At 52.1% G+C, this 142,378-nt stretch overlaps 1 protein-coding gene and 2 non-coding genes across 3 annotated transcripts; 1 reads left to right on the forward strand and 2 right to left on the reverse strand.

Annotated features, from left to right (window-relative positions):
* Positions 1-1,263: 1,263 nt before the first annotated feature.
* On the reverse strand, positions 1,264-1,401 carry LOC119920564. The gene has a single exon (XR_005448300.1). It is a non-coding gene; the product is annotated as a small nucleolar RNA SNORA7 (small nucleolar RNA).
* A 6,796-nt stretch (positions 1,402-8,197) lies between these two features.
* On the reverse strand, positions 8,198-105,016 carry FBN3 (fibrillin 3). The gene is made up of 64 exons (XM_038739886.1): positions 104,847-105,016; positions 91,287-91,369; positions 88,800-88,898; positions 79,143-79,238; positions 75,074-75,169; positions 64,693-64,890; positions 64,291-64,416; positions 60,161-60,286; positions 45,479-45,631; positions 45,032-45,229; positions 44,004-44,147; positions 43,574-43,693; positions 43,132-43,257; positions 42,759-42,881; positions 42,325-42,600; positions 41,633-41,686; positions 40,909-41,034; positions 40,474-40,599; positions 39,902-40,021; positions 39,552-39,689; positions 38,997-39,047; positions 38,531-38,656; positions 37,727-37,951; positions 37,519-37,644; positions 36,108-36,236; positions 35,685-35,810; positions 35,295-35,420; positions 34,932-35,054; positions 34,277-34,402; positions 33,934-34,059; positions 33,326-33,448; positions 31,800-31,922; positions 31,093-31,218; positions 30,517-30,639; positions 29,927-30,049; positions 29,213-29,374; positions 28,290-28,358; positions 27,849-27,974; positions 27,429-27,554; positions 26,928-27,077; positions 26,184-26,255; positions 25,401-25,526; positions 24,972-25,097; positions 24,300-24,425; positions 23,817-23,936; positions 23,577-23,705; positions 21,830-21,949; positions 21,446-21,571; positions 20,383-20,535; positions 20,103-20,168; positions 19,699-19,824; positions 19,112-19,231; positions 18,721-18,843; positions 18,017-18,148; positions 17,458-17,583; positions 16,708-16,914; positions 15,848-15,973; positions 13,891-14,013; positions 13,232-13,348; positions 12,254-12,382; positions 11,972-12,091; positions 11,208-11,439; positions 8,835-9,003; positions 8,198-8,642 (listed from the first exon to the last, which is right to left on the reverse strand). The coding sequence occupies exons 1-64, from the start codon at positions 105,014-105,016 to the stop codon at positions 8,283-8,285; spliced, it is 8,607 nt and encodes a 2,868-aa protein (XP_038595814.1). The 3' UTR covers positions 8,198-8,282.
* Positions 103,857-103,994, forward strand: LOC119920395. The gene has a single exon (XR_005448144.1). It is a non-coding gene; the product is annotated as a small nucleolar RNA SNORA7 (small nucleolar RNA).
* Positions 105,017-142,378: the final 37,362 nt, after the last annotated feature.

Below are 142,378 nucleotides of genomic sequence, written 5' to 3' on the forward strand. Positions count from 1 at the left end.
AGATGGGGGGATGGAGAGTGGGACGAGGGGGAGAGGAAGGAAGAGGCTCAGTCTGGGAAGGCCTCCTGGAGGAGGTGAGCTCTCAGCAGGGCCTTGAAGGGAGGAAGAGAGCTAGCTTGGCGGATGGGCAGATCTCTGTGCTTCAGTTACCTCATCTGTAAAATGGGGATTAAGACTGTGAGCTCCACATGGGACAACCTCCTCTAGTGCTTAGAACAGTGCTTGGCACATAGTAAGCGCTTTAACATTCTTCTTCTTCTTCCTCTTCCTTCTTTCTTTTTTTTTTTTCTTCTTCTTCTTTTCTCCTCATTATTATTACCTGAACCCACCAATCTTTCCAGCTCCCTCTTCTACCTGAACCCTCACCAGGCTGCCAGGCTGGCCAGTGTGGCTGAGAGTAAACACCCTTGGCCCAAGTCATGCCATTGTCTGAGCTTTTCTCAGTCAATTAATCAATGGTATTTACTGAGTGCTTACTGAGTGTGAAGCACTGTACCAATCACACAGACTGGGGGTCAGAGATCCTGGGTACTTATTCCAACTCTGACTATTTTTTATGGGATTTGTTAAGTGCTTATTATGTGTACCAAGCACTGGGATAGATGCAAGTCAATCAGGTGGGACACAGTCCCTGCCTCACATGGGACTCACAGTCCGGAGGGAGAACAGTTATCAATCCCCATTTTACAGATGAGACAACTAAGGCACTGAGGAACAAAGTGACTTGTTCAAGGTCACACAGCAGGCAATTGGCAGAGTCAGGATCAGAACCCAGGTTCTCTGACTCCCAGGCCTGGGCTCATTCCACTAGGCCATGCTGCTTCTCCTCACTTACCTGCCATGGGCCCTTGGTCAAGTCACTGTATTTCTCAATGTCTTAGTTGCTTTAGTTTTGGTAAAATGGGGAATCAGTACCTTTCTCCTTCCTACTGAGACCTTCAGCCCAATGAAAGACAGGGACCATGTCAAACTTGACTATCGCGTATCTACTCCAGTGCTTAGTACAGTGCTTGGCACATAGTAAGTGCTTAAAAAATTGTTGTTGTCTTATGCTGTCGAGTCATGTCTGACCCTTAGCGACACCATGGACACATCTCTCCAAGAACGCCCCACCTCCATCTGCAGTCGTTTTGGTAGTGTATCCATAAAGTTTTCTTGGTAAATATAAGGAAGCAGTTTATCATTGCCTCCTTCCACGCAGTTAACCTGAGTCTTCACCCTCCACTCTCCCATGCTGCTGCTGCCCAGCACAGATGAGTTTTGACTTGTAGCAGATTGCCTTCCACTCGCTAGCCACTGCCCAAGCTAGGAATGGAATAGATATGCCTCTGCTCAATGCTCCCTCCTGTAGTCATGACTGGTAGAGTACTGGAAACTTTCCAGGTGTGACCCTGAGAGGGGTGTTTAACAAATATCATAATTATTATTAAATAACACAATTATTCTTATTACTAGGCCATGCTGCTTACCACCTGTAATTTATTTTAAATCCTTGATTGTAAGCTCCTTGAAGGCATGGATTGTGTCTACCTACTCAATTGTACTCTCCCAAGCACTTAGTGTAGTGAATGAGTAAGCACTCAATAAATCCCATGGATTGATTGAGTGATTGAGGGAGGGCTCCCCTTGGGCTCCGTTCTTGCTCCCCAGTGGCTCGGGCTGGCTCTTCCTGGCCTGATCCTCCAGATCACTTCTGCTGGAGGCCTGGTCAACTTGGGCCTGGTATAGGTATTAGGAAGCTGGAGCCCAAGGTAAAATAATGGGATCAAATCCTGAAGTCCATTTAATGGGTTAGTTTTAACCAGAGGTGGTGGTGTTGGGGCTGGTGGGCTTGGAGGGAAGGGAGGGTTCACACTCAGAGGCACTATAGAAAAAGAAAATACCCAGGGCCTGGATGATAAAACTTCATTCATTCATTCATTCAATCGTATTTATTGAGCCTTACTGTGTGCACAGCACTGTACTAAGCGCTTAGGAAGTACAAGTCGGCAACATATTGAGATGGTCTCTACCCAGTAACGGACTCACAGTCTGGGGCAGGAGAGGGCAAGCTGACTGAGTGCTCTGATAGTAATAATAATAATAATAATAATAATAATAATAATGGCATTTAAGTGCTTACTATATATCAGGGACTGTACTAACTGCTGGGGTGGATACAAGCAAATCAGGTTGGACACAGGCCCTATCCCACGTGGATATCCCACAGTCTCAATCCCCATTTTACAGATGAGGTAACTGAAGCCCAGGGAAGTGAAGTTACTTGCCAAAGGTTACACAGCAGACAAGTGGTGGAGTTGGGACTAGAACCCATGACCTTCTGGATTCCCAGGCCAATGCTCTAGCCACTACGCCATGCTGTTTCCCAGCCCTACAGCACTTATGAACATATCCTTATACTCTATTTCCCCTATCTGTACTTTATTTTAAATGTCTGCCTCCTCCACTAGACCATAAGCTCTTTATGGGTGGGGATGGTGTTTACCAAGTCCATTGTATTCTAGATTCCCAAGTGCTCAGTACAGTGCCAGTACACATTAAGTGTTCAATAAATACCACTGACTGAATGATTGAAAAATTGGTTATAGTATTTAAGTGCATACAATACTGTACTAAGCACTGGGGTAGATACAAGGTAAACAGTGTATACAGTCCCTGTCCCACAAGGGGCTCACAGTCTTAATCCCCACTTTACAGATGCAGTAACTGAGGCACAGAGAAGTGACTTGCCCAAGGTCACACAGCAGGCAAGAGGGGAGTGAGGATTAGAATGAAGTCTCCAGGCCTGTGTGCTATCCATTAAGGCGCTCTGCTTCTCAATTTACTATTGAAGGTCTTTACTTTAGACATCACCACTTTGCTGAGCTCCTCGACCTCAATGTGTAGGACAGGGCAACGAAGACTTAGTTTGGAAGGCATCCACTGGGAGATGCAGGGGTCCTCACCTCAGAACTGCACAGCTTGACTTGACACCTATCCACATGTTTTGTTTTGTTGTCTGTCTCCCCTTTCTAGACTGTGAGCTTGATGTTGGGTAGGGACCGTCTCTATATGTTACCAGCATGCATTTCCCAAGCGCTTAGTACAGTGCTCCGCACACAGCAAGCGCTCAATAAATATGAATGAATGAATTGCTGGCTGGGTCTCCACGTCCCCCACAATCCCGAGAAGCAAGGGGCTGGCTGCTGTCACTTCTGTTTACAAGTGCTGTTGCCAGGACCCAGGCAAAAACATAACAGACAGGAGTTGTAAGTAAGCTTTCACATAACTTATTTATTCACATAGCTTCTTCTCACATCCTCCCTCCTCATAAACACTCCTCCACTTCAAAGCCTTAAAGGCACATCTCCTCCAAGAAGCCTTCCCTGACTCATCTCTTCTCCATCACCTTGACTTGCTCCCTTCAATCAGCTGGTAAAGCATAAAGTCCAAGTCCTCTTGCCCACTCCTGACAGTGCCCCTTTCTCTTTTACCCCTGAGTTAGATGTTCCCTTACCCACTCCTCTCGGCAAAAAGAACAAAGTTCTAGTCTTCTCTGCTCCTAGTAGTTAGTTTCACTCATTCATTCAATCGTATTTATTGAGCACTTACTGTGTGCAGAGCACTGTACTAAGTGCTTGGGAAGTACAAGTTGGCAACATATAGAGACGGTCCCTACCCAACAACGGGCTCACAGTCTAGTTAGTCACAGCTGATGTCACAGCTGATAAGCTGACTTTCCCATCTCTGTTGACGGCACCACCATCCTTCCCGTCTCACAAGCCCACAAACTTGGTGTCATCCTTGACTCCGCTCTCTCATTCACCCCTCACATCCAAGCCGTCACCAAAACCTGCCGGTCTCAACTCCACAACATTGCCAAGATCCGCCCTTTCCTCTCCATCCATACCGCTACCCTGCTCGTTCAAGCTCTCATCCTATCCCGTTTGGACTACTGCATCAGCCTTTTCTCTGATCTCTCATCCTCGTGTCTCTCCCCACTTCAATCCATACTTCATGCTGCTGCCCGGATTGTCTTTGTCCAGAAACGCTCTGGGCATGTTACTCCCCTCCTCAAAAATCTCCAGTGGCTACCAATCAATCTGCGCATCAGGCAGAAACTCCTCACCTGGGCTTCAAGGCTCTCCATCACCTCGCCCCCTCCTACCTCACCTCCCTTCTCTCCTTCTACAGCCCACCCCGCACCCTCTGCTCCTCTGCCGCTAATCTCCTCACCGTGCCTCGTTCTCGCCTGTCCCACCATCGACCCCCGGCCCACGTCATCCCCCGGGCCTGGAATGCCCTCCCTCTGCCCATCTGCCAAGCTAGCTCTCTTCCTCCCTTCAAGGCCCTACTGAGAGCTCACCTCCTCCAGGAGGCCTTCCCAGACTGAGCCCCTTCCTTCCTCTCCCCCTCGTCCCTCTCTCCATCCCCCCCATCTTACCTCCTTCCCTTCCCCACAGCACCTGTATATATGTTTGTACATATTTATTACTCTATTTATTTTACTTGTACATATCTATTCTATTTATTTTATTTTGTTAGTATGTTTGGTTTTGTTCTCTGTCTCCCCCTTTTAGACTGTGAGCCCACTGTTGGGTAGGGACTGTCTCTATATGTTGCCAACTTGTACTTCCCAAGCGCTTAGTACAGTGCTCTGCACACAGTAAGCGCTCAAAAAATATGATTGATTGATAAGTCCTGGAGGGAAAGTGATAGAGATAGGAGTTCAAATTCCTAGGGCAATGGAGACAGACGGAGGGAAACCCAAATACAAGAGAGACTGACTGATCTAGAGACATCCAGGGACAAGGGACTGGAGGGAGGGATATGAAAATCCCCAGACCCACCCATTCAGAGAGAGAATTGGGGCTGCACTGGGGACCTTAGGTCGGGACCCTTGGGTTGCTTTCTGGGAGGGGGATAGAGTTCTGTCTCGTGTCAACAAAGTCCCCTTTTCCCTGAGCTATCAGACAGGGCGGGGGGCCTAGGGCTGCGGTTCTGAGGCTGGGCCAAGGCCCTGGAGATGCTCAGGCTGCCAAGCTTCCAGCTCATCAGCCACATTGTCGCTGTCCCTCGGGAAAAACCTTCTAATAGAGCTATTGACCTGGGGCTTTTCCTGCTTCTTCCCTAGGCTCCGGGGGTAAAGGATAAAGGTGGTGTCCTTGAGTCCCTGGCTCCCCCCCAAACCCGGAGACCAGTCACCTGATCAGCTACCTTCGAGGGACGCTTGGCAAAGCGTCCGTCTGGGCGGCAGGACTCTGAGCACGGTCTCTGGCTTCCCACGGTCCAGTGAGCAAGATGGCGTCTGCCTCAAGGGGCCGGCATGGGGGAGGGAAGCCATTTCCAGCTCGGTCTTGGCCCTGAGGGCTGGGGGTTGGGCTGCACATCCATGAGCCCCTGGAGAGCCTCTCCACTACTTCCCATCCCTCCCTACTCTTCCACCATCCCCTGGGTCCCACCCCCAGCCCTGTTTCCCCTACATCCCACAGAAACTCAATCACCACCGCACAGGGACACACCAAGCACCAGACAGATCACTCCCTCAACTCCCTACCCACATTGAAGATATTCATTACCAACTCAAAAGAGGTCAACCCCCAAACACTCTGGGCTCCCTCTGGTCTCAGCTCAATGCCTCACTCCAGGTCTCCTCCACCATTTTTGTCCATCCCCCACCCTTCTGCTACCTAGTATGCTCCCAGCCTCTCCAGTCCCACTGGGCTCAACCCCCTACCCCCCGCCCCCCCCCCTGCACCAGCTTAACTGGGTCCTTCGGTGCCCCCTACCCAGGATTACCCAGTCAGCTCTCCTCAGCTATACAGGGGCCACCAAAAACAGCAAGATGGATGCCACCCTAGCCAACCCATGGTACTTGGCGGGACTTGTTGGGACCCCTTCCAATTCAGAGGCTCCCACCACATTCCCATCCACCCTATCCTTGGCAGGTTCCCAGGATTAGCCAGGAGGGGAGTCGGGAGAGGTCGGGGGTTGGGAGGCAGTCTGCCCAGGAACTCACGCAGACACGCTTAACCCAAAATAATTTTATTGTTGCTGTTGCTTCTGATACAAAAAGGGAGTCCAGAGAGAGTGGGCCCAGGGGGCCTAGGGATGGGGGAAGAGGGAAGGATACTCTGGGTGGCCATCACCTTTGTTTCTTATGGCCCAAAGGCCAGCAAAACCCATCCCATTCCCCAGCCCTTCCTCCCAAAATCCAGGAGGGGTTAGTGGTGGGGTCAGATTGATGGCCACACACCTCCAGGCCACCACTCTCTCTCCTTCCCTCACCCCCAGCCCAGGCCGGGGGCTCCCCGCAGTAGGATGCAGAGTTTTCAAGTTTGAGATTTACCAAAAATACAGTAAACACACATTCCCTAAACACTCCATGAAGTGGTAGCTTACCAAAAACAAACCCCAATATACCAGAGAAAAAAAATAATAAAACTGAAACACACCCTTGGCCAACCCCTCCTCCCAACACTCCCCACCCCCAAACCCCCATCACCCCACAATCCAAGTACCCAGAATGACTGCTCCTCCTGGGAGCCCGGTGCAGGTGGGGAGACTGTGCTGGGAACAGTAAGGCTAGCTAGCACCAGCTTTGGAGAACGACCAGCTGCTGGCGGGGGGAGAGGGGAGACCGGCCAGAAGGTGGGCGTGGGGGGTCCCTAGGAGGTTGTCAGCACCATAAGTCTTGTCTGGTGATGTACAGTGTGGAACCGAGAATGGAGAGGATTGTGCAAGATTAAGGGACATGGCATCTCTGGGAAAGGAGGGGAGGGTACGAGGTGGGGGGGTGGTGGTGGCGGTGGTTCCCCACAGGGCATTCAGAGCAATGATCTCATGTGTGTCCACACCATCTCCAGGAGGTGGGGAAGGGCAGAAATTGCTCTCCCTGTTTTCTGGATGGAAAGACAGAGGTAGAGATGGTGAGTGACTTGCCTGGGGCCACCGAGTGGTAGAATAGAAGCAGGTTTGGGGCCAGAATCCCCACCTGCCATGTACCCATTCCTCCCTCTGGGACCCTCTACCTTTCCTGCCCAAAGCCCTTGGGATTCCTGGAGCAGTGGGGACACGTTTGACTTCACCAGTGAGCATTAAGAATCCTTCCGGCTCAGGCACCTGATCCCGGAGGCACCCCCTCTTTCCCCTCACATGGGCCTGGGGCCAGGCTGCCTGCAGACCCCTGAGACAAAGACTTAGGATCAAAGACTCCAGCTGCCCAGCTAGCGGCAGACGGGATCAACGAACCCTCTGCCTGCCAATGCTGTGCCTTGCACCCAGGGTCAGGGTCAGGTTCTGATCCTGATGGGTGGCGGCAGCCTGATGGGCTGGACTTGGGGCAGATTTGATTATCAGACTTGCCCGCAGCCGGATAGCACTCACGCTTTTGCTGGGAGCCTATGGGCTGATGCCCATTCACCTGGCCGGCAAATTCCCTCCATCTTTCTGGGTCCCGGCCACCAGGCTGTGACCCAGCGTGGTTGGAGCAGGCCAGCTCTAGGGCCTGCGAGCACATGGGCCTCATGACCAGGGGGCTCAAGGGCATGGTCTGGGCCCCGAGCCAGCCAGGTCTGCTGATGGTGGTTGCATGCGGGGCGGCTGCCTGTGCCAGGAAGGAGCTGCTCTCGGCTTTCCCCTCCCCCACCACAGACTCGTGGGCCAGATGCCCCCCACCTGCCATGACCAGGTCTCTCTAGGCTCCCCCGCAGGCATCCCTCTGGGAGCCTAGACCAGCATTTTGGAAACACAGCTTCCTGAGACGGTGCCCGGGGTGGTGGGGATCAGGTCTTATTGCACATGTTCACAATCCTGCACGGGAGGTCCCGGGGGTTGAGGTGGCTGTGGCTGGCTCTCGGAGGCCAATGGGATGAGTATGGGAAATGGATATGGAAAAAAAAAAATCACAAGCACCAGACAGCTAGCCAGCCGAGTCGCCGGCACAGCATAGCACCTAGGAGGTGGCCACCAAGGGCCCGGCTCACACCTCTCCACAGCTCCTCTCGGCAGGGGCCCCTGGGAGGAGGGGCAGGAGGAGGTTGGCAAAATAACATTCTTTTTAATTTACAAATATTAAACACCTTTGGTTTCTTTTTTTTGTTTTTTTTTGGGTTTTTTTGGCTTTTATGTTTTTCAACAAAAAGATACTAGGTCAAAAAACCGGTCCCCATCCCCACCCTGGCCAGGTCCCCCGGGGCGGAGGGAGGGGGTCGGGGGAAGGAGGGAGGGGAGGCGAGATAGAGGAGATGCTTTGGTTTCAGTCGGTGGCAACACCGAGGTCTGGGTGGCTCGGGCTCCGGCGACTAGTAGAGCTGGAGCTGCAGCTTGACCCGCAGCGGGGGTGTCACCTCTGCCTCCGGGGTGGCCCGGGCTGGCCCCAGTTCCTGCCGACGGGGCAGGGGCACGCTGATGATCTCCAGCCGGTAGGTGCCAGGAACCACCTTCTTGCGGCCCAGGTGCAGGTAGCTGAGTCCCTCCCGCTGGTGGAGGCGGAAGACTCCATCCTCGTTGCCGTGGGCAATGATGTAGCGCACCCGGTGCTCCAGGGCCTCCAGAGCCGGCAGCAGCTCCAAGATGTGCTGACCAGGGGCCAGGGCGGAGAGGTTCAGCCCAATGGAGAGCGGGGCGTCTGTGTCCACACTGGCCATGTTCACCCGGGGCTCCTGGTGGGAGGGTAGGGGAGAAGGGGCTGGAGCCGAGAAACCCTGGGCCAGCCCCTTCAGGAGGGCTGCTCCCGGCTGGGATCCTGGACTCCGGACTCCCCCAGGGCCGTGGGGACCTGGCCCACCCTGGGCAGCAGGCCTGCTCCCACTCTCCCAGCGGTCAGCCCTCCCTCCGAGCAGGCCCGACCGTACCTGTGTGTCCACGGTCTCATTGGCGTTGCGGCGCTGCCGGCCCCTCTTGGGGTAGCCGTTGATCTTGCACTCGTAGCAGGTGTCTGGCGAGAGGAGGTTCTCTTCATCTTCCTCGGGAGCGGCTGGCAGGTATGGGTTCTTGCCAAAGCCCAGGCCAGAGACACAGTGCCTGGGGTGAGCGAGTGGGAGTTAGGTTTGGCAGGGAACCCTGGGCAGTTCCCAGGCAGCTCCTCCCTCTCCCTCTAAAGCAGGCTCCCCCTTCCCATCCCGGCTCCACATCCTCAATCTCCCACGTTGAGCCTGATCCTCGCCCCAGCCCTCGCCCCCTTCGCAAGTGGTTCGGGGTAGGGGATGTTCCCCCACAGGAGGCAACTGGGACCCAGAGGTGGACTCGATGTGGCAGAGATGTGGCAGGGGCAGCAGTAGTGGAGAGGACTGCGTAGGTTGAGGGACAATTGTGGTATTTGTTAAGTGCTTACTATGTGCCAGGCACTTTACCGAGTGCTGGGGTGGGTACAAGCAAATTGGGTCGGACACAGTCCCTGTCCCACGTGGGACTCACAGTCTTAATCCCTATTTTCCGGATGAGGTAACAGGCACAGAGGAATGATGTGATTTGCCCAAGGTCACAAAGCAGAGAAGTGGTGGAGCTGGGATTAGAACTCAGGTCCTTCTGACTCCCAGGACTGTGCTCTATTCACTAGGCCATGCTGCTTCTCGTGGATGGCCTGAGGAGGTCCCAAAAGGGTCTCTAGAATTTAGGCTGTTTTGGGGCAAGGTGTGTGGGTGGACACTGTGTGTAGGGGGGTGGTGCCAGCATCAGCAGCAATAGTGATAGTAGTGATGGTAATAATAATAATAATAATGGCATTTGTTAAGCGCTTACTATGTGCAGAGCACTATTCTAAGTGCTGGGGGTGGATACAAGGTGATCAAGTTGTCCCAAGTGGGGCTCACAGTCTTAATCCCCATTTTACAGATGAGGGAACTGAGGCTCAGAGAAGTTAAGTGGCTTGCCCAAGGTCACACAGCAGACATGTGGCGGAACCGGGATTCGAACCCATGACCTCTGACTCCAAAGCCCGGGCTCTTTCCACTGAGCCACGCTGCTTCTCTAATTATTATTATCTCTAATTATTATGGTATTTATTGAGTTCCCACTGGGTACAGTGCACTATACAGAGAAACAGCATGGCATAGTGGAAAGAGCACTGGCTTGGGAGTCAGAGGTTATGGGTTCTAATCCTGGCTCCGCCACTTATCAGCTGTGTTTCTTTGGGCAAATTACTTCACTTCTCTGTGCCTCAGTTCCCTCACCTGTAAAATGGGGATGAAGACTGAGCCCCAAGTGGGACAACCTGATTGCCTTGTATCTACCCCAGCACTTAGAACAGTGCTTGGCACATAGCAAGCACTTGAAAAATATTATTATTGTTATTATTATTATTATTATTATTATTATTATTATTATTATTATACTAAGCACTTGAGAAAATACAACGGAAGCCTGAGAAACAATTGCTGCCCACAAAGACCTTCTACTCTAACTGGGGGAGACAGGGACAAAACTATTTACCAACAGAGTAAATAGAAATAATAATTGACTGGCCAATTCATTATGCAGATATACACTATTCATTAAAAAGGAAAAGCAGCGGGGCCTAGTGGAAAGAGCCTGGGCCTGGGAGTCAGAGAACCTGGGTTCTATTCCTGGCTCTGCCACTCATCTGCTGTGTCACCTTGGACAAGTCACTTTACTTCTCTGGACCTCAGCTCCGTCATCTGAAAAAGGGGGATTCAATACCTGTTCTCCCTCCTTAAACTGCGAGCCTCATGTGGGACAGGGACTGTGTCCTATCTGATTATCTCGTATCTACCCCAGCGCTTAGTACAGTGCTCGGTACATAATGAGCACTTAACAAATTCATAATATACACAAGTGCTGAGGAAACAGACATCTGTTGGCGCTTCAGGGGTGTCTGAGTTCTAGGCTGTGGGTCTGTGTGTTTTCAGCAGACAGCATGGGAGTGTGTACAAAGAGTAGTGGGTAGGTGGGTGTGTGGGGGGGTGTTGTGCATGTGCATGCATGTGCCATGTATGTTTGAGCATGGAGGAGTTGTGCATTCTGGGGCTCCCTCAGGATGATAATGATAAATGATGATGAGGATGATGGGGCTGTTGGGGATTATTGTTAGAATTAAGGTCAGGTCAGGGTTGCAATCTAGGGATTGAGATTGAGGTCAAGGTTAAGGTTAGGTTTTAGGGGTGGAGGTCGGGTCGGGGGCAGGATTAGGTTTGGGAGGTAGCAGTCAGTGTCAAGATAGGCTAAGTTAGAGGTAGGGGTGGGAAGGAAGATTGGGGGTGAGCACTCACCCTTGTCCAGCTCTGAAGTAGCCCCCGGGGCAGCCGCACAGATAGCCACCATCAGTGTTGGAACAGCCATAGCTGCAGGGGCTGCCCCCGGCTGAGCACTCGTCCACATCCTGACAGCCTCCGAAGGCCTGGTCGAAGTCAAAGCCGGATGGACAGACACACTTGAAGCTACCCAGAGTGTTATAGCAGGATGCTGAGCCACAGGGTGAGGCGCTGGAGCACTCGTTCTCATCTGCGAGGGGAAGGTCCTGGCTCAACTGGAACCCAGACCCGCCCATAGCCCACACCTCGGGCCTGCTCAGAGCCCAGAAGCCAGATGTGCCCACGGCCCAGAACCTGGATATGGGGTCTAGAACCCCGGCATGCCCAGAACCTGGGCACAAGAGATCTGAGCTCGGGCTGGCCCAAAGCCCGCAACCCAGACCTGTGACCTTAAACCTGAGGCAGCGATAGCCCAGACCTAGGCCGTGGGAGTCGAGAACTCAGGCCTGCCCAGAGACCAGATGTGAACATAAGGGACCAGAACTTGGGCCGGCCCAGCGTCCGGAACCCAGACTCAGGGACCGGAAACCTGGGTGGGCCTCCAGTTTGGGACCTTGGAGCATATCAGGACTGGGATCCCTTGCGAATTTTACTTCGTGCTGTGCCAGGCACCGGGGCCACGGACCAGGCAGTGAAGAGGCCGGTGCCCATTTCTGCTCCCGGCAGCCACGTGGCCCTGCCCGTGTCCCCACAGTAGGGGGCTAAAGGCTGGGAGGACTTACCTACACACTGATTCCACTGGTAGTGCTGGACGTAGCCCTGGGGGCAGCCACAGCGGTAGCCGCCCAGCATGTTCTGACAGCCATGCTGGCAGCGATGGTTCCCATCGCATTCGTCCACGTCTGGTGGAGAAAGAGGGCCCAGTCTGGCTGTCAGCCCAGGTGCTTCCTTCCCTTCCACTCACCCAGCCCCACTGACCCTGCTCCCGCCTTCTATGCCCCAGCTTCCCTCACCACCCTCCCCCCGCCCTTCTGACAGCTTTCCCAACCAAGTGGAGGCTCTACCTTCGCAGTTGATGCCCGAGCTGTCCAGGGAGAAGCCCTTCTGGCACTCGCAATTGTAGCTGCCTGGGGTGTTCTGGCACTGCCCCTTGGCCCCGCACAGGGTGGGTTGGGATGTGCATTCATTGTTATCTGCAATGTTACAGACCCACTGGGTGTCACAGTCAAAGAGCACAGCTGTATGGGTGGGTGAGGTGTGGCAGGGGGACCCTGGACCCTCTGGGATGATCCTTCCACTTCCCTTTCCCCCAGCCTGCTCTCTGTGGGGGCAAAATCTTCCTTAACCAGGAGCTAGTCTGGGCCCTTGGAGTCTGGGCCATGGCAGAAACTGTTGAGGCTTAAATCCCAGTACTATTGACCAGAATGGGCTGTCTGGGCAGCCATCACACAGCACTTCCCAGCATTCTTTGGGGCCACTATCAGAGGCAGAATGCTGGGCTGGACCAGACCATTGGTCTGGTCCTAGGATGTCGTTGCTTGTGGTCTGAGGGAGGAGACTCGGGGCCACAAGATCTATCACCCTCTCTCCAGGACACCTCCCTCTCTTTCCCCCTCGTCCCCCACCATCTGATAATTGGCACAAATGCCCATCCCCCACTTCATATTTCCCCCCACTCCACACCCCATCCTCAGACAAAGACAGACATGGATGGGCAGAAGCAGTGAGAGAGACAGAGAGACAGAGAGGAACAGAATCGGAGCAAAACAGGCTTTGAGAGACAGATAGACATGGAGGGGCAGAGACAGAGAGACAAGCCCAGAGACCCCAAAAGAGATGACTGACACAGACAGCGGGTCAGAGACGGAAGTGCATGAGAGCCTGTGACTCACTGGATGACAACTAGGAGGGAGGAGCAGGTGGCCAGAGGAGGGGGGCTTGTGGTCAGGGAAGTGACACCCCAGTCCTGCAGGTCCCTGGTGCCTTGACGTTCTCTGGAGAGAGGCTTGGGCCCTGTACTGGGGGTCCGGGGTGTGACTCACCGATGCAGGAGGAGTGGTGCTGTGTGAAGCCAGGTGGGCATTTACAGTTGAAACTGCCGATGGTGTTGACGCAGAGGAACTGGCAGTTGTGCTGCTTGGAGGAGCACTCGTCCAGATCTAGGGAACCACAGCCAACGGTATTAATGAGTGCTATTGGTAAAGCGCTGACTGTGTGCCAAGCACTGTACTAAGTGCTGGGATAGATACAACATATGCAGTTTGGACACAGTAGGGAGAACAGGCATCTTAACCCCGTTTTACAGATGATGAAAATGAGAAATTAAGTGACTTGGCCAAATTCATCCAGCAGGCAAATGGCGGGGCCAGGATTAGAACCTAGGCTCAGGTTCTTTCCAGTAGGCTACTACTCCCAACCACACACACTAGTACCCCCCTGCCCCCCCGGCCCTTCAAGACCAGGCCCTCCACACCACCAATCCCACAAGCCCCACCACTGGGATTGTCTTTTGGCTGCTTTGGCATTCTACCCTCCCAAAGCGCTTAGTACAGTGCTTTAAACACAGTAAATGCTTAACAAGTACCACTGATTGATCCAGGGCAAATCAGTCCATCAGTCAGCCCACCAGCTCCAGGGTGGGGTGAAGGTGGGGTGCAGGGAAGCAAACAGAGGGCAGGGTGATGGAGGTGGGGGAGGTTACCTTTGCAGGTTTTGCCATCCTCCTGGAGTATATAGCCGCGGGGGCAAGAACACTGGAAACTGCCCTCCGAGTTCTTGCAGATGAAGTTACAGGGCTTGGGGGACTGGCTGCACTCATCCAAGTCTGGAGTGGTGAAGAATGGAGAACAACAGGGAAAATAGAAGCTTGGTCTGGTGCACAATCAGGGCCAGTGTGGGGGGAGGAGGAGAAGGACTCCACAGTGTTGGGGTGAAGAGTCATCCATTCTCCATTCCCCCGGTTTGAGGTACTGTGTCCAGCACAGGGAAGAGCCTGTTCCAGGGGCCCAGCTTCCAAATGCTGCTGCTACTACCAGGGGCAGCATGGGTGGGAGAGGGAGCTGCTGCAGGGAGATAATAATAATAATCATAATAATGGCATTTATTAAGTGCTTACCATGTGCAAAGCACAGTTCTAAGCGCTGGGGAGGTTACAAGGTGATCAGGTTGTCCCACAGGGGGCTTACAGTTTCAATCCCCATTTTACAGATGAGGTAACTGAGGCACAGAGAAGTGAAGTGACTCGCCCAAAGTCACATAGCTGACAATTGGCGGAGCCGGGGCTTGAACCCATGACCTCCGACTCCAAAGCCCGGGCTCTTTCTACTGAGCCACACTGCTTCTCTATGGAGGAAGCAAAGGAGTAATGCTGGGGTCCACTTAAAAACCCCACACATCTGATTTGGCACACTTGTGGGCTGGGCATGGGCCCTAGAATGGACTTATTTACATCCTCCTAAGCACTCATGTGTATCTAATAATGGTGGTATTTATTCAGTGCTTTTCCTATGTGCCAAGCACTGTACTAAACACTGGGGGAGGTATAAGATCATCAGACTGGACACAGTTCATGTCTCACACGGGGTTCACACCCTAGGATGGAGGGAGAATAGGTAGTTTATTCCCATTTTACAGATGAGGAAACTGAGGTCCAGAAAAGTGAAGCGACTTATCTAAAGTCACATAGCAGGCAAGTGGCACTTCCAGGACTAGAACCCAGGTCTTCTGACTCCCAGTTCCCTGTTCTTTCCACAAGATCACGCTGCCTGCTTGCTTGATTTATCTTAACCGCTCTGATTGTAAATATTTTCATGTTTGTCTCTCCAGTTTGAGTGGAAGCTCCTTGTTGCCAGGAAATGGGTCACTGCATTATTTTGTACTTCCCAAATGCAGTGCATTGCACGAAGTGGATGCTCAATAAATGTTATTTCTACTACTACTACTAATTAATAATTGTGGTATTTGTTAAGTGCTTTCTATATAATAATAATAATGGTATTTGTTAAGCACTTAATACGTGCCAAGCACTGTTATAAGTGCTGGAGTAGACACAGGGTCATCAGGTTGGTAGACACAGGGTCATCAGGTTGTCCCACGTGGGGCTCACAGTCTTAATCCCCATTTTACAGATGAGGTAACTGAGGCCCAGAGAAGTTAAGCGTCTTGCCCAAGGTCACACAGCAGACAAGTGGCGGAGTCGGGATTAGAACCAAGCACTGGGGTAGATACAAGATAATTAGGTCCCACACAGAGCTCAAATTCTAAGCAGGAAGGAGAACAGGTATTGAATCCCCATTTTGCAGATAAGGGAACTGAGGCCCAGAGAAGTTAAGTTGGCCAAGGTTGTCACACAGCAGGTAAGTGGCAGAGCCGGCATTAGAACCTAGGTCCTTTGACTCCCAAGACTGTACTCTTTCCACTAGGCCATGCTGTTTCTACTACTACTACAACTACTGCTGTACTAGGTGGTTGGGCTGTCACCACAAATTGTCCAGATAATCCAACCCAATTCTCCAGATACTGTTTTTTCCTTTGTATCTAGTCAATTTTTAGTCCTCAATGACCTGGGGAATTTGGGTGTCTAGACTTCGTTTGGGGGAGGAAGTGAAGGGGTCCAGAGGCTGTGGGAGGAAGGGTGCCCGGTAGTGAGGGCTTCTTACCCACGCAGGCTGTGCCCGTGATGTCCGTGGTGTAGCCCAGATCACAGTGGCAGCGGAAGGAGCCGATGCTGTTGATGCACTGGCCGTTCTTGCAGAGGTTGGGGAGGACTCGACATTCATCGATGTCTGCAAGGAGAAGAGTCTCGGGTTAGGCCAGGGACCCTTCTTGGTTCTTGTGCCCACCCCAGAATGGCTCTTAATCCCAACTGGGTTTTCCCCAGAGCCTCCTCCTGGCGAGCCCTGGCTCCAGGTTCCAGGCTCCAAGAGCCTCGCTTGGCTGGAAGGGGAGGTGCCACCAGTCCCTCCTCCAAGATCACCCTGGATGCTTGGCCAAATTTCCTGGGCTTTGTCTTCCCCCTACCCACTGTTGCCCTTCGAGGCCTTGGGGCTGTCCCTAAAACTCAGGCAACCGATTTGGGGATGTTTGGGGGAAGGGACAGGGCAGTCGGCACCTCTCAGGCAGCAGCTAGCAATCATGCAGATTTCCTGGCCAATCAGAAGACATGCCCAAGGAAGTGGGTTTTTGGATTTTCTGCCTTATCTCCACAAGACCAACCCCATGTTGCCAGCAGAACCAGGGGACCTTCCCCTTTGGTCGGGCTGCAAACAAGACTGGGAACGCTAGAGTTGTGCAACTGCAGAATGGATCTCCCCAGATTCTCTTTAGTGTTTTCAAACCACCTGGTAGTTTGCCTGGCAACCGCCATACACCATCACCGGCAAGTAAGAGTCCCTGGAGCCCACCCAACACGTGCAGTAAGATCCCTGAGCTGAGCAGGTTCAGGGAGTGTCCCGGTGGGCCTCCAGAGGGGAGAGGCTGGTGTAGGGTGGAAGGATGGGGCAGGTCGGAGGGGACGCACCTCGGCCATCAGTGGCATAGCCAGGACCGTGGGGGCACATCTTCTTGTACTGGGCTGTGCCTGGGAGGGGGCAGAGTTCGCACTGGGGCCCCCAGCCTCGGCCACCATTGCAGCAGCATTCAGACTTGGTGACCTGGTTGCGGTTGGTGGAGGACAGCTGGCACATGGTCTGCAAGACCTCGCTGAAACAGGAGCCCTGGCGGGTGTCTGGATAGAAAGGGAAGGAGGGGAGTGAGGGAGGGTAGGTACGAGACATGGAGACAGAAACACCCCCACCCCCACACACCCACATACACCCACATACACCCACACACCCACACACCCCCACCTCCCCCCCAAAACTTGAACACACACGGACTAAGAGGCAGAGTCAGGTCAAAGCCATGGGGCCTGGGACCGAATGGGACATTGTCCCCAATGAGAGACAGGTTCCTCATTGTGGGATCCTTTGCCAAGCCCAGGGCTGTTGCGGTTCTGCTGTCTGGTGAATACATTTCTGCAGGATCCCCCTCCCTTTGCCTTGAGTTCCCAAGAACAGAATTTCTCTCCTGGGCACCATCAGCTGGGTAAAGTAGCATGGGCCCAGTCTGCAGACTCAGCGAGGTAGCAGGCCTAAAGGATATCAGGCTTTGGGCTGGCAGGAAAGGGAGTCCCCCTCGCTCCCTGTGCTCCATTCCCGCCTCATGGCCGGGTTCTCTGGGGTTGCCAGGTGTTGCGCCTGGGGGGGTGTCCCACCTACCCCCGCCTTACCTAGGCACTCAGTGCCCGAGGGCCCAGCTTGGAAGCCTTCATTGCAGTCGCAGCGGTAGCTGCCCACGGTGTTGACACAGCGGCCATTGGGGCAGATCCCAGGCTTAGAGCGGCATTCGTTCTCATCTGTGGGCAGGAGAGTGGGCAGCTCAACTGGCTGCCAGTTGGCTCTCCGGGAGGCACATATGAACAGACATTTGGGCCTAGTGTGGGTGCTTGCTCAGCAGGAGCCCCTGCCCCACCCCTGGGGGTGGCTCAGCTGCCCAGGACAGTCCACTGTGGGAGCAGCAGCCACTGCAGCAGCAATACCCTCCAGCCTCTCCCACAGAGAGCAGGGACAGGGCAGAGAGGGGAGGGTTCTCCATCAAGAAAGGTGAGCAGGGAGAAGGGAGAAGGGAGCAGGGAGCTCTGGACTGAGTCAGCAAGCAGGGGCTCAGAGAGAAACTCAGCCCCAGGGCAGGAGCATAGGTTTGAAGGGTGATGGGGCTGCAGGCCAGGTCCTGGTCCCCTCTGCGCCCTCCATCCCGGCCCCGAAGGTCCCAGCCAAGCACCCCTGTACCTGTGCAGCCCTCCCCGTTGGCCTGGCGCTGCATGCCGGGAGGACAGATGCACATGAAGGTGCCGATGAGGTTTTTGCACATCATTCCACGGGACTCGCAATCGTGCAGGCCTTCTGCGCACTCGTCCAGATCTGTGGCCAATCACAAGGCAGCATGGAACCCCAGTCGGTTCCCATTCATTCATTCATCCATTCAATCGTATTTATTGAGCACTTTCCGAGTGCAGAGCACTGTACTGAGCGCTTGGGAGAGGACACATGATGCCCCTGCCTCCGTGGTGGTATTTGAAACTCCCCCACCTAGACTGACCTCCCGCTTCCCCACTGCTTTGCCAAAACAGCTCTATCTGTTCCTCCAAAATGCAACTATGAAACGGCTTCCTCTAGGAAGCCTTCTTAGATAGGACTGTGTGTATCTGTGTGTGTGTGCGTCCCATCTCCCCCATCAGATTGTCAGTTCCATGAGGGTAGGAACTATGTCCACTCCTGCCTCTGTCCCTCCTCTTGAGGGCCCAGTACAGGGCTCTTCATTCATACTGGGAATGAACTGGCAGCCCACAATGAAAAGGCTACTCTGGGATCAGGTTTAGATAGATGACATCTTGGAGGGCCCCAAGGTGCAGACCACTCCAGCTTTACTGCCCCTGGGGACACTTCCCCACTCGAGGAAAGCCTCCTCCGGGGCAGGAAGCATTGGAATTTACCTCTGCACATTCTTCTGTCCTCTCGCAGGGTGTATCCAGATGGGCAGGTGCACTCATACGAGCCAAAGGTGTTGATGCAGCGGAAGGCGCAGAGCAGAGGATTCTGGGAGCACTCATTGATGTCTGAAGGATAAGGGGCAAGGGAATCAAGATGGAGTTACAAGTAAAAGGCCAGGAAGCTTGGGGCCCAGCTGGATCTGGGAGTCCAGACAGGTGCTGGGCGCCTGGGTCTGGGCAGAGCTGGGGGAGCTGTGGACCGGAGCAGGGCTGGGGAGGGAGGGGCGTCAACCTGGTGAGTGCTCCCCGGGGTTAGGAGCAGCCAATGGCCAGACTCCAAGTCTGGGGTCTGGGAGGTGGATGGGGGCGGGGCACATGGTGGGTCATACGGTACCTTCACAAGTCATCATGGGTCCCGGCTCGAAACCGTCTTCACAGGCGCACTCGAAACCTCCGACCACGTTGGTACAGGTGCCGTTCCCACACGGATTCCCGATGGAGCACTCGTCCGTGTCTGGGGTGATGGGATGCGGGGGAGAGGAAGGGTAAGTCCCCAGGAGTGGGCATGGTGCGGAACCCACTGCTGGGCAACCCTGGCGAAGCACCTCAGCCTCTCTAAGCCACAGTTGTTTCCCTCTTGGGGATCCTGCTCCACTCCTACCTCCCAGCCCTCCCAGTCCCCAGTGAGTCTCCCTCCAGTGTACCAGCCTCCCTTGGGGAAAAGGCTGAATCCAAGGGAGGGAACTCACTTCCTACACATAGGGGTCAGCCCCAGACCAAAAAAAAACCTTTCAAGCATGGGAATAAGTGCCAACAAAAGCAGGGGAAGTAGAGAGGTTACTGCAAGCAGAGCCATTCCAGGCCAAATGCTGGAGCGTGGGAAGAGTGGTGACTTTGAGCCCAGTGGCAAAGCCCAGAGATTCGGGAATCAAAGCCTGGGTAGCCATCCCTCTGGCCACACTAGGCCAGACTGCCACTCACCCACGCAATTGACCCCGGTGTAGTCCAGGTTGTAGCCGAAGGGACATTCGCAGCGGAAGGAGCCATCGGTGTTGATGCAGACACCATTGATACAGATGCCCGGGTTCTCCGAGCACTCGTTGACATCTGCCGGGGAGGGCAGAGGGGTTGGGAATGGGAGGCTCTTATCGGCCCTCTCTGTCTCCCCCTGCCCACTCCCCACCTCCCCCCCAGCCCCAACACCACAGACAGGTCGTGGTGAAGCATTTCCAGGTGTGGCCAAGGGTGACTGGCCCAAAGCCGGGCCCTGGGGGATATCCCAAGCCACTGACACTGGCCTGGTGGCCACCCCCTCGCTGTGGGGAGGTCCAGGGGGCTGGGGACTCTGTGGGCCAGCTAAAACTCCAAGTCTTCAGGAACTGTACCTTCTCGTGAGTCGTCGGGGCCGGGGACCGCTCCATGGCCAAAGGGACACAGCTCCTGGAAGGCCACTGTTAGAGGCAGGAGCAGAGCAGAGTAAGAGAGACTTACCCCTGGGGGATTTGGGAAAGACATCCCGCCCTCCACCTCCACCAGCCACCTCCTGGGGGTCTTGGTCCCAGGTTGACTGCTGTCCTCCACTCCCCCCACCCCCACACTGAGATGATCTGCCCTCTCACTCCAGGACTCTGCCCTGTGGGGGGGAAATGGGGGTGGGACACTAACCGTTGCCCTCCTGGGGGCACAGCTCGCAGGGATCACCCCAGCCCTCGCCAGGCATCTTGCTGCAGCAGCACCGGGCCTTGGTGGTGTTGAAGGCTTTGGGGACGGAGCACTTGCCAGTGTCAAAACGAGTGAAGCAGAAGCTCTGGCGGGTGTCTGTGAGGGAGGAAGGAGGAAGAGAGACTGTCTGTCACCTCAGGGCCCCCTACCCAAGAGTGGTGATGGGCTAGGGAGTGGGAAGGGAGGTCCCTGTTTCTCAGGTCACCTTCCCCAAACAGAAGCTGGACCTGTGACATTATTATTATTATTATTATTATTACTTATATCATTATACAATAACAATGATGATAATGGTATTTGTTCAGCAATTTCTATGGACCCAGTGCTGGGGTAGATACAGTCATAGTCTTTGTCCCATATGGGGCCCAGAGTTTAAGAGGGAGGGAAAAAAAGGATCTTAGTCCCATTTTACAGATGGGGAAATGGAGGCCTAGAGAGGTTAAGTGCCTTGTCCAAGGTAACCCAGCAGGGAAGTGGCAGATCTCCTGGCTCACAGACCTGGGATCCTTCCGTTATAATAATAATAATAATAATGATAGCATTTATTAAGTGCTTACTATGTGCAAAGCACTGTTCTAAGCGCTGGAGAGTTTACAAGGTGATCAGGTTGTCCCACGGGGGGCTCACAGTCTTAATCCCCATTTTACAGATGAGGGAACTGAGGCCCAGAGAAGTGAAGTGACTTGCCCAAAGTCACACAGCTGACAATTGGCGGAGCCGGGATTTGAACCCATGAACTCTGACTCCAAAGCCCATGCTCTTTCCATTGAGCCACGCTGCTTCTCATTAGGCCCCAGCCCCATCGTGCCCTCGTTCCCTGTCCACTAGGGGCTATCTGAGGTTCTTGGAACCAAATCCTGACCAAATCCAGAGGTCTCCCTCTGGGAAGTAGCAGGCTTCTGTGATGACTTTGAATTTTGCCTGTTGAGCTCCCTCCCTCCCTCCTTTACTCCCTCCCCTGTCCCTCTCCAAGGGCCAGTTTCCGCCTTCTTCCCAGGGGCCTCACCAAAACAACGCCGGCCATTGTCGGAGAGGACGAAGCCCGGTGGGCAGAGGCACTGGAAGCTGCCGGGGGTGTTGGTGCAGGTGCCAAAGAGGCAGGTGTTTGGATCCTCATTGCACTCATTGATGTCTGCAGGCGGCAGGGGACAGTGGGGAAGGGTGGGGTAGAGGGAGGGATTGCTCAGTCAGAACCAGATCCCGGTCACTGGTGACCCAGGCCTGCCCCTGCAGACCCCAGGGCTAGGGTGGGTGCTGGGGATGGGGCCACAGGGTCAAAGGGCAAAGGTGCCAGAGCCGGCCATGGAAACGAGCAGCCAGAGGGGAGGCTGGGAAGCAGGTCCTGGTGGGGGTGGGGAAGTGGGGGGATGGAAAAGGCCTGGGGCCTTACCGATGCAGTTGTCATTCTGCACTTCATAGCCCGGTGGGCAGATGCAACGGAAAGAGCCTTCCAGGTTCTGGCAGGTCCCTGGAGAACAGGTGCCGGGCAGGCTTACGCACTCATTGATATCTGCCAAGGGAGAGACAGGGGCTGGGTGACCATGCCAGCAGTGACTGCTCAAAGGCACCAAGCAACCACATCTTCCTTCTAGTAAGCCCATGATCTCCAGGTGCTGCCTCTGTGCCCCATGGTGCCCTCAGCTGGGTAGTCCATCTGGGTTTGGCATAGCTCAATGAAGCCTTCCTCAGGAGAAGAAGGGAGAGAGTGAGAGAGAGAGAGGCAGGGGCACACACTCACAGACCTCTCTGGCTGAGAAGGGACCTTCGATGGTCATCTAGCTCAGTCTTCCCCACCGCCTCAGGCTTTGTCCAGGGCCACTTTTCGACAATCCAACTGCTCAATGGTATTTATTGAGCACTTACTGGGTGCAGGGCACTGTACTAAGCGTTTGGGACCATCCAATACAAAAGAATGGGTAGATCCCCTCTTTGGGAAGTGGGTCAAAGCTTTGGGAAGCTCTCCCAACTCTAACCTCCATCTCTCCTACTGCAAGGCCTTCTGATCTGACCGGCCCTGCCTTGGACGGTTCACTCGTAAAGAGCGGGTCCTGGGCCTGCTTGACTGGCTTTGACACAGCCTGGCTCCAGGCCCCATGCAGACTGGACAAGATGGTTTGAGAGAGGAATGTATGGAGCCAGGGGAGGTGCAGGCGCTGGGTTTCATGCCAACTCATTTCGAGTCCCCAGGGACTCTGGACTATTGATCCCAAACAATCTCTGCAACACTGGGCTTTTGGTTCAGTCCATTTTGGTTTCTGGGAAGGAGAAAACTTTAGTGGAATCCCCTCACCTCCAACCCTGGACAGGGTGCCAGGTGGGTGGGCGGGGGCCCTGCAGAGATCAAAGAGGGTGGCACTGTGGGTGGCAGGTCCGTCCAGGATGGCAGGTGGGGGTGGGGGGTGACTATGGGAGACTATGGACTGGTGGGTTTAGGAAGCGGGCAGGAACAGAGAATGGATAAGGGAGGAATTCTGGGCACAGCTTTGATGACAAGCCATCATTACAGTCCACAGTCCACCAGAACAGGGGTGAACCAAAGGTAGCTCATGGGACCAGGAGCCACACTCTGCCTCTTTGACAGAGGCTCAGAGTCCAAGAGTGAAAGAATCCTGGTTTACTTCCTTTTGCCACATGGGCTGAGGGGGAAATCTCTTTACTATAATAATAATGGGGGTATTTGTTAAGCACTTATTATGTGCCAAGCACTGTACCCGCTGCTGGGGTCGATACAAGACATCTGGGTCGGACGCAGTCCCTGTCCCACACGAGGCTCAGAGTCTAACTGGGAGGGAGAATGGGGGATTTTATCCCCCATTCTAGATGTGATGTCACTGAGGCCCAGAGAAGTGACTTGCCCCAGGTCACTTGGAAGACAAGTGATGAAGCCGGGATTAGAACCCGGGTTTCCTGATTCCCAGGCGGCCGGTGCTTTTTCCGTTAGGCCTGGTTAAAGTTTGCTGTGTACCTGAAAGTACGGTTTGGGTTCTCCCTTTTGTAATGGATAAAGTAGAGGGAACAGATGTGATTGTGACTGCAGTAGTAGCAGCAGTTGTAACGGCCTCCTGGGTTACCAAAGCTCTCCAGGAGGGCACCCAGCTGCACTCTCCCCAACCCCAGCTGCACCCCCTGGGACTCACCCATGCAGTTCTTGCCATCGGCAGTCTGGTCGAAACCCTCCTGGCAGAGGCAGCGGAAGGAGCCGATGCTGTTGATACATTGGCCATTCCGACAGACCTGCCCGTTGAGGGACGCACACTCGTCAATGTCTGTGGGGAGAGACGGGAGGGAGTCAGGTGCCAGGGCAGGGGGGTCCCCTGGCAGGAGCTTCTCCCGCAGGGTGGGAGCGGCCGGGAGCACCCCCTAGGGCCGCCCCTTACCCATGCAGTCGTTGTTGTGGGTGAGCTCGAAGCCGGGGAAGCAGAGGCAGTTGTAGGAGCCCACGGTGTTCTTGCAGGTCCCGTTCCCACACGGCTGCCGGCGGTCGCACTCGTCAATGTCTGTCCAGGGCACAGCAGCGATGAGGATCCAGTCTCCCCAGGGTGGGGACGGGGGCTCTCAGTCAATGCCAGGGCAGGGCCTGGTGCTCCTTCTGCCCAGCTGAGGGCTTGTGGGTATCAGGACAAGGAGGCGTCACTGGGGGAGCTGAAACCCAGGAGGCTGAACAGCGCCGGGAGTGTTAGGGCTGCTCTCCTGGGTTCCCTCGGGAAGGGGGGGGCTGGGATACCCACCACGCCGCTGCCCCAGGTTGGGCCGCCGCGGGGCCCCAGCCAGGCTCTGAGGGAGCCTTCCCCCGGGGGCACCCACCCCTGGCGCTCAGAGGGCCGGGAGGGGTGCAGGGGAGCCGGGAGGATGGCGCTCACCCATGCACATGGTCTGGTCCCCGGTGACCTTGAAGCCGTTGTGACAGACGCAGACGTAGCTGCCCTCGGTGTCCACGCAGTCTCCGTGGCTGCAGACGTTGGGAATCTCCTGGCATTCATTCCGTCCTGGGGGGGTGAGAGGAGGAGGAGGAGGAAGAGGAGGAGGAATTATGGGATTGGTTAAGTGTTTACTATGTGCTAAGCACTGGGGGAGATAAAAGATAATCAGGTAGGACACAGTCCCTGTCCCACATGGGGCTCACAGTCTAAGGAGGAGGGAAAACAGGGATTTTTATCCCTATTTTACAGATGAGGAGATGGAGGTCTAGAAATGTTAAATGACTTGCCCAGGGTCACACAGCAGGCCAGCGGCAGAGATGGGATTAGAACCCAGGCCATCTGACTATTAGGCCATGCTGAGACCCCAAGGCAGCCTCTTCCCACCCACTAGCTCTCTGCCCCCGCCCTGCTCTGAGCCCCCCAACCAGCCTGGGTCCCTTCCCAGCCCACTGACAGGCTGGCAACTTGATGCCCCAGAGTGGGAAGTGCCAAGCGACCTGTCCTTTCAAACCAGCACTATCAACCGGGCTGGAGGGCGGGGGAGGGGAAGGAGCAGGGAGGCATTGAGGAGAGCAGGGATGGTGCCCAGAGGATCCCAGGCCCTGTACTCACCTACGCAGGCCCCGCTGGGGGAGAGCTTGTACCCAACGGAGCACTCGCAGCGGTAGCTGCCGGGGATGTTGATGCAGTCAGCATTGCGCTGGCAGAGGTTCTCTCCACTGCTGCACTCGTCAATGTCTGCAGGGCGAGACAGAAGGCCCTCTCTGCTTCACAGCGTAGCTGAGGGCCACCCCTGATCCATCTCACCCACTGTCCAACCTCCCCCCGTCCCTGCCTGTCCATGACGGGGCCGGCTCAGTCTTCCGGCTGGAGGCTTCCTGTGATGCTGTCCTGTCTCCCCCAGCCGACTGGCTGCCCTCCAACAGAGGCCTCCGGGTGCCTGGTGCAGGGCCCCGCCCACCATGGGTGCCCAGCACTGACGGAGAGGACCCCACCCTCTCCCCCTCATCCCCCCACCACTGCAGGCCGGACCCTCATTACCTTCACAGATGAGCAAGATGTTGTTGTAACTGAAGCCGATGGGACATTCACAGCGGAAACTGCCGATCTGGTTGATGCAGACGCCATTGGTGCAGATGGCCGGGATCTCACTGCACTCGTCAATGTCTGTGGGCGGTGGGAGACACAGAGGAGAGCTGAGGCCAGTTCTTCAGGCAGGAGCAGCACTAGCCCACGGAGGTGTTAGGGAAGGGCCCTACGGGGCCCTGGCCAGAAGTGGTAGGGGGGTTGGGGGGCTCCCAGGAAAAAAAGCCCTGACCTCTTTGCACTGGGGCCATGATGCATTGGCTGCAGCTGAGGCTCGGGCCACCAGAGACAATCAATCAATCAATCAATCGTATTTATTGAGCACTTACTGTGTGCAGAGCACTGTACTAAGCGCTTGGGAAGTACAAGTTGGCAACATAAAGAGACGGTCCCTACCCAACAGTGAAGACATCGGGGGACAAATAGTGGAAGAAACTGGGGAGGAGCTGGGAAAGTGGGGAGGGAGACGACACTGTTCCCACCCGCTGAGGGGAGGGGGTGCCAGAGAATGGGCTGCGGGTCCATGTCTGGGGGCTGAGACCCGACTGGTAATGGCTGTGGGCTGCCCCTGATCTGGGGGCAGGAGAGCGATAGGGCCAGCCAGAGAGATCCAGTGAAGATGGCAGGGAGTGTGGCGATCTAAGCAGGGATTGGAATGGCTGCTGCCAAGTCCAGGTGGAGAGGCGGGAGGGGGCAGATGGGGACAGAATGAGGAAGGAGGCCCTGGGCCCCACTCACCAATGGGTTTTCCCGTGTGGATGTCAATGATAAAGCCAGGCGCCTGGTTCCCACACAGGATCTGGTACTCGGCTGCAAGAGAAGGGGCACGCATGGTGGCCTGGAGGCTTTGGCGGGGCGGGGGGGGCCCATCACCACCCCACGGTCCCCAGTACTAACCTGCACCTCGGCTGCTTCCCCCATGGCTGCATGGGGCAGTGACCAGACCAGAACCCTTCCCTCTCTGAGAGCATCTCCCCTCTGTCCCCCTGCTCTGCGTACTCCCCGTCCCCACTGGGGTTGCGGGTGCCCCAACCATGCACTTTTCTGGTTGCGACAGCTCACAGCCAAGGAGATGGCAAACCACAGGCAAATGAGCCCTAGTCCTTGGGGAGTTCGTGCCCTACGTTTAGCCGAGGTCTGAAGCTTGAGGCCCCTTGATCACCCCATGCTTCAGGCTGCCATTCCTGAGAAGGCAGAGCTCGCTCCAACTCCAGCTCGCCCGCGGGCTCAGCTGAGGGTCTGGCCATTGATGGCACTTATACAGAACCCTGTGGTGCCCCGGGGGAGGCTTCAAGGACTCCCCTTCAAGTAGGGCCCTTACCCACCCCTCAAGACAGGGTGGTGGCCACTCGGCTAGTGGTGAGGATGGAAGCTGGCAAGTACATGGGGCTGCATCCTGAGGGGCAGAGTGGACAGCGAGGAGTCTGGGGTACCACGGGGAGCAGCAGAGGGGGTGAGGTGAGGGGAAGGAGGGTGACTCACGGCTAGCTGGTGGGGGGCAGGGCTCGCAGGGCTTGTTCCAAGCCTTGCCGATGTTGTAGGAGCAGCAGCACATCTTCTTGGTCATGTTGAAGGCCAGCTCATTCTCACACGTGTCATTGTGGTTGCGATAGCACACACTCTTCCGCATGTCTGCAAAGCCAGTGGCCCGGGAGTCATGCCAATTGGGGAGAGGGGAAAAGGGGAGATGGGGACCAGAAAGCCCCCAGACCTCCATTGTCCATCTCTGGGCCTCTGCCCAATCCACACTTTGCAAATAGAATGGTCTCCTTACTCCTAGCTGCCATCCCAGACCGCCTCCTCCGGGGGCCTCTTCAGGTTCCCCACGAGTCCCCTGGCCCTGTCCGGGACGAGGTATGGACCCATCATTCCCCGATACCTAATGGGGGAACCTTGGGCAGCTGCAGGCACCTGCCCGCCTCACCGGGGCCACTCCTCAGGCACCTCCCCCTTTCCCTCCCCCAGCCAGGGGGACGGGCATACCCATGCAGTTGTTGCCTCCGTTGACTTGCATGTACTCAGGGGGGCAGACACAGGTGTAATTGCCCAGGGTGTTGTAACAGGTGCCGGGGCCACAGATGCCAACGTGTGCAGAACATTCGTCGATGTCTGTGAGGAAAGGGGGATGGGGACCCCACCAGGACCCTCAGGATGGCATGAAGGGGGAGGAGGGGGGATGGGGAAGGAAGAGCATTCCTGGGGGCCAGGGAAGGGAGCCCAGGTTGGGGCCAGGTGAGGGTGTGGGGAAGCCTTGCCTTTGATTGGCCCCTCTGGGCAGCCTGCGTGGGCAGCAGTGCCCCCGTGGGTTGGGAGGAAGGGAAGTATGGGGAAGGGAGGAGGGGGGTGGCTGGGCCGGGGAGGAGGGAAGTTGGAGTGGGACGGGGCAGTGCCCGAATCAGTGACCTTCACAGATGCGGGTATCTTCGTTGAGGTAGTAGCCAAGGGGACATTCACACTGGAAGCTGCCAAAAGTGTTGACACAGTTGCCCCCCTGGCACAAGCCAGGCAGCTCCTGGCACTCGTCGATATCTGCAGGGGAGCAAGGCAGCATTAGAGAAAGGTTTGGGGGCAGCCCATGGCAGCCTGATGGTGCCCTTCACGTAGAGCCTGATCTCCCCATCTCTCCCTCTGCCCCTGCCTGGAACTCAGCCCAGGGTTGTGGGAGAAAGGCCAGGAGTTTGAGGGAGTTCAGAATCTCGGAGCGGCTAATGGGTGGGGCCTCTCATTGGCCTTTCTGCCCTTATTTGGTCCCGTTGACCCTCCCCGGAGGGCCACCGGAATGGCCCTGGGAGGGAGGGAGGGAGGAAGAGTGGAAGGTGGGGAGCAGTCAAAATCTGGGCTGACCTTCCAAGATGACCGTGATGGGGTTGGGTCTGAAGCCTTCTCCTCCGGGACACAGGGTCTTGTATTCCGCTGAGAGGGGAGATGCCACCAAGTTACAGGCAGGCAGGGGCAATGATGCCCGAGCTCTGTGCCTCATTCGTCCATCTCCATCTTCTCCCCTACCCCTCACCACCCAATTCGTCCTGCCCCGGATCTGGCTCGACTCCCCGTTCCAGTCCCTCTGACTCGTTCTTCGCTCCTGAAACAAAGGTGGAGTCTTCAACCTCCAGCCTTCCATCTGGCCCGGTTGAGCCTCAGGGCTCCAGGTAGAATTGGCCCCTGGTCTGTCCTAGAGGGACCCGGACCTAGGAGGGCTCGGTTTGCCGCCTCTGTCCTGCCGAGTGGGATGGAGCTGCTCAGAAGCCAGCCTGGAGATGAGTGCTCTGGAACATAGCCAGTTCCAACTAACTTTCCTGTTTGTTTCTCTCCAGGCCCTGTGTTGAGTGGGAGTGGGAGCGGGAGTGTGTGTGTGAGTGCATTCGTACACATGTACGTACATCTACATGTCCCCCTCCCTGGCCCCATGGGTGTCTGTATCTCTCAGTTTCCCCCTCATCTCTGGGATCCTGGCCCCTTGGGGAACCCCATCCCCTGGGGAGTTTTCCCTAGCTAGGTTAGAGACAGCCCCTCAGACTGCCCACTTCCAATGGCTGCATCTCTACAAGCAAAGTCAGGAGGAAGGCTGGTCGAAGATCTGGTGGATTCAGGGTTGTCCTCATAGCTAATTGGATCACCCTGACACATTCCCCTCTGTCTGAAGGATCCAGGTTGGCCAGGCAGGCAGCCCCTCTGCCCAGTTAGAAAGCCCCCCTCTGCCTTCTCCGGCCCAGGCAGACAGGCCTTTCCATCTGGACATTGGTGGGCTCAGCTGGGCCTGTACTCACTTGTATTGGCTGGTGGGCAGAGCTCACAAGGGTTGCCCCAGGCCCGTCCCAGGGAGCAGCAGCAGGAGGCCCGCGTGACCCCGACTCCAATCTCAGCGCTGCAGGAGATCCCCCCATCTCCTCGGTCCTGAGTGTCCAGGAAGCAGTTTCCGACACGAGTGTCTGAACAGGAAGAGAGGGGCTGGTCCACCAGGCAGCAGGGCACTGGGGTTATGCCTAGGGCTGGGAGCCTGGCTCTAATGTGAGGCCAGGAGAAGGACAAGGGAGAGCATGTGGATGGGGGTGGGTGGAACTGGGGGCTCTCTGGGTCCTCCTCCTTTGAAGTAGATCTAATACTAATGGGGGTATTTGTTAAGTACTATGTGCCAAGCACTATACTCAGTGATGGGGTAGATATAAGATAATCAGGTTGAGCACAGTCCCTGTCATAGTCTAAGCAGGAGGGATAACAGGGATTGAATCCCCATTTTACAGATGAGGAAACTGAGGCCCAGAGAAGTGAAGTGACTTGCCCAAGACCACACAGTAGGCTTCACCAAGGGTGGCAATGGCTGGTTGTCTGCCGAATCAGGGCCTCCCAGAGGCCGCACCCTCTCTTTGTTGTCAGCTCTGACTCTAGCCAGGCAGCCCACAGTGGCCCCGGGCCTGCTCCTGGGAACTTAGCCCAAGGCTGTCCTCAGCCTGGGCTGTGGGGAGCCCCGGGCTATCACTCACCTACACAGCCCACACCAGTAGGGTTCAGCTCAAAGTCCTGGGGGCAGTTACACAGATAGCTGCCTGGGGTGTTCACACAAAGGCCGTTGATGCAGTTGACTGGGTCAGCGCACTCATTGACATCTGGAAGGGAAGCCGGGAACTGGTTGAGCAAGGACCACTGCTCTGTGTGTCAGGCCAACTTTGCCTCAGTCCTCCCCCACCCCCCATAACCCCAGAAGCCCCCAGGCAATGCCACTGGCTGAGCGCCCTGACCATTACACCCAGTGGGCATAGGGGGAGTTGCACTGGGTTTCCTGTGGGGCAGGGACAGAGGGAAGTTGCCGGTCTGAAGGGAGAGACAAAACAGATGTGGATCACAGGCAGGTGGACGGAAAGTCCAAGGGAACGAGGCCTGGGACATAAAAGACTCAGAAGAGGGCAAGCTTCAGGGATGTGGACATAATGAGGAGCTGAAAGGGGCGGAGCCATCAGAGCCACCAGAGTCAGGGGCCGTTGGCCTGGGAGGGTTGTCAGAAGCATTTGGGAGGAAGGGGATGTCGACCAGGTAGCCTTGGCCCTGCCCCCTCCCGCCCGGCCCGTTCCAGAACCTGTGCAGTTGCCCCCACTCCGGTCCAGCTCATAGCCGTCGTCACAGGCACAGCGGAACATGCCCGGTAGGTTTTGGCACGTCCCAAACACGCAGATGTTCTGAAGAGTGCACTCATCGATGTCTGCAAGAGGCACATTGGACTGGTGTCATGTGGGGCGCAGATGGGTCGGGCCTCCGGCTCCTCTCTCCCCCACTGAACCTTTGGGGCCATAGGAAGCTCCCGCCAAGGGCTCTATAGACCTATCTCCCCTCTGGGCAAGCAGCCAAGATGCAATCAGCAGAGGCCCACCTGCCTCCCCTGAATCCCCACCTGCCTCCCCACGCTGAAGTCGACAGGATGGGCTGAGGGGCCCAGAGGGCAGACAGACTGTCCAGGAGTGGGGAGCACAAGGGGACGCTAGTGTCATAGCCACAAGGGAGAAAACTGGTGAAGATATCTGGAAGGCACCAGGCTTCCAGGTGGCCCGGAGAGCACCCCTGTCTGCCCGCCATGTCCCAGCCCCTGGGCAGCACAGCAAAGAGCTCCCCGGCTTGCTCCCCCTGTCGCGACCCCCTGTGTCAGACTGGTTCTCACCCTGACATGCCCGGCTGTCCTGGGTGGGATTGAAGCCCATCTCACACTCGCAGCGGTAACCCCCAGGCGCATTAAGGCACTGTCCGTTCTCGCAGAGGTTCACGTTGTCAGCGCACTCGTCCCTGTCTGGAGTGGGAACCCAGAGATCACACTCTCCCCCCTAGTTTAGCGTGTGACCCGGCTGAGGCAGGACCCGGGGAGGGGCTCATGTCTGAGGGCTAATCTTTCCACCTCCTCTCCCCACCCCAGGAGGAGGAAGAGGAGGAGGAGGCAGTGACAACTGTTGGGGCAATGCCCCACTTTGCCATCAGGCTTCCATCAGGCAGAGGGTGGGGGGACAAGGCAGAGGGTATACAGGACTGGGGTGGAGGGCCAGGAGCAGGGGCAAAGGGATGGAAGGGGCTCAGCTCCTCTTCGGGTCCCCAAGGTTTGAGCCGGAGGAAATGGAACTTAAACTGCAGCAGGAGAGACGTTGGTTAGCCAAAGGGAAGAATTTTTTGACCGCTAGGGGGATTCAGGTGGCAGGGGACGGGAAGGTCGGCATCCCCATTGTTGGAGGCCTCTCAAAGCAGGATGGAACCCCTCAGTCCTGCTGAATTTAGGCAGGGAGCTGGGCCAGCTAACCCTTGTGGTCCCTTGGGCCTTAGGGATTCCTCTGCCCCTCCCAAGCCCTCCACTCCCTGGCCTGTCCCATCGGCCCCCCTCACCAGCACAGGAGAAGCCGTCCCCATTGAAGCCCTCTCGGCAGGCGCAACGGTAGGAGCCTGGTGTGTTGACGCAGTCGGCATTCAAATTGCACTTGTGCTCCTCGGTGGCACACTCATCCAGGTCTGTGGGGGAGAATGCAGCTAGGGCCTGCCGGGCAGCAGACCTGGATGCAAGGACCCTGCCCCCTACCCCAGCGCAGCCTCGGGCCATGGGCTGGGGCCTCCCATTTCTCTCTGCATCAAACAGAACTTCTGACCAGCAGCTTCAAAGCTCTCCCTAGTCACTTCCTTCCCTACAGGCTCTCTTCAACAGTCGGCTATTCATTCATTCATTCAATCGTATTTATTGAGCGCTTACTGTGTGCAGAGCACTGTACTAAGCACTTGGGAAGTACAAGTTGGCAACATATAGAGACGGTCCCTACCCAACAGCTGGCTCAGTCTCCGCTCCCCAAAAGCTCACCGCCTATTCAGCCCTCATCTTGACTCTCCCAGCTCCAACTCCTTGCTCATCCCCTTCCCTCTAACAGGGACTCCCTCCCTCACCAAAATTGCCAGGCCACACACAACTCTCCCCAACTTTAAAGCCTCCTTAAGTGCTTAGTACAGTGCTCTGCACACAGTAAGCACTCAGTAGACTGTGAGCCCACTGTTGGGTAGGGACTGTCTCTATGTGTTGCCAACTTGTACTTCCAAAGCGCTTAGTACAGTGCTCTGCACACAGTAAGCGCTCAATAAATACGATTGATTAATTGACTGATTGAATAAATATGATTGATTGATTGCTCCTAAAAACTCACGTCCTCTAGGAGGCCTTCCCCATCTAATTTCCCTTGCCTCTGGTCATGCCATCCCATCAGCTACCCATAGCACTTTTTTTTCACTAATTGATTTGGGGTTATTTCAAACTTTTGCTGTGTCCAACTGTATCCATGTTTTCCCTCCTTCTAATACATTATATGTGTCTGCCACTCTCCCCGTGTGAGACCAGACTCTCCCTGAGGGAAGGGACTGTGACTTCTACTTGTATTGTATGCACCCAAGCCTCTAGTTCAGAGCTTTGCTCACAGTAGATACCCAGTATGGTGCTCTTCACATGGCAGATGCTCAGTCCAGTACTCCACCCAAGGAACAACCCCCCAACTAATTTAGGACCTGGGGCCTGATGGGGCCTTTGGGAATGATAATAATTATGGTGTTTTTCAAGTGTTTACTACGTCTAAACACTGGGGTAGATAAGTTAATCAGGTTGGACACAGTCCCTGTCCCATGTGAGGCTTACAGTCTAAGTAGGAGGTAGAACACGGATTGAATCCCCATTTTACAGATCAGAAAACTGAGGCACTGAGAAGTGAAGTGACTTGTCCGAGGTCACACAGTAGACAAGTAGTGGACCTGGGAATAGAACTCAGGTCTTCTGACTCCCAGGCCCAGGATCCTCTTTCCACTAGGACATGTGACTGCTCATGTTGGCACCACTGTGCCCACCCCACTCCCGCCTTCTTGGGCCGCTCCTCCGGACTCACCGTTGCACTGAAGGCCATCGCCCACCCAGCCCGGGCGGCAATCGCATTTGAAGCTGCCAGGTACATTGAGGCAGGAGGCGTGGACGTCACAGTTATGGGCCCCAATGTCACATTCGTCAATGTCTGCAGGCAGCAGGAGAGACACAGGAGATGGGGAATCAGGGCAGGCCAGGGAAGCCCAGGGAGAGGAGAGGGGTTGGGGAGAGAGACCAGGGCCCCTCACAAGGGCAGGGCTGCCTTGGGAAGCTTTTCACCAAAGAAAGCCTAGAGAAGCTGGGAGGATTCCTCCTGCAGAAGGGAAGGCCGGGGCCGCGGAAAAACCATCCCCTAGCCAGAAAGAGTCTTTGTAGGGAGGAGGGGGAATTGCTGCACCTCATGTTCCCCAAGGGCAGAACGAGAGGGAATGAGCTGCAGCTGCAGCAAGAGGAAATCAGGTGAGACCCAAGGAAGATGTTCCAGGGGTTGTGAGCAACTGGAACAGGGGATATGAGAGGTCCAACCCATCTGAGTCATCTGGAAAGCCAGGATGCCTGGGCCCAGCCTCTGAGGCAGCCGGCATGGGGACACCCCACCGCTGTGCTAGGCAGGTCAGACTCCAGGGCTCTTACCTGTGCAGCCTGTGGTCCCCTTCTTCACAAAATAGCCGAGCTGGCAGTGGCAGATGAAGAAGCCCTTGGTGTTTTCACAGTCCCCATGGAGGCAGATGTTGGGGTTCAGATCGCACTCGTTCACATCTGGGGGGGAGGGGTTCCTGAGCATAACTCCTCCCTCTTCTCTACCAGGACCCCATGGGGACCTTCCAGAAGAACTCAGGCAGAGGGGGGGTGGGAGAGGGGACACAGGGGCTGGAGGGTGAAGACTGGCCATCCCCAGGGCAGTGCCATGCCCACTGGTGGGCAGTACCATGCCGGTCAGAAGGGAGGACCCCCGAAGGCTGCCAGGCCCACTCACCAATGCAGGTTCTCATGTCCAGGGAGGCCATGAAGCCATCGTAGCAGAGGCAGCGGTACTCGCCGGGCAGGTTGGTGCACTGTCCCCCATCACAGATGTCTGGGCTGTCCTCACACTCATCAATGTCTGTGGGAGGAAGGGTTCAGGGGGGTGGTGGGTGGCAGAAGGGGAGAGGGAAGCAGGTCAGGGGGAGCCTGAGGCTGGAGTTCCCCGGGAAAAGAGGAGCCCCTACCATGGGCTATGAGGCTCTCCACCTGCCAGCTCCCTCCTCTGCTCTCTTTTTCCCCTCCATACCACTCTTCCCTCTGCCAGAGTTCACTCCTAGCTGTCCTTTGCTCTGAACTCTCTGGTCTCTGACTCCTTGCTGACTCCGTTTCCCTTGCCTGGAACTCCCTCCCTCCTCAAATCCACCTAACCACATCCCTGCTGTCCTTCTAAGACCACCTACAAAAGCCACCTCCTTCTTAAGGCCTCCCAGAGATTAATCCCCCCACCTTCTCAGTCCCAGAATGTTGCACCTCTAACAGTGCTCTGCATCCAGTAGGCAGTGCTCAGTCACTACTGTTGACTGACTGAATGACTGACGCAGACTATGAGCAGCAGGAGGAAGACCAAGAGCTTGAAGACACTGCCCAAGGAGCTGCCTGGCACTTACCTGCACACGATCTCCCATCAGGCATCAAAGCATAGCCCTCGCTGCAGCTGCACTGGTAGCTCCCCTCTGTGTTGGTGCAGTGGGTGTCACAGCCACCGTTCATGATGCTGCACTCATCAATGTCTGAAATATCCGGGCCGGGCAGGGGGTGAGGAAGAGGGTCAGCCCTGATCTTGGCCACCGGCATTCAGGAACGGGGAGGGGGGAACAGGGGGATAATCCTCGGGATAGGGATGGGGATGGGGCTTGGCACACAAGCAGGATGATTGGTTGGGCTCAGGGCTCTTGGGGACAATCAATCCCAGCCCTGGTTTGGACCTGCCCAGAGTGGGGGACTGGGGAGCCCCTCGGCCCGAGACTCACCCACACAGCCCTGCCGGTCTGGCGTGGCCTGGAATCCCGAGTCACAGGAGCACTGGTAGGTGCCAATGATGTTGACACAGCGGCCGTGGCGACAAAGGTTGTCGCTCAGGGAGCATTCGTTCACGTCTGGAGGGGGGTTGGGAACATGGACACCCTGGAGTCCCAGCCCAGTAGAGAGCAGGCACAGGGCGGAGCTGGGTGCTCAGGGCTCTTCACAACCCCACCAGTGCCTTGTCCATCCCTGACTCCCGCCCATAAGAGCCTCTTTGCCCCCACCCCCAGAGCACCCCTCCCAAATGAGCCCAGCCCCCTCCCCATCCCCACACCCACCAGATCAGGCATCTTCCTGGTTCCCCACCATCAACTAGGCCCTCTCTCCCCTTCACTCACCTACACAGGCATTGCCCTCGGGTGTCAGCTCATGTCCAGGGGGACATAGACATTGATAGCTGCCGTCTGTGTTGGCACAGGTGCCACCTCGGCACAGGAGTGGGTCCCTCTCGCACTCATCGATGTCTGCAGGAAGCCCGGGGCCGGTGGGGGAGGGGGAGAAGGAAAGGTCAGACACCAATGTTCACCATCATTCCACATCAGGATTTCTCTCAGCCTTTCCCTTGGCCCATTTGCTTTGGCCCTTTCTTACCCTTTCCATTGAGTTTGGCCAAGGGTGGGAGACACATGAGAGGGACCAGGGGAGAGGGGCCACAGAATCCGTCCCAGGCTAGGGGAGGGGACCCCCCAAGCCCTCCCCACAGGATCCAGTCCCCCCGGGACCGCACACACAGCCTCGCCACCTCCCCCTCACCAGCCTACCCATGCAGTTCTTCATCATCATGAAGCCACTCTCATAACCGTCGAAGCATTCGCACTCGAAGCTGCCCGGAGTATTGACGCAAGTGCCGTGGCCGCACAGGTCCGGAGAGATGTGACATTCATTAATGTCTGTGGGAGACAGAGAGAGTAGAGAGAGGGCCTGGGGGATAAGGGAGGAGGGGTCGGGAAGACACTACCAGTTTAGCACTTTGAGAGAAAGAAAATGAGGTGGAGTGAGCCCTGGAGGAAGAAGGGGAGAGGGGCAGGGACAGGAGGTGCTGCGGGCAGGGGCTGGGAGCACTGGAGGAAAGGATCAGTAGTTGGGACAATTTCTGTATTTTATGACAAGAACCAAATATCCCACAAATAATACTACTACTAATAATAACTGTGGTATTTCTTAAGTGCTTTCTATGTTGCCAACTTGTACTTCCCAAGCGCTTAGTACAGTGCTCTGCACACAGTAAGCGCTCAGTAAATACGATTGACTGATTGATTGATTGATGTGCCGGGCACTGTACTAAGTGCTTGGGTGGATGCGAGCAAATCGGGTTGGACACAGTCCCTGTCCCACGTGGGGCTCACAGTCTCAATCTCCATTTTATAGATGAGGTAACTGAGGCCCAGAGAAGTGAAGTGACTTGCCCAAGGCCACACAGCAGAAAAGTGGTGGAGCCGAGATTAGAACCCATGACTTTCTGACTCCCAGGTCCATGCTCTGTCCACATGTTTTGTTTTGTTGTCTGTCTCCCCCTTCTAGACTGTGAGCCCATTGTTGGGTAGGGACCGTCTCTATATGTTGTTGACTTGTAATAATAATAATAATAATAATAATGATGGCATTTTATTAAGCGCTTACTATGTGCAAAGCACTGTTCTAAGCGCTGGGGTGGTTACAGGGTGATCAGGTTGTCCCACGTGGGGCTCACAGTCTTCATCCCCATTTTACAGACGAGGTAACTGAGGCACAGAGAAGTGAAGTGACTTGTCCAAAGTCACACAGCTGACAATTGGTGAAGCCGGGATTTGAACCCATGACCTCTGACTCCAAAGCCCGTGCTCTTTTCCACTGAGCCACGCTGCTACTCTTGTACTTCCCAAGTGCTTAGTACAGTGCTCTGCACACAGTAAGCGCTCAATAAATATGATTGAGTGAATGAATGAATGCTCTATCTACTATGCCATACTGCTTCCCCTGAGCCTATGCTATTGACTATCTCTTATTTTTGAGTTGAGAGAGCAGGCCCTGCCAGTGTTGGACCTGCAGTGCTGATGGCATCCAGGAGTCTCAGGAAGTCAAGTGCTTAGTACAGTGCTCTGCACACAGTAAGTGCTCAATAAATACAATTGAATGAATGAATGAATTACAAACCCCTGGGGGGCTGCGGGGGAAAGACCCCCTCCCACCTACCCGTGCAGTTCCTCTCCTCAGCATCCAAGGCGAAACCGTTCCCGCAGAGACAACGGAAGCTGCCGATGGTGTTGCGGCAGGTCCCATGGGTACACAGGCCGGGGAAGACTTTACACTCGTTCACATCTGATGGGAAGAGAGAGTGTTGGATTGCGGTCCCGGCTCGACTCCCGACCCCAACCCCAACCCCTTGCCTGCACCCGCTCACCTTTGTAGAAGGGCCTGCCCGACAGGAAGTCTCTGTTGGCAAAGCCGGGCCCCCGGGGACAGATGGCCTTGAACTGGGCAGATCCCGGGGCCGGGCACTCCTCGCAGTCGGTGCCCCAGGCGGAGCCGACGGAGCAGCAGCACACATCCACGCGGTACTTGCCGGGGAGGGGCGCCGCACACTCGTCCTCCTCCCAGCGCATGAAACACTGCTCCACCCGGGTGTCTGGCCGAGAGGCGGGGGGGGCGTCACCGCCCGGGGCATCTCCTGGCTGGCACCTCCCCGCCTCTGTACCGACAGGCCCCTCGCCTGCCGCTCCTCTCCACAGGGAGAGTGTTGGGGGCAATCGCCTCAGGCGGGCAAGGCGGCCGCTGCTGGGGGCAGAGAGCGGGGAGCAGACAGGCCGCCACACAGGGCTGGGCTCTGCCCTCTCCCTGACCCGGGGTCTTCCGACCACAGAGGGTCTTGCCTCCCACCCGGCTCCCACCCACTGCTCCCCAGCACTTCCAGGTGCCGGCAGGTGCCACCAACAGTGTGGCCAGGGTGGTTTTCGCCAGGGGCGCACCGAACTTAGGGGGTGCAGTCACGGGCCCTAGAGCCACTGTTGTCCGTGCCAAGTGCTGTCCTCAGCACTCTCCTGCCCCGCCATGGCTCGGCTGGGGTGGGGGTGGGGGCGGGGGCGCGGATGCAGGGATGCAGGAGGGGGAGGAGGCTCCGCTCCATAGGCTGGGCCATGGGGACTGACTCCCTCTTCCCACACCCAGCCAGCCCCAGGCTCCGCCCCCGACTGCATGGCATCCTCACCCACGCACGTCCGCCCAGTCCCGTCCAGGGTCAGCCCCTCCGGACATTCGCAGCGGAAGGAGCCAGCTGTGTTGAGGCAGCGGCCGTTGGGGCAGATGCCCGGGAAGACCTCGCACTCGTTCACATCTGGCGTGGGGAGGGCAGAGAGAGGCAGTAGGTCAGGTGGAGTGAGGGGAGAGGGGGAGATGGGGCGCAACTGGGTGATGACCGACCCCAGAGAATGGGGAGGCCACTTCTGCAGGCCTGTCAGCTCTGTTTCCCCTGTCAGCTCCTTAAGGGCAGGGATTGGGTCCTCTAACTCCATTGTACTCTCCCAAGCACTTAGTGCAGTGCTCTACTCACAGAAGGTGCTCAAAAGGGCCTGGTCCCGCTGGCAACTATTTGCCCCAGAAGGGGAGACTCAGACCAAACCTCTCTGCTCTAGAGGCTCTCCCCACCACCCTTCCAACCAGAGCCCAGGAGTTACCTTCACAAGAGAGGCCCTTCATACGTGCAAAACCACGGGGACAGGCAGGATCTGGACCGAGGAGAGGAAAGAGAAGAGAGTCAGACATGCCATCCTGGGGTTCTGGCTGGTCCCTCAGCCTGGTGGAGGGAGGCTCTTCCCACCCTCAAATTAGGGCAACTGGCCCCACTCTTGGCAAGCCCTACCCTGGTTCAGAAATGCTAGACCTTGCAGCAAGAGGGATTTTTGGGGTTGACTTAGGGAGAATTTCCTGGTTGCATGGGGGCGAAAGGGAGACAAAACCCAGGATGGAGCAGATGTTTCCTGGGAAGCCTCCGAACTAACCGGTTTCTCCCCTTATGAAGCCATTTCTGCTCCTTCTCCCCTGCAGGCCCTGCACCTGAGAGCCTGGGCCCACCCGCTCACCTTGCCCCCTCCTCAGGCCGCTCTCCACAACCCAGACCCTCCAGGTCACACTCTGGGGCTCCAAGATGGCAGAGCTCCCTGGGTCCCTGATCCCCCCATCCCTTTCCAGTAGTGGGTTCCCTCAGTGCCCGGTCCCACACAGGGCAGTACCAATCTCGCAGCGCTCGCAGGGGCTGCCCCAGGCTGCGCCCAGGGTGGCACAGCACTCTGACTTGAGGGTGGCACCGTTAATGTTGACCTCGCAGCGTCCATCCTGGATGTTCAGCCAGCAGGTACCCTTCATGCTGTCTGTGGGGCAGAGACACAGGCAGCTGAGTGGCAGATGGATGGGAAGGATAGGACTGCACAGCAGGAAATTGCTCACCAGCCCCCACCCTGGCAGCCCTAGTGGTCCTGCCCAGTGGACAGTCCGCCCCTCTCCCACCTCGCTCCCCAGGGGGGCAACTACTGGCACCCCAAAGTTTGCTCCACCATGCACCTTGGCGGGTGGGTGCCCTTACCCACACAAATGGTGCCTGAGGCCGCCAGCTTGCTCCCAGGGGAGCACTCGCAGGCAAAGGAGCCAGCATTGTTCCGGCATAGTCCATTCACACAGGGGTTGGAGAGGCACTCGTTGATGTCTGAAAGGAAGAGAGACAACCACGGGGCCCTCAACACTGCCCACCCCTGAGGCCCTCCTGCCAACCCTCCCCTCGGGCAGAACCGCCTCACCCGGGGAGTGGGATGGCCAGGGGCTCTTGGGAAGAGCAAGTGGGGCCTCGAAGCCCCTTCCCGGTTCCCCCCCTCCCTAAGTGAACGGGTGCTTGTTTGCCAGGGTCTGCCTGGGGGAATATTTGGACATTTGCCCCTTGGCTGGGAGATGGGGGGAATGCTGGACTTTGGGGTGCCTTGCCAAAGGGGTGTGGAAAGCAGCTGCATCTCTGGCCTATTTCTGAATTCTCCCCCTAGCAGTGGTCACCCCAAACCCCACCAATCCCTAGAAAATTCCGACCCCAGAAAGCTCCACACAGTAGTCTGACTCCCCAGAAACGGGCCTGCCCTACCCCTTTCACCCTCCCTCACCCCCGGTTACCTTCGCAGGTGTCGGTGTCAGTCTTGAAGACGAAGCCCGAGGGGCATGTGCAAGCGTAGCTGCCGGGGGTGTTGCGACACAGCCCGTTGTCACACAGCAGCCGGTTGACTGCACACTCGTCCACATCTGGAGAGGCCCCCAAGGCAGGGGAGGGCGGGGGAGAGACCACAAGGCATGAGGAGTGGGAACTGGGAGAAGGGTAGGAAGAAAGAGGGGTGGACCAGGCCCGCTCCCCCTGGGCTCTCCTGGGGGGCTCTCCTCTCCCCAGCCTACAACAGGGCCCTTGGGATCCCAGGGACTAACCCAGTTCTTGAGTGCAGGAAGCAAAGGGGCAGCTGAGAGCACAATGTGAGGGATAAGGAGTGAAACAGAGGCTGGAGGAGGGAGGACAGAGGGCAAGAGCGCTGGGGTGGCCAGCCCTGGCCCCACACTCACCCACACAGTTCTTGCCGGTGCTGTCGGACTCATAGCCCAGGTTGCAAATGCAGCGGTAGCTCCCTCGCAGGTTCTCACAGACGCCATTGGGACAGATGTCGGGGTTCAAGGCACACTCGTTAATGTCTGTGGGACAGAGGGGTTTTGGAGAGACTCTTTGGAAGGGGGTAGGGAAGGCTGCCTCAAGGCCAATGTTCCAGAACCCCAAGATGGTGTCCAGCATGGAATCTTTGGCCTCCAGACTCCCCTCCCACCCCGTGTCTCTTCAAATGGCTTTCCCAAGTCCTGTTCCCTCTTGCTACAGACGGGAGCTCGGGTGCTCGCTGTTCAGGGTTGCAATGCCGCTCCTGGCCACGAGAAGGCAGCAGCCCCTTTGCTTTCTGTTCCCCAGGGACCAGTCAACCCAGTGACCCCCGTTTCCCTCCCTGTAGTTTTGGGACCCTAGGAATCTGGTGCCACCCCAAAACCCCCAAGGTGGAGGGTCAGTGGTAACAGAACTTATTAAACATGTATTGTGGACAAAGCATGGCACTGAGAGGGTATTCTGAGGTGTGAATTAGACCTTGGCCCTGGCCCTCCTGAGGGCCATGGTCCTACAGCTCTGGGGGTGGGGGGAATCTGCCCTTCCCCTCCTTCAAGCTCTGGGTGTCTCCTCTGATGAGACAGAAACTGTTGTCCCCATGTCCCCCACTGGCTATCGTCTCTGGCCCCCTTCGGAACTTACCTCGGCCATCCGCAGTGATGCCGATGCCACTGCTGCACAGGGCCTGAAACTCAGCTGTGAAGGGAGGGGGTCAGGGATCTGAGCGACCCTCCCACCCAATGAATCCTTCCCCCACCCTGCTATCGTTGAACACCTCCTCCTTCCCTCCTCCCTCCCTCTCTCTCCATTCTCTGGATCCTGAGTTGCTCTCTCCCTGCTCCCTGAGACAGCCCACCTCCTCCCTCCATGCTCCTCCCCTGCAGGAAATCCCCACCCCTGGGTCAGGGACACCCTCTTCCCCCATCCTCCCGCCCCCACCTCTCCCAGTGTGACAGTCAGGCCAGGACAGAGACAGAGCTTTCCCTCTGGAGTGAACATTCCTAGAATATCGCTCCGGCCATGGGGCCCACTAGGGAGGGGCTCAGATGTGTTGGCATCAGCCCAGTAACCTCGTGACACCCTGGGTGGGGGGAGGGGGAACAGCATGGAAAGCTGAGGATGCCGAGGTCACAAAAACTTCAAGGAAAGTCCCAGCTGGCGCAGGTTGAAGATGGCCTTTGGTTCGGGTCCAGGAGAAGCCATTGGCGGGGGCAGATTGGAAAACCCCGGGGGGCTAGGGAAACTGCCACATTTGGTTGATACAGGGCAATGGAGGGCCGGTCCATCTGCTGCTCTCTGACCCCGGGACCTGGGACAGCAGAGGGGGCACTCACCAGAGTTCTTGGCAGGGCAGGGCTGACAGGGCTCCCCAAAGCCATGGTCGGGGTTGGCGCAACAGCACTCGGACTTGGTGACAGCCCCGGGAAAGGGCCGGGCACAGGTGCCCTTCTTGATGGCACCATAGCAGGTGCTGCGCATGTGGGTGTCGACGCAGACCCGGCCGTCCACTCCGATGGCCAGCCCGCCCAGGCACTCGCAGCGGAAGGAGCCCTCTGTGTTGATGCACCAGCCGTTCATGCAGATGCCCGGCGTTTCACACTCGTCGACGTCTGTGGGAGTAGGGGGAGGCATCTTTCGCCGAGAGTTCAGGAACAGCTCCCCGCCACCCTGACTGGATCCACAGACTCTTGGGGTCTCCGCGTTTGGCTAGCAGGGACTCCCGGGCCGGGATCTGAGAGCTGAGCTTGGGCCTCAGCCCAGGACTCACCCACACAGTAGCGCCCATTGGGAGCCAGCACGAAGCCAGGTTTGCAGATGCACTTGAAACTGCCATCTTCGTTTATGCACATCCCGTTCAGGCACATGTTTGTCGTAGCACACTCATCATGGTCTGCGGGGTTGAGGGGCACACACGGGGCAAGACCCTCATCAGACAGCCCAGGTGACAGCCCCAGGATCTTGGGTAGGGACTGGAGAGCTTGGAGAAACTGCAGGCCCCCACCCCACAGCCTCTTCCTTCCTTGCTGTTGTCCTTCCCCCTGTGCCTTTACAATCTCTCCATCACTGTCTCCGGCCCCCTGCTGCCTTGCTCTGCCCCATACCGTGGGAAGCCCCAGACCGGGCTGCTCTCATTCACTCACCCACGCAGTTCTTGCCATCAGGGGTGATCTCAAAGCCGGCGTTGCAGACACACTGGAAGCTGCCATCGGTGTTGACACATCGCCCATTGCGGCACATGACCCCATTAAGGATGCACTCGTCGATGTCTGAATGAGTGGGTGGGAGGGAGGGAGGGTGCCATTAGGGGGCTGGTCCATGCAGGGGCTGGTCCCTCCCCCCAATGGTCAGAGGGGCTAAGTCCCTCATTCTCTGTCCCTCTGACCCCCCCATGGTGAACACAACTCCTAGGAACCCATTCCTCTCCCGTAACTCATCCGATAGAGGCCCAAATAACCCCTGGGTGGGCAGGGGTCCTTCCCTGCCCCCAGAGCCACCCACCACCCTCCAAGCCCAATCTTGGCAGTTCCCTGATGGTCCCGAGGATCTCCCACCCACCACCCTACTCTTGGAGCTAGGCCGAACCTATGCAGGCCTGCTTGGTGGGAGTGCTCTGGAAGCCATCATGGCACTTGCAGTGGTAGGAGCCGGGAGTGTTGACACAGTCCCCGTGCACACAAGGGCTGCTGGAGCATTCATCGACATCTGCAGGGGGACAGAGAGAGAGAGATAGGCCCCCACCCAGCCCAATCCCACCTAGTTATTGTAGTCCCGGCCCTGCCCAGCCCGCCCCAGGGAGCCCGCAAGAAGGGCCAGGAGAGAACCCCGCAGCTCATCCCCAGGATTTCCCAGCTGCTCCCCTTGCCCCTGCAGAACTTCCTGGGGCTGTGGGCAGTGCCGGGTTCCAAGAGATGGCCTCTATCCTCCTTTTCTACCCCAGCAGCAGCAACAGCAGCACTGTGGGGCAGATAGGTCTGCTCTGACTCCCTGGGTTCCCCAGGCCGCCCGATCTCACCGATGCACTCTCCTCGTACGTCCTGCTTGTAGCCCATGTTGCATTCGCAGCGGTAGCTGGATGGGGTAGGGATGCAGCGCCCATTGAGGCACAGGTTGGTGAAGTGTTTGCAGATGTCGATGGTCTGATTCAGGGTGGCAGTGCCTGGTTTGGGGACAGGCCGTGAGGGAAGCCTGGCCTGGACCCCCAGCCAACCACTTGCTCCCTCCTTCCTCCCTTGCCCCATCCTTCCCCATCTCTCCTCTTCCAACTTCCACTCACAGCCATCTCATCCAGAATCATCTGGGATTCACCCCGCTTCCCCTCTCTCACCTGCTGGCCCCATCCCTCCGCACCCTGCCTCAGCTCATTCCCAAATACTGCATGTGTCTCCCGCCTTGGCTATCAGGTTAGGAGCTCCCTGAGGACCTGTTCAATACCAGAAGCCCCATGGGCCTGCTGACTGACCGACCTTTCCTCAGCAACGCATACTGCTAAATCAGCTAAACAACTGAAGCTGATTTGCTGGGCAGTTTGCATATTCTCTTCATGATTCCCAGTTAAGACAAAAATGCACAAAAGTCCTTCTCTCCCCATCCCCAACCTATCTTCCCTCTTCTCATCTCTTAGTCCATCCCTACCAGAATGACTGGGGGGCTCTGCCTACTAGAGAAGCAGCGTGGCTCAGTGGAAAGAGCGCGGGCTTGGGAGTCAGAGATCATGGGTTCTAATCCCAGCTCCACCACTTATCAGCTGTGTGACTTTGGGTAAATCACTTAACTTCTCTGTGCCCTAGTTACCTCATCTGTAAAATGGGGATTAAACTGTGAGCCCCACATGGGACAACCTGATTACCTTGTATCTCCTCCAGTGCTTAGAACAGTGCTTGGCACATAGTAAGCGCTTAACAAATACCAAAATTATTATTATTATTATTACTACGTGTGCTCTGTCAGACAAACCCCTTTCCCTGTTAAGTGCCCCCTGCCATCGCCAGCTTGGTGTCTCTCTCAAGTGGAGCTGTGGGGGTGGGGATGGAGGTTTCTTACCAATGCTGGAACTGCCAGGGCCCATGCCAGGCAGTCCGGGGATGCCACCTTGCCCATTGGCACCATTAGGGCCATGTCCGCCCGGCCCACCGATGCCAGGCCCCATGCCATTGGGTCCGAAGCCTGGAAGCCCAGGGAAGTGGCCGGGGAAGGCAGGCAGTACAGGGAGCCCCTCGATACACAGCCGGCGGTACTCATCTGAAATAGCGCACAGAGAGGTGAAAAGTATCAGTCATCCACTGCGGGGAGCCTGGGCTGGGAGGACATCTGTGTCTGGAAGAGGGGGTGCCCATACCAGGGGCCCAGCTGAGTTAGGACAGGGCATTGGACCCCTGGGTTGCTGCTCAGTGCGGTCACAAGCCCGTCTCACCTTCCTGGCTGGGGACCAGGTTCGAGCTGAGCACTGCAAAACAGCAGTTTCCACACCCGTCCCCAACTCCCGCTTACCAGAGCCTCGGACGGGACACATCTCTGGCGTCGGTCCCAGGGCCCAGCAGCGCCCGGAGTCACAGCAGCACTGCATCCTGGTGTAGTGGCCCGGCAGCTCCCCGGCACAGCGGCCCCCGATGAGGGCTGAGAAGCACGTGCCCACCCGCTGATCTGGGAGGGAGAGATGGTGGATAGGATTGGTTCTGGGGACAGATGGGGTTCCGTTGGCCCCCCCACCCCACCCCCGCCTCCGTTCCCCAGAAAAAATGAAAATTCCTTCAGCCTCTTCCACTTTGTACTTCTCAAGCGCTTAGTATAGTGTTCTGCACACAGTAAGCACTCAATAAACATGATTGAATGAATGAAAGAAGCTGGGAGGCTGGTGGGGGTTGGGGTGGGGAGGGAAAAGGGGAGAAAGGCCTAAGAGAACTAACCCAAGGGGAAATAGGCAGGAAGATACACTTAGGGAGGGTGTGAGGAAAAATGTCCTCCTTAGAGAAGTAGGAGGAACAAGAACAGATGCCAAAGGAGACTGAAGAGTCTCTTTGCCTCCTCAAGATTGCAAGCCCACACCAATCACCATTCCACACCATTGGCCAATCCATGGCAACAAGGTTCCAGCAGGAATTGTGACATGGCAGCCCTCTTAAATCATGTGGAGGACTCCCTGCTCTATCTCTTTAGTTCTGACCTCTCCAGTTATTTCATCCCACATCTCCTTTTGCTTCCAGGACACCTCCACTGGCACCTCAAGCACCCCAGAATGGTGCACTGATAGAAATGTAACTCCCACCCTTCTGCTGCTGTGGTTTAAAAGCCTCACTGCACTGTACCTTGGCAGCCTGGCCAGGCATTTTTTATTAACAATATTATTATTAATAATAATGATAATAATTATATTCTCACAAGTGCTGAGTACAGTGCTCTGCACTTATTAGGTGCTTACTTTGTGACAAGTGCTGGGATAGATACCCTTCAATCAGACTGGACACAGTTCCTGTCCCACATGGGGTTCCCAGTCTAAGGGGGAAGAAGAAAAGGTTCCTTAACCCCATATTTACAGATGAGGAAACCAAGGCCCAGAGAAGTGCAGTGACTTGCCCAAGGTCTCACAGCCAGCAAGGGGCAAGGATTAGAACCCAGTTCTAACTGACTCTCAGTTCTAGGCTCTGCACTAGGCTTTCTCTCTCAAGTCCCGGGAAGCAACGTGGCTCAGTGGAAAGAGCACGGGCTTGGGAGCCAGAGGTTATGGGTTCTAATCCCAGCTCCGCCACATGTCTGCTGTGTGACCTTGGGCAAGTCACTTAACTTCTCTGAGCCTCAGTTCCCTCATCTGTAAAATGGGGACTAAGACTGTGAGCTCCACGTAGGACAACCTGATCACCTTGTATCCCCCCAGCGCTTAGAAAAGTGCTTTGCACATCGTAAGCGCTTAACAAATGCCATTATTATTATTATTATTATTACTTCTCTGAGGTGGTGAAAGTGGCAGCTGAGGCAGCAGTTTTAAATGTCTCAGCCCCACCCTCCCTCCCTTTCTCCCCTTGCAACAGTCATTTGTCATTCAGTAAAAGGAATTTTTTACTCTCACCCCTGGAGCCACCAGCCATCTGTAGCACTGATTTCTCCCCATCCTTAGCATGTGTGTATACTCATTTGTTGCAAATGTACATTCAGCTATATATTTGGATTATTCAGTTTGTCAATACTATTATGTCTGTCTACCCCATTAGAGTGAAAGTGCCTTGTGGGCAGGGACTGTGCCACCTCTCTACGGTACTTTCCCAACCACTTGGTATATCTATCTCACCACCAACCCCTTGCCCAAGTCCTTACTTTGGCCTGGAACTCCCTTCCCACTCATATCCGACAGTCCACCACTCTCTGTGCCTTCAAAACCCTCTCCTTCAAAACGCTCCTAAAATCACATCTCCTCCAAGATGCCTTCCCCTGACAAAGCCCTCATTTCCCCTACCCACCCTCCACTCTGTGTTGCCCATGCACTTGGCTGTGTACCCCTAAAGCACTTTGATACTCATCAAGCCCCTTTGCATTTATGTAATATCCTTATACTCTGCTGTTTCCCTTACCTGTAATTTGTTTTAATGCCTGTCTCCCCTTGTAGACCATAAATGCCTTGTCAGCAGGGATCACGACTACCAACTCTGTCGTGTTGTATTTTCCCAGGCGTTAGTACAGTGCTCTGCACACAGTAAGTGCCCAATAAATACTACTGATTGATTGATGATGATGATGATTGGCTTCAAGGCTTTCCAGCAGCTTTTCCCATCTTCCACTTCAGCTCCCTTTCTCTGTTCTTCCCCAGCTCAAACTCCTCACCTGTAACAAGCCTACCTTCTCACTGGACCTTGCCTTTGACTCTCCCACCTCTGTCTCTTTGCTCACACCTTTTCCTCTGCTTGGAATGCTCTCCCATTTCAAACCTGCCAAACCGTAGTTCTCCCCACCTCCAAAGCTGCCCCAAAGTACCACCTCCAAAGAGGCCTTCTCTGACTAAGCTCTCCTTTCCCCTACTTCCTCTTCCTTCTGCATCACTCTTGCCCTTGGATTTAATAGTAATAATAATAATGATGATATTTGTTAAGCGCTTACTATGTGCCAAGCACTGTTCTAAGCACTGGGGAGGACGACAAGGTCATCAGGTTGTCCCATGTGGGGCTCACAGTCTTCATCCCCACTTTACAGATGAGAGAACTGAGGCACAGAGAAGTGAAGTGACTTGCCCAAGGTCACATAGCCGGCAAGTGGTAGAGCCGGGATTAGAACCCATGACCTCTGACTCCCAAGCCCGGGCTCTTTCCACTGATCCATGCTGCTTCTCTAAGATTTGTACTCTACTTGCCACCCCCACCCCTTCAGTCCCATAGCACTTATGTAAATATCCATAATTTATTTTAAAGTCTGTCTCATCTCTAGGCTGTTAAGTTTCTTGTGGGCAAGGAACATGTCTACTAAATCTGTTATACTGTACTCTCTCAATTGCTTTAGAACAGTGATCTACACACAGTAAGTACTCAATAAATATGATGGATTGATCAATGTATATTTTTAGCACATAGATTTTTAGCCCTCCTCAGCAATTGTGTGTATTTGTATATGTGTGTGTGTAATTCTTTCGGGCTTGATGGCACTGACAGTGAAATTCACTTGTACATATATGCAGAGCCCACAGACCTGACTGTATTGTGCATGCACAAATACTACAAATAATTGCGGTATTTGTTCGGCACTTACTATGTGCCAATCACTGTACTAAGCATTGGGATAAAGAGCTGCTCCTTTTGGCACTGTAGGGTCTGTCTGCAGCAATTGATTCCCTGTTTACAGCTGAGATGTGACGTTGTGTGAGGCTTTGGTTTCTGACGTCCTTAAAATATTTCCTCCTTGCTTTTATTTTCCAGTTTCTGCTCCCCATTTGGAAATCTCCTGCCTTCCATTCTCCTCACAAGTCCCGCCCCGCTCCCCCCCCCCCCCCCACCCCCCGCCTCCCCGAGGTGAGCTGTGTCAAAGTGAGCAGAGCTTCATTCTTGGACTCCACTGTCTGTGATCCCGCCCTGTCATTTGATGTTCACTGTAGCTTGCAAACAATGCTGATGGAAGTTCTCAAGGGGCCGGATGAGGCTAGTGTGTGGAGTCCGAGAAGGAACACAGCCTCCTAGCACTGAAGCTATGCCCATCTCAAATGACTAACCTTTCTTTCCCCCAACCTGTTCCACTGGGGCTGTTGTGCTTTTTTTAAAATTTGTTTTTGTTGAGCCCTTTGTTGTTTTGTTGTTTTTGTATTTGTTGAGCCCTTACTCTGTTCTAAGTGCTGGGGTAGATACAAGCTAATTAGGTCGGTCACAATTCCCTGTCCCACATGAGGCTCACAGTCTAAATAGGAGGGGAGAGTAGTATCGAATCCCCATTTTACGGTTGAAAAAAACAAGGCACAGAGAAGTTAAGTAACTTGCTCATGGTCACACAGCATGCAAATATTGGAGTCGGGATTAGAACCCTGGTCCTCTGACTCCCAGCCCTGTGCGCTTTCCACTGGGCTATGCTGCACCCCACTATAGCTGGACGCCTTCGTTCTCCAGGGGCCAAACCTCCAGCCGTCTTCACGGCATTCTGCTCCCCACTTCGTCGCTCTGCTTCCGGACATCCCAGAGGTCACTCGGCCGCACTACGGCAGATTCGGGGAGACGCCACTGTTTGGACCGGGGATGCTAGTCTGGCAGGCGAAAGATAGCGTTTGGAAGCACGAGATGGTGCTTGGCGCGTTCAATCAGCAAGAGTAAGCCCTGGCAGTTCAGTCTGCCAATTCCACGCGGCCCGCTGTATGTCTTCCAGGGGCGGGCAGCGCTTCCAACTCCAGTGTTCAAATCACTCTCTCTAATTTGTTTCCCGGCTGTGGGCACTCCTGCCTGCGATGTCTGTCTAGAGCTTTGAAAAAATCTTCATCACTGTTTGTCACTTAATCAACCAAACAATTATATTGATTGAGCGCTTACTGTGTGCAGAGCACTGTACTAAGCGCTTGGGAGAGGACAATACAATAGAGTTGGTAGACACGATCCCTACTCACAAATAGCTGACAGTCTAGAGGGGACACAAGAGCTTACGGGCCAGAATGGGGTCATTGGATAGTCGTTTGGACCTCTGGGAGCAGAGGACCTCTGTGGGAAGCAGTATGGCGTAGTGGATAGAGCAAGGGCCTGGGAGTCAGAAGGTCATGGGTTCTAATCCCAGCTCTGCCACTTGTCTGCTGTGGCCTTGGGCAAGTCACTTCACTTCTCTCTGTCTCACTTATCTCATCTGTAAAATGGAGGTTAAGACTGTGAGCCCCATGCGGAACAGGGACTCTGTCCAACCCTATTTACTCATAGCCACCCCAGTGCTTAGTAAAGAGTCTGGCACATAGCAAGTGCTTAACAAATACCATAATTATTATTATTTGGGAGGCCTGATGTTAGTGATGGTCTGGCTGCTGGTGAAGAGGGAGGGCTTCTCCAAAACAAGGTGGATCCAGTACCTGCCTGGGTGAGCTGACTTCCATCCGGTCATCTGGGGTCTACTACAATCCAGCCTACACAATTCACTCCTCTAACGCCAACCTACTCACTGTACCTTGATCTCATCTATCTCACCACTGACCTCTCACTCATGCTCTCCCTCTGACCTGGAACTCCCTCCCCCTTCATATCCGACAGATCACCATTCTCTCACCCTTCAAAGCCTTATTAAAATCATATCACCTCCAAGAGACCTTCCCCAACTAAGCCCTCATTTTCCCTGATCCCTCTCCCTTCTGCGTTACCCTGGAACTTGGATCTGTACTCTTTAGGCACATGATGTTCACCCCACCCTCAGCTCCACAGCACTTATATCCATATCTTCAATTTATTTTAATGTCTGCCTCCCCCTCTAGATTGTAAGCTCCTTGTAGGCAGGGAACATGTCTCCCAACTCTGTTATACTGTACTATTCCAAGAGCTTAGTACCGTGCCCTGCACACAGTAAGTTCTCAATAAACACGATTGATTGATGGATTGACTGAGTCCCTCAGGACTGCACCGCTAACTCTGTATCTGTCCAGTTCGTGTTCTGTGAGAGCTGGCCTTCTGATAGGCCGAGCACTGTTTTCATCATCACACAACATCTTCATGTTCTATGATGAGAGGGTCATAGTCTTCAGAGAAGACGTTTTCAGCTCAGTGTAAGGGGGCTCCGGTGGCAATCTACCAGTGTGCCTGAATTAGTGTGGGAGAGTGGGGCATTCCCAAACAGGGCTTCTCAGCCATCTAGGATGCTGTGAATGCTGCTCCTGCTGCTCCTGCCTCTTCAAAGAACAGGCGACCCCACCTTGAACTGCTTACTTGGGTAGAAATTTTTTGTGCTAAGCAGTGGGAAGCGGCATGGCCTAAGGGAAAGAGTCCGGGTCTGGGAATCAAAGGATCTGGGTTCTAATCCAGGCTCTGCCACTTGTCTATTGTGTGACCTTGGGCAAGTCACTTAACTCCTCTTGACCTCAGTTACCTCACTTGTACAATGAGGATTCGATACCTATTCTCCCTCCCTCTGAGACTGTAAGCCCTATGAGGTACAGGGTCTGTGCCCAACCTGATTATCTTGTATCTACTCTGGTGCTTAGTCAGTGCTTTCCACATAGTACATGGTTAATAAATGCTTTATTATTATTATTATCATTGTTCTTATATTATGGTCTGAGTTAGCCCACCACCAGTGGCCTTGAGATGTTTTTCAATACTGATGATGGCTTGCACTGAACCAATCAATCAATCAATCGTATTTATTGAGCGCTTACTGTGTGCAGAGCACTGTACTAAGCGCTTGGTACCAATCAATCAATCAATCCACTCTAGACTAAGCTCTTCGGGGGCAGAGTTCATAACTACCTACTGTATTGTACTATTCTCTCCCAAGCACTCAGCCCAATGCTGTGCACACAGTAAGTGCTCAATAAGTGCTCAGTAAGTGCTCAGGGAAGCAGCATGGCCTAGTGGACAGAGCCCAGGCCTGGGAGTCAGAAGGACCTGGGTTCTAATCCTGTCTCCACCACATGTCTGCTGTGTGACCTTGGGCAAGTCATTTAACTTCTCTGCTTCAATTACCTCATCTGTAAAATGGGGATTAAGACTGTGAGCCTGATGTTGGGCAGGTACTGTGTCCAAACTGAATAGCTTGTGCCTGCCCCAGAACTTAGAGCAGTTCTTGACAAATAGTAAGAGCTTAACAAATATCATCATCATCATCAATAAATACCACTGATTGATTGATAGCATTTGTTGGGTACCTACTGTGTGCAGCAAACTGTACTGAGCACTTGGGAGAGTACCATAGAATTAGTAGATATGATCGCTTCCCTCAGTGAGATTTCTAACTAGCTGACACTAAAATAATTACAGGTAGGAGGAAGCAATAGAATATAAGACGATGTATATAAGTGCTAAGGGTGTGGGGGGCTATGAAAATGCTTGGATGATGCAGAAGTGGAGGGGAGGTAGAGGGGAAAATAGGTTGGGGAGATGAAAGATGAATCAGGAAAAGTCTCCTGGAGGAGGTGAGCTTTCAGAAGCACCTTTAAGATAGGGGATGAGTACCTGCTGGATGTGGAGGGGGAGGGAATTCCAGGTAGAAGAGAGGATGTGAGCAAGGGGTCAACTGTGAGACAGATGAGGTTGAGGTACAGTGAATAGAAAGACATTAGAGGAATGAACAGTATGAGCTGGATGGTAGTGGGAGAGGAGTGAGGGTAAATAAGGGGACAGAGTTGATGAGTGCCTTGAAGCCAATGATCAGGAATTTCTGCTTGATGTGGATATGGATGGGCAACTGTTGGAGGATTTTGAGGAGTGGGGAGATGTGAATGGAACAATGTTTTAAAAAAAAGGATCCAGGCAGCAGAGTGAAGTGTGGACCGGAGAGAGGAGAGACTGAGGCAGGGAGCTCAGCAAGGAGGATGAGGTAGTAGTCGAGACAGGATATGACAAATGCCTGGACCGGCATGGTGGCAATTTCAATGAAGAGGAAGGGGAAGATTCGGGTAATGTCATGAAGGTTGAACAAGCAGGATTTTACCACAGATTGAATATGGGTGTTGAAAGAGAGGGAGAAGTTGAGGATAATGCCAGGATTACGGGCTTGAGAGATGGAAAGGGTAGTGGTGTCAGTTCTGACGGGCAAGTTAGGTGGAGGAGAAGATTTGGGAGGGAAGATGAGGAGTTCAGTTTTGGACATGTTAAATTTGAGATGTTGGCAGGATATCCAAGTAGAGATGTCCTGAAGGCAGGAGGAAATGTAAGACTACAGAGAAGGAGAGAGGTCAGGGCTGGATAGGTAGATTTGAGAATCATCTGCGGAAGGTAGCTGAAGCCGTGGAAGTGAATGAGTTCTCTAAGGGAGTGAGAGTAGATGAGACTAGAAGGGGACCCAGAATTGAGCCTTAGAGGACTCCCACTCTTACGGGGTGGGAGGCAGAGGAGGAGCCCACAGAAGACACTGAGAAGGAGTGGCCAGATTGGAAGGAGGAGAATCAGGAGAGAACAGTGTCAGAAAAACCAAGGTTACATAGCATTTCCAAGAGAAAGGGAGGGTCCACAGTATCAAAGGCAGCCAAGAGGTGGAGGAGGATTAGGCTGGAATAGAGACCGTTAGCCATAGACATGCTCTTGGAGCCAACAGATGGTTTCGCGAGAGCGATATTCAGGGTGTGGGTTCTCTCTGTGGCTGTAGAACAGTAGATCTCTAGGAGCTGTCTTAGCAGCAGACCTTGTGGCACCCTCATCTCCTTTGAAAAAAGTCTTGGAGACCAAAGGAGGTGGGATGTGGAAGTACCAGCAGTACATTGTGAAAAGGGGAAATGTATGTGGGGGTCGGTGTGCATTTGGAACAACTCACTCTATGCCCTGTAAGCCTGGAGGCTAAGGGCTGGGGACCAAGCATCCTCAGAAGCCCACTGCTTTCCAGGGCCAAGAGATCCCTGGAAGGGACAGAGATCCAAGAAAAAACACCACCAGAGAGACCAAAATGGCTTACTGTGTATGCTACCCTTTTATTGACTGGATCTGAATTTGGCACCAATATATACTTATGAATATATGTATTTCAAATTGTACATTCATTTCCTTATTTAGCTATCTCATTCTACCATATTCGTACTACTACCCAGTCCACTCATTTTGCTCCTCTGAACCCAACCTATTCTCTGTACCTCAATTTCATCTCTCTCACCACTGACCACTGCCTCATGCCCTCCTTCCTGCCTGGAACTTCCTTCCCCTTCATATCTGACAGATAAGCATGCTCCCAACCTTCTAAGTCCTACTAAAATCATATCTTCTCCAGGAAGCTTCCCTGACTAAAACCTCATCTCCCCATCCTAATCTCCCTCCCTTCTGCATCCCTCAGAAATCCCTGACTCCCTGGGACTTCTTCAAGGCTCTTTTCAGGCTCTTTTCTCCCTTCTGTTATGGCACTCAATCAGATTTCTCCTTCCCACCTAGTTTCATTGACTTCCTCCTACAATCCACCCTACACGCTTCACTCCTTTAACACCAACCTACTCTGTGTACCTTGATGTAGTCTATCCCACCACTGAACCCATCCTCCCTATGGGCAGGGATCATGTCCAGCAACTCTACTGTATTGTCCTCTCCCAAGCACTTAGTATGGTGCTCTGCACTTGGTAAGCACTCAACAAATACCATTGATTGACTGGTGATTTAATTTTCATTTTACAGATGAGGAAATGGAGACCCAGAGAAGGTAAGTGACTTGCAGGCAGGTGGTGGAGCCAGGATTAGAACCCTGATCCTCTGACTCCCAGGCCCGTGCTCTTTTCACAACACCACCCTGCTTCTCAAGTGCTTAGTACAGTGCTCTGCCCCTAGAAGAGCCACTGATTGATTGATTGATTGATTGATTGACTAGATACCCTTCTTCGGCCATCCTCTTTTAGAGCTACACGTCTGGGGGCCAAGGCTAGCAGAGACACTGAATTTGAGAAAGACCCAGGGGACTGGGCAACCGAACGATTTGTGTTGCTATCATTACCCAGGTAGCGGGGTGGGGAGGGAGGAAGGAGGGGAGGCCTCTGAAATCCGTGGGCTTTCAGACAGATGTCCCACTCAGGAAGCAAGTGACAGACAGCTGGGGCTGCAGGCCTCCTCAAAAATCTCCAGTGGCTACCAATCAATCTGCGCATCAGGCAGAAAATCCTCACCCTGGGCTTCAAGGCTCTCCATCACCTCGCCCCCTCCTACCTCACCTCCCTTCTCTCCTTCTACAGCCCAGCCTGCTCCCTCCGCTCCTCTGCCGCTAATCTCCTCACCGTGCCTCGTTCTCGCCTGGGTCGACCCCCGGCCCACGTCATCCCCCTGGCCTGGAATGCCCTCCCTCCCAACAACTGCCAAGCTAGCTCTCTCCCTCCCTTCAAGGCCCTACTGAGAGCTCACCTCCTCCAGGAGGCCTTCCCAGACTGAGCCCCCTCCTTCCTCTCCCCCTCGTCCCCCTCTCCATTCCCCCCATCTTACCTCCTTCCCTTCCTCACAGCACCTGTATATATGTATATATGTTTGTACATATTTATTACTCTATCTATTTTACTTGTACATATCTATTCTATTTATTTTATTTTGTTAATATGTTTGGTTTTGTTCTCTGTCTCCCCCTTCTAGACTGTGAGCCCACTGTTGGGTAGGGACTGTCTCTATATGTTGCCAACCTGTACTTCCCAAGTGCTTAGTACAGTGCTCTGCACACAGTAAGTGCTCAATAAATACAATTGATTGATTGATTGGTGGAGAGAGAAACCAGCTGGGGAAGAGGACCTAATTTAATCAAGTATCACATCCTCCTGTTTCTCCCCACTTCAATCCATACTTCACGCCGCTGCCCGGATCGTCTTTGTGCAGAAAAGCCCTGGGCATGTTACTCCCCTCCTCAAAAATCTCCAGTGGCTAATAATAATAATAATAATAATAATAATAATAATAATAATAATAGCATTTGTTAAGCACTTACTATGTGCAAAGCACTGTTCTAAGCGCTGGGGGGGATACAAGGTAATTAGATTGTCCCACATGGGGCTCACAGTCTTAATCCCCATTTTACAGATGAGGTAACTAAGGCACAGAGAAGTGAAGTGACTTGCCCAAAGTCACACAGCTGACAAGTGGTGGAGCTGGGATTAGAACCCATAACCTCTGACTCCCAAGCCCGGGCTCTTTCCATTGAGTCACACTGCTACCAATCAACCTACGCATCAGGCAAAAACTCCTCACCCTGGGCTTCAAGGCTCTCCATCACCTCGCCCCCTCCTACCTCACCTCCCTTCTCTCCTTCTACAGCCCAGCCCGCAACCTCCGCTCCTCTGCTGCTAATCTCCTCACTGTGCCTCGTTCTTGTCTGTCCCGATGTCGACCCCCCGCCCACGTCATCCCCCTGGCCTGGAATGCCCTCCCTCTGCACATCTGCCAAGCTAGCTCTCTTCCTCCCTTCAAAGCCCTACTGAGAGCTCACCTCCTCCAGGAGGCCTTCCCAGACTGAGCCCCCTCCTTCCTCTCCCCCTCCTCCCCGCCTTACCTCCTTCCCCTCTCCACAGCACCTGTATATATGTATATATGTTTGCACATATTTATTACTCTGTTTATGTATTTATTTTATTTGTACATATTTATTCTATTTATTTTATTTTGTTAATATATTTTGTTTTGTTGTCTGTCTCCCCCTTCTAGACTGTGAGCCCGCTGTTGGGTAGGGACTGTCTCTATGTGCTGCTGACTTGTACTTCCTAAGCGCTTAGTACAGTGCTCTGCACACAGAAAGCACTCAATAAATACGATTGAATGAATGAATGAATGAACACAGTCTGCTAATCCCCAATCAGGCCGAGCTCTAAGGAGCCACGGCTGGAAATAACGGGAATGCTGATTCCCAAATTCCAGGGGCCTGGAGAGAGAAGGAGGGAGGCCCCAAGGATGCAGAGAGGCAAGGTACCCTCCCACCTCTACCCGCTGCTCAGTCTTCTCTCAGATCTCAGGAGCTAGCTGCAAAGTGAATGGTATTCCTGGAAGCAGGAAAACATCTGGAGTCCGTAGTCGTGTCCCCCCCCCCGCTCCCTCCCCCCCGAATGGGGCCTCAGGGGCAGTGTCTGCTTTAGCCTTAAATCTCACCTTACATCTGAACGGAGCAGAGGGGGGCGGGGGCAGGGGTGGCTGCTTTTAAGTGTAGGAAAAAAGGGGGCGGAAAGTATTTCTTTTTGGCTGCAAAACAAAATCCCAAGTCTTCCCTGTTCCCATGATCCCCTTACTTTCCTTTAGGTTTCCAGCTGCCCCGCCCTGCCCCCCACCCCCCACCACTTCCTCTTCTCTGCCCTCCCCAGCCTCTTGGGGCTCATGATGGGGGACTTGGGGAGCAGCTACCCCTGTGGTTTATCCCTTACCCCATTTCCTAGGCTGTCCGTGTTGATCTCACTGGTTCCCAGAAGCTTCGCGGGCACACCCGTGTCAAACAGCAAAATTCCAATAGTCAAAAACCAGTAAATTCTTGAAGACCCCCCACGAAATGAAAATCAGCCCCACTATAAAAAGCCAGTTGTCCAAAGAAGTGTCACAGAGGACATGGTCGAAAGCCTTAGTTTACCTCATTTTTGTTCCTTTCAGGAACTCTGAGAAATGGAAATTATCTGGGGTTTGTAGGTGATTTGATTTTAGTTGCTCTGCTTTTGACGATGTCACCAAACCCATCTCTGCCCAGTGACTTCACATCCCGTTAGCCCGCCTGTAGGGTGGAGGTGAAAGCTTCATTTGAAGCAGAGACAGGCAAGGACTGAACCTTCTTTTGATGAACTTTGGCATCGGGCCCCGTAGAGGGCCATGTGAGCACCGAGCAACTCTAGCTAATCAGATTGACAGACAACTTTGCCTGAGCCTTACAGAGCACGTCTCCCCAGACCAAGGAGCTCTACTCAACTGTTAAATCAGCCTGGACTATTTTTGACTCTAAGCACCAAGAGGAAGATAATAAGAAAGGTCATCCAGTAGCATGACTGTCGAGTGCCTCTGGGGACTGAAACGTCCCCCTTTTCCCTCTTAGAGGGGCACGTGTCTTCTCCCCCAAATGGAAATATTTCCAACTCTGGAGGTTCCATCTAGCCTGAGAATTCTGGATTTTCTGTGGGGTGCCGGAGAAGCATTCGAGGTGGGACCCAGCCTTGGGCCTTCCTTAACTCCTTCTATTCAACCTCATCATCATCACCATCCTCATCCTCACCAGAGTCAGCAGATTTCCAGTCTTTTCTTGCCCACTGACACATCTTCCCAGCCTCTGAGAAGCTGGAAAGACCCAGAGAATGAAAGCAATGCAGCATTCTGAAAGCCCATCAGCTGTCCCTGTTCCTGGGACAGATGCACAGTCTGCCTAGCCCTGGGCTCTGTCTCCATGACAACCAGATGCTTGTAGGCCCTGTGGGTTGGTGACCCTCCTGGACACCCATCCATCACACCTAACTCACCCCCTCTTCATCCATAATTTGCCCTCTATTAATTCCTAAATGTCTGGTCCATGCATTTATCCAAATTCTTCTTGAACTGATCAGTATTCCCCTTTTGCTCATTTTGGAACTAGTAATGACGATGATGATGATGATGATTATGGTATTTGTTAAGCACTTACCATGTGCCATGTTCTATATAGGGCTCACAATCTCAATCCTCATTTTACAGATGAGGTAACTGTGGCACAGAGAAGTCAAGTGACTTGCCCAAGGCAACACAGCAGACCACACAGGAGCTGGGATTAGAACCCAGGTCCTTCTGACTCCCAGGCCCATGCTCGAGCCACTACACCATGCTGCTTTTCAATACTTTCCAGGTTCTGTGGGTGCCCCCTTGCCTGGGTGACAATTCTATGTTTCACCTGCCCGTCCTCTTTCTTACTCTGTAGGCTTCAGTCATGCCTCCTCTCTGCTTGTGTCCTTCCCGACTGAGGGAGCCTGGTCTCCTCAGTGTCTGCTCATACAAAGCCTCTCCACCCCCTAGGATTCTTGGTTGGTCTCATCTGTCCCTTCTCCAGCTCTGTTTTGCCCTTTCCATGAAGCCGTGACCAGCGCAGCCCACATTCTCCCCTTTTTGCCTAGCAGAAATCACTCCTTACCCTGACAGAAGGGGAGAGAGGCTCTTCTGTTAGCCTGGAAGCACCTCAAGGGCAGGAACTGTGTCTTCTATTCTTATTGCATGCGCCCAAGTGACCAGTATAGCCCTCTGCACACAGTAGGTGCCCAAATTAAATTAGACCGAATGAATGAATGAACCACTTGACCAAGAGAGAGGGCGCCTGAGGTGCAGCAGAGATGAGGGGAGGGGCTTGCGGGGGGGGGGCGCACATCACGAGGCCAGGAGATTGTGGCCGGAGGCCATGGCAAACGGAAACCCTGAAGGTGGCAAGATGAGCCAAACTTATCTTTGAGGACAGCCGAGATGACCTCCCAAGGGGCTGGCATTGTCTGAGCAGTTCCCATGGCAGAGAGGAAGCCCCTCGGAGGCCACAGGAGCATTGACTCTATAGGACCGGTGCCCTGGCCAGCCACAATTTTCCTGCAGGGCTTCGCGTATTCCCCAGAGAGGCTCTCCTGCCCGTCGGAATCACCCCAGCCATGGCGCTCTCCCAACTGGCGGGTGACAGAGCTCCGGCCTGGAGGGGTTCCCCAGCGAGGCCTTGGCTCCTTGCCAGAGGCTGCCCTGGAATTCACCAACAGTGTGGTGACCCTTTGGCCATCAGGCTTCCAGCTAGGTTGCCGCACTCAGAGTGGAGAGCCCCATCCAGATACTCCCTGCCCCCCGACCCCGGAACTCCAGAAAAGAGTCAGTGCTGAGCAGCGGGGAGGTTGGGGTGAAAATATCAATTAAGCCTCTCCCCTTCTCAGGCCTGGGCAGCAAAGTCTCTGGATGTGAGGGCTGGCACTTGGCTCTGCTGGTTTTGCCTGTTTGTTTTGGATCCCGTTAAGCTGATTGAAAAAGGCTGCTTTAAATCCCTCTAGGCCTGGCACAGACTCCTTTTCTGAAATTCCAGGATCCACGCAGGCTAGGCCCTGGATTTTCCATTGCCTGAAAAATTGGGGCTCCGCCGGGCAGCCCAGCCCCAAGTCTCAGTCCCAGCCACTGCAGATCTGGTTCTTACCGAGGCAGCGGGCCCCATCTGGGCTGGTGATGAAGCCCCGGGGGCAGGTGCAAACATAGCTCCCCATGGTGTTGGTGCAGTCTCCCCCGTCACAGGCTCCAGAGATGGTACTGCATTCATCCACATCTAGACCGGGAAGAAACAGGAGCCTGTCAGGAATGGGAGGTTTGCCGAACCCCAGGAGGGCTGTTCCTCGGGTTCTAGGCTTCTTCCTCCTCCTCCTCTTCCTCCATTCACCCTCCCCTCTGGGTCTCCTATGCACTTGGCTGTGAGCTCCTTAGGCATTTTGATACTCACTCCAGCCCCACAACACATGTCTATATCCTTAGACTCAATTATTTCCCCTATCTGTAATTTAATGTCAGTCTTTCCTTTTAGGCTGAAAGCTCCTTATGGACAGGGATCAAGTCTACCAACTCTGCTGTACTGGACTCTCCCAAGTTCTTAATAATAATAATGATGATGGTATTTATTAAGCACTTACTGTTCTAAGTGCTGGGGTAGATACACGGTATACTCAGGTTGTCCCAAGTGGGGCTCACAATCTTAATCCCCATTTTACAGATGAGGTAACTGAGGCACAGAGAAGTTAAGTGACTCGCCCAAAGTCACACAGCGGACAAATGGTGGAGCTGGGATTAGAACCCACGACCTCTGACTCCCAAGCTTGTGCTCTTTTCACTAAGCCACGCTGCTTCTCCACACACAGTAACCGCTCAATAAACATCATTGATTGATTGACTGATTGATTGATTTGAGTCCTGATGGTCAGACTGCCAGCCTCCAGGGACTAGAGTGTCTTCTCTCCTCGTCCCTCTTCCCAGTGCCCAGGGTGTGAGCGTATGTGAGTGCGTGTGTATGTCCTGACTCCTCCCTCTTTCAGCCCCTCAAGGTAACCTCATTTTTTCCCTCTCTTTCCCTAGCAAGCAATACAATGTGTGTTGGGGGATAGGGGTGCTGCCTCCCCCTCCAGACTGTCAGCCCCTCAAGGGGAGGTACTATGCAGTGTGCACGTATGTGTGTGCGTGAATCCTATCTCCCCATCAATAATAATAATTGTGGTATTTGTTAAATACTTACTATGTGCCAAGCACTGTATTAAGTGACGGGGTAGATACAAGATAATGTGGTTGGACACAGTCCCTATCCCACAGACTAAATAGATGGGAGAACAGGTGTTGAATTCCCATTTTACAGATGAGGAAACTGAAGCATAGAGAAGAGAAGTGACTTGCCCATGGTCACATGGCAGGCAAGTGGCAGAGCCAGAATTAGAACTTAGATCTGGTGAATCCCAGGCCTGTGCTCTTTCCATAGGCCATGCCACTTCTAGGTGTCAGCACCTCATGGTGCAGAGAGCAGTGTGGCCTTGTGGAAAGAGTGCAGGTCTGGGAGACACAGGACCCAAGTTCTAATTCTGGCTCTACCGCTTGCCTGCCATGTGAACTTGGGCAAGTCACTTCTCTGTGCTTCAGTTTCCTCATCTCTAAAGTGGGGATGAAATATCTGTTCTCTCTTTTCCTTTTTCCTCAAGACCTAATGGAGTGCGTATGTGTGTCTGTGTGATTGTGTATGTATGCCTGAGACAGAGAGGGAGGTTCCAGAGAGATGCTCAGCCCAGATAAGACTCGGAATCCTGCGACCACTCCAAATGGATCAGAGCCCCTTCTAGGGGGAAGGAGGAGCATGAGTAAAGCAGAGACACCCTGATCAGGATATTTGGGGGTTCCATGTTCTTCTGGCGGCCTCCCCGGGTTTTCCCCTGAGTAGCTCCAAGGCCCTGGCTAGTCTCACAGTCACTCTCCTCCAGCCCAGCCTCGGGCCCAGCCCTCCCTTTCCTGCTGCCAATGACATTTCCCATCAAGACCTCGAGGAAGGAAGGGAGGTGGAATCTGGGGAAGTACCTTCCCCTGATCCTCCCCACCGAAATAAAGAATATGGACTAGACAGTCCTCACCACTTCTAGTCTGACAACATCCTAGTTTTGCAGCAGGAGGGAGTTGGGATTGACCTACGGAAAACTGTCCTGACTGCTGGTCGAGGAATTTGACCCAGGAGCAAGTGACTGAGGGAGAGTGTGAAGTCTTCATCCCTGGAGACATTTAAAAAGAAGAATGGAGGATGGAGGCAGGAAGCTGGACTAGATGACCTCTTCCCGGTGCCGAGCCGGCACTGCAGAACAGCAAGCCTCGCTCCCCAAGTGGACTCCTGGAGCCCATTTTCAGGGGTTTGGGAATAAGCAACCCCTCCTCCCTCCTTCTTCCCCTTTGCTTCCTCCCCCTCCCCACTGCTGCCACTGTCACTCCCTGTGCTCATCTCACAGCACTAGTCCATGCTTGCTGGCAGCCAGGGAGGCACCCATCTCCCCGGAACCCCACTGGGAAAGATTCAGATTGCTGCCAGGCAAAAGCTCAGACAATCCCCAGAAATGAATGGACCAGGAGGCAGTCCTGCATTTGTTGGGAGTGAAGAGGCTAGGAGCAGGATGTTCGAGGGGAGGAGGGAGCCCTTCTGAGAGTCCAGAGGAACCCAGATGTGTCCCTAGGCTTCAGCCTTATAAGTTGGTGCCAAGTGTCACATACTGTATGGAAGGAAGAAACTGCTCTCTCTCCTCAGGCCCCTCTTGCAGTGGGAGCTATTGGCCTGGGACATCAATCACCCACTGACATCATGGGGCCACAGCCAGTGACTGGGGAGGAACAGGGCCAGGAGGCAGGCTGGGATTTGGGCACCAGAAAAGGAGGGAAATCCCCCCAGAGCCAGGAGGGACCCCATTGCGGCCAGGCTTCTGGAAGTGAAGGTCTTTGATAAAAAGGCATTTCACCCAGGTCAGCAGGGTGAATGGCCAGGGAAGGGCCTGGGGATGGCATGACCACAGAGGAGCTTCCCGTGGAAGGAGAGTGATGTTTCAGGGGTGAGATGGGGGAGGGGGAAGACCTGGGTTTAGACTCAGGACAAGTGCGTGGGCAGGGCAGGGACAGGGCACGTATTTCTGGATCTGGTTTGAGATTTTGCAGTCTACTGCTTCAGCAGCAGATGAAACAATTATATCCCAGTAATACTGTTTCCCTGTGTAGGACCAAAGACAGTCCCTGTGAGCTCTCTGTGTGTGTTGGGGTTGCTACTTGCCATCTGAGAGAGGGGACTGGGCATCTGGCATTCTTCCAAGGCTCAGTAGCCAGCCCTTGGGTTGCCAGACTGGAGGGCTGAATGCCCCCTGTTCCCCTCCCCTCCCACTACCCTCATAAAGTTTCCCGTGCCTTTTGGGGTGTCCAAATCTAACAGTCATGGGATGGTGGCAGCAAATTCCAAGGCAATCTTGGGATGTGCTACCATGGAGCCTCCAACGGAGTCCCTGCTCTGGCTGTTGGAAGCTGTGGGCACTGGGACTCTGATGTGAAAACTGGGCCTCCACCCTCAGAAAGTGACCAGATGTCTCACGGTGCCACCATCCTTGCATTTGGATGACACAATTTGACCTCACCACCTTGTCTTCCCACCCCTCACCGGCACCCTCAGGGGCCCATCTGGTCCATCCCGCTGTCTCCAGGCAAGACCACTCCTGAGTTGGACAAAGGGGGAATCTTGTTCTTAGAGTTCCCGCATGAAGCCTCCCAATCTGGGGTGTGCGTAACAACCCTCTCTGCCAGGAAGGACAAGGAGCCCAAGAACAGAGCTCAGAGGCCAGACTGGACAGCCTGGGACCTGAGAGACCTGGCACATGATTGCCAATCAGGCCACTGCCCAGGACGCGGGTGGGTGCCGGAGTGGGAGGAGCACCAGTTGGCCCCTATGAGATAGATGGGGATGAGCAAAGTCACTTCTTCACTCAAGATGCCTTCAGCTGAGAGCTCCCTCACTGGAATGAGCTGCCCCACCCTCAGGACTCCACTGGCATACGCCTGTGGGCACAGCCCAGGCTCACTGAAGGATATGAGTGAACACTTGTGCCTCCCCCACCACCAGAAATCCGAGGCAGGTTGGAGCTTTCCCAGGGGCTGAGCCCGGCTCACTTGGCAGGGTACCTCAGGGCTGGCAAGGGCCATCTGTCTCCCCTGCCCATGCTGCCAGCAGAGCATTAGGCTGGCGAAGTTGACCTTGTGGGAGCTGGCTTTCCCCAACCTCCTTACCTTCACACTTGTGGCTGGTCTCGCTCTGCCTGTGGCCTGCGGGGCATTTACACTCATAAGAGCCCACAGTGTTGATGCAGTTCCCCCCCTGGCACAGGCCGGGGATGGCTTGGCACTCATCCACATCTGTGGGAGGAAATGAAGCCAGTGGTGAGGGGCAGAGCTGAGCATGAGGTGGACAAGGGATGGGCCCAGAGCAGAGCCACCTTCCCAGGGAGCTTTGAGAGCATCGGGAGGGATTCTTCAATGGGAAATGTGGAGAGGGGGGCATGTCCCTCCAGCTCTGAACCCACCCGAGTGCCTCCCGCCCAGCCAAATCTTCTCTGTCACCCCCAGGGCCTCCTCAGAGAACCCTTCCCAAGCCATTTTCCCAGTCCCCTCGGCGAGGTCCTACTGCCTCACCCTGGCAGGCCCCGGTTCGGATGTTGGGGATGAAGCCACGACGGCAGGGGTGTGGCTGCGCTGGGCACATCTCACAGGGGTGGCCCCAGGCTCTCCCAATGGTGGCACAGCACATGGTCTTGGTGCAGACGATGCCGCTCAGCTGTCCCTGGCACATCTGGTTGTTGACTTGGCTGAAGCAAGGTCCTGTGCGGTAATCTGGGGAGGGGTAAGACACACATGGCCAATCAATCAATCAATCAGTGGTATTTATTGTGTGTTTACTGTGTGCAGAGCACTGTATTAAGCATTTGGGAGAGTAGACTACAGTACAGAGTTGATAAACACATTCCTTGCCCACAGGGGGGAGATGGACATTAATATATATAAATAAATTACGGATATGTACATAACTGCTGAGGGGCTGAAAGTGGAATGACTATCAAGTGCTTAAAGGGTACAGATCCAAATGCACAGATGACGCTGAAGGGAGAGCGAGTAGGAGAAAAGAGGGCTTAAGTGGGGAAGGCCCTCTTCTAGACCGTGAGCCTGCTGTTGGGAAGGGACTGTCTCTATATGTTGCCAACTTGTACTTCCCAAGCACTTAGTACAGTGCTCTGCACACAGTAAATGCTCAATAAATACGATTGAATGAATGAATAATAAGGTTTTGAAGGTGTGGAAAATGGTGGTTTCTCAGATATGAAGGAGTAGGGAGCTCTAGGCCAGAGTGAGGATGGGAGCAAGGAGCCGACAGCAAGAGAGATGAGATTGAGGTACAGTAAATAGGCTGGCATTAAAGCAACCAAGTGTGTGGGCTGGGTTGTAGTGGGAGATCAGTGAGGTAAGGAAGGAGGGGGTGAGCTGAGTGAGTGCTTTAAAGCCAGTGGTAAGGAGTTTCTGTTTGATATAGAGGCGGATGGGCTACTACTGGGGATTTTTGAGGAGTGGGGAGATGTGTGCAGAAATAGTTTTTAGAAAAATTCTCCAGACACTAGAGTGAAATATGGACTGGAGAGGGGAGAGATTGGAGGCAGGGAGGTCAGTGAAGAGGCTGATCCAGTAGTCGAGAAGGGATAGGATAAGTGCTTGGATCAGCATAGTTGCAATTTGTGTGGAAAGGAAAGGGCAGATTCTAGCCACGTTGTGAAGGTTGAACCAACAGGATTTGGTGACACTGAATGAAAGAGATGAGTCGGAGATAATGCCAAGGTTATAGGCTTGTGAAACAGGGAGGATAGTGATGTTGTCTACAGTGATGGGAAAGGCAGGAGGAGGACAGGGTTTGGGTGAGAATTTGAGGAGTTCTGTTTAGGACATGTGAAGTCTGAGGTGTTGGCGGGACATCTAAGTAGAGATATCCTAAAGGCAGGAGGAAATGTAAGACTGCAGAGAATAATAAAAATAATAATAATAATGGTATTTGTTAAGTGCTTACTATGTGCCAAGCACTGTTCTAGGTGCTGAGAAGGAGAGAAGTCAGGACTAGAGAGGTAAATTTGGGAATCACCCGCATAGAAATGGTAGTTGAAGCCATAGGAGTGGAGTTCTTCAAGGGAGAATAGACAGGAAACAGAACAGAGCCTCGAGGGACTCCCACAGTTAGGGTGGGAGGCAAAGGAGGAGCCTGTGAAAGAGACTGAGGAGAGGCCAGAGAGATAGGAGGAGAATGAGGAGAGGACAGTGCTAGTGAAGCCAAGGTTGGATAATATTTCAAGGAGAAGGAGGTGGTTCACAGTGCTGAAAGCAGCTGAGAGGTCGAGGAAGACAGAGACCATCAGATTTGGCAAGAAAAATGTCATTGGTGACCTTACAGAGAGCCGTTTCCATGAATCAAAGAGGGCTGAAGCCAGATTGAAGGGAGTCAAGGAGAGAATTGAAGGAGTGGAAGTGGAGGCAGTGGGTATAGACTACTCGCTCAAAGAGTAAATGGGGTGATAACTAGAGGGAGCCGTGGGGTCACTGGAGGTTTTTTTTAGGATAGGGGATACGTGAGCATGCTTGAAAGCAGTGGGGAAGAAGCCATTAGAAAGTGAACAGTTAAGGATGGTGGTCGGGGAGGGAAGAAGGGAGGGGGAAGTGTTTTGATAAGGTGTGAAGGTATGGGGTCAGAGGCAAGATGGAGGGGGTAGATTTTGAATGGAAGCAGTATCCTCTTTAGATACTGCTGGAAAAGATAGGAGAGTCCAAGAGGGGAGAAGGGAGGGACTGGAGAAGAGCAGGAGAGATTTTAGGGAGATCATGCCTGATGGATACAATTTTATCAGTTAGGTACAGAGCTGAGTCATTAGAGGCAAGAAATGGGTGAGGGGGTTGGGGGACAAGGGGCTTGAGGAGGGAGTTAAATGTCTGGAACAGCTGGTGCAGGTGATGGGTATGGGAGACAATAAGGAAAGAGTATTATTATTGCTGGGTGGAGGAAATGAAAGAGTTAAAGCAGATGAGGATAAACTTGAGATGGGTGAAGTCAGCCTGATGTCTGGATTTCTCCCAACAGAGCTCCACAGCTCAAGAACAGGTGCAGAAGAGGCATACCTTGGAGGTGATCCAGGGCGGAGGATTAGTGGTAAGAGATTGGTGGAAGGACAGGGGAGCAAGGGATTGATGTCAGTGGAGGAGGTGGTGTTTAGGATGTCTAGTTTGGTGTCAAGAGATGGTACTTTCATATGGAGAACAAATGGAGCATGATGAATTTAGAAAATTGGAAATGGTCAAAAGATTGGAGGTCTCTTTGGGGAAACAGGGAAGTTTGAGGGGAGGGTGTGTGGGGGACAGAAGGCAGTTGAGGATGTTGTTGTTGGAGAGTGGATTTTGGAGTTGGTGAGGGTACAGATTGTACAGTGACTAGAGATGATGAGATCAAGTGTGTTTCCTAGTTGGTGAGTGGGTGAGGTGGGGGGAAGCAGGAGGTCAGTGGAGTTGAGGAGTGAGAGGAAGTGGGCGGCGGAAACATGGTCGGAACAACCATGTGGATACTGAAGTCCCCAGGATCAATGTAGGGATGGAGAAAGAGGGAAGGAATGTGATAAAGGAATCAAAATGGTTCAGAAAATTGGATGAGGGGCTGAGGGGTGATAGGTGACTGTGACTAGTAACTGGAGTGGGTGGTAGAGGCAGATAATATGGACTTCAAAGGAAGCAATGTTGCCTAGTGGAAAGAGCACAGGCCTAGGAGTCAAATGACCTGGGTTCTAATCCCAGTTCTGCCACTTGCCTGCTGTGTGACCTTGGGCCAGTCACTTGACTTAGAGAAGTCACTTAGAAAAGTAGCATGGTTCAGTGGAAAGAGCACAGGCTTGGGAGTCAGAGGTCATGGGCTCTAATCCCGACTCCCCCACATGTCTGCTGTGTGACCTTGGGCAAGTCTCCTAACTTCCCTGAGCCTCAATTTACCTCATCTGTAAAATGGGGATTAAGACTGCAAACCCCACATGGGACAACCTGATCACCTTGTATCCCCCCCCAGCGCTTAGAACAGTGCTTTGCACATAGTAAGCACTTAACAAATTCCATCATTATTATTATTGACTTATCTGAGTCTCAGTTACCTCAACTATCAAATGGGGATTAAGACTGTGAGCCCTATGTGGGACATGGACTGTGACCAACCTGATTATTTTGTATCTACCCCAGTGCTCAGTACAGAGCCTGGCACATAGTAAGTGCTTAACAAATACCATGAAACAAAAAGAAGGGAAAGAAAGGTAGCAGGGAGGGGGGATGGTCAATCAATTGTATTGCTGTGCAGAGCCCTGTACTAAGCACTGGAGGGAAAGTTAAATAGAATATAGTTGCTAGACACAACCCCTGCCCTCAAGGAGCTTACAATGCAGTGGTGGAGACTGACAGACAGATAGGTAGATGGACAGTTGAGGGAAGCAAAGACGCCCACCATCCCAGCTCCATCCACTCCAGAACTCAATATTTAGTGTTCTAGATCCCCAAATCATTGAGTTCTCTTCTGCCCTTGAGCTGCTCCACCTTACTCCTCCCCAACCTTCTGGTCTCTTTCTTCATTAGGGTGAGGGGAAGACAGAGACTCAACATCTTAGAACTGAAGGAGAGCATAAGAGTTCATCTGGTCCAACCCCCTGCCTCCAGGCAGATTAATCTTGGTGGTGATTCTCACCTGCTGTATTTCTCCAAGGAGATCCCTAAGCCTTTCCACCTCTACCCTTCATTTCCTTCCTCCTTCTGCTCTCCCCTTTTGGTGACATGGGACAAGCCAAATGTGGGAAAAGCTGAGGCCTCAGCTGGTGCCCTCTCCTGCCTTCCAGCACTAGGGCTCTGGATCCCCCTCCCCTACCTCGGCAGGCACAGTAGGGAGCTGGAATGTATTTCCAATGGTCTGGTGCTCCAGAGCGGAGCAGAGTTTGGTCAGAAATAATCTTTCTGCTCATTAGAAAGTTGCAAGGGCTGTTGAAAGTAGACAGGTGGTGGAGGTGGTAGGGGTGTGGGGACAAAGTTAGGCTGAATCAGGAGTACCTGCTTCTGGTGGGGACCTGTGGGGACTTGAAAGAGGGACAGCACATTAGGACAGTCGGGAAACAGCCTGAATAATAACCATAATAATAATCACTGTGGTACTGAGCACTTACTAAGCATTGGGGTTGATACAAGATAATCAAGTCAGACACAGTCCCTGTCCCACATGGGGCTCACGGTTTTAAAGGGAGGGAAAATAGGGATTTTAAGCCCACTTTACAGATGAGGAGATGGAGGTCCAGAGAAATGAAGTGACTTGCCTAAGGTCACACAGCAGGCCAGTGGTGAAGCCAAGACTAGAACCCAGGTCCCCTGACTCCCAGGCCCGGCGTCTTTCCACTAGGCCGAGCTGCTGCTCTTGAGTCTAAGGTTCAGCCTGAGGCCCAGAGAGGGAGAGGATCTCTGAAGCCTGCTATGGCAGCCCCAGAAGTCCAAACTCTGCAGTATGGACTTCACTGGTTTCTACTCCCTAAGTGACTAGCATGGCCCCTGAAGGGCCTGGGGATTACTGGGCCAGCCCCAGAGCTAGGCCTGATGGGAATGGCATCTCCTTTGTGGTGGGGGGGTCTTTAAGACTGAGACAGATATGCTCCCTCTCCTGGCTTTAATAATTATAATAATAATTATGGTACTTGTTAATCACTTACTACGTGCCAAGTACTGTTCTAAGCGCTGGGGTAGATATGAGCAAATTGGATTGGACAAAGTCCCTGTCTCACATGGGGCTCACACTCTTAATCCCCATTTTACAGATGAGGTAAATGGGCCCAGAGAAGTGAAGTGATTTGCCCAAGGTCACACAGCAGGCATAGGGCAGAGCCAAGATTAGAACCCAGGTCCTTCTGACTCCTAAACCCATGCTCTATCCACTAGACCATGCTGCTTCCACCCTGGGTTCACTGGCCCAACTCAGGAGCAGGAGGGTAGATTAGACCTACAGCAGGGAGGCACTTAGCTCCGGCCCTCTGCTAAATCCAGCACCAACATTCCCAGTCCTGGGGACTAAGCAAACATCCCCATTCCCCTATTTCTTATTCTTACAGAAGCCAACATCACCTACTGCAAACAGGTTGGCCAGCAGATTGTCCTCATCTCCCTTAGGGAAACAGTTGACCTAAGGGGCCTGGGGTTGGGCATCACCTGGCAAGCTGGGGGTAGGGCCACTAGGGGTATGAGTACCACAGGCTGAAAACTGGATGACTTTGTAATTTCTTTTCTCCTTTCCTTTCCTTTTCCTTCCCTTCCCTTCCTTTCCTTCCTCTGCTTCCTCTCCTTCCTTTCTCTCTCTCTCCCCCCCCCCCCCGCCCCCAACTGCAATCTTTTGGGCAGGGAATGTTTCTGCTTATTGTCATATTGTATTCTCCCAAGTGCTTAGTACAGTGCTTTGCACATAGTAAGCACTCAATAAATATGACTGACTGAATGAATGCATGAATGAACTTCTGAGTTGGGGAGGCCCTAACAGGCAGAATCAGGGAGGGAAGGAGGATGGGAGGGGATGTTTGCTCCCACCTGGGAATGGCAAAGATTCACACCACTTCTCTAATCCTATACCATGAGAGGGGCTAAAGGGCCAAGCAGGGGTGGCCCAATTACCCAACACCCTCCTGGGGTTCAAGTAGAGTGATGAGGCCAAGCTGCCCTGGGTGCCCTGAGAAGGGGGCCAGTGAGGTGAGAGATGTGGGGAAAGAGGGAGGAGGGAGAAGTGGGGCTGTGCTGAGGCTGCTTCCCTGCCCCCATTCTAGCCAAAGCCTCTGAGGCCCTCAAAGAAAAGGCCCTTTCAGACGCCCCCCGCCCCTCCAACCCTTGCCAGTAATGTCTAAAACAGCCGCGCACAACTCAGACCGTATGTTTCCCTTGCAGTGCTGCCAGAAGCCCCTTGTGGGAGAGGCCCAGTTGAGATGAATGTTTTCCTTGTTCAATGGGGAGAAAGAAGAGAAAAAGGCAAAGCAGGTTTCCTCCATGCTAATCAAATTCCTTCTCACAATAAACAAGGCTTTTGTCTGGGGCCCTACACAGTCCCACTAGGAAGAGGAGGAGGAGGAGGAGGAGGAGGAGGAGGAAGAGAATTTGGGCCCCTTCTGAAGTACCTCTCCAGGCACTGAGAGCACCAAGCGGGGCCAGAGGCCTCTCTCTTGGGGTTGAATCATCCCCATATGGTGGACACAGAGCCCCCACCAATCCTCTCTCTTCTCAGAAGGGGGATTCCCCAGTGGGTGGGGGGAATGAAAGATTCCAAGAGGAATCCCGGACCCCCTAAGGCTGGAAGGAATCACAATCAATCAATCAATCAATCGTATTTATTGAGCGCTTACTATGTGCAGAGCACTGTACTAAGCGCTTGGGAAGTACAAATTGGCATCACATAGAGACAGTCCCTACCCAACAGTGGGCTCACAGTCTAAAAGGGGGAGACAGAGAACAGAACCAAACATACCAACAAAATAAAATAGGATAGAAATGTACAAGTAAAATAAATAAATAAATAAATAAATAGAGTAATAAATATGTACAACCATATATACATATATACAGGTGCTGTGGGGAAGGGAAGGAGGTAAGACGGGGGGATGGAGAGGGGGACGAGGGGGAGAGGAAAGAAGGGGCTCAGTCTGGGAAGGCCTCCTGGAGGAGGTGAGCTCTCAGCAGGGCCTTGAAGGGAGGAAGAGAGCTAGCTTGGCGGATGGGCAGAGGGAGGGCATTCCAGGCCCGGGGGATGACGTGGACCGGGGGTCGACGGCGGGACAGGCGAGAGCGAGGTACAGTGAGGAGATTAGCGGTGGAGGAGCGGAGGGTGCGGGCTGGGCAGTAGAAGGAGAGAAGGGAGGTGAGGTAGGAGGGGGCGAGGTGATGGAGAGCCTTGAAGCCCAGGGTGAGGAGTTTCTGTCTGATGCGCAGATTGATCGGTAGCCATTGGAGGTTTTTGAGGAGGGGAGTAATATGTCCAGAGCGTTTCTGGACAAAGATAATCCGGGCAGCAGCATGAAGTACACAATCACAAGAGGTCCCCTAGTCCAGTCCCTTGCAGGTGAACAGTTAAAACCTCTGGACACAAGTTGGTCGGAGGGACTGGGGTGCAGGGGAGGAGCAGAGGGTAAGGTGGCTACTCAGGAGCTCTGAAGCCCCAACGTGAAGAGCTGCCTTGCTTTTCCCAGTTAGCCAGCTCGGTAACCCGCCCCAGATTTCCAGGACACCCGCCCATCCCTCCAAGGAGACCAGACTTGGGGCTGGGGGGAGGTGCCGGTCTGCAGGGAACATGGGGCCTCAAGCCTGGGTCTGTACACATGACTTCTGTCTGACATTCTTGGATTGGCACTGCAATGTCCTGGGCAGTGGGAGGGAGGGAAGGGAAGCAGAGGGGAGTGAGAGGACCTGGGTGAGGTGGACAGTTGAAGGAATAATATAAGTAGCAGAGGGGAAGCCAAGGCTGCTTCTCTGAACAGGGTGACTCTTGGGAGCGAACCATGCCCTCAGCTCCCACACCATCCTGGGTTTCACTGGCTTTGATTTTTGGCAGGAAGGAAAAGTCAGCTTCCTTGGTTTCTGGGGCTGAGCATTCTAGGGACAGGGAAACCCCTCAGGGACTGGGAATTGGCACCTGGAGAGGCTCTCAGTTTGGGGGAGGGCTTCCTGCTTGAGATTGCCAGTTTCCTGTTTCCTGTTCTAGCCTTCTTTTCACCTGGGAGCCCCCGAAGGCCCCGAGTCTAGGGTCCTTCCCGAGGGCATTTTGAAGAGAGAGATAGGATCCGCAGCAGGGAGAGAGGGAGGGAGGGAGACTGGCAGGGCAGGAGGGAGCTGCTATAGAACAGCACAGAGAGGGAGAGAAGAGGGACACTGAATAACTTGGCCAGTTTCTACAGATTGTTCTGGGGAGCACCCTGGCAAGCTGTTCTCCCTGTTCATGGAGGACCAAATAGGAGGAAATAGGTTGAAACTGCAGTAGGAAAGAATTGAGTTAGACAGAAAGAAAAACTTGAGGGCCATCCAGGAGATTCAGCAAGTAACCAAGAGAGGGTGTGGGGGACCCTGGATATGTTGAAACCCTAAGCAGACTCATATCTGCTTTAACTGGGCTGGATGTTGGGGGCTGGACCAGATGACCTCTTGAATTCCCTTCCAACTCAGGGATCCCAGATTCAAGGAGAGACAGATTCAGGAAACGGCCCAGGAAGAGGCACTGATATTCCTGGGGATATGTATATGTATCTCGGCCTCTTCCATTCTTGTTACTTATTTCCCCTTACCATCCCACCTGTCCTCCCATCCCAGGCCTGACTTCAACTTCTTCCCTTGATCCAGTAGAGCCACTGCACAACTGATGCGCCGATGGAAGAGGTGGACAGGCTTTGTCATATTCTCCCATGGCTCTGATCCTGAGATTTCTGAGGGGCTGGAGGGGGAGTCTACCATGGAAAGCCTGGCTGGGGGCCATCTGGGGAAATCCAACTCAACCATGGATCCAAATTAGGCTTGGTCCCAGCTCTCCCCAGGTGCCTGGCTCAGAATTTGCTCATCAGAGAAGGGGGAAGCGCGTGAGGGGGATACTCCCTTTCGGACTGATCTGGCCTCTGCAGGCACAGGCTGAGGGACCCACCCACAGAGCTGTGTGTCACTGTCAAAATCTAACACTGGGTTTACCACCCCCCCACCCCCACCCCAAAGGAGGTCACAGGCATGTCCAGCAAACTTCCATCCCTTCACTCGGCAAATGCTGTTTGTCTTGGCTGGGGATGCTTGTGTACACAGCTGAAGACGTTGTTTTGTCTCCCTAGTGCACGTCTGGCCCCCGCCAACCCTCCTGGGCTTTGTTAAAAACACTCTCTTTATTTAAAGAATTTTCATACATTACCAGTCGTCTCCAAAAACTGCAAAAATCAGTGGGTTTTTTTAAACCTCCCCGCCTCTCCTTTTCCAGAGATCACTTCCTTTCCACATTTTCCAGATTCTTTTCATAAACAGTCTCATTCTCATAGACCTACGAGCCCCCCAGGGGGAAGAGGGTAATCTATCAAGAGGCTCTGGGGTCCCGGAAGGCCGAGTTTGGGGCTGGGCCCTGGAGAGGGAGTGGGGGTGGGGGTTGGGCCAGTGCAGAGCTAGAGTGTAACCCGATCTAAAGCCCCCTACCCATCCCCTCCCATCACCACAACTCGCGCCTCTAAACCTGCGTCCCACGGGGCCGCTGGCGGCATTGGGTCTGGGGACCCCCTAGCTCTGACAGGCTGAGAGCTACAGAGTATCCCACGAATCACTGCCCAGGCAGGAGAGGCTGGAGCAGCAGCAGCACAGCACTGAGGCTTGGCTTTGGCTCAGATCCCTGCGAAGCCGCGCTACTAATCCTATCTTGGGGGTTGGGGGGGGAGAGCTGATTTCCAGGAATCTGGGTCTCAGGGTTTTTTTAAGTGGCAGCAAAAGGCAGGAGTGGGTTGAGATGGAGCCAGAGCGCCCTCCAGAGCTGGGAAGAGCTCCATACCCCCACACCCCACCAGCCGGGAATCTGCCCCATGGGAGGGAGTGGGAGGGAAGATGAGGAAAAGAGTGTGTGTATGTGTGTGTGTGCGTGCGCGCGAGCGCGTGTGGGATGGGTGAGGTAGGAGAGTGGTGGGCTGGGAGAGATGAGAGGGATTTGAGGGGGGGGGGAGATGGAGTGGGGTAAGAGAGTGGAAGGTGGTGGGAAGATGGGTGGGGTAGGAGAGTGGGAGTAGAGAGGTGGGGAAGCAGGGCAGAGGCATTTTTGTTTTGTTATCTGCAAATCCACATTCACCCCCGCCTCTCATTCTGGCCTCATTTTATCAGCCCCGGGAGACCCCAGGAGCCAGCCAGGAGACCCAAAGCACATTCCAGCGCCACCCCCTCCTCCGCTCACTCACACGCACATGCGTGCACGTGCCTCCGTTCCAGGTCTTGGGCCCGGTCTTACCTCTCTCACACTGGGGCCCGGTGAAGCCATAGACGCAGGCACAGCGGTTGGGGCCAATGCAGCGACCTCCGTTCTGGCAGCCATTTTCACAGACGGCTGGGAAACAGGAGGAAAATAGGACATGCCTGTGAGAGCCCTGGCCTCTCCAGCAGGGATCTGCTTGGGAAGCCCCAAGGGAGACAGAAGCCTGTCTTCTAGACTGTGAGCCCGTTGTTGGGTAGGGACCGTCTCTATATGTTGCCGACTTGTACTTCCCAAGCGCTTAGTACAGTGCTCTGCACACAGTAAGTGCTCAATAAATATGATTGAATGAATTTCTTGATGTACAAGCAACCTGCCCCTTTATAGCTTTAGCAGGTTTGGGGATTAACTCCTCTCCCATGGGCGCTCACAGCCCCCAACTCTCCTCAGACTCCACAGGCTAATTTGCAACCCCATCCCGTTTGGGGACTAAATGCATCCTCAACCAGTCCCACCAAATTCCCAGTGAGCAAATACCTGTGTGGTCCATGTTAGGGATGAGACATCGTTCCTGCCCTCAGGGACTTTACAAGCTGAATTTATCTTCCTCCCTGAACTGCCTCTTTGACCTTTCCTCAGTGCCCGTAACCCATGTCCCATGCCCAGAGCTCAGCTGCTGTTTTGAAGTCTCGCTTTCAGCAGCCCCAGCCATAACACATGCCTTTTTAAAAATGGTATTTGTTAAGTGCTTACTATATGCCAGGACTAAGCACTGGGGTATATACAAGCTAATCAGTTTGGACACGGTCCATGACCCACATGGGGCTCACAGTCTTAATCTCCATTTTACAGATGAGGTTAATTGAGGCACAGAGGAGTTACATGATTTGCCCAAGGTCACACACAGATAAGTGGCAGAGCTGGGATCAGAACCCAGGTCCTCTGACTCCTAGGACTTTGCTCTATCCACCAGGCCACACTGAACCTACAGTGCTCTGCACACAGTAAGCGCTCAGTAAATACGATTGAATGAATGAATGAATGAACCTCCTGCCTGCATTACAGCAACAGCCTCCCTACCTCCAGCCTCTGCCCACCCCAGTCTATTCTATGCACTGATCTTCCCCCAGCATCAATTGGATCACATCCCTCTCCATCCTGGATTCTAATCTCAGCTCTGCCATTTGTCTGCTGTGTGACCTTGGGCAAGTCACTTCACTTCTCTGTGCCTCAGTTACCTATCTGTAATATGGGGATTAAGACTGTGAGCCCTGTGTGGGACAGGAACTGTGCCCAACCTGATTAACTTGTATCTATCCTAGTGCTTAGTACAGTGTCTGGCATATAGTAAGCACTTAACAAATACCATTAAAAATAAAAATAAAAAATAAATATCTTAAAAAAATTCCTTAGATTCCAACTGCTGCTCAAATCCAATTAAAATACCCGACCAAGGGCTTCAAGACTCTGCATCACCAGACAACCCCAACACCCCCTTCCCATATCTAGGAACCCTCTTTTCCCAGCACCTTGTGCTCAAAACTTGGCCAGACAAATCTGCTCACTCTGCCCCTCTGTTAAAGCGTAAGCTCTGTGTGGGCAGGGCATGTGTCGCTTGTTTTGTACTTCCCAAGTGCTTTGTACAGAGCATTGCATCCAGTGGATACTTAATAAATGCTCTCACTACTACTACTATTACTATTCCCCCTGCCTGGAATATTTTTCCTGCTCCTGAAAATGAGTTTGTGGGCTCATAATTGTGTACGCACAGCTTAAGTGTATGGTGGTGTGTATTTATGAATGTTGTGCATGCATGCACAACAGTAGCATCAGCAGTAGTAATATTTACTGAGCATCCACTGAATGCAATGCACTGCACTAAGGACCTTCCTCCCTCCCAAACACCTCCTTCCTGCTTTTTCTTACCACTGCCCAGAAGGGGTTGGGGAACCCCCTCCCCACCCCCATTTTGGCCATGCCTCCCTCTAACCCTGCATGAACTGCAGCAGAGTTAGGGGGTACTGTAACTGTGTTCCCCTGCTCCCCCAGGGGGTTGCCTGAGCAAATCCATTCATTCAATCATATTTACTGAGCACTTACTGTGTGCAGAGCACTGTACTAAGCGCTTGGAAAGTACAATTCGGCAACAGATAGAAACAATCCCTACCCAACAACGGGCTCACAGTCTAGAATGCCACCCTTGCCACACTCTCAGATGGCATCATGTGTACATTTGCGTGTGTGTGTGTGTGTGTGTGTGTGTGTGTGTGTGTGTATGTATTTTGCCTTAGCGGCATTCACTGATGCTAGCTTCTGCTTCCCCTCAAGGCCTCCCAAAATGCCTCTCCCACCCTCACCCCCTGCCCACTCCATCCTCTAGACTGTAAGCTTGTTGTGGGCCGGGAATGTGCCCCTTAAATTGTTGTGTTGTACTCTCTCCAGCACTTAGTACAGTGGCCTGCACACAGTAAGCACTCAATAACTATGATTGCTCAATCTCACACACTCAGGGGTGGTCAGCAAAGAAGCCACACTAAGCATCCTACCACCCCTCCCACACTGAGGACCTTCCTTCCAGCCAGCAGCTCGGCAGTGGCAGCTCTGAGGGACTCTGCAGACCTAATCTCATTAACGAGAAAGAAAACAGGATGTATCCAGCCAGGCCCTGTATTGTATGCCTCCATAGGAAAATAAACTGAGGGAGGAATGAAAACATGAGCTCATCTGAGGCCCCCAGTGCCTGGGGATGATCTATTTCCTGCCACCTCAAAATGGCTTTTTGGTTGTGAGGAGAGCCACATGCTGGGGGCACCCTGATATCTGGATAGCCCTTGGTTCTGTCCTCAGACAGAGATGAGGCTCAGTGGGTTGGAGGCTGCTCCTGTCCGGAAGCCTGCTCTTGTTGTGAAAAGATGTGGAGAGTTTCAAACAGGCTGCAGGGGCCGGAGGGGGTCCTGTACTGGTGCATTCTACAGGAGCTTTCACAGAGACCTACCTGTCTGGGTTTCCAGTTGCAATTTTCTCTCAGACCTTCCTCTACAAGGGTGCCAATTTATATTGGCTTTAAGAGTCCCTCCCCAGATTTCGAGGTGGGCAGTGGTCCGCACAGACTCCTTCCGGCTAGTGGGATGAAGTGGGATAGGGTGCTTAAAAGGCAGAAGCAGCTTCACTTCAGCCCTCGGCGGCTTCTAAGTGCCAAGCCAGCCACGGATGTGGTGAGCAACCTCATTCAATCGTATTTATTGAGCGCTTACTGTGTGCAGCATACTGTACTAAGTGCTTGGGGGAGTGTGATATAACAATAAACAGATACATACCCAGCCCACAGTGAGCTTTCACGCCCAGTAACCCCAACACCAGTGGCCTGCAGTGTTGCTGATGGTCCACCTGGCTGCCTTAGGGCCAAGGTGAGAGCCGCCCCCAGGAATGGATTAAGCCAACTGGGGGGCTGTGTTCTGCCCACTCCTTGCCTTAGGGCCGAGGTGAGAGCCGCCCCCAGGAATGGATTAAGCCAATTCGGGGAGCTGTATTCTGCCCATTCCTTCCCTTTACAACAAGCTTGCAGATAGGTTCAAAGACCTACCAGCCTGCTGATCCCACAGTGTTTCTCTAGGCACAAAATCAGCATCGGTTTTCTGGCTAACTTGGAAGCAACCAGTCAATAAGGCCTGAAGACCCACAGTGGGCAGAGCCCTGTACCAGATGCTGAGGAAACCAGGTGAGAGGACAGATCCAACCCCTGACCTCAGGAAAAACCCTGTCTGCTAAGGGAAGGCAGGACAGACACACAGACGGTCCCCATTGATATAGCCGAGTAGACCCAGCCACAATAGGAATGGGCAGAGCGGGTTGGCAGTGATCCTTGAAGGTTGGAGGCAGGACAGAGAGAATCAGGGAAGTTTTCCTGGAAGAGGTGACCTTGAGTCATGCTGTAAAGTTAGAGAGGGCAGACAAGAGGAAGGACGCTATTCCACGTAAAAGAAGGGACAGTTCGGTCACAGGCTTGGTGGTGGGAGAGGGAGGTTCAGGTATGAGGGCCTACAAGCCGAAGTGGCTGGAGAGACTAATGGCCCAGGGCCAGGTTAACCCTCCGGATCCCAATACTCACGCTGCCCACAGTATGTCCCAGTGAAGCCTTTCTGACACAGGCAGGCTTCTTCGCTGCAGCTGCCGCCATTCATACATCTCACACTGCAGGTTTGCACTGGGGAGAGGAGGAGGGCAAAGTTAGAAGAGGTTACAATCTCTTTCAAGCCTTTGGTCTGGAATTCTTTGCCTGCACCAGGGAGGGGACAAAGTCAGCCTCCAGTCGTCAAGCTGTGGGGAAGTTCTGGCTTCCAACCCTTCCATAGCCCACTGCTCTGCTTTTGCCCACCTCTGTCCCTTCACTTTAAGAGCAATACAAAGCCAGGGTTCTAGTCCCAAGCAGCATAGCTCAGTGGAAAGAGCCCGGGCTCTGGAGTCAGAGGTCATGGGTTCAAATCCCAGTCCGCCAATTGCCAGCTCTGTGACTTTGGGCAAGTCACTTCATTTCTCTGTGCCTCAGTTACCTCATCTGTAAAATGGGGATTAAGACTGTGAACCCCCCGTGGGACAACCTGATCACCTTGTAACCTCCCCAGCACTTAGAACAGTGCTTTGCACATAGTAAGCACTTAATAAATGTTATTATTATTATTATTATTATTATTATTATTATTATTATTATGTCTCTGGGTGACTCTGGGCAGGTGACTTAACCTCTCTGGGCTTCTGTTTTCCCATCCATAACGTGGGGAGAATAATTTCTGCCCTTCCCAGCCTCACAGGGACCAACTGAGCACAAATGGGCTAATGCATAATGCATAATAGAGGGAGAAGGTGTACAAAATCCAAAGGGATATTAGTTGTCATTTGTTGTTATTTATTCTATGGAAATATATACAGTCATTTTTTCTCTTTTTTATGATGTGCATATTATATTTTTATTTCTCACACTGTCACCAGTTTGAACCGAGGTCCCTTGAGGAGCTGACAGTCTGATGGGACACACACACACACACACACACACACACACTCACTCACTCACTCACTCACACATGGTAGTTGCATGAAGGGGACAGAGGGAGAAGACTCGAGACTGACAATTTGATGGGAGACCCAGGACACAAACACATAGACCCAATCAATTCATCAGTGGTATCGACTGAGCACTGAGAGCACAGTACAGTACTAAGTGCTTGGGAGAGTCCAATACAATAGAGTTGGCAGACACAATCCCTGCCCTCAAGGAGAGTACCCACACACAGGGGCTGGGCATTGAGGGAAGGGGTAAAGAGAAAAGGCCCAGTTCACGGCCTTGAAAGAATGAAAGTCTGACAGGGGGAAGACATGGACCCTGTATTTTCATGATGCTGTTTGGCTAGAATGTGGAGGCGGGAAGGCAGAGTTAGGGAACATTCTTCCAGTAATACATGGCTGTATAGCTCAGCATGGCATCAGGTGGGCAGTGAATGCCAACTCTGTTATATTGTACTCTTCCAAATGCTTAGTACAGTATTCTGTCCTCAGTAAGTGCTCAATCAATGCTACTAATAGCTCTATTTATCAGATTATAAGAAAGAGTAGCATATACAGGCGTGGCCTGAGTTTTCCCAATCATGGGGTTCTGTACGAATGCAACTCCTGGGTTAGAGGTGTTCCTTCCAAAACCCAACTGCCAGAAACATAGAAACATATAACAAGGGCCCTAAGGTTTCTAAGGTTTCCACTAGGAGAAAAGGCTATACCAGAGAACAGGTCAGTTTGAGAGCTGAGTCTCAACAATGTGCTGGTAGAGCCACCAGCACTTGAGGACTCCCCTCCTCTGAAAGCCAGGCAGTGAGACCTACTGGTAAGAGAATGAGACCAGATACCCAAATTTCCTGTGCTCTAATCAGTCCACTTCATCGTAATTACTGAGTGCTTACTGTGTACATAGCACTGGACTAAACACTTGGGAAAGTACAAAACAGCAGAGTTGGTAGATGTGATACCTGCATACAAGGATTTTCCAGTCTAATCCCAGATCTTTTTTGTGTGGTACTTATTATGTGCCAGGCACTGTACTAAGCACTGGGGAAGATACAAGATAGTCTGGTTGGATACAGTCCTTGTCCCACATGGGGCTCTCAATCTAAATCAGAGGGAGGAGGATTTAATATCTATTTTACAGATAAGGTAACTGAGGCATAGACAAATGAAATGCCCAAGATCACACGCAGACAAGTTTGGGATTAGAACCCAGGTTCTCTGACTTCTAAGTCTGTGCTCTTTCTTTAGGCCTTGCTACTTCCCTATACCCAGCTCTGTTACAGACCTGCTGTGTGACCTTGGGCGAGTCACTTAACCTCTTTGTGCCTCAGTGCCCTCATCTGAGAAAGGGGGATTAAGATTCCTGGGTTCCCCTCCTGCTTCGACTTGTGAGTCATGTATGGGACAGGAATAGTAATCTGATTTGATAATCTTGAGTCTACCTCAGTACTTAGCACAGGACTTGGAATTTAGCATGTGTCTAATAAATACCAAGATTATTAAATCCCCTAGGATGGAGAACCTCTTGCCAGGCTTTTATCTCTTCATATGACTTCCTCCAGCAAAGCAGATTCAAAGATGTCTTGGTGAAAAAGGAGGGAGAAGAAGAGAAGGTATGGGGGAAAAGTCCAAGGGACCAGACATCCCAATTTTGGTGAGGCAGCCCTGAAATTTGGGGGTCTGTCTAGCTCCTGCTTTAGGTTCTTTTGGACCAGTTTGGGTCCTGAAAAACCTGAAAAAAAAAGCTTGTCTGGGAAGCAACATGGCCTAATGGGAAGAGTTCGGGGCCTGGCAGTCAGCGGATATGGGTTCTAATCCTAGTTTCATCACTTCTCTGCTATGTGACCTTGAGCAAGTCATTTCACTTCTCTGTCTCTCAGTAACCTTATCTGTATAATGGGGATTCAATACCTGTTCTCCTCCTACTTAGACTGTGTGCCTCATTTGGGACAGGGAATGTGTTAAATTATATATTATAAGTAACTTATTTATTCATATTAATGTCCATCTCCCCCTCTTGAATGTAAGCTCATTATGGGCAGGGAACGTGTCTGCTAATTCTATTGTACTCTCCCAACAGAGAAGCAGCATGACTCGGTGGAAAGAGCCCTGGCTTTGGAGTCAGAGGTCATGGGTTCAAATCCCAGCTCTGCCACTTGTTAGCTGTGTGACTTTGGGCAAGTCACTTAACTTCTCTGAGCCCCAGTTCCCTCATCTGTAAAATGGGGATGAAGACTGTGAGCCCCACGTGGGACAACCTGATCACCTTGTAACCTCCCCAGCGCTCAGAACAGTGCTTTGCACATAGTAAGCACTTAATAAATGCCATAAAAAGTGCTCATTACAGTGCTCTGCACATAGTGTTTAGCAAGTACTATAATTATTATTATTATTATATGCATCCATATCTCAGTCAATGGGAATAGGGAGGCACGGATGGAGGGAGGGACCTGCTGCTGCCCAGGTGTGCCCACATCTCCCTTCTTCTTACAAAGCAGAGGAGGGGCCAGGGGAAGAGAGGGAGAAGGAGGCTACAGTCACCCTGAAAACCCCAGGGCTCATAGCTCTGGGCACCCAGAGATGTCACTCACCAGGTCGGTGTAGGTCTGGGTGGGTGCCAGATAACTAGCCTAGGGACTCTGGCAGAGACATGGCCCATTTCACCTGGGCCCAGTGCCACTGCCTCTACAACCTGGACAGGAAGGACAACCCAGACCTGGGTGAACGGGCCCATCCTAGGCTGGGTACCTGCCGGGGCAGCTGGGTGGAAGTAACAGAGGACACTGGTCCTCACCTCACAGTCCTTCGTTTTCCCTAGAAGAGGCTGGCAGCACATTTCCTCAGCAGGCCTAGCTCTTGCTAGAATACTGGTCTAGGTCTTGCCACACAAGAGAGAGATGCGGAAATTGTTGAGTCACTCCGGAGGAGAGGGTTCCATTGGGCTGTGTCCCCCCCAACTCTTTCCTCTTGTAGTTTGCCTTAATTCCATCAACTTCATCCCAGAAAGGCTCAGGTCCCTTCTCAGCAGCAGACATCCCCCTGTTGAAAGTCTGTCTTCAGATTTCAAAGCCTAGACCACTCCGTTTCACTCCCCTGCCTCACCTCCGGCCTGCTCTCCTCTCTCTAGGGTCGGCCATCTTAGAACAGAATGATCGGAGTGGATTGCGGTATCACAAAATGGCTGCTCTCCCCCTCCCTGGGGTCCACCCCAGGAATAAAGACCTCCTCAGCCTGTCATCCAACGCCTGCCTGCAGAGGTGGTTTCCGGACTTTGATTTACCTCCCTCTAGCTGCCTTTTAGTATCTGCTTCCTGCCACGGGCCTCAGCCACCCCCTCCTCAGGTTTTCCTCTTCAAGGGACCTGATTTGAGCTGGGAAGGGGAATGGAGATCAGGTTTTCCTTCCATGAACTCCAATCCCAGAGCTGGGAGTTGGGGAACTTCAAGAGATAAGGGGGCCCTGCCCCTGTCTCTGGGTAGGTGAGCAGGTGCTCGAGAGCATGGCATATTTCACTTGAGAACAGAATAGCCATTCATCCGGTTTTACAACAGACAGTCCCATTTTCAGCTGGTGTCCCCCTGTCTGGTACAGATTTAATTTCGGACACTTTTATGTCAGTTACTTTCATTTTCAATGCAACAGCTCCTGTTGCCAAGCTGCAGGGTTCAGTCGCAGCACTAGGGATCACCTGGGAGAGAGGCAAAGGCCCTGGAGCAATTGGGTGTGTCAGGGTCCCCTGGAGAAGCAGTTCAGACTAATTCAGGATGAATCAGGCGAACTGCTACGAAAATGGTGAAATAGCATCATGCTATGTGCTGACATAGAGGTCTTGAAGCCATATGTGGTTTTTTTATGGTATTCAATCGTATTTACTGAGCACTTACTGTGTGCAAAGCATTGTACTAAGTGCTTAGTATTTGTTAAGTGCTATATGCCAGGTACTGTTCTAAGCACTGGGATAGATTCATGGTAATCAGGTTGGACACAGTCCATGTCCCACATGGGGCTCACATTCTTAATCCCATTTTACAGATGGGATAACTGAGGCCCAGAGAAGTTAAGTGACTTGCCCGAGGTCACGCAGCAGACAAATGGCGGAGTCACTTGGATCTTGGGGTCTGGTTATTTGAAGTGTCATCCAAATGATGACACTACATGATGCTTTTTTCAATTCTGGCCCATCAGGTCGCACATGTTCCCCGGCCCCCAGATGTCGACTCTTCCTAGTCCCACCACATGGATTTTTTTTTTTAAAATAATAATAATAATGGTATTTGTTAAGCGCTTACTATGTGCGAAGCACTGTTCTGAGCCCTGGGGGGGATACAAAGTGATCAGATTGTCCCACATGGGGCTCACAGTCTTAATCCCCATTTTACAGAGGAGGTAACTGAGGCCCAGAGAAGTGAAGTGATTTGCCCAAAGTCACACAGCTGACAAGTGGCAGAGACGGGATTAGAACCCACGACCTCTGACTCCCAAGCCCGGGCTCTTTCCACTGAGCCACACTGCTTCTCCTAAAGTCCCGGCAATGTTGACGTCACCCTGCCCCTTCCCTTACAGCCCTCTGCTCCCTGAGTCCATCCAAACTACAGAATTGGCTGGGCAGGGTGCCAAACAAGGGAGGAGGCTTGAGAATAGTCCATCATTACCCTGGTCCCATGGCTGTGAGGGTCCTGGGAGGAGTGGGTTGAAAGCAGACCCCATGGCAGAGAAGAGGTGGGGTGGGGGAGGAAGAACGAAGTGCTTTATAAAAAAAGCTGGGGGATCTGGTTACAGGTGGGGGGTGGGGCAGAAAGGGGGAATGGATTTGGGGTTATGAGGCCCATGGGGGTGTGCGTGGGAGCCACAAGGATGGACGTCTCCTAGAGCCACAGGAAGGGAGTAGAGAAAGAGATGAGGGGGAAGAAGAGGGATGAAATATGGGAAGCAGTGTGACCTAATGGAAAGAACATGGGTCTGGGAGCCAGAAGAACTGGGTTCTAATTCTGGCTCTGCCACATGTCTGCTGTGTGTCCTTAAGTGAGTCACTTCACTTCTCTTGTGCCTCAGTTACCTCATATGTAAAATGGGGATTATATCCCCCTCCCCCTGACTTAGACCGGTGAGCCCCATGAGGGACAGGAACTGTGTTCAACCTTAATGACACCCCACTACTTAGTACAGGAAGGTCTATCCCAGACTGACTGAATTAATATTTTTGATCTGTCTAACCAGGCAGGTCTATCTCAGACTGTGTGTTTAATGCTCATTACACAACACCCAGTACAGCACTGATCAGAGAGAAAGAGATGCTTAGTAAATGTTGCTGTTTATCAGAGTCCTCTAGAGCTGGAAGGGAAAGAACTTCAAGGAGTCATCTTGTCCAGTCCCCTGCCTCCAGTCAGGTAAATGTCTAAACCTGATAAAGGTAAGGTTTTTTTGTTTTGTTTTGTTTTTTTGATGTGCCATCTCCAGGAGACTGTGGGTTAGAGGGGGGCAAGTGGGATACATAAAGCTCTCCTCAGAAGCTGTACATGGTTTTGGGGGTTCCATGGAACCTCTGATATCTCCCATGCTGCCACTAGGATCCATATTATTATTATCATTATTATTATTTTTAAGTGTTTACTCTGTGTCAGGAACTGTTCTAAGCACTGGGGTAGATACAAGATAATCCAGTTGGACCCAGCCCCTGTCCCACATGGGGCTCACAATCTAAGTAGGAGGAAAATACGTATTTAATCCTCATTTTACAGTTGAGGGAACTGAGGCACAGAGAATTAAGTGACTTACCCACAGGCACACAGAAAGCAAGTGGCAGAGCTATGATTAGAACCCCAGGTCCTCTGACTCCCAGGCCTGGGCTCTTTCTATTAGGTCATGCTGCTGCTTCTGTAGTGCTCCTGGCAAATGAAGAGGATGGCAGGGGCCAGGGGTAGGGATCTGAAAATAGCTAAATGGGCATCACAAGGACCACAAAGAGCCCCAGAGCTGAAGGAAAAGAAGCAGCCTACATTTTTCCTAGTCACCTCTGGGGTCAGTTGCACTTTTTGCACCTTTGGGCAGAGAGGGAAAGGGTTGAAATGGGGAGGAGGAGCCCTTCTGACCTGCCTCTATCTCTGACTCCCATCTTGGATCCCCAGAAGCCTCAATCCCTGGAAGTCCCCTCCTCCTGACCTCCCGGAAACCAGCCCCGCCGGCTCAGGGGGAGATAGTTTGACTCGGCCCTTGCCAGAGGCCAGTACCATGGGTCAAGTAACCTGGAGTACCACCTTTGGGAGGTGCATGCTGGGGGTTGCTAGCATCTAGCCTGAAACATCCACTACAGTTGTTGGTGCTTTGTAAAAGGAAGAGAGCCCAGTCAGCTATTTCTCCTCCTTCAGCCCCTAGCCCAGTTGGGAGATCCTTTCTTATGTTGCCCTGGCATCAATCCTGTCGGCCTTCTTTCAGTCAGGGACAACGGTGACAACTGGCTTTTTAAATCTGTTTTCCTTGGTGGGAGGGGGAAGAAGGCTATTTGCAATGGTTCTGGTGTTTTTTGCATTTCTAATGACTATTTTTAGCCCTGAAGTGCTCTCTGAGGGGAACCGATAACAAAGGGCATCGTTTATAACCCACAAAGTAAAAGAGATGGGAACTCAAGTAGTTTCTGGAACCTAGGTCTACAATTACTGAAGCCAGAGAGGATAACATCTGACAAAAGTCAGGGCAAACTAGGGGAGGGCTAAGGACCTCAATCAGTCCAAATGTGATGCTGATCTTCCAGAACTGACAGAAAGAGGATCCTGGCCATTACCTTGCTTGGGAAATGTGTTAGCTTCCAGAAAGTAAATTGAAAGTCTCCCTCCCATCAGGGAGCTACAGACAGGAAGTCTGCCATGGGGCCATTGGTATCGGGTTATGACTAGGCTCCAGAATGAATGAACTTCAGGATTAACTCTTTCCCACCTGAAAATGCTATCGGAAGTCCGATGCTGGAGAAACAAAGGAACAAAACCTGGGCCGGAGGGGGAGGTCTCCATCCATAGACTGCACCGTGCAAATAGCAAGGAACTCCCAGATCTAGTTTCTGGGAGAAAGGCACCATACGAATGGCATGAAGGCTGTCTCCCCAGGACTGGATGCCAAAGGGCATAGGGTTTCAGAGACTGACAGCTGGGGTGAGGGGAATGTGGGAGGGTGCACACCCACCCCAGGATCTGGGCAACCACTTCCCCACCACCCCCATACCGGCCCGCATTGATCAACCCATCGATTGAACACTGCTACTGCTGAGAAGCTAATAATAATAATGGTATTTGTTAAGTGTTTACTATGTGCCAAGCACTGTTCCAAGCACTGAGGTAGATACAAAGTAATCAGGTTGTCCCACTTGGGGCTCACAGCTTCAATCCCCATTTTACAGATGAGGTAACTGAGGCACAGAGAATTTAAGTGACTTGCCCGAAGTCACACAGCTGACAGAGTGATGGAGCCGGGATTAGAACTCACAACATCTGACTCCCAAGCCCGTGCTCTTTCCACTAAGCCACTCTGCTTCTGTGCAGGTCCTAGCGGTTACCAATCTCGAAGGTGGGGGGTGGGGGAAACTTGCCCCAGTTCCTGGCATGAAGTTGACCTTTCCCCAAATGAGCAGTTTGCATGAAAGTCTGGGGCGAATCCATGGATATCACACATGAACAGATGTGACCTGGGATGCACCAGAAAGTGTGGGACAAGGATCCCCATCCTCCCACCCCCTACCCTACCCTATCACACACACTTGAGGCAGACCCATAATGCAGAGCTGGGAAGGAAGATGCTGGGCCCCATCAGCTCAATTACCCACAAACTCATTCCAACACTCTGCTTTTCTTCCCTCATTCTTGCCAGTCCCCAACTCTCACCATCCCCACTGCCCAACCCACCAGCTGAGTCCTTCCCCACATAGGAGAGTCTGTAGATGGGAGAGGGAGTGGAAGGAAAGAGGGTGATTGCTGTAGACCCAGGGCCTGACCCCACCCACAGAGTTAGGAGAGGTTGTGGGGGTGGGATGGGAGGAGGAGGAAGAGTAGAGGGGATAGGGAAATGAGATCGGGGGAGGTGGCAAGCAGAGAGGGAAAAAACCAAAGTGGGAGGAAGGGGAGGAGGGAGAGAAGGGGAAAGTAGGGGCGGGGGGGAGAAACAAAAGAAAGCTTTTCTTCACCCAGTGGGTGATAAGCATATGGAATCAATTTCCACAGGAAACTGAGCAGTCAAAAATATCAGCAGGTTCCAGAGGGGCTTGGGTAGCTCGATGGATGAGCTGGCCATGCTGGGACACAACAACAACAATAATAATAATAATAATAATAATAATAATAACATTTGTTAAGTGCTTACTATGTGCCAAGCACTGTTCTAAGTGTTGGGGGGATACAGAGTGATCAGGTTGTCCCTCATGGGGTTCACAGTCTTAATCCCCATTTTACAGATGAGGTAACTGAGGCCCAGAGAAGTGAAGTGATTTGCCCAATGTCACACAGCTGGCAAGTGGTGGAGCCGGGATTAGAACCCACAACCTCTGGCTCCCAAGCCTGGGCTCTTTCCACTGAGCCACGCTGCTTCCTGGGACTTGAGAGAGAAAGTTAGGGATGTCAAGGAAAAGGCTATAGGTGTTAGAAAGCCCACCCCAAACATGAGGACGTCTGTCCAGAAAGTCTCCCTAACCATCCTGTTGCTTCCCCTACCAACTTGCCCTGGATCCCCTCACCTCCACCAGAGCCGCAGTTAGGAGATAGCTGTCCATTGGAACAAGTGCACATGTTGGGCCTGGAGCAGAATCCATCCCCACAGGAGTTCCGGCAAATCGCTGGAAGAGACAGGGAAGGAGAATGAGTTGGGTAATATGCCTGCTACGATGCACCCTAAATCCATGATGCGGAAGACAGTTGGCTGGATGGTCCCCAGATTGAGGCCCTGACCCTAACCCTAATCTTGGCCCGCCTAGGAAAAGCCCAGCCCTCGGGGTGGTTTGGGCAGGAAGGGAGCCTGATCTGGAGGGCCGGGCTCAAGCCCCAACCCAGGAATCCCTTCCCCACCCACTGGGTCCTCAAATTCAAGATAACCCAAACTAAACCAACCCTTCCCTCTTTCCCCCTGCACCCATCCCAGACCAGGGGAATTCCCAGCTTCCAACCAAATCCGATGAAAACTGTTTCCGGCCTGTGTTGGGTAGAAGCAGGTTTGGTGTGGTTGTTTGGCTATTTCTCGGTTCAGCCACAGCGTGGGAACACTACAGTAGCCCCAGTGATGAAAGCCAGGTTTTCCCAGATAAAGTCAGTGACCTTTCATGCTGGGAGAGCGACCTTTCACCCCAGAAGAATGGCATCCATTTCCCCAAAGTCTTGCTTTCACTGGAAAAACCAAAGGGCAAACCCAGGGCTCCACACCTTACCCTGTGGTCTGGGGCAAGATGTGGTCAGCCAGGGCCAGTCCCCTCACCCCTGTGGTCCCCTTAACCCCTCAAGCTCCATTCTTCCATCCATCCATCCCTCCATCCCTTCGTTCCTCCTTTATTCCCTCCCATCTCCCAGTCAGTAGCCAGTTTATTTGTTCACCTGTGTAAGCAGAGGGCGATTAGCCCCCAGAGGAATCCTGAGGAATCCGCCTCTCTGGCTTCCTCCAAACACTTCCCTTCCCACTGGCCAGCTGGCCATTCCATGAGAAAGCGACCACCCTGGGGCCCAGTCGGCAGCCCTGTGTCTCCTCCCTTGGCACCCGGTATTGAATCTACTTCTGGGGGCTGCCCATGACTCGGCTAGCTCCAATCCATCAATCAGTCTGTCAATCAATGCTATTTATTGAGCACTTACAGTGTGCCAAGCAGGGACACGGGGAATCAGTCTGTCCTGAACCCACCCCCACCCCCACCACAGGAAACAAAGCACTTTAATGGGCACTGTAGGCCTGTATTACTGAACAGATGTGGTTCCCACCCTCAAAGAGCTTCCAGTATGAGAGGGGGAAATGGTCAGGCACAGACCATCCCAATCATATGGGCAGACAGACAGGAGTGGTTGAGAAGCCTACTATGTGTCTGGCTACACTTAGAACTGTTTTTGTTTTTTCCCCCCACTGTACTCTCTAGTGGAAGCCTCTAGTTTATCCACAATTCTGTCCGAGGCCAACGTGGCGCCCAGCACCAAATGAATGCTCTTGGAGGGCCATCAGGAAGGTTCATGTCTCTAGGAACCCTGACATCACCTCATCACTCGGATCAACCAAGACACCTCAGGTTCTCCCACCACCCTGCTGCTGCCTGGGGTTCCCTCAAAGTAATCCCATAGATCAGGAAGGCCAGCAACAATGAGTGGGGGAAGAGAGCAGGAAGGTAGAGCCCTCTGGGATCAGCCTCAATCAAGATGATTCCCGAGCCAATCAGAGCCCATTAGATGGCAACAATGATAGGAAGTCTGTTGTACAAACCTGTTGGGGCCCTAAGCCCCATCTACCAATCTCAGAGCAAGCATGGCTATGTTGGAACAGCAAATACCAGTCACAAACACCCCCTTAAAGTAGGCTGAAAACATGGCCAGGGCTACCTCAGTTCTGGTTGAACAGTAGGGCTCTCAGCTATTCCCATCAATGCCAGGAATGTTTTAGGCAGGATCTGCTCAGATTCTTCTTCATTGTATCAGTTCACCAACATAACTTCAACCAGAGTTCAATTCTGAAGCATTCTGGGTCCTATAACCGCCCCCCTCCCCATTGCCCCCAACACACCCCTCTGAACACCCTGCCTACTTCCAACAGCTTTGGGTTCTTGACTGTGCCTAGACATTCTTGGTCTTTGAGGAAACTGACTGGCCCCAGGTCATGGAGGACACCAATATGGTGAGGGGGTTGGTGGGATAGTTCCCTAGGGTTTCTTTCTCTTTGAGGGGGCTGCAGAGAGCTCATCCTGACCTGGGCTGTGACCTCCTCAGGTTGCTAAAAGGAAATGCCAGATCCCACTGTCCGAGCACGAGACTTACTGGCTTTTGCTGAGCTGCAGAGCTACCAGCATCCAGCCCGTCTGACTAACTAATCAGTCAATCAATGGCATTTTTTGACTAACTCTGACTTAGTGTCCTCCTCCCCCACCCTCACCTCCCACTGCACTGCTCCATGCATCCCTCTGCCCCTGACCCTGATGGGCTGGACTGGCTCTCCCCACCCCCCCTAACTTGTGAGGTCCTGCAGAGAAATCCCTACTTACGGACGATACATTGGTTTCCTCCGGGGAGTGTTTTCCAGCCGGGACAGCAGTACGAGTGGAACCGGGAACCGCACACATTTGGCCTGTAATGTGGGAGAGATTGTGGCATGGTGAGAACACGGCCCATCTCCCCTGCTCCACACACACATACACACACCCATTCTCCTTCCTGGTCCCAGCCAGAGCACCCAATCAACCAAGACTCTCAGGCAGTAACTGGTGAAGAAAAGCGCCAATAGCAACGAGGTCCTGTGCCCTCCCTCAACTGCACTCATGTGCCCACCCTGCAGGGTCACAGCTGCAGAGTTGGTGACCCTGTGGCTGCACCCATGGGGGCTGGGTGGGGGTGGTTCCTGTGGCATATACCAGGTTTGCCAGGTCCTCAGCAAGTGGCCACATCATTACCCTCTCCCCCAGTTGGCTCTGGAGGCCTTAACCCCACTCAAATGCCTCCTGCCTTTCAAGACTTCTCCAGGGTGCACGAGTTGCTTATTGCAAGGATGTCCAGACCCCGGGAGCCAGCATTCAGAGACTTGCAGGCTAGAAGCTGCTCCCAGCAAAAGAAAGTAGAGCCTCGCTCTCCCGGCCCCCTAGCCAGGGCCCCAGCCGCCCGACAGCCAGGCCCACACCCCCTCTTCTGGGAAAGTTGGCGAGTTCCTAGCGAGAATTCACAGCTGCTTTTTCATTTGCTTCACTCTTGGCCTCTGTCCCGACGTTGGTGGGACTTCAAAGTCAAATCCACAACCCAACCCAACCCAACCGCTTCACGGAGACTCCAGCACCGAAAGAGGTGGAAATCTTGCTACGTTGGCGGCTCAGTGGCACCCAAACTGTGGGGCCGGGGCCTCACTCAACCAAGCCAGAGGCAGAGGACATGGCATAGATCTAAATGGTGCAAGAAACAAACCTGTTTTAGCTTGAATTATCCAGAATGAGAGGGGAAAAGTGGCAGAAAAGTGGCTCTGTGTGTGTGTGTGTGTGTGTGTGCGCGTGCACGCGCATGCACACACGCCAAACTCCATACACTATTATCCCAGAGGGAGCATCAACCAAAGGCCATGATCCAGGGACAAAATTACATCAGCCAGCAACCCCATGGGAGTTGGTAAGCTCCTATCCCCAGCCAGGGAGCCAAGGAGTTAAATGTCTGAACAATGAGAAGGGAAGAGGAAGCTTCCATTACCTCCCTCTACAAAGGTCCCAGGATATAGAGAGGCAGAGAAGCAGCTGGGAGCCAGCCAGCTTGGGAAAGATGGGGAACATGTCCCAGGGCTGACCTAGTTGAGAGAGTTTTGTCACTGCTGGAGGCTCCAAATTACAGGTGAAGCAAGCGACCATCCACACAGAGGCAGGGACTTCCCCACGGCAGAACAAACTCCCCCCACCAAACAAAAGCTTCCACTTCAACAAGTTTTCCCCTTCGAGAAGAAAAAATCCTTCTAGAACAAAGTCACCAAATCAGGCTCCCTCTGTTTCGTTATCATGAGGTTTGTTTGGGAAGCACCCAAGAGAGGGATCTGTGGGGATTCATTCATTCATTCAATTGTATTTATTGAGCGCTTACTGTGTGCAGAGCTCTGTACTAAGTGCTTAGAAAGCAGTTCGGCAACAAAGAGAGACAATCCCTGCCCACATCAGATGCTGAGCAGGGAGGGATATGATTAAGCTTTCAAACTGGTACAAACTTTAGGTTTCTGCCTCTCTCTTTTGGATCAACAGAGCCTCCAAAGAGTTAAGAGGTCTTCCTAAGCAGCTCAGCCTCTCGCAGCCCCTAAACAGGCCTCCCACTTTGTTTCAAACTGGACTGAGCACTCTCAGGATGGGAAGACAGTTTCTTGCCCTCGAAGGGCTGACGGTCTGTTTGGGGGAGATAGGATACACACACAAACACACAGTGCTGGGTCCTGAGAGGAGAAACAGAGAAGACATGGTTCCTGCCTTTGAGGAGCTGACAGTGTGATGAAGAAGCAGCACCCAGACAAACTCAACAGAAAGAATGATGTATACAGAAAAGATGGACACATCTAAAAACACCAAATAGCAACCCATAAACCCAGCATACAGAATCCTATCCAGGATTAAGGCTTCTAGGAGGAGGTGAGATATTAGAGTGTCTTGAAGAAAATCAAAGACACGTGGGTCAGGAAAGAGGAGTGGGGAAGGAAATCCAAGTTGGGGTAAGGCACGTGCCCCGGCTCAGCATCAGAGGGGTCATGTGGGACCAGAAATCAGGCTGGCTTGGCTGGAGTAGAAAGCACTGGCCAGGGTGGAGCTGAGATGAGGTCAAGGTAGATGGAAAGACCATCAAGGCTTGAAGTCACAAACTTTGATCTGGTCCCCTGGGCCACACTCTCACCCTTCTAAGTCCCTGCTGATCCCCAGGGATCCCTTCCCCTTCCTAGAGTCCTGGACTGGTACTTTGGACTCCCTCCCTCAATCAGTCACTCAATCAATGGAATTTATTGAGGATTTACTGTGTGCAAAGCCCTGTACTAAGCGCTTGGGAGAGGACAATACAACAGAGTTGGTAGACACATCCCCTGCCCACAAGGAGCTTAGCATCCACCCCACATGCTCCACCCATCTTGAATTCACTCCCTGTCCTTTTTTTGTTCCCATGACAAGCTCCTCTCCTTCCAGAATCCATGGAGACCTACTTCTCAAAAGCTATGGAGCCCATTAGGAGACCACAGGGGTTTGGCGCCTTTCCTCTTCCTCCCACCCTCTCCTCCAACCAGCCTGGGGCTCTGAGACTTTCCTCTCCCCAGTCATTGTCTTCTAATGTTCCCACCCTTAACCTCTTCCTCTCTGACAATTTCTCCCTCTCCTTCAAAAAGCCTGGAGGTTTGACCTTGATCTGAAGAGTTTATTACTTGATGCCCCTCTCCTCCACCCTGGTGACCAGGGCAGGACCAAGCCTGGAGGGGCAGGATGTCGAGCAGCACTTTGATAGAGAGGTAAACTTGTCCTCTTCAAACACATCCCCATCCTCTCCTTCCCCTTCCCTCTTTTCACCTCCCTCTCACCTAAAGCCTTGGTCTCCCCCCAGGTCCACGTTATCTTATTCTGCTGCTGGGTCCTTTGCCATCTGATTAATGCTGAGCAGGAGCAATTTTCCCAATTTGCCATCAACAACCACAACACATCTATCTTGTGTCCCCTCAGGGGACAGAGTCTTGTAGTTGGCAAGGTAGGGAATGGACATGGTCTCTGCTCCAGGGAAATTTCCAGTCTGATGGATGCAGCACACAAACACGCACGTGCGCACACACATAACACACACCTCTATATATAGAGATGTGTATATGTATATTCATTGGTACATTTGTATATTCAATTAGTAAATCAGCTATTTCATTCTGACACATTTCTACGACTTCCTGCTTTATTCTTGCTCTTCCTCCTGCTTCCACTATTTGTAAACACTTTCTATGTGACTCCCCCATTAGATTGTCAGATCAAACGTGTCTCGCTTCTGTCAGATGCTGAGGGCAGTGCTTCGCATTTAATAAATACCTTTGATTGATAGATTGGAGAGACAGGACAGACACACAGGCAGTCCTGAGCTGTGGACAGGCAGACGTAGTCATGACAGGGATGCTCAGAGGGCAAGGGATGGGGGTCAGAGAATGTGCTGGGAAGCTTGAGAGGGGGGTAACCTGGGATAATGTGACCTAAATTCCATGTAAAGGAGCTGGGGAGGGTTATGTTGAAGAGAGTGATTCAAGAACTGGACTCTCTCCTCTCAGGGAGTGAGTGTGGCTTTCGCTCGGGTGGCATTTAGGAAGATAGAGTTGGGGCGGAGTCAGAGACACACCTGCATTGGATTATTTGCCTCCCTATGAACTCAAATGGGGGGTTTTGCTGTGCTGGCAGCTACCCAGACCACAGGGCACCAGGACAGCCTCAGGCTAGATCACTGTGCCTGTGAGGAGGCTGGAGGTGGAAAAGCAGCCCAGAGATTTCTTGCTTAATTTGCAGCTCCTCGAGGGAAGGGAGCATATGTGGGAGGGGGGCCTGGGGGTAAGAGGGAGGAGGAAACTGGGGGAATAATAGAGAGAGACCTGCTGACCCTTGTGGAAGATGCTGCATCGTTTCCCTCCCCTCCCAACTTAGACCCGAGACACAGATGGAGATGGAAACATAGATGGAGATGGACAGACAAGAAAGAGCAGGCTGGAATGTTGGATCCAGTAGAGCATGCTCAGTTAAACAAGGCTCAGACTTCCCCCTCTTTTCCCCAACCTACAAACTTCTCAGATTGGGCTATCCCAGCTCTCCGTCTCCCTGCCACTAAGCTTCACTGACGACAGGAGGTCCAAGATTCTCAGCAGGAAAACCAATCAATGGGTTTAAAAGTCAGCTTTCTCCCAAATCTAGAATATGAGAACAATCAAAGGCAGTCAAATCTGCAGAGATCTGCAGGGGGTCCAGTCCCTGACCCCCACCCCCAGATTCCAAGGGGAATATAGAAGAACCCTGCTTGACGGGATGCCTGGCAGCTGGGCCAGGTCCAGAACTGTTCTATCTCCTCCTCAAATCAGGACAGAAGCAGGCACGTCCCCTTTCCCACCGCCCCTGACATTCGCATTACCTGGAGTGGCTGCAGGCCAGCATACCTGGGATCACTCCAGGTTCAGTCCAAGCACAAAGGGCCTTTCCAGACACCAGAGGGGAATCAGGGATGGGGGTGGATGTCTGTGGGAGGGGGCCTCCCACCATCTCCACTTCACTGTGGTACAGCCAGCTAGGGTCTCAAGGCACTTAGAACTTCCTGGGTCCTGTCCACCCTGCATCTCTGGCCTCAAGGAATTCACCCTCTGTTCCCACCAGCTCCCCACATCAGAGTCAACACTCAACTCCCCAGCTGGGAACAGGTTCGAACAAATCTCAGCAGATTCGAGCCGGTCGGGCCAAACGAGCTTCCTGTAGTTTCACGTTTCTGAGGGAACTCAGCAGATGGGGGGTAGGGGATTGGGGGAAGGTAAAGGAACAGAAAGGAAAAACCCAGGAGGATGGAATCAAAGTCTTCAGGTACCTCTCTCTGCTTCTCCTTGTGAGTTTCATCTCATCATCCCCATCCTAATAATAATCGAGGTATTTGTTAAGCACTTAGTATGTGCCAAGCACTGGGGTAGATACAGTGTAAGCAGATCCGATAGTCCCTGTCCTACATGGGGCTCACTGTGTAAGGCAGCAGCGAGGGGAGAATAGGTATTGAATCTGCATTTTACAGATGAGAGAACTGAGACACAGAAAAGTGAAGTGGCTGGCCCACTGTCACACAGCAAACAAGTGGCAAAGTGGGGATTAGAACCTGGGGCCTGTGCTTTTTCCACTAGGTCACACTACTTCTCTTTTAAGTTCCTTCCTGCCTCCTTCCACCTCCCCTTCCTGCCTCCCTCCCTCCTCTTCTGAGTCTCCCCATGTCCATTAGATTAACCACTTCCATTGTCCAGATTATATAGTGTTGTCCTGAAGTTGGAAACAGGGTGGCTGTCTTAGACCAGTTTTCCTTGGAGGAGAAGATGAAGAAAGAGTCAGTGTGATCTAGTGGGACAACATGGATCTGTAAGACCTGTGTTCCAGTCTTGGGTCTGTCCCTGGCTTGTCATGTGACTTCAGGCAAGTCACTTCACCTCTCTGGGCCTGCTACCGTTTCTGTAAAATGAGGAGAAAAACAGCTGTCCCATTGGGATGTTGTGAGGATAAAATGAGGTGACTGATTCTAAAGATCATTCTACACATGCAAGGCGTAAGGGAAGAGAGCAGTGGCCAGAGGCCCCAGTGGGTTTCAGTGACCAGGAGCTACGTAGGGAGCCAGACTAGGAGCAGTTCCTCTCTCCCCGTGGGGTTTCCGAGTTTTTGGTGGTTTGCCACAGTGGTGAGGCCTCCATCCGCACGGCTCGGGGGCTTAAATTAGGACTCATTTCTGAAAACCAAGAAATAAGTGCCCTCTGAAGCTGCTCCCCTTTAACTGAGCATTCTCTAGCCTGAGCATTGGGTGTGTTCCCTGCCTGCTTCACAAGCTCAGTGGAGGGCAGAGTTCCTCTAGATGGGTCAGCTTTGTCTTTCTCCCCCACTCTAGACTGTAAATTCGTTGTGGACAGATAATGTGTCTGTTAATTGTTGAACTGTACTCTCCCAAGCGATTAGTACAGTGCTCTGCACAAAAGTGAATCAACTTCATTCAATGAATAAACCATTCTTTTGACTCAGAATGACTTTTCTTAGGATCTTAGTATTATGCTCTGAGCTTGATAGGTATCAAGCAGCATGGCTCAGTGGAAAGAGCACAGGCTTTGGAGTCAGAGGTCATGGGTTCAAACCCCACTCCGCCAATTGTCAGCTATGTGACTTTGGGCAAGTCACTTAACTTTGTGCCTTAGTTACCTCATCTGTAAAATGGGGATTAAGACTGTGAGCCCCACGAGGGGCAACCTGATCACCCTGTAATCTCCTTAGCGCTTAGAACAGTGCTTTGCACATAGTAATCGCTTAATAAATGCCATCATTATTACAGTAGGTGCTCAATAAATAAGATTGAATGAATGAATAAATGAATCGCTCCTCTCTCCTGCATGTGTCAGTCTGAAGAAGAATTCAGGAGAAAATTCTCCACATTGTGTCTTTCTCCACCCCCTCCCACAACCCCATCTCACCCCACCATCACACACACACACACACACACACACCCCACACACACCCCACCCCCACCCGCCTCTCTGGCCTACTCCCTGTTTCTTGAGACACTTGACTTTTCCTCTCCTTTTATGGTGTCCAGTACCTCTAACCCTCCAGCATCATCTCCTCCTCGTCCACCCCTTCCCCCATCCTCGCCTCTGTTATTTCTCCTTTCTGTCGCGCTCTGCCCCTCAGCTTCACTCTCGTCTTTCCTTCTGACATCAAACACCCTCTCTGTTCTCTCCTCTGACTGCACATGGCCATTACCTCTTCCTTTAATATCTCCATTCCCGAAGCAAGAGAAATAATAACTGTGGTATTTCATAAGTGTTTACTATGTGCCCAGCACTGTACTAAGAACTGGGGTAACTACAAGATAATCAGGTCAGACATAGTCCCTGTCCCATATGAGGTTAACAGCCTAAGTAGGAGGAAGAACAGGTACTGGATTCCCATTTTACAGATGAGCGAACTGAGACCCAAAGAAGTGAAGTGACTTCTCCAAAGTCACAGAGCAGGAAAGTGACAGAACCGGGATTAGAACCAGGTCTTATGACTCTCAGGCCAGGGCTTTTTCCACTAGGTTATGGTCTAAACCCAAGAGCTAATTTTAGCATTTATGATGAACTTATTTTTAACCATCATCAGCACTTTTCTATATACATGTATTCAGTTGTACATTCAATTATTTATCTTGACTATTCTAGTTGCAAATATATTTATATTTTTTGTCTCTCCATTAGAGCATAAGCTTCTTGTGGTCAGGAAACATGATACTTCCTTGTTTTGTACTGGGCAAGCACCTAGTACAGTGCACTGCACCAAGTGGGTGCTCAATAAATACTTCTACTACTATTACCGCTAGTAGTACAACATCTCCCATGTGCCTGCCTTCCCTTCCTGGTATTCTCTTCATTGCTACCAAGCTCCATCTTTTTCACTTACCTTTTTTCCCCCTTTTCCTACCCAGGTCTCCAGAGATGGTAAATCATATCATCTCTATAGTAATAATAATAGTAGTAGTAGTAGTAACAGTAGCAGCAGTAGTAATACTACTAATAGCAATAGCAGTAGTAGTAGTAACAGTAGTAGCAGCAGCAGCAGTCGTAATAGTAATAATTGTAGTAGCAGTAGTAATAGCAGTGTAGTGGATAGAGCACGGGCCTGGAGTCAGAAAGTCATGGGTTCTAATCCCAGCTCTGCCACTTGTCTGCTGTGTGACCTTGGGGAAGTCACTTCACTTCTCTGGGCCTCATCACCTCATCTGTAAAATGGGGATTGAAACTGTGAGCCCCATGTGGGACAGGGACTAAGTCCAACCCAATTTGCTTGTATCTATCTCAGCGCTTAGTACAGTGCCTGGCACATAGTAAGCACTTAACAAATATCATTATTATTAGTAGTAGTAGCAGCAGCAGTAGCAGTGATAGTAGCATTAACAGTATGTTTTGAGCACCCCTTGGGGGCATTTTATTTATTTGTATCATGTCTGTCTCCACCCCCCTCTAGACTGTAAACTCATTTTGGGCAGGGAATATGTCTGTTTGTTGCTGCACTGTACTCTCCCAAGCAGTTAGTACAGTGCTCTGCACACAGTAAATGCTCAATAAATACTACTGAATGAATGAATGAATGGGCAATGCCCCTTGCACATGTCTCTCTCTACTGCCCCAGACATGTTCTCACTCTGCCAAGGTAGGGTTTCCTCTTCCCTTTCTTTACGATGTCTGTTGTAAAGTTGGAGATGATCTGTGTTTGTTCTATAACTTGCCTTATTTAAAAGGCTCATCAACCCCCCACAGACCCTAGAATCCTAGACACTCAAAACTGGAAGGGACCTAGAAAGGTCTTCTGGTCCAGCCCTTCAAATCCCATGCCCCTCTCCAGTGCTTGGTTGGGAATGAAAAATGTAATAGGACTCAAGTGTGTATGTAATTATACATTTTAAATTTGTGAAGACTTTGAATGGGTGGTGGTGGTGGTGTAGTAATTACCAGCATTGATAATACTGCCGTGTTATGAAGTATCAAAGCAAGCCCTGGCACAGTCTATCCAAATCTTACCAACCTCCAAGGAACAAGTTTCCACAACCTTCCTTGGTCACCTGGACTTAATGAAAGCAGGGCAGATCTTGGAAGAGGGTTATGGAGCACTGGAATGGGCTCCCCAGGGAGGTTGTGGAGGCTCCTGCCCTAAAGCACTGTAGATGATTTAGGTGTTCACCTGTCTGGAGGCAGGGGACTAGACAAGATGGCCTCCTGAAGTTCCTCCCAGCGCTGGAATTTTAGGATTAAAGTTTAATCTGCTCGAAAATCAGGATGATCTTCCTTTTGTCTATCTCAAGTTTCTCTTGCTGCAATCTGAGTCAGTTTCCTCTGGCCTTGTCCTTGGCAGAGATGAGGAACAGCTGGGTAACTTCTTGGAGTTGCCTGACTTTTCTCAGCTCTCTTCTCAGATGTCTAACTAACTCCTGTCCCTCCCACTTCCTCACCACAAAGCCAGGGAGCAATCTATCATGCTTCCTTCTGAACATCTCTCCTCTTCTCCCCAAATCCACCCACTTGGCTCTCCCCACTCCAATCCAGTAATGGGCTCTGTGCCTCTGCCTTTGTTTCCCACCTGAGGGGGTGGGAGGGGAGGTGCTCCACAGCTGTGGAGCAGCTTACAGCTGGGACCCCTGCAACTGCTCAGTCTAGTAATCGATCCATGGTCTTTAATAATAATTACGGTACTTGTTAAGCACTTACTATGTGCTAAGCACTGTTCTAAGTACTGGGGTAGATACAAGTTAATTATGTTGGTCTTTTTTGAGTGTTTACTGTGTGCAGAGCCCTGTGCTAAGCGCTTGGGATGGTAGAGTTGGTTGACGCCATCCCTCCCCTTGTGGAGTTTTCAGTCTAATGGAGGAGCTTACTACCTCCATAGACTGGCTGACAGACATCTCGGCAGTCTGACCCCTCTGCCTCTGGGGGCTTGGAAAGAGTAAAAGGAGCTTCCAAAATGACCCATCTGGGTCAGCGTGTGCATGTGTGCTTGGATCTCTGAGGGCCCGCAGTCTGTCTCACTTTGGGCATACTGCCCGGGCACTGGGACCATTTTCCAAGTAGTAACGATCACCCGCATTCTTTAGGAATGGTTGTGGAAATGGCATTCCCTTATGTCTGTGAAAGGGGAATGTGAAAAAGTCAAGTCGCAGTTGGTACTCAATAAACGTCAACATTCCCAAAGGGAGAGCAAATTCCTACCCTAGGGAACACCAGTGCATTGGAGGGAAGAGGGTTTTTAAAAGAGCCACCCAGCCCTACCCGTACCAAACAGCTGCTCAGAGCCTCTCTGGGTTCTGTAGCCAAGACTGATATTTCGAGCATCTGACCCTCTTCTCTCTATGATGTGTAAGAACTTATTACCTTTCAATATTGCCTCAACAGTCTAAAAACCTGGTGCGGATCACTGCTCCAGGGTGAGGCAGACTGTTGGGGTGGTGAGGTTTGCCATTGCTCCTCTCAGGGTGATCCCCGAAGCAAACAGAGTAATCAACCTGACTTGGCCTGGAAGTCCAGGCCCGAGGGAGTGGCTGGACCTGTGGTCTTTTAGCTGGTGAAGGAGCACACAGTAAGCGCTTAATAAATACAATTGAATGAGTGGGCCCTGCAGAGCCAGGCTGGGCTTGAAATTGTGAGATCCTTGGTGGGATACCCCTGAGAACAGCCTTAGACCCTTTGTCGCATCCCTTCCCCTGCCCCGCAAAATCCAACCCCAGAGAGTAAGCAGATGGAATTAATTCCCAGGGGAAGTTGTACAGCTGGAAATCCCAGCAGAGTCCAGAGGGATTGGGATACATCCAGGGACATATGGCCCAGGCTGAATCACAAAAGGGGAAGCTGGGGATGGGGAGGGGAAGAATCAGGGGTGTTGGATGGACCCTTCCCTGACCACGAGGCTGGGCGACCAGGAGAGCAACCAGCACCTAGGTCCTCCAAACGCCCTGCTGCCACAGAAACAGAGCCCTGGGCTGGAAGCACTGTGGGTCTGACCCAGGAATTGCCTCTCATTAAATCTCCCCAAGGCGTGCACACGGTCTCACCAGTCATCCAGTTGGTCTGGCACCCTGACCACTGCCGAGTTTTCCCCCTTCCATCCCAGCATGCCCATACTCCTCCCACTCTTCACATTGCTAGTATCTGCCTGAGGGCAGCACATCCAAGTCCTCCCCACATCCCCCTCCCCAACACCTGCCCACTGCCAACACCGCTCCCACTGCCCTGCCTGCCACTGCAAAATCTCCAGTTGGTTTGCTTTGTGTAGACAGCCCAGCCACATCATTTAGGCCCTAGAGTGGGTTTTTTTTTTTTTTTTTTTGGATGAATGATCTGGTCAGGCTGTGTACGCAGAGCAAACCAACCAGATAATTGTTCCATCCTTGCTTCCCATGAGTCGGGCTCTTCCCCCAGTTTGCTCCCCCATTCAACTCACATTCTTGGGCAGTGGCCAGCAAATCAGCAGGGTTAGAACCGGCTGCCCCTGGGACAAGTCATTTTCCAACCCTACTGTACTGTACTCTCCCAAGCTCTGAGTACAGTGCTCTGCATTGGGTAAGTAGTCAATCAATACCACTGATTGATTTTGCAGATGGGGGAACCAGGGGACAGAAAAGGGCAGGAGTGATCCCAGAGTCAGGAGTGAGAGAGCCCCAACCTGGGCACTGTGGTCACTTTGCTGACCCACTGATAGCTCAATTAGGGGACCTAATCCTCTCTTACCTCTGGGGACCCCCACAAAAGTGGGGGTCAGCAGAGTCCCCATGTGAATAATATATCCAAACAGGCATCAGAGCAACTGGGAAGACACTATGGAGGGGGATCTTCCTTGCAGAGGCGAAGAAGGTAGAATGGGGAGAGATTGGGAAGAAGGAAAGAGGGAAGGAGCGGAGAAAGTGAGTAGAGAGGTGAGGAGGAGGAAGGAGACTTTGTCCTCACCCCCTAACCCCTCCACCCAAGCAGCTCAAAGTGCCAAAATAGAACCAAAGTGGCAGAGAAAAACATCCAAGGCTGGGATGGGCTTGGGGCACCTCTGAATGGGTTGGAAAACTGTTCCCCAGGCTCAGAATGTCCCATCCCTCAGGAACCCAGTGAAAGAAGGTCAGCACCCTCCCTCTGACCACCCTGGAAGCTGGGTGCCTCAACTCTCACCTTATAGGAGACCCATCCCTGGGCCTGCACAACCACACCTGAAGACCTGAGCCCACATCTCCTGCAGAGGATGCTCCAGAGCCATGGGCCAGTTCTCTGTCGACTGCAGCCATGGATGCCCTCTCCCCGCTACAATCCCCCATCTCCATGCTCATCCAAGCCACCCCCCTGGCTCCTCTATCCTTCTCCAAGCAGGAGTCCAGTCCACCCACCCCCGCCACCAGACACTTGCTCTGTCAGCATTGCTTTCAGATGCACTTTGAGTGTGTTCGAGCTGATTGGGAGGGGTTGGGGATCACTGAGCTGGGAAGCGCTCCCAGCAGTCCACATGTTAGACATGGCCCTGTCCCCATCCCTATTCAGTCATTCCCTGTCCTGGGAGGCTGCCACACAGTGCTCAGTCTGCTAAGATCTGTCATCTCCAGGGACCAGGAGACGAGCCCCAGTGCTGGGCAACTGGGCTCCTTGGGGCCCTAAACTACGCAGCTCTAATCTGCCGGCTCTGCCACCACTCTCTGTGCCTAGGCACCCAGCCTACTAACACTCCCTGGCAAATGCACAAACTCTCATTCTCCAATTGGGTGTCAGCTGGAGCATTGCTGCACCAGCACTGTGGGACCCACTGGTTATTCCCATCCCTCCTTTGTATTCTGCAGCCCAGGGTTCACTTGGAATTATTTGTTCCTGGATGGACACTGCCCTCTCAGGGTTGCATCTGGAGAGTTTCCCGTACTCTACCAACCGCAGCTATAGGAGGGAGAGTTAAGCAGGGGCCTACCCATTCTATTCCTAGCTTGGGCAGTAGCTAGCGAGTGGAAGGCAATCTGCTACAAGTCAAAACTCACCTGTGCTGGGCAGCAGCAGCGTGGGAGAGAGTCGAGGGCGAAGACTCAAGTTTACTGTGCGGAAGGCAGCAATGGTAAACCACTTCTGTATTTTTTACCATGAAAACTCTATGGATACACTACCAGAATGATTGCAGATGGAGAGCAGGGTGTTCTAGGAGAGGTTCTATGGTGTTGCTATGGGTTGGAAATGACTCGACGGAATAAGACAAGACAAGGATGGACGCAATTTGCCCAGGCAAGCAGGAGCTGGGAGCTGCCACTCCAATAATGAGATTTCTGGCCAGGATGGTCCCCAGAGGAGACCTGCATAAGAATTCCAAACTTGGGCTGGGCTCCACACAGGCAAAACCTCAACCTCCCTCCTGCCTCCATTCATCTCCAGCCTCCAAGCCTTGGCTTTCATTATCCCCTTCAAACGGACCAGCCTCCCTGCTCCTGTTCACCCTCCCACTCCCCGCCACTTTACTTTGCAGCTCAAAAGCTGCCTCCTCCAGGAAGCCTCCCCTAATTCAGCCCACCCACTGTCCAACCCACCAGCCCCATGCAGGACCCCATGTCTTCCCCTCAGCTAATCTCTATCATGACTGTGTTTGTCTGCCCATGTGGATGGGGGCTTCCTGAATGTTTGTCCTGTCCCCCTATTAGCCTGGGATCTGTAATAACTGTGTCTTGTCTAAGATGGACTCCCAGTGCCAGGTACAGGTGTCTGGCCCCCACCAAGGGTCCTGCTTAAAGACTTGCTGACTGATTAGTATCTAGCTGCGAGGCTCTGTGAATACTGCACATGTAACACAGAGCAGGGGGCGGGGTGGGGTGGGGGGAAGAGAATAGGATCGTACCCTCGTAAAGTGTCAGAGCCTCGTCGCCTCACTCGGCTGGGCGGATGCTTCTCCTCGTAGCCCCCGAAACGATCGATCTGCAAGTCCCCTTCATATTGGCCCTGGACTGGACCCATGGATGCCAGCACGGTCCATCCCAGAATGAGCCTGCCCAGCCAGGCACTTTCCATGGTGGCAGGGACTCAGTGCTCTGCCTGGCTCCTCTGCAGGCTCCTTCCTTGCTGAATGGTGCTGACTGTTGCCGTCCTGGAATGGGGGAAGCCTGGCAAGTTAGAAGTCTTCTCCCAGGGAAGAGGTTCTGTTCAAGGCTAGAAAAAGAAGGGTTGAGAGAGAGAGAGAGAGAGAGAGAGAGAGAGAGAGAGAAAGAGAGAGAAAAGTGTTTGTTCAATCAAGTTTTCCAATTTTACAGATACTTCCTGCACTCAAGTCCACCTCCTCCATCCGCAACTCCAGGCTCCCTCCCCGCTCCCTACTGTATAATGATGTAATGACTGCCCCTGTGCAGTCAGTGAAAAAGTTCACACCCTCCTTCCCAGCAAAAACAGCCAAGTAATTAAATTCCTCCAGCAGGAATCAAAGGACAGAGCCCTGCAATGTCCCTCCTCTTCACCAAACCTCAACTCTCCTGTCCTTCAAAAGGCTACTTATAGCTCACTTCCTCCAGGAAGCCTTCCTAGATCACCCCCACCGTTCCCCTCCTTCACACCATTCCAATCACTCAGGCAACCTGCTAGCCCATAAATTGGTGCAAAGGGTACTATTTCTGCTGAGAGTTTCTTACAGTTCCTTTTATGCCTCTCCAACTTATGCTCTGTGTCCTACTATCTACTGTGCCCAGACTGTCTCCTCCTCCCCCTGTCAACCCTCCACCAGCATCTAGTAGGGGTGGGGGGTGGGGCGCGGGGTGTGTGTGTGTGTGTGTGCACACGTGTGTGTGTGGTGTGTGTGTATGTGTCCTGCCTCCCCAATCAATCAGCTCCTCAAGGGAAAGGATCCGGTCTTTTCTCCCTGTCGCTCACCAGCCCAGTGGATGCTGAGTGCCTGATTGACTGGCTGGGCTGGCATGTGCTTTAACACTCTTCATCTCTGGGCTGGCTCCATGCAGAGACCCCAGCCCAGATGTTTGGGGACCATGTCTAAGCCAAAACCTCAGTTCTGGTTCATCCAGCTCCATCCCCTGTCCCTGGAGCAGACTTGAGAAGCCCCAGGAATTGGAGACATACAGGTGACCCAGATCTCCAGGTCTGGGGTCAGCTCCACCGTCAAGTGCTCCACTTTCTCCAGGCATCAAGGATCAAGGCTGGTGCTGGGAGGTTAGGGAGATGGACAAGAGATAGGGCTGGGGAACTGGACTTGGAAGGTATTTTGGAGGAAAAGGCCCCCTTGATACTCCCTCTGGGCCCTCCACTTCTCCCCAAACTGCCCTCCCGCCTTGCCTCCAACCTAACCCAGGATTCAGGGCTAAGTCAATGCAGATAGAGAGCCAGGAGCTAACTGTTTCCCCAAATGTTTCTTTGGTTGGGAGGGAGGGAGGGGGGAGAGAGGGAAGAAGGGGCCCCACCCCATCCTCCCCAATCTCCATCCCCCACCCCATCTCCTGGAGGCCTCTGCTGCCTCCAGCTCCGGCAGGACTAGAAGGTCTCCTGGGCCTCTGCCCTGCCAAAAACTTCCCCGGTCAGTGTAGGGGGTGGGGTGGGGGGAGGGAGGAAGGGGGAGATGGGGAGGAAGAGAAGAGGAAGGGGGGCGCCTCGGGATGTTCCCCAGTTTTCTCCCTGCAAATGTCAGACCCTCACACCACACCTAGTCCTGTGGGAAAGAAGGGGATGGGGTGTTGGGGGAAGGGGCCCCTGGGCACTCATGCCCCGGCTGGGTCCCAGGCTTCCAAATCTCTTTCCTCTGCTGGATGCCGGGTCTCTGCCACCCATCGCCACCCCGGGCACCCCCCTCCCCTCGAAAACCAACTGCACCTCCGGGCTTCAACTCTGCCCTTGGGCCAGCCCACCCCTCCCCCTGTCCACCCCACCTCCCCGCACCTCCGTCTTCCCGCCTAATAGATAGCAGGGGCAATGGGGAAACTTAAGTCCAAAGTAGGGCCCGAGTGGGAGAGCTTTGCGCTGGTGACCGTTGCCTGCCTCTGGCCCGTTTTGCCTGCCTCTGGCCCGTTCCCCCAGCATCCCCGGCTCTTAGCACGCTGGGAGGAGCGTGCGAGAGACGGCGCCCAACGAAGGGTCGAGGGAAAGGGGCAGAGGCAGACACAAAGAGAGCCAGCTCCCCACTCGTTTGCCCAGCTGCTCCCCCTGCCAGGGCTCGGGGGCCCCAGAGATTCCTCTACACACACACCCACACTCCGCCGGGACAGACACTTTGAGCCACCGGGGAGGGAAACGTTCAAGGCGGCACATGCACGAAAGATGGGGATGGCAGAGCCCGGGAGTCTTCATCCCCCTCAGCCCCGACTGACTCTTCAGACACCCCACCCCACCCCGGTGCCCTCCCGGGGTCGACCGGCGTAGATCCTCCATGCGCCGGCCAACAAAGCGTTAACCGGAGCGTCCCGCCAAAGAAAGGGGACGAGCGCGTGCGGCGGCGGGGGAGAAGTCATCGGGGCAGATGTCTTCCTTACAACTCGGAGCGGTCCTCGTGCTGCACCACCCGGCCCGGGTGCGGGACAAAAGCTTCGAACCAGGGCGAGACCCGGCCCCGCCAGACGGCGCAAATCGCTCCCGGCAAGGTCCGAGAGGAGCCGCGGGCAAGAGCGCTCCCCTCCGCTCTGCTCCGTTCCGCCCCTCTCTGCTGCTCGGGGTCCCAGCAAACAAAGGAAAAATATCCACCACCACCCCCAGACCGCCCCAGATCAACTTCCGACCCGAAAATGCAGTCCTCACCGCTCTGCCCCCCACCTCCCGAGCACCCCTCCGCCCCCAAATCTCGCCCACACATACACACACACCGACACTCACACGCACACCCCCACTTTCTGCTCCCCGGGCCGGCGGGGAAGGAGCCGGTTAAATACCTTGCAGGTTCTTGAGATGATGAGGTGCCCAGGACTCTTTTGTTTGGGAGACTTCTGGGCAGAAAAGAGGGGAATAAAACCCTCGCCCTTGAAGGGAAGAAGAAAGGTACAGCCTAATCCAGATTGGGCGGGGGGAGGGCCTTAGTGTGGGAGACTGGGGGCAGAGGAGTGAGAATAGCAGGAGGCCAACCCTACCACATTCCTGAGCCAAAAGTTTTTAACTTCAAGGGGGAGTCGGGGGCGGGGGGAAGGGGGAGAGAGGGGGGGCTGGGTTTTGCGGAGAAACATTTGCCTGCAGACATTAGCACCTAACAGTTTCTTCCCAGGCCGGGGGCCCATTCCGGACAAATCGAACCCCACGATTTCAGCCCCGGCCCGCTTTCTAACGGGGTTGTCCCGATTTGGGGCCCGAGTCCGGAGGAGTCCGGAGCATCCGAGCCGGCGTGGGGTGGGAACCGAGAGCCGTAGGGAATCTGAGGGTTTCGAGCGCCTTTCCGCCCTGCTCCCTCCCTGAGTTCTTCACCTCGAATTTGAGAACAAAGACATTAGGTGGGGTTGGGGGTTTGTTGAGGGCCGCAGGTCTGAATTGGACCGAGCCCCCTTTCCCGCCACCCCGGTGTGTGCGCACGTGGTCCCGCCGCGGCCCGAACCGCTTTGGAAGTTGGAAAAGTGCCCGGTTCGCTCCTTTTTGTTCATTGACTGGGTTCGCCGGGTTTCCGGGCCTTGCGGTAGCGGAGGCCCCAGAAGCCCCGCCCGCCGGGGAGACACCGGCGCCGGCGAGCTCGGCTTGGAGCAGAGGGCGAGGGGGCGGGCGACAGGAATCTCCCGGGAAAAGCCGGCTCTCCTGGGACTGCCGACCCCAAGGGCTTTGCCGCGGTCGGGGGCGGGGCGGGGCGGGGGGGGGGGGGGGGCGCGAGTCAGGAGAGCGGGAATCGTAAACTCCGCCTGCCCTGGTAGCACATCTGGTCTCGCTGCCCCCTTCTTTCTGCTCACCTCGGGGCTGAGGGGCTTCCGATCTAAACATGAGCCCAACACAAATGGACAAACACTCCCAAAGTAAATGAAAGCCACCCAGGGTGGTCAGGGTCGCCTTCACACACTTAGGGGGCAGCTTCTCCCCCTGTTCCCTCAGTAAAGTGTAAAATGTCGACTTGGCCCACCTCCCTTTCCCCCAGCCCCCATCTCAGGGCCATTACGTATCCAGACAGGAGGCTCTGACTGTTGAACCGCAAATATATGCAGGCCAGAGGGGCCAGTGGGGTTATATCATCCTGAGAAGGAAGGGGACCTTCCACCTTTCAGCACCACCGACCCTTTCTCGAGGACCCACAGAGTGGGTACAGCACTACATGGGACAATCACGGCCCCTCTTAGAGACACTCGGTCCCTGTTCCAGAGCAGTTTCCAGTCTAATCAGGGAAGCAAGGAGGATGAACTTAAAAGTCCACAAAAACGAGAGGAAGGATGCATGGATATTTGACCGGTTAGAACTCCCTCTCCATTCCCTCTGGAACTCATAACAATGAGGAGGAAATAAGTCACAGATTTTACTCTGAAGAGGCAAAGAGGGTGAGGTGAGTCGGTGAAGGCTTCCTCAGGAAGCTAACAATCAGAACTCCTGGTTAGACTGTCATCTCCTGGAGGGCAAGAGCCTGCCCTCTCAATCAGTGTGGTATTTATTGAGCTCTTACTGTGTGCAGAGCCCTTCCTGCGTGTCCCTTAGTCATCCTCTCCCAAGTGCTTAGTTCAGGGCTATGCACACAGTAGACACCCAGTAAACACTATTGATTGATTGATTGATTAGATGAGGTGGCCTCCAACTGCTTTTTAAGAAGAGAGAGTGGCAGGTGGGCTGCAGGGCGGTTGTTCTGTGAGAAAGGGTGGCCAGGGCAGAGGCTCAAAGGTAGAAGAAGAGAGATTACTGGGTGTGGGCAGTCTCAATGCCAGCTGGGCTGGCACAGAGAGGCAGTCTAGAGTGTCTTGGAGATGAGAGCAGGTAGGGTGGGGCTCACTGGTGGAGAGCTCTGAAGGCCAGGCCTTGGCCAGAAACTGAATTCGATCTGGGGGTGGGGGGATGGAGGGGAGAGGAATGGCAAGCCACTGAAGGGTAGGGAGTGGTGTGCTGGAGAAAGTGGCAGATGGACTTTCCTCCCTTTAGGACATGTATTTCTGTTCCAATCTCCTAAAACCCTTCTGCTCTGCCCTAGGCTTTATTGTTATCCAAGGAGCTCCTCTGGGTCAGATTCCCCTTGGGCATTTGCCCAGTTGTTTGGGAGGAGAACTGCACTGAGCCCCCTTTTTTTTAGAAAGGAGTGGGGAACAGTAGGATCTCTGGTCTGGTTCCATCCCTGCCTCCATGACATCACCAGTCCCCCAAAGTATCTCCCTCTGGAACTTCTGCCCAGTTGCCTAATCATAACTGTGGTATTTGTTGAGCACTTACTGTGTGTCAAGCCCTTGGGTAGATACAATAGACCCAGATCACACACAGTCCCTGTCCCACATGGGGCTCACAGAGTAAGAGGGAGGGTGAACAGGGATCGAATCCCCATTTTACAGCTAAGAAAATGGAGGCATGGAAAAGTGAAATGACTTGCCCAAGGTCACACAGCAGGCAAGTGCAGAGCTGGGATTAGAAACCAGGTCTTCTGACTCCTAGGCCTGGGCTCTTTCCCCTAGGCCAATGCTGTTTCTCTGCCTGACTTTCCTGTCTTTCATGTCACTGCAGACAACACCACTATCCTTCCTGCCTCGTGAGCCTGTAACCTTGACATTATCCTCGACTCACCTCTCTCATTCAGCCCCCATATTCAGTCTGCCACTAAATCCTGTCGGTTCTACCTTCACAACATTGCTAAAGTCCTCCCTTTCCTCTCCATTAAACTTCTGGTCCAAGCACTTATCCTATACCACCTTGACAACTGCATCAGCCTTCTTGCTGACTTCCTTGCAGCCTGTCTCTCCCCACTCCAGTCCATACTTCACTTTGCTGCCCAGATTATTTTTCTAAGAGATATTCGGTCTATGCTTCCCCCCTCTTCAAGAACCTCCAGTGGTTGCCCATCCACCTCCTCATCAAATAGCAACTCCTTACCATCAGTTTTAAAGCACTCAATCTGCTGGCTCCCTCCTACCTTCCCTTGCTGATTTCCTACCACAACCCAGGCTGCACACATCACTTCTCTAACACCAACCTACTCGCTGTACCTCGATCTCATCTATTTCGCTATCGACCCCTTGCCCACGTCCTGCCTCTGGCCGGGAACTCCCTCCCCCTTGGTACTGGACAGACCACCCCCCTCCCCACCTTCAAAGCCCACTAGAATCACAACTCCTCCAAGAGGCCTTCCCTGACTAAGCTCCCATCTTTCCTTCTCCCTTTCCTTTCTGTGTCACCTATGCACCTGGATCTGTACCCTTTAAGTACTTGCTATTTACCCTACCCTCAGCCCCACAGCATTTATGTACATATCTGTAATTTATTTTCATGTCTATGTCTGCCTCTAGACTGTAAGGTCCTTGTAGTCAGGGAATGTATCTACCAACTCTGTTATATTGTACTCTCCCAAGCACTTAGTAAATACTCTGCATATAGTAAGCACTCAATAAATATGATTGATGGAGTGATAGATTGACATCCTTGAGAATTTACCTCCTGCTGGATGGAAGTCATCTAGCCTTTGATTTAGAGACCCCACTCAGCCCAGTACCCTCCCCACAATATTCAGTGGGTATCTCTGCCCAGAAATCCCAGCTAAGCAGCACCTTATCCTGCCATCATCCTTCACCCTCAACCTCCAGTGGTTGATGGAGAGTTAAGAAGTAAAGGTTCCCACACAGAACTTGTGAAAAATATCTTTATACTCTACTATTTCCCCTATGTATAATTTATTTTAATGTCTGTCTCCCCCTGTAGACTGGAAGCTTCTTGTGGGTAGGGATCTCACATTCCAACTCTGTTGTATTGTACTTCTCCAAGCACTTAGTAGAGTGCTATGCACACAATAAGTGCTTAATAAATACCATTGATTGATCAGAGTAGTAGTAGTAGTAGTAGTAGTAGTAGTAGTAGTAGTAGTAGTAGTAGTAGTCATAGTAGTAGTAGTAGTAATGATATTTTTGGAGCACACACTAGGTGTAACGTCCTGAACCAAATACTTGGGGAATTGTGACAGAAGCACAAGACAAGTTCCCTGGCCACAAGGAGTTACACTCTGATGGAAAAGACATGAAAATATTTATAAGTAGGGTAATCCAAATAAATAAATGAATGACCAATTGGATATTTTATATATATATATATATATACACACACAAGGAGCTGAAGGATTTCCATAGCCGCCCAAAAAGGCAAAATATTTTTTACCATTCGTACTTGTCTTTCTCCTCCTCATCCCACACCCCAACTTCAGGACAACAGGCTGGGGAATGGAGGGATTTTAACAGAGAGAACAACCTGCCAGGAGGATTCCTTGCAAGATCTTTAAGGGCAGGAATTGTGTCCACCAAATCTGTTGCCTTATACTCTCCCAAACACTTAGTACAGTGCTCTGCACACAGTAAGTGCTCAGTAAATACCATTGATCGACTGGCTGTTTGATCGATTGTTCAGACTTGGAGTTGTAGATAAAAGACCTGTAGGAGACCCTAGAATGGGTGACAGAACCCCACTCCCATCTTCCCTTTTCAACACTCCTCACTCCTAACTTTTCCCTCCCCTCCCCATCCTTTTCATCCAGAACCCTGTTGCACTCTTTGATGCCTCACTCTCAGCTGTCCCAGTCCTGCTAAATGTTCCCCAGCAATTTTTCACAGATCCACACCTTCCTCTTTGCTCCCACTACCACAGCATAGCATGAACCTTAATCATCTCATGCCTGCATTGAGGTAACAGCCTCCTTGCTGGCCTCCCTGGCTCCAGCCTCTACTCCACTTTACCCTAAACACTGCAGCAAGAATGATCTTTCCCCAAGCACTGATCAATTCCCATCCCTCCCCAACTTTGAATGCCAGCAGTAACATCCTGTTCCCTTGAATCAAACTGAAATTCCTGACTCTGACTGACCTGTACATAATTGTGGTATTTGTTAAGCGCTTATGTGCCAAGCACTTTACTGAGCACTGGAATAGATACAAGATAATCAGGTCCCACATGGGGCTCACATCCTAAGTATAAAGAAGAACAGGGATTGAATCCCCATTTTGTAGATAAGAGAAATGAAGCACAGAAGAGTTAAGTCACTTGCCCAAGGTCACCCAACAGACAAATGGCAGAGCTGGGATTATATTGATGTCTGTCTCTCCTTCTCTAGACTGTGAGCCCGTCGTGGGCAGGGATTGTCTCTCTTTATTGCTGCACTATATTTTCATCCATTCATTCATTCAAACGTATTTATTGAGCACGTACTGTGTCCAGAGCACTCCAAGTGCTTAGTACAGTGCTCTGCACACAGTAAGCACTCAATAAATACGATTGAATGAATGAATGAAAGGTCCTCTGACTCGCAGGCTGGGGCAATTTTTCCACTTGTCCATGCTGCTTCTCTCCTACTATAACACACTTGCTTGGCTCCTCTAGCACCCACCTACTCACTGTACTTCCCTCACATCCTCTCTCCTAACTGGAACTCCCTCCCCCTTCATATCTAATAGATCAGCACTCTCCCAATCTCCAAAGTCCTCCTAAAATCATATCTCCTCCAAGAAGCTTTCCTGACTAACCCCTAATCTCCCCACCTTATTCTCCCTCCCTCCCTTCTGCATCACATATACACTTGGGTCTGTACCTCCACTTTGATCTTACCTCCACCTCCAGCTTTCATGTACATAGTCTATACTCTACTATTTCCCCTATCTGTAATTTATTTTAATGTCTGTTTCCTCCTGTAGACTATAAGCTCCTTGTGGGCAGGGATCGTGTCTACTAACTCTAAAGTACTGTCAATCAATCATATTTATTAAGCACTTACTGTGTGCAGAGCACTGTATTAAGCGCTTGGGAAGTATAAGTTGGCAACACATAGAGACGGTCCCTACCCAACAGTGGGCTCACAGTCTAGAAGGGGGAGACAGAGAACAAAACAAAACATATTAACAAAATAAAATAAATAGAATAGATATGTACAAGTAAAATAAATAAATAGAGTAATAAATACATACGAACATATATACAGGTGCTGTGGGGAAGGGAAGGAGGTAAGGCAGGGGGATTGGAGAAGGGGAGGAGGGGGAGAGGAAGGAGGGGGCTCAGTCTGGGAAGGCCTCCTGGAGGAGGTGAGCTCTCAGTAGGGCCTTGAAGGAGGAAGAGAGCTAGCTTGGTGGATGTTGGGAGGGAGGGCATTCCAGGCCAGGGGGATAACGTGGGCCGGGGGTCGATGGCGGGACAGGTGAGAATGAAGCACGGTGAGGAGATTAGCAGCAGAGGAGCAGAGGGTGCGGGGTGGGCTGTAGAAGGAAAGAAGGGAGGTGAGGTAGGAGGGGGCGAGGTGATGGACAGCCTTGAAGGGTGAGGAGTTTCTGCCTGATGCGTAGGTTGATTGGTAGCCACTGGAGATTTTTGAGGAGGGGAGTAGCATGCCCAGAGTGTTTCTGGACAAAGACAATCCGGGCAGCGGCGTGAAATATGGATTGAAGTGGGGAGAGACAAGAGGATGGGAGATTGGAGAGGAGGCTGATACAGTAGTCCAGGTGGGAAAGGATGAGAGCTTGAACGAGCAGGGTAGCGGTTTGTCCTTTTCCAAGGGTTTAGTACAGTGCTCTACACACAATAAGCTCTCAATAAATGCCATTATTTGATCGATTGATATCCTTATGCTCTGCTGCTTCCCCTATCTGTAATTTATTTTAACATCTATCTCCCCCTCTAGATCGCAAGCTCTTTGAGTGCAGGGATCTTGTTTACCAATTCTGCTGTGTTGTACTCTCCCAAGTGCTTAGTGCAGTTCTCTGCACATAGTAAGTGTTCATTAATACCACTGATTGATTGATCCTGTCTACCTCCTCAAACTGTCAGCCCTTTGAGGACAAAGATAATTTCTTCTCCTCCCTCTGTCAATTAATCAATCGTATTGACTGAGTACCTGCTGTGTGCAGAGCACTGTACCAAGCACTTGGGAGAGTACAATAGGATTAGTAGACATGATCCCTGCCCTCAAGGAAATTACACTCTCTGTACTGGGCACTCGGGGAGTAATAATAATAATAATAATCACGGTATTTGTTAAGTTCTTACTAGAGAAGCAGCGTGGCTCAGTGGAAAAGAGCATGGGCTTTGGAGTCAGAGGTCATGGGTTCAAATCTCCACTCCACCAATTGTCAGCTGTGTGACTTTAGGCAAGTCACTTCACTTCTCTGTGCATCAGTTACCTCATCTGTAAAATGGGGATGAAGACTGTGAGTCCCCCATGGGACAACCTGATCACCTTGTATCCCCCCAAGCTCTTAGAACAGTGCTTGGCACATAGTAAGAACTTAATAAATGCCATTGCTATTATTATTATTACATTCTATCAAGAGAGCCAGACACTAAAGTAAATTATACATAGGAGAAGGTAATGGGTTATATTTTTTCCTTTTTCCTCTCCTCCTCCCCATCCCCCCCCGCCCTACTTTCTTCACCTCCCCACAGCACTTGTATATTCATTCATTCATTCAATCGTATTTATTGAGTGCTTACTGTCTGCAGAGCACTGTACTAAGCGCTTGGGAAGTACAAGTTGGCAACATATAGAGATGGTCGGTCCCTACCCAACAGCGGGCTCACAGTCTAGAAGGGGGAGACAGAGAACAAAACAAAACATATTAACAAAATAAAATAAATAGAATAAATATGTCCAAATAAAATAGAGTAATAAATACGTACAAACATATATACATATATACAGGTGCTGTGGGGAGGGGAAGGAGGTAAGGTGGGGGGATGGGGAGGGGGAGGAGGGGGAGAGGAAGGTGGGGGCTCAGTCAGTATTTGTACAGTTTTATTACTCTATTTTACTTGTACATATTTACTATTCCATTTATTTTATTCATTATGTGCATATAGCTTTAATTCTATTTGTTCTGATGATTCTGACACCTATCTACATGTTTTGTTTTGTTGTCTGTCTCCCCCTCCTAGACTGTAAGCCCGTTGTTGGGTAGGGACCATCTCTATATGTTGCCAACTTGTACTTTCCAAGTGCTTAGTACAGTGCTCTGCACATAGTAAGTGCTCAATAAATACTATTGAATGAATGAATATATAAGATATGTAAATGAGACCGTGAGGGGTACTGAGTACTTAAGCACTTAGGAGCAATGTGGCCTAGTGGATAGATCATGGACCTGGGAGTCAGAAAGACCTGGGTTCTCATTTTGGCTCCACCACTTGTCTGCTGTGGGACCTTGGGCAAGTCACTTCACTTCTCTGTGCCTCAGGTACCTCATCTACAAAATGAGGATTAAGACTGTGAGCCCTGTGTGGAACAGGAACTGCGTCCAACCTGATTACCTTGTATCTACCCTAGTATAGTGCTTGGCACATAATAATAATAAATAATGGCATTTATTAAGCGCTTATTATGTGCAAAGCACTGTTCTAAGTGCTGAGGAGGTTACAAGGTGATCAGGTTGTCCCACGTGGGGCTCACAGTCTTAATCCCCATTTTACAGATGAGGTAACTGGTGCCCAGAGAAGTGAAGTGACTTGCCCAAAGTCACACAGCTGACAATTGGCAGAGCTGGGATTTGAACCCATGACCTCTGACTCCAAAGCCCATGCTCTTTCCACTGAGCCACGCTGCTTCATAGTAAGCGCTTAACAAATACTACAATTATCATTATTGCTGTGTGACCTTGGGCAAGCCACTTAACTTCTTTGTGCCTCAGGTACCTCATCTATAAAATGGGGATTGAGACTGTGAGCCCCACATGGGACAGGGATTGCGTCCAACCCTATTTGCTTGCATCCATCCCAGTGCTTAGTACAGTGCTTGGCACATAGTAAGCACTTAAATACCATGATTATTATTATTATTATTACTCCGCAACTGCCCAGTACAGAGAGTGTGCACACGTGTGTGTGTGTGTGTGTGTGTGTGTGTGTGTGTGTGTGTATTTATTTCCTGGCTCCCCCATCACATTGTCAAACTTTCAAAGATGGATGTCCCAGTCAGCTCATCCTCATCCTGTGTCTGGCAGGGAATGTCCCCTGTTAATTGTTGTATTTTACTCTCCCAAGTGCTTAGTTCAGTGCTCTGCACACAGTAAGTGCTCAATAAATATGATTGAATGATTAAATGAATACCTTATTATGAGTTTGTCCAATCTCCCCTATCAGACTCGGAGCTCCCTGAGGGCAGGGACTGGGCTTGGGCTCTAACATGGATCTCCAGTGCTAGGCACAGAGATACTCCCCTCCCCATCATAGGCTCTGTAAATATTTTTTTACTGACTGGTTGGTTGATTGTTAACTTGCTTTAGGGCGGGGGTGGGGGGGGGGGGGCAGATGCACAGAAGCCCCACATCGGAAGCAACGGCCCCCAAATTGAATGGCCTCTTCCTTTAGGGCTTACCTGGTGCCAAGGTCCCCTTCAGCTCTCCTCCAATCATAATCCCCTGGACTTTTCTCCACTTGGACAAGATTTTCCACTGTGGAACAGTCCCTGGGGTCCCTTCCTAGCTGCCATCTCATGGGGGTTTAGGCGGAATTTTGTACAACCTTATTACATGCAGTGGGACGTAATGATGTCATACTGAAAGGAAGGGGGAGACAAATCTTGCCCTGCCACCATGGGACCAAATGTCTGAAACTGGCCCAGAGGGTGCATCTTCTATTCACTTCATTTCCTTCTACTTCACCTCATTCACTTCATTTTACTTCATATATTTTACATTAGGGTTCACGGAACATTCATTGACACTAAAGGAATTAGATATGATCCCACTGTTGGGTAGGGACTGTCTCTATATGTTGCCAACTTGTACTTCCCAAGCGCTTAGTACAGTGCTCTGCACACAGTAAGCGCTCAATAAATACTATTGATGATGATGATGATATGATCCTTGCCCTTGAGGAGTTACAGGGGGAGAGACAAGGCCTACCTCCTTGCATTTGAGTTAAAAAGGACTCAGAGGCCATTCTGGGGTGGGAAGGGGGCCACAGCCACAGACTGAAAGTCAAAGAGGTTAACCTCCTCTGGCTAAAGTCCCATCTCCTAGACTGTGAGTCCATTGTTGGATAGGGATTGTCTCTATATGTTGCCAAATTGTACTTTCCAAGCACTTAGTACAGTGCTCTGCACACAGTAAGTGCTCAATAAATACAATTGAGTGAATCTCCTCCAAATGCCCCCCCATTAGCTACCCTCCTTCATCAGTCAGCTTCACCTCTGGGTTGGGCCTTATGGAGCCACTCTGCTCTTTCGTGGTCTGATTCAGGCCCACCATGACTCCTCACGAAGAGGGCTTCTTGTGTGGGACAACAAATTCTTTGCCCCGATAGACTGAGATCAAGTCTTATGTTCCCTAACTCTATTGCACACTTGCAAGCACTCAGTACAGTGCTTGGCACACCATAGGTGCTTATTAATAATAAATAATAATAATAATAGTTATATGGTATTTGTTAAGCACTTACTATGTGCCAGGCACTGTACTAAGCTCTGGGGTAGATATAAGGTAATCAGGTTGGGTGCAGTCCATTTCTCACATGGAGCTCATAGTCTTAATCCCCATTTTATAGATGAGGGAACTGAGGCACAGAGAAGTGACTTACCTAAACTCACACATCAGACAAGTGGCAAAGCTGGAATTAGAACCCAGATCCTTCTGACTCCCAGGCCCGTGCTCTGTCTACTATGCCATACTGCTTCTTAAGTGCTTCTTGTTAAGCACTTACTCTGTGTCAAGCACTGTACTAAGCCTTTTAGACTGTGATCCCACTGTTGGGTAGGGACTGTCTCTATATGTTGCCAACTTGTACTTCCCAAGCACTTAGTACAGTGCTCTTCACACAGTTAGCGCTCAATAAATACGATTGATTGATTGTACTAAGCACTGGACTAGGTACAAATTAATCAGGTCAGATGCAGTCCCTGTCCCATGTGAGGTTCACAGTATAAGTAGGAGGGAGAAGAGGTATTGAATCCCTGTTTTGCAGATGAGAAATCTGAGGCACAGAGAAGTTAAGTGACTTGTCCAAGGTCAGACAAAAGACAAGTGACTCAATAAATATAATTGATTGCACCAGAGAGGAAACTTGTGCCAGAGGAGAGCATGGTTCCTGTCACAGATGATGCTGCTTCCTTCTTCTTTTCTCCCTCTGGACTGAGAGAGATGAGGCCTCTGGGCTCTGACCATGTCCAGGGTTGGAATACGTTCACCCAATAGATCCATTTCTGTAGTGTCAGGCCACTGAGGGGAAACCTCTGAGGTTAGGACATGCCACATAACATCACTGATGGCAGAGTTAGTGGCAGGGAACTTCCTGCCCAGACCAGAATGCCCACTGGGGCAGTCTTACCAATAATCCCATCAGCAATAGAAAGTGAGTCATGAAATCCCGCAGAAGCATATGAGAGGAAAAGGGTGAGACCCATGAAAGTAGCATCGCAGAGCTTCAGTGCCTTCTGGCATTGGGTGCTTTATGTTCTCAGCAGGGAAATGACTGGCCATCTTTCCAGAGTGAGAGCCCGCTGCAGGGCACTGGAGACTCGAACTACATACAATGCCCCCAGCTCGCTTATCAATTTCTGTTTCTGGCATTCAGTGCCCCAGCCAGAACTGAAATCCCAAGGACTCTTTGACTGGGGAACACCTGGCTTCTATCTCAAAAATGAGCAAATGTCAGAAAACGGATCTCATTTGGTCTCGGTGCCCTCCACTCCAGCTGAAATAAGAAATGAGGGGACTTGGCAGGGAGTTCTGGTCTAATTCCTCTCAACATAGGTAAGGCGAGGAATTAAGGGACGGAAAATGTCCAGAGTGCAGGTGTGGGGCAGCCTTTCAGGGAGAGGAGGGTGACGGTGTGCAGCTGGAATGTTGAGGGCGAGATCTGCAGGACCGCTGAGGACCCCGGGGATTCTCCCTCACCCTCAGCTAGATGCTTGCCCTTGGACCAACTCAGAAGGAAGATTGGGCCAGAAGCCGGGGGGGGGCGGGGAGGGCAGAGGTAAGGGGGGGAAGGAGGGGAGAAGGAAAGTCATGATGGAGGAGGGGAGACCCAGCTGCTGGTGGAGAGACTACCAGAAGTCTCTCACTAGAGGTCACCTTGTCCATCCTCCTGGCCTGAAGGGCTGGCAGAGATCCTGTTCATGAATATCCCCAGGGAAGCAGATTTCTTCATTTCCTTTGGCCAGCATTTAGGACTTTAAAATAACAATAATGCTGGCATTTGTTAAGTGCTTACTATGTGCCCAGCACTGTACTCAGCTTTGGGGAATATGCTCGGACAGATCGGACACAGTCTCTGTCCTACACGAGGTTCAGTCTAAGGGAGAAGGAGAGTAGACAATGTTAAGTGCTTTCTATCTGCCAAGCACTGTACTAAGCACTGGGGTGGATACAAGCAAATTGGGTTGAACACAGTCTCTGTCCCACGTCGGGCTCACAGTCTCAATCCCCATTTTACAGATGAGGTAACTGAGGCCCAGGGAAGTGAAGTGACTTGCTGTGCTGTGCTGCAGGTCCAATATAGGACTTTCAGTCTACACCCACTCCCCTGGAGAACTCATTGCTCCCATGGCTTTAGCTACCTCTCCAGGAGGATGATTCCCAAATCTAAACCTCCAGCCCTCTTCTGCAGTCTCGGATTTCCTCCTGCCTCCAGGGCATCTCTACCCAAATTACCCACCAACACCTCAAACTCAACATGTCTGAAACAGAACTTATTACCTTCCCACCCAAACCCTGTCCACCCTCTGACTTTCCCATCACTGTAGACAATGCCACTATCTTCCCTAGCTCACAAGCCTGTAACCTTGGTGTTGTCCTCGGCTCATCTTTTTTTCTCATTCAACCCACATATTCAATCTGTCATGAAATCCTGTGGGTTCACCCTTCACAACATTGCTAAAATCTGCCCTTTCCTCTCCATTCAAACTGCTACTATGCTGATCCAAGCACTTATCCTATCCCCCCTTGACTACTGCATCTGCCTCCTCACTGACCTCCCTGCTTCCTGTCTCTTCCCACTCCAGTCCATACTTCAGTCCATTGCACATTTTTCTAAAAAATGTTCAGTCCATCATCATCATTATCATCAATTGTATTTATTGAGTGCTTACTGTGTGCAGAGCACTGTACTAAGCGCTTGGGAAGTACAAGTTGGCAACATATAGAGACAGTCCCTACCCAACAGTGGGCTCACAGTCTAAAAGATCCGCAATCAAGAACCTCCAGTAGTTGCCTATCCACCTCTGCATTAAACAGAAACTCTTTACTACTGGCTTTAAAGCATTCAATCAGTTTGCTCCCTCCTACATCACCTCACTAGTCTCCTATTATAGCCCAGCCCACTCACTTAGCTTGTCTAGCACCAGCTTACTCACTGTACCTCTATCTTGTTGATCTTACCACTGGTCCCTTTCCCACATCCTCCCCCTAGCTAGAACTCCCTCCCTCTTCATAAGCACCAGACCGCCACTCTTCCCACCTTCAAAATCTAATCTAGGTCACATCTCCTCCAAGAGGCCTTCCCTAATTAAGCCTGGCTCCCTCTCTCTTCTTTCCTATCAACCTCTGTATCAAGCAAAAACTCCTCACTATTGGCTTCAAAGCTGTCCATCCCCTTGCCCCCTCCTACTTCACCTCCCTTCTCTCCTTCTACATCCCAGCCTGTACACTCCGCTCATCTGGTGCCAACCTTCTCACAGTGCCTCAGTCTTACCTGTTCCGCTGTCAACCCCTGGCCCACGTCCTACCTCTGGCCTGGAACGCCCTCCCTCCTCAAATCCACCAAGCAATCGCGCTTTCCCCTTCAAAGCCCTGCTGAAGGCTCACCTCCTCCAAGAGGCCTTCCCAGATTAAGACCCCCCTATCCCTCAGCTCCCTTTGCTCAATCGTATTTATTGGGCGCTTACTGTGTGCAGAGCACTGTATTAAGCGCTTGGGAAGTACAAGTTGGCAACATATAGAGATGGTCCCTACCCAACAGTGGGCTCACAGTCTAGAAGGGGGAGATAGAGAACAAAACAAAACATATTAACAAAATAAAAAAGTAGAATAAATATGTACAAGTAAAATAAATAGAGTAATAAATATGTACAAACATATATACATATATACAGGTGCTGTGGAGAAGGGAAGGAGGTAAGGCAGGGGGGATGGAAAGGGGGAGGAGTGGGAGAGGAAGGAGGGGGCTCAGTCTGGGAAGGCCTCCTGGAGGAGGTGAGCTCTCACTAGGGCCCACAGCACTTGTGTATATATGTACACATCTATAATTCTATTTATTTATATTAATGTCTGTTTGCTTGTTTTGATGTGTACATATCTATAATTCTATTTATTTATATTGATGCTATTGATGTGTGTTTACTTGTTTTGATGTTTGTCTCCCCCATTCTAGACTTTAAGCCCATTGTGGGCAGGGATTGTCTCTATTGCTGAATTGTACTTTCCAGGTGCTTAGTACAGTGCTCTGCACAAAGTAAGCTCTCAATAAATATGATTGAATGAATGAATGGATTATGGTATTTGTTATGCGCTTACTATGTGCCAGGCATTGTACTAAGCACTGGGGTAGGTACAAGCTAATCAGGTCAGAAACAGTATCTGTTGCACATGGGGCTCAGTCTTAATTCCCATTTTACAGATGAGGTAACTGAGGCAAAGAGAAGTTAAATGACTTCTACAATATCTTTGCACTTGATCTGTGTGCTTTGGGCATTTGATATTCACCCTCCCCCCCACAACCCTGCAGCACTAATGTAAGTATCTTTAAATAGTAAATTATAAATTACTTAAGTATCTGTGTCTCTTTCTGGACTGTAAGCTGTTGTAGGCCGCAAACATATCTACCAACTCTGTTGTGTTGTACTTTCCCAAGCACTTAATAGAGTGCTCTGCATACAGTTAGTGCTCAATAAATACCATTGATGATGATGATGGACTCCAGGTCCTCTGTCTCCCAGGCCCAAGCTCTTTCCACTAGGCGACACTGCTTCTTTAAACTCCCATTGGCCTGTGAAACCCCAGTGGAGAAAGAGGGTCATTGAGCCCATCCCCTCCCCCAGCATTCTCTTCTTTAAACTGAACTGACCCAGTTGGTTTCATCTTTGCTCAGAGGCCTCTCTCAGCCATCTCTATGCCCTCCTCTGTGCCCCCCTCATGGGCTCTAAATCCCATTTGCATCAACCATCCCACAGTTGCCCTGCCTCTGGTCCCAGAATCCCCCCTCCCCTTCCTGCCCTCCCAGGACTTATCTTTTGAATTAGGGCAAAGGGCAGGGAGCATAGCTCACAAAATCCTCTCTATCCTCCCCCAGTCAGCTTCCAAACTCTCTCTGACTTCTTTGGCTGGAGGCTAGGCCTTACCAGACAAGAGGGAGATGCCTCTGCCAGATTCATAATGTGGTATTTGTAAAGTGCTTACTATGCACTGAGCTCTGTACTAAGCATTGGGGTCAATACAAGATCATCAGGTTGGAAAAATGCCCTATCCCACATGAAGTTCACAGTCTAAGGGGGAGGGAGAACAGGAATTGAACCCCCATTTCACAGACGAGGAAACTGAGGCCCAGGGAAGTGAAGTGACTTGTCTATGGTCACAGCAGCAGGCCAGTGACAGAGCCAGAATTTAGAGTCCCAGTGTCCTGATTCCCAAGTGCACACTCTTTCCAAACCGCCTCTCCATTTCTGAGCTGCAGCTTTGCACCTTTCTCTAATAATAATGAAACCTTGGATTTGTCAGGCCCTCTGGCATCAGTAATTTCATTTTCTCTACAGAGTAGAGAGAGAGGGGTATCAGTATTATTTTCACGATGTTTGTTAAGCACTTACTGCATGCTGGGCACTGTACCAAACACTGGGGTAAATACAAGCTAATCAGGTTGGACACAGTCCATGTCCCATGTGGGGCTCACAGTCTTCATTCTCATTTTACAGATGAGGTAACTGAGACACAGAGAAGTTAAGTGAGTTGCTTAAGACCACACAGCAGACAAGTGATGGAGTCAGAATTAGAACCCAGGTCCTTCTGCCTCCCAGGCCCACGCTCTATCCACTAGGCCATGCTATTTCTTATTCCCATTTTACAGATGAATAAAAGGACACAGAAAGGTTAAGTGACTTACCTGAGGTCACACAGTAGGCTGATGAGAGCAGGAGTTCTAGAACCCAGGATTCCCACCTTTGAAACCTCCACTAGTTATTTCCATTAGTTTCCTATGCTTTATGTGTCCTAGGTTATCAGCAGCCATTCAACTGAGGCTGAGGGGAGGGGAGGGGAGGGGAGACGAAGGAAAGGGACAGAGGCCTATGGCCACTCTGCCTACTCCAGAACCGTGAGGGCCTTTTTTTTTTTACCCAAGCTGTGTTTTCTACCCACATGGGAATGAAAGATGAAGGCTCTGTCATACACACACCATATGGGCTCAATAAACAGTATGGGCTCAGTATGGGCTCAATAAATGTCAGAAGTCACAGCAGGAGAAAAGCCCCTAGGCTGGAAAAGCAAAGAGGGAGGAGGTTTTGTAAAGAGTCACCTGACCTAGCCACCACCACACAGCTGTGAGAGGCCCAGGGCTCCAAGCTCCAAGATTAACATTCCTCCCCCACTTCCCCATTGCCCACAATCAGTCAATCAATCAGTCAAAGGTATTTACTGAGCACCTTCTGCTCACAGAGCATTAAGCACTTGTGGGAGTAATGCTGGTCTTCATTTGGAAAGTAATAATAATAATAATAGCATTTGTTAAGTGCTTACTATGTGCTGCGCACTGTTCTAAGCACTGGGGGTGGACAAGGTAATCAGGTTGTCCCACAGGGGGATCACAGTCTTAATCCCCATTTTACAGATGAGGTAACTGAAGCACAGAGAAGTTAAGTGACTTGCCCAAAGTCACATAGCTGACAAGTGGCGGAGTCAGGATTAGAACCCATGACCTCTGACCTCTGACTCCCAAGCCCGTGCTCTTTCCACTGAACCACACTGGTAAGACTGCATCCTCAGTGGGGGCTGGGTGAATGTTATACTGAGACTCTTTTGCACATTTTGCCCATGAAAACAGAATTGAGTACCTTTTCTGGGATTTCTGTTCCTTCAGGTGCGTATTGCTCAGACACTAACAGTGAAGAGAAAAAGGGTGGGGTATACCACCAGCAGAAACAGGGGCTTGAGTTGTTTTGCAGTAGTGATAAGTGCACCATCAGCACTTTCTGGTTTGGTCCTTCCACCCAGGAGCAGGAGTAGTCTGATAGCTGCTAGGGAGAACAGGTGCAGCCTGTGGTCACAGGACAGAGCAACTCTGAAACATCCATGGTGGCAGCAGACATCACAGTACCTTCTTCCCTTTGGTAAGCTGGCGGTCAACATGAAACTCAGAATGGCTTAGCAAGGATTTGGCCTGCCTTTCTTATGTATGGACAGCCTTTCTTTTTCTTTTTTTTTTTGCCAATGACACAAAAAATATGCAGTTATCTGCTATATAACTAGACATACCAAAGCTGGACAACAGCAGGAGAATTAAAGAAAGGCATATGCAGGCAAAGCAGGTGGTTTCAGAAGGCACTTGAGAGAGGACAACAGAAGCACAACAGCTTCCTGACCTCAGAAAGTTTACATTCCATACTGAGAAAACTATTTACAAGTACAAATAGTATTTACAGGAGCCTGGGGTGGTGAAGAAAAAGGATCTAAGAGGTAGTAATTCATCCATTCATTCAATCGTAAAATGTGGGTGTCAGGGTGATGTAACAGAATAAAATGTAGACTATGTATATAGAAGACCTGAGGTTGGGGAGAATATATAATTGCTAAAGGTGGCTATTAGGTTATAGTGCCTTGGGGTGTTGGGGAATTACTTTAAAACACCCAATCAGCTCTTTCTCTCTCCTATTCACCCCATTTTCTTCTCCAAGAATGCTCCGGATCTTAGGCTTTGTTCCTCTTAAGATAACCTATTCACTGTGCCTTGTTCTCATCCCTCCCACTGCCAACCTTTTGCTCACACAACACTCCCCTTTCACATCTGGCAGACTACTACTCTCCCCATCTTCAAAGCCCTTCTGAAATCATCTCCTCCAGGCGGCCTTCCCCTGATTAATCATGCATCTCCCCTCCTTCTCCGGCCCACCCCCCCAAAAAACCCTATCCACCCCAGCGCTCAATACAGTGCCTGGCACATAGTAAGTGCTTAATAGCACAATTTTTTTAAATTAGTCTTTCCCCTTTAGCACTGGTGGAAAAATCACATGGCTGGGAGTCAGGAGACCTGGATTCCAATCCCAGCTTAGTCATTACCCTCTTGTGTTGCCTTGAGCAAGTCTCTTAACTTCTCTGGGCCTCAGTTTCCTCATCTGTAGAAGTCAGGCAGTGATATCTGCCTCATCCTACCTCAAGGGAATGAAGTGAGGACAAAGTGCCTTGGAAAATAGAACTGCTAAATAAAAATCCAGGCATTATTTTTTTTTTAAAGTAAAAAGCCCTGTCATTACATCATAGTGATGATGACAGCAAAAATCTGCCTACAAGATGCTACATAGTCTCAGAACAGGTCATTTTGTTCACCCCCCTGCTTCCAGGCCAGAATCCACCCTGAGTCATTCCAAGTAAACCTCACTTAATAATAACAATAATAATGGCATTTATTAAGCACTTACTATGTGCAAAGCACTGTTCTAAGCACTGGGGAGGTTACAAGGTGATCAGGTTGTCCCACTCACAGTCTTAATCCCCATTTTACATATGAGGTAACTGATGCCCAGAGAAGTAAAGTGACTTGCCTAAAGTCACACAGCTGACAATTGGCAGAGCTGGGATTTGAACCCATGACCTGTGACTCCAAAGTCCGTGCTCTTTCCACTGAGCCATGCTGCTTCTCTTGCCAGAACCATTTTTCTTCTAACTGAAATCCCTCCCACTGCTAATTAAGCCCTTTGCTTTTAGCTTTCTCCCCAGGTGAGTGGGGACAAAGTGTGATGAATCTCCAGGGTTTTCAGTAAATAGGTGATGATGATGATGATAATGGTAATGATGAAGGGTTGGCTGGGCCTTCCAAGTCCCTGAAGGATCTCCACTGGTGAGAATTCATTCCTTGCAAGACCCTAAGGGAAGTAGTTTAGTGACCTGAATGCACCAACTCATCTGGAGGGGTAAGAGCTTCAGTGTGCTCTCAACTGCACAAATAGAGGGGGATAGATCAATCAATCATGTTTATTGATCACTCACAGTGTGCATAACACAGCACTAAGTGCTTGGGAGAATACAATATAACAGAGTTGGAAGACAGGTTTCCTGCCTAAACAACCTTATAGTCTAGAGGGGATGCTGACAGAATATGGAGGTGATGGGGGAGGAGCCCTCCTCAACACTTTAATGGGGAAAGCGCCATTGTGGAAGTGACCAGTCCTGCTACAGGTTGGGACTAGTAACAGCAGTAGTAGTAGTGGTATTTAGTGAGCTCCCTCTGGGGGCACTGCACTGAGCACTTGGGAAAATACAATGGAGTTGTGAGATATGTTCCCAGCCCCCAAGATACTTACATTCTAAAAGGGAGAGACCAACAGAAAAATATTTACAAGTTGGATAATCAGAATGGGTGGTGGTGGTGGGGTGTGTGTGTTGATGTAAATAAATATGTGTGCTCTAGTGGTTGCTGATTCATTCAATTGTATTTATTGTTTACTGTGTGCAGAGCACTGTATTAAGCACTTGGGAGAGTAAAATATAACAAACAGACACATTCCCTGCCCACCATGAGCTTATAGTCTAGAGGATGGGTGGCCTCTGCCGCTAACCTCCTCACTGTACCTCTGTTCTCGTCTGTCCCACCGTCGACCCCCGGCCCACGTCCTCCCCCTGGCCTGGAATGCCCTCCCTCCACACATCTGCCAAGCTAACTCTCTTCCTCCCTTCAAAGCCCTACTGAGAGCTCACCTTCTCCAAGAGGCCTTCCCAGACTGAGCCCCCTTTTTCCTCTCATCCTCCCCATCCCCCCCGCCCTACCTCCTTCCCCTTCCCACAGTACCTGTATATATGTTTGTTCAGATCTATTACTCTATTTATTTTACTTGTACATATTTACTATTCTATTTATTTTGTTAATGATGTGCATTTAGCTTTAATTCTATTTGTTCTGATGACTTGACACCTGTCCACATATTTTGTTTTATTGTCTGTCTCCCCCTTCTAGACTGTGAGCCCATTGTTGGGTAGGGACCGTCTCTATATGTTGCCAACTTGTACTTCCCAAGCGCTTAGTACAGTGTTCTGCACACAGTAAGCACTCAATAAATACAATTGAATGAATGAATGGATGTGACTTCGGGGGTTGGGAGTTAATCTGGGAAAGCTTGCTGGAGGAGGTTAGATTTTAGGAGGGCTTTGCAATTGACGAGAGTCAGAGTTTGTCATTCTGGAGGGAGAGTGAGCAATGGGGTGAGGGAGGGAGAATTGAGAACGCGTTACAGGGAGAAGGTTGGCTTGGGAGAAGCAGATGAGGAGACATGCAAGAGGGAGCATGCTGGTGGAGAGCCTTGAAGCTGGTCAGAAGGAGTTTTTGCTTGATATGGAGGGAAATGGGCAATGAGATATGGTGGGCTTTGAGGAGAGGGGAAATGTGAGTTGAGGGAGGAAAGGTTCACAGTTGGCAGGAGTTTAGCAATCTAGTGTGATTGAGCCACAGGTGGCCACCCTTCACCCCCACCCAGGTTAGGGGGCCTGGCCCAGCTCAGCCCCAGTGGCAACCAGTCCATCCCCCTCTCCATCCCCCCCATCTTACCTCCTTCCCTTCCCCACAGCACCTGTATATATGTATATATGTTTGTACATATTTATTACTCTATTTATTTATTTATTTTACTTGTACATATCTATTCTATTTATTTTGTTTTGTTGGTATGTTTGGTTTTGTTCTCTGTCTCCCCCTTTTAGACTGTGAGCCCACTGTTGGGTAGGGACTGTCTCTATGTGTTGCCAATTTGTATTTCCCAAGCGCTTAGTACAGTGCTCTGCACATAGTAAGCGCTCAATAAATACGATTGATGATGATGATGGAGGCCGTGTTCCAGTTGTGCAGGGGTCTGTCAGGATGGCCTTTTGGGTTTGCTTTTGTGCCTGTAGGGAATAGTTGCAGAGAGGCTGGAGAAGGCAACAAGATGTCAAATTAAGTCCACAAATCTTCCCTGAGCAGAACCCTGGACTGCAAGCTCACTGTGGGCAGAGAATGTGTCTGTCATATTGTTATATTATACTTTCCCAAGTGCTTAGTACAGTGCTCCGCTCACAGTAAGCACTCAGTAAATATGACTGAATGAATGAAAGTGCTCAGTGAATACAATTGATTGACTAACCAGACTGGAGATCCATGTTCGATCAATCAATCAATCATTCCATGATCCATATTAGAGAAGAGTCCCTATCCACAGGAAGCTCCCAATCTGATCAGAGAGGCAAGGACAATCAATCAGTCAATGGCATTTATTGAGTGCTTATTGACTGTGTGCTTGGGAAAGCACAATGTAATGGAGTTGGTAGGCAAGATCCCCGCACACGAAGAGCTTACAGTCTAGATGGGGAGATGAACCTTGAAAAAATTACAGATGGGGAAATGGTACAGATATAGACATAAGGGCTGTGGGCCTGGCATGGGTAACAAAGTACTTAAGGGGTGCACAGTCAAGTGCTTGGTGGACACAGAGAGGAGGGGGAAAATGAGGGTTCAGTCAGGGAAGGCCTCTTGGAGGAGATGTGATTTTAGGGGAGTTTTGAAGGTGGTGGTCTGTTGGGTATGAAGGAGGAGGATAGTATTTACCCATAGGAACTGCCAGATACAGCCATGACAGGGATGATTTGAGATGGCTGGTGGGGCTGAGGGTGAGTGGATTGAATCAGGGAACTTCCCGGAGTAGGTGGCCTGGAGCTGTGACTTGAGGAATTGGGGAGCAGGGAGGACAGACAGGTGAGGCAAAAGGGACATCATAGAGGGCCTGGAGGCAGGATCTGTCTGTTCCAAGAGGGGCCTCGCTGTGAGGCAGAGGGGTGTCCCATATCCCAGGCCAGGAGAGACGGTTCCCGGGGAAGCAGATGTGGGGAGCTGGTTGTTTTGGAAGGCTCTCCGCCCGGCCTGAGGCCCTAGGAACTCTCTGTGCCTTGGCAGGGGCCCTTGCCTGAGACCATTAGGAATGTGGATTCCAACAGACCCTGGGGAATTGACCCACTATCCTACTTCCAGTCCCAGGGAAAGTGACCGAGGGCCAACCCAAAGCCTGTCACCTGCCTGATCCAAGTCCCCATCCCCAGGCTGGGGTCCCCCCTGCCAGGCTAGTCCCCTCCTGGACCCATCAGGCCCCCCTCCACCCCCCCACAGCCCCCGGAGCACAGGATCTGTTTTCTAGGAATCTGACTCCAGCAAAGGAGGGAAACCACAGGGAAATGACTTCCGTATGTGCCTTAGATGGCTGCTCTTAAGGGTAGGGGCATTGGAAATGGTGGAGCTCGTGCCAGGGGAACGCTGAGCAAAGGGCTCTTCTCAAAGGGGAAAAAGCAAAGCAAAGAAAGTTTTCCTTTCCAAATGAAGAAAAGGGGATTCATGCCCCCTCCCCTCTTTTGTTTGGCAGAAAATCTCAGTCGCTGTAGAGCGCAGGCCTTCCAGCTGCAGGCCAGGCCGGCTGAGCTTCAAAGCACCAGGCAGCGCACATTTATTAAGATTTGATTCATAAAAAGCCATGCGCGGTGATTTCACCGTGGGGCCCCAATGTGAGAGTTTCCTGATTTAGATTCCTCCGTTTGTCAGCCAGAGGCCGTCCTGCGGCTTCCTGCAAATCTGGGGCAGAATCGGCGTCTCCCCGGCCCCGTGCCAGATGCAGCACGTTAGCCGCTAGAATGCGCCCCTGGTTCCTCCCTCGCCAGCGCAGTGCCGGCCAGCGGGGCTCGGAGGCCAGGCAGGGGCTGGGGGACTGGGCGAGGGCTGGCTGAGCCCCCCCTCCTCTCGGGGAGATGAGGCCCGGGAGAGGCAGAGTCCCCGGAATCCGCCAAGGACGGGACCCGAGGGGACAGTAGAACAAATAATTGGGGTCGGGGTGGGGACAGAGAGAAAGGAAGACTGCTCGGTTAGTTCCCCGTCTCCCACTCTGCCCGCACCCGCAGACTTCTTCCTTCCCTCCCAACCACCTCCCCCAGCCCCTTCTGTCGCAGCACAGTGCCATCTCCCCCAGGAAGCCATACCTGAGTTACTCCACCCGCTCTCTATCCCCTCCAGCACCAGCCAGGAGCCAGTCCCCTGACTCCCCACTCTCAACTCGATTCTGAAAAAGACTGAATCTGGCTGGTTGTCTGTCTGTCTAAATGGCAAGGGACTGTACGTCGGCCCTGTCTCCCCTAGCAGTGGCCTGGGAGCTCCCCGAGGGCAGCGATGTCGGTTTCTGTTCTCTACAGGGAGGTCCCAGAGGCCAGGGCGGGGGGGCTGCTCATCTTTGGGTGCTCAGTATGGATGTGCTGGCTGACAGATGGAATATATTCAAGAAAGGGGCCCAGCAGGGAAGGGAATAGCAGCCTTGTCCACAGACACTCAACCACTCTCCCAAGCAAGTTCCACTTTCTGCTTGGCAAGTAGAAAAGAATGCATATTCCATGGGTTTGACTTTCTGATTATTTCCTGGAGTTGGGGACTGGTGCGGGTGGGGTCTGCTAGGTAGGAGCCAGATGGGTCCTGCTCACTCCTCTATCCTCTGACTGCCCCCCACCCTGCCCTGGCCCAGTGGAAATGGGTGGAGGCAAGGGTTGGAGCGTGCTGAAGGCAGCACCTTTCCTGTCACCCCTCTTGTGTGTACCCCGACATCCCCAGGATGGCATAGGGTGTACCCCCCCCCCCCAAACACCAGATGGTCATAGCTGCCCCACCTTTGTCCATCATCATCAGCATCACCACCACCATCAGCTGTCACTGAACCTCTACCGTACACAGAGTTGTAAAGATTTTGATGACTGTCTCCCTCATTAGAGTGGAAGCTCCTTGTGGGCAGGGAATGTGTCCCTTTATTTGCTACTTCCCAAATACCTAGTACAGTGCACTGCAGCAAGTGGTGGCTCAATATACGCTACTACTAGTCAGTCAATCATATTTATTGCATGCTTATTGTGTGCAAAGTGCTATACTAAAAGCTTGGGAGAGTACAATATAACAGGCACATTTCCTGCCCAGAAGGAGTTTACAGTCTATTGTGTACAGATCACTGTGCTAATCAATCAGTAGTATATATTCAGTACTTTATGCAGAGAGCATGGTATGTACTAAGTACTTGGGAGACTACAGTAAAGCTTACGATCTAGTGGGGAAGATGGCTGCTAAAATAAATTGCAAGTAGGAGGAAGCAAAAGAGTACTGTATGGAGCATTTATTATTTGTGGACCGCTGTACTCTGCAGCTGCTTTGTAGTGTTTGTGCAGAATACCGGATGCTTACTGATTAGAGCTCAACACTGGGTACATACTGTGTGAAGGGCACTGAACAAATGTCTACTGTATGCAAACCATCAGTACTGCAAAGCAACTCAAGTTAGAAACAGTGTGGCCTAGTGGATAGAGCACAAGCCTGGGAAACAGAAGGACCTGGGTTCTAATGCCGGCTCCACCACTTTTCTACTCTGTGACCTTGGGCAAGTCACTTAACTTCTTTGTACCTCAATTACCTCATCTGAAAAATGGGGATTAATGACTGTGAGCTTCATTTAGGACATGGACTGTGCCTAACTTGATTAGCTTGTAGTTACCCCAGTGCTCGGCACATTGTAAGCACTTAACAAATGCCACACACACACACACACACACTCTCTTTCTCTCTCTTTTCAGTCCTGTTGGGAATAGAATACACTTTTCCCCTCTTAACTATTGGTTCTTGAGCAATGTCCACCCCAGAAAAGGTGCCTGACTATTTTCATGGGCACAGTATGCAAATGTGCTAACAATTCTCAGCATAACACTTAAACCCACAAACAATATCTCAACATCAACCGTGCCACCTTTGAACCAAAGGACACTATTACTGTGCTTGTGGCACTGTACTGAACACCTATTATGTGTGGGGTACTATACTAAGCACTTACTGCACTGTGCTGGCCAAATACTGTACTTGGTGCCAATATGTGCAGAGCACTGTGTGGGCCCACACCACATGCAGAGCACTGTACTGGTTGCTTACTGGGCTTCTACTATGCTCCAAGTATTGTAGTGGGTGCCTACTATGCCTGGCACATATTAAGTGCTTAACAAATACCAGAATTCTTATTAATGTGTCCCAGGCACTGTAGTAGGAGCCTAATAATAATTGTGGTATTTGTTAAACGCTTACTATGTGCCAAGCACTGTAGTAAGCATTGGGGTAGATGATTTGGTCCCAAATGGGGCTGATGGTCAAATAGGAGGAGAACAGGTATTGAATCCCCATTTTGCAGATGAGGGAACTGAGGTCTAGAGCATGTGGGAAGTGTCTACTGTGTACTGTACGGGGCCCCCTCTGGATGCAGAGCACTTGGGAGCATATCACAGAAATGAATCCCTCAAGAAGTTTGAACTTTAATGGGTGTGGCCAGCCAGTACTCAAGTTCACAAGGTCTTTGGAAAGGAAAGGACCCTACGTGCTAGTATGATTGATTGATTGCGCCTCATTTGGGTATGGTAAGATTTCCCCATCTCTTCAAGAAGACAATACTCCTTCCTGCTGTGAACTCTCGCTGTGGAAATCCAGCCTCCAAAGACTGATGTTAGGCAGCTGGGGAGCCCCTTCCATTCCTGGGCCATTGCCAAGTTGGGAACCAGAGGGAAGCAAACAGGGCAGAAGAGTTCTCAGAGGAAAAGGGATGGGGAAGCATTCTTCTGACATGGACTCAATCAGTAGCTTTTATGGAGAGCCTATTTTATTATTAATAATAATAATAATAATGAATAATGGTATTTGTTAAGTGCTTAGTATAGGCCAAGCACTGTACTAAGCTCTGGTAGATACAACAAGATAATTAAGTTGGACATAGTCCCTGTCCCACATGGGGCTCACAGTCTAAGTAAGAGGGAGAACAGGTATTGAATCTCCAATTTACTGACGAGGAAACAGGCACAGATAAGTTATGTGACTTGCCCAAGTTCATACAGTAGGCAACTGGCAGAGCCCTGGTTATCTGACTCCCAAGCCCAGGCTCTTTCCATTAGGCCACGCTACTTCTTTGTGCAGGACACCATACTAAGTGCTCGGGAAAGAACAATACAATAGAGTAAGTAGATACTAACCCTGCCCTTGAGAAGCTTACAGTCTGGGGTGGACGGAGACAAGCACTAAAAAAAATACAGGTAGGAGGAAGCAGTGTCCAAATCAGATCAAGGAGTTAGCAGCCTAGGCAGTCTCTGGAACAGGCCGGGAGGAGAGGGAGGTGGGAATGAGACCACATTGATCTTAGTAACTTCCCCAATGTGTTCCTGGGGGTGGCACGGTGCAGAGAGGAGTGAGAGGACCTGGCGGGAAGGAAGAAGGGGAGAGGGTCTCGTTCATTCCCACCCACTCCTCAACTCTGCCTCCCCTCCCCTTGTTTCTCCCCATCCCCACCCCCATCTCTCCGGGTGGTCCTGCCTCAGGGCCCCCACCCTGGAACAGAGAGATCAAGGAGACAGAGAGTGCTTAGCTGAGCATGGACCGATGGCTGTGCACGTGCGGAGCGCTGGAGCAGCGGCTGGACGCGGCCGACTTGGGGATCAACACTGTTTGTGCTGCTCTGAGCGAGGCGTCCCTCTCGCCTGCCAAAGAGCTGGAAAACCGACATAATTGGTGAGTAATTTTCATTCAGCGCCGCGGGAACCCAGCTCTGGGGGGCCAGGGGAGGGGCTGGGCAGAAAACCCAGACAGAGATCTCACCCCACCCGGGCTCGGCCACCTTCACGACTATCCGTGGTGGAACTCCCACCTCCCCCTCCCTCAAGCCTGGCCTGGAATTTCTCGGGGGGCCCTCTGACTGGCTGAGCAGGGGGATGCTCTGGGCTTCCATCCAGGGAATGAAGTACCAATGCTCCCTCCCTCCCCCCCCCCCCCCCACGTGTGTGCATGCGCGCCCGTGCACTTACACAGACATACACACAAATTCTCTCTTTCTCTCTCCCTCTCTCTCCCCCTCCCCTTGTGAATCTTGGTCTGCACCATCCCTTCTGCAGAGAAGAGCTTCCCACCACCCCCACCTCTATTCAACATCCTCCTCTCTCCTCCCTTCCCAGAATACAGGCCACTTCCTCTAGGAAGCCTTCCCTGATTCATCCCACTCCCTGATGAGCCAGCTCCATTCATTTCCCACTCTGCCCCTTTAACTCATGTTGGTCATGATTAGGTCTGCCTGTCCATGTAGATGGAGACCAGGTGTGGTTCTATCCCGCCTCCCATAGCAGACCTGGAGTTCCCTGAGGGCAGGGGCACAGTCTCTTCTCTACCGTGGTGACCCAGAGTTCAGGGCTTTGTCTGCCAGGGATGCTCAGGACAAATGAAGGGTGAAGAATTTGATCTTGAATTGTTCCTGCCAGGGAGGGAGCACGGGACACCCTGTGCCCTTGGCCTGGGTGGCTCCCAGAGATGGTGAGCAGGGGTGAGGGCACTGGCCGCACCCCTGCATCAGCCTTCTCTCTGATCTCCCATCCTCGTGTCTCTCTCCACTTCAATCCATACTTCATGCTGCTGCCCGGATTATCTTTGTCCAGAAACGCTCTGGGCATATTACTCCCCTCCTCAAAAATCTCCAGTGGCTACCAATCAATCTGCACATCAGGCAGAAACTCCTCACCCTGGGCTTCAAGGCTATCCGTCACCTCGCCCCCCTCACCTCACCTCCCTTCTCTCCTTCTACAGCCCAGCCCGCACCCTCCGCTCCTCTGCCGCTAATCTCCTCACCGTACCTCGTTCTCGCCTGTCCCGCCATCGACCCCCGGCCCACGTCATCCCCCGGGCCTGGAATGCCCTCCCTCTGCCCATCCGCCAAGCTAGCTCTCTTCCTCCCTTCAAGGCCTTGCTGAGAGCTCACCTCCTCCAGGAGGCCTTCCCAGACTGAGCCCCTTCCTTCCTTCCTCTCCCCCTCGTCCCCCTCTCCATCCCCCCATCTTACCTCCTTCCCTTCCCCACAGCACCTGTATATATGTATATATGTTTGTACATATTTATTACTCTATTTATTTATCTTACTTGTACATATCTATTCTATTCATTTTATTTTGTTAGTATGTTTGGTTTTGTTCTCTGTCTCCCCCTTTTAGACTTTGAGCCCACTGTTGGGTAGGGACTGTCTCTATATGTTGCCAATTTGTACTTCCCAAGCGCTTAGTACAGTGCTCTGCACATAGTAAGCGCTCACTAAATACGATTGATGATGATGATGATGATCTCCTACCTTTCCCAGACCCCCAGATATATGGACAATGGCCAATTCAGGCTTCAGCTCCATCCAGGAGGAAAATGTTTCTTGACACTTTCCCAGGCCTCCCCCCCTCACCTGCGGTTTAGAGATCAGCAGAGCAGAATGGTTGGGGGCAGTGTGGGAGACCAGCTTGGGGCTGGGTCAGATCTGCCCCACCAAAAGGGTGATGCCCGTAACAGGCTGGGGTGGGCAGAGCCACCAAGGGGCCTGTGGGAGCCCGGGGCTCATGCATCTGGGAGTACCTTCCCTGGAGTTAAATATCCGCCTGCCCGGTTATCAAGGGTGCCCAAGCCAAGACTCAGAAATGGAAGGGACCAATCCATCCTTTGACTGTAAGCTCACTGTGGGCAGGGAATGTGTCTGCTTATTGTTATATTGTACTCTCCCAAGTGCTTAGTTCAGTGCTCTGTGCAGAGTAAATGCTCAATAAATACAATTGAATGAATGAAGGGGTGTCACTGCCTATAGTTCCCAGGGAGTGAAGTAGCATGGCCTACTGGAAAGAACAAGGGCCTGGGGTTCTAATCCCAGCTCCGCCACGTCTGCTGTGTGACCTTGGGCAAGTCACTTCATTTCTTTGGGTCTCAGTTCCCTCATCTGTAAAATGGGGATTAAGACTGTGAGCTCCATGTGGGACAGGAACTGTGTCCAACCTGATTAATTTATATCTCCCCCAGTGCTTAGAACAGTGTTTGGCATATAGTAAGCGCTTAACAAGTATAATAATAATGTCATCTCTTCCTGCATTGCCCTCATCCCCTGCCTCCCTCCTTGCAGTGCTCTTGCCCCTCTACCCCAGTGCTTCCACCCCTCTCCTGCACTGCTCCTGTTCTCTCCCCTGGTTCTCCATTCATTCATTCAATCGTATTTATTGAGCACTTACTGTGTACAGAATACTGTACTAAGCGCTTGGGAGAATACCATATTCATTCATTCTTTCATTCAATTGTATTTATTGAGCACTTACTGTGTGCAGAGCACTGTATTAAGCGCTTGGGAAGTACAAAGTGTCAACATATAGAGACAGTCCCTACCCAACAACAGGCTCACAGTCTAGAAGAAGGCCATGCTACTTCCCTGTTAATTCTGTTGTAATAATAATACTAATAATGGTATTTGTTAAGCGCTTGCCAAGCACTGGGGTAGATACAATGAAATCAGGTTGTCCCACGTAAGGCTCACAGTCTTAATCCCCACTTTACAGATGAGGTAACTGAGGCACCGAGAAGTTAAGTGACTTGCCCAAAGTCACACAGCTAAGTAGAGAGCCGGGATTAGGATCTAATCATGCCCTCTGACTCCCAAGCCCGGGTTCCTTCCACTAACCACACTGTACTCTCCCAAGCAGATATTACAGTACTCTGCACTCAATAAAAGCACTAATAAAAAGCACTCAATAAAAACCACTGATCGATTGATTACTGGTACCAGGAACAGACACATTTCCTGCCCACAACGAGCTTACAGTCTAGAGGGACAGTGCTCCTGCCCCTTCTCCTCTCCCCCAGGGCCCCTGCCCTCTTCCTCAGCCCCTCAACCTCTTCCCCTCTCCCTGTTGTACCCCCCCACCCCCCAACCCTGTTCCTTTCCCCTAAGAGCCTCCCCCAAGTCCCTGCTGGATCCGGCTGGGTTGTCCTGGCTTCAAGTAATAAGTGCTTGGTTGCCACCCGGAGAAGGGCAGGGTGGCTGGAGTGGGTGTCCTGGGTGCCCAACTCAAGGGGTGTCCCATGATGCACTTCAACAGTGATCTTCTCCTCCAAATCTGCATATCTGGATCCCAAAGAAAGAAGTCGTCCCTGCCCAGTGTGGGGGAGGGAGAGAGGAAGAAGAGAGGTGTATCAGACCTCCTTCCCTCACCACCCCCTCCGCAGTCCCTTCCAATCTCTCCTTCACTCCTAGCTCTGCCACGCGAAGAGATGAAAACTGGATTTCAAAGCGGGGGAACTGTCATTCTTATTGCTGTCCACCAGGTGGCACTACCCAGTGATGGAGCTGAAATAATAACTTAAGAGGGAGTCTAGAGTCTCTAGGGAAAGTGAAGGTTGGGGGGCAGCTATGAAGCTCTTTGGAGTGGTACTTTCACCCCCACTCCAGGTCAAATCCTGGGAGCCTGGAAAGGGGATTAAAGGGCAAGGGTGGGGGGGGGGGGGGTCACAGACTATTCCTCTCAACATTCTTGGTGGGGCAGGGAACCCAGAATCCTAGGATAGAGAGAGCTTGGGTTTGACGGGAGATGGCCTTGCTCAAGGGCAGTGTGGTGAGGGCCCTGGACTCTACTATTTCCCCTACCCTAAATCTATTTGAATGTTTGCATCCCCCTGTAGACCGCAAGCTCCTTTTGGGCAGAGAATGTGTCCACCAACTCTGTCGAGTTACACTTTCCCAAGCACTTAGTACAGTGTTCTGAACCCAATAAGCCCTCAATAAATGCCACTGACTGATTGACCAACCAGCACTCCACCATCTTTCATTTCTCCATGCCTGTGCAGGCCCACCCTGAGCATTGGCACCCCCCTTCCCCGGGACATGAAATCAAAGTGGTGGCACTGGAGATTTCCAGGGTGCACCAGCTCACAACTACTGAGCTAGATGGAGAAGTGAAAATAGGAGTAAGCTCCAGGACTGTGTGTAGTGTGAACCCATTGGGCTCTGAGTCTCCCCACCCTCATCTCCTTTTCATAATCCACAATCATGATGTCAGTATTGGGGGATCCCCAAGCTTTGTTTCTGTCCCAGAGCATAAGGTGGATCATGTGGTTGACGGTCACCTCCCAATGAGTGGTTAAAATCAGGAACCGAATTGGGGAGGAAGTGGGATACAGATGCAAGACTTAGTAGCAGTCCTTTGTGGTGGGGGCCAGGGGGAGGCACTCAAATGAAGGCTGGGGTGGGGTGAGGGAGGAGAGAGTGGAACCTGAGAGAATCCTGACGGAAAAGATTTCCTCACACACTCAGTCCCAGCTCCAACCCCAACCCAGCCCCATCCTAAGCTCAGCCCCTGCACTCAGTGGTGTCCTAAGTAGGTTGGGCAGATTGATGGTGTTTTTGTCTCCTGGAAGAGGAGGGAGTCAGGGGAGGCTGAGGAATGGGGGTAGGAATAAGGGAGGGGCGCTTTTCTGCAGTTTGGGGAGGGGGCCTCCATGACTAGATTCCTGGCCCTGCAATCCGACCCTGGTCCACTACCACAATCCGTCATCCTCCCTAACTGGGACCAGACGGAGGGAGGGGAGTGGGGGGGTCAGCCCAGTGAGTGATTACCGCACTGGGGGTGGGTGGGGTGGTGTGTGTGTGTGTACGCATGCACACACAGGTGTGCATGTACATGTGTACACATGTGTGCAGGAACCTCCGAAAGACACGCTTCCTGCTCTTGTGGGCTACCTAGCTGATGGAAGGACCTGGCCGCTCCAGCCCTCTGCCTGATGTGCTTCTGTGAGTTGGTGCCCGGGGGGCTCTGGGCTTCGGAAAGAGTCTGAATCTGCAAATCCCTGGACTTGGGCATGGCTAGAGAAGCAGCATGGCTCAGTGGAAAGAGCATGGACTTTGGAGTCAGAGGTCATGGGTTCAAATCCCAGCTCTGCCAACTGTCAGCTGTGTGACTTTGGGCAAGTCACTTTACTTCTCTGTGCCTCAGTTACCTCAACTGTAAAATGGGGATGAAGACTGTGAGCCCCCCGTGGGACAACCTGATCACCTTGTAACTTCCCCAGTGCTTAGAACAGTGCTTTCCACATAGTAAGCACTTAATAAATGCCATTATCATTATTATTATTATTTTGCTGCAGAAATCCACATTTTCAGCCCCTTGGAGCCTGGCAAACAGAGGTGGCTTGGCCTATTGAACCTAAATCCCAGGAAGAGGCCTGGGGCCTCCGATCTCAGGACCTGGATTCTGGTTCTGGCTCCACCACGGATGTACGGTGTGACCTGGGACAAGTAGCTTCACCTCTCTGCACTGAGATGTCTGGCTGTAAAGTGGGGATGATTGGCCCAGGAGTAGCTCCTGCAGGATTGGGTTTTGAGCAGGCCCCTGTTATAGAGATCTACTAAAGAAGTCAGATCCTCATCAGTCACACTGATAACAGAAAACATCAGAGGAGGAGACCTTAGGTCTGGTCTGAGCAAAGCTTGGGGGCATGGGCCCAAGTATACTGAGCCTGGAGGGGGCCCTTGCAGGGGATTAGGACAACTATATTCTTTCTAAACAGTTGACTATTCATCAGTTCATTCATTCAATCGTATTTTTTGAGAGCTTACTGTGTGCAGAGGCTTGGGAAAATACAATACAACCATAAACAGTGACATTCCCTGCCCACAGCAAGCTTACAGTCTAGACCAGGGGATACAGACATCAATATAAATGAATAAAATGACAGATCTGTACATAAGTGCTGTGGGGATGGGAAGGGGAAAGAGCAAAGGAAGCAAGTCAGGGCAATGCAGAAGGAAGTGGGAGATGAGGGAAAAGTGGGACTTGGTCTGGGAAGGCCTCTTGGAGGAGATGTGTCTTCAATAAGGCTTTGAAGGGGGGAGAGTAATTCAGGTCTCCTGGCCTTCCCATTTGGTTTGGAAATTCCTCAGAGCCAGAAATTACTTTCTAATCTGTCCCCCAAGCCCTGAGTAAACAGCCCTGCACACAGTTGGCACCCAGTACAGCACTCGGCACACAGTGGGTGCCCACACAGGGCTCTGCATGCAGTAGCTGCCCAGTAGAGTGTTCTGCATGCAGCTGGCAGTCAGTCAGTACTCCTGATGCCAAGACTGCTTCTGAATCTATCTCCACTCTGGGAGAAACCCCCTGTCTTCCCTACAACCCATTTTACAGAAGGGGTTCCCTCCCAGGCTGGCTCCTGGAGGGACGCCCGGAGTGGTAGGAGAAGGAGCAGAATGCCACAGGCCACGGCACTGCTGGGGGGAGCACCCCATGGTGGTGAAGGGACACCCAGATGGGACAAGAGTGGGCAGTAGGAAGAGGGGCTGGCCAAGCCCAGTTTGGCAGGCCATTGGACAGGCCTCTGGGCCTGAAGAGTGTCTACAAGGCAAGCTCCAGCTGGTGATTTAGGGTGCTTCCCCAACCTGTGATTGATTTTTAATGTCTGTCTCCCCTTCCACTCTAAAGCGTAAGCTCCTTATGGGTGGGGGTTATGTCTACTAACCCTACCGAATTGTTCTCCCCCAACCAAGCGCTTAGTCCAGGGCCCTGCATCCAGTCAGCACTCAAATACCATTGACCGATTGACTGAGAGAAGCATTGTGGTCTAGTGGATAGAGAATGGGCCTAGGAGTCAAAAGGATCTGGGATCTAATTCTGACTCCGCCACTTGTCTGCTGTGTGACCTTGGGAGAGTCACTTCACTCCTCAGTGCCTCAGTTACCTCATCCATAAAATGTGGATTACGATGGTGAGCTCCATGTGGGACAGGGACTGTGTCCAACCTGCTTAGCTTCTGTCTACCCCAGTGCTTAGTACAGTGTATGGCACATAGTAAGCGCTTAACAAAGACCATAAAAAAACAAGCTGAGAGCAGCGGCATCTCTAGCTGAAAATAATAATAATAATGATGATGATGGTATTTGTTAAGTGCTTACTATGTGCCAAGCACTGTTCTAAGTGTTGGGGTAGATACAAGGTAATCAGGTTGTCCCATGTGGGACTCAGAGTCTTCATCCCCATTTTACAGATGAGGTAACTGAGTCCCAGAGAAGTTAAGTGACTTGCCCAAAGTCACACAGCTGACAAGTGGTGGAGCCGGGATTAGAACCCATGACCTCTGACTCCCAAGCCCATGCCCTTTCCATAGAAGGGCCAACCAAGGTAGGGACAGGGTCCTCGCCTGTCCTGCCATTGACCCCCAGCGCACGTCCTCCCCCTGGCCTGGAATGCCCTCCCTCCCCACATCTGCCAAGCTAGCTCTCTTCCTCCTTTCAAAGCCATACTGTGAGCTCAC

The sequence above is a fragment of the Tachyglossus aculeatus genome, chromosome X1 (genome assembly GCF_015852505.1).
Source record: "Tachyglossus aculeatus isolate mTacAcu1 chromosome X1, mTacAcu1.pri, whole genome shotgun sequence".
NCBI classification, from domain to species: domain Eukaryota; kingdom Metazoa; phylum Chordata; class Mammalia; order Monotremata; family Tachyglossidae; genus Tachyglossus; species Tachyglossus aculeatus.

Coding starts and splice junctions, on each gene's coding strand:
- FBN3 (XM_038739886.1), bottom strand. CDS start 105,016: ATGGAAAGTGCCTGGCTGGGCAGGCTCATTCTGGGATGGACCGTGCTG. Junction 31,923..33,325: donor CGATGGCCTTCAGTGCAACG/GTGAGTCCGGAG, acceptor TCTCCCCCACAG/ACCTGGATGAGTGTGCCACC. Junction 9,004..11,207: donor TACTTCAGAGCTGGACAAGG/GTGAGTGCTCAC, acceptor CGCTCACCCCAG/GCACTGTGTCTCTGGCCTGG.